The 144,179-nt window shown below is 40.4% G+C and overlaps 1 protein-coding gene and 1 pseudogene across 2 annotated transcripts; one reads left to right on the forward strand and one right to left on the reverse strand.

Annotated features, from left to right (window-relative positions):
• Window positions 1–24,661: 24,661 nt before the first annotated feature.
• Window positions 24,662–100,281, reverse strand: CNOT6 (CCR4-NOT transcription complex subunit 6). 2 transcript variants are annotated; one of them, XM_065917239.1, is made up of 12 exons: window positions 99,901–100,281; window positions 81,851–81,964; window positions 49,206–49,392; window positions 47,192–47,277; window positions 37,568–37,657; window positions 37,403–37,471; window positions 36,036–36,193; window positions 35,086–35,240; window positions 34,202–34,356; window positions 33,093–33,323; window positions 31,118–31,320; window positions 24,662–29,157 (listed from the first exon to the last, which is right to left on the reverse strand). In XM_065917239.1, the coding sequence occupies exons 2-12, from the start codon at window positions 81,960–81,962 to the stop codon at window positions 28,945–28,947; spliced, it is 1,659 nt and encodes a 552-aa protein (XP_065773311.1). In that variant the 5' UTR covers window positions 81,963–81,964; window positions 99,901–100,281; the 3' UTR covers window positions 24,662–28,944. The 2 variants fall into 2 exon arrangements, with proteins under 2 accessions (XP_065773311.1, XP_065773310.1); XM_065917238.1 differs by having other exon boundaries at window positions 37,553–37,657; window positions 99,901–100,279.
• A 42,168-nt stretch (window positions 100,282–142,449) lies between these two features.
• On the forward strand, window positions 142,450–143,805 carry LOC136165195 (large ribosomal subunit protein uL4 pseudogene; annotated as a pseudogene).
• Window positions 143,806–144,179: the final 374 nt, after the last annotated feature.

Genomic DNA, 144,179 nt, shown 5'->3' on the forward strand with positions numbered 1-144,179 from the left:
CTTGACCAGATTCTCAGACAGGGCTCAGAAACACAGATGCTGGTCTAGCAGAAAGAGAATGAGAGGAGAATGAGGGCTCTCTTGGGACCTCAGGGGCAGAGAGTGGCTTGCAATGTAGCCCCAGCCCAGTGTGAAGGAGCCCCTGGTCCCTGTCACAACACGGGGACCACTGCCAAATGCCCTCTCCAGGGGTTTGCTGAAGTCAGAGCCACAGAGGAAGCCCAGGCAGAGGTGGCTGCACGTGCCCCTGGGCTCCCTGTGGAAGCACTCCATCTGAGCGCCTGGCTCCCAGGTCTGGTTAGCCCCATGATCTGCCTCAGCCCCCAAATCTGGTATTTTAACTGCGCCTGGGATTGCCAGAGCTGCCCAGGACAGGCTGATCATGTCATCTGCAGGAGGGGCATCTCTGTGTCACCCCAGCCTTCCGCCAGCAGGAGGAAGGCGTGCAGGATCCAGATCCGGGAGGCCCAGGCGGATACAGATGTCTTCTGCTCACCTCTGCACCCTTGCCCTGAGCCAGGTGGGCTTCCAATATCCCTCTGAGCACCCTCTACTGACTTGATGGGGGTGTCACGCAAAGCCTGCAGGATGAGGTGGCCTTAGACGTAGCCCCAAAATATCCAGCTTCTAATTTCTGAACCTTTGAATGTTACCTTATGTGGAAAAAGACTCTCAGCATATGTGATGAAGTTAATTATCTTGAAATAAGGAGTTATCTAGGATTATACAATGAGCCCTGAATGAAATCACATGTAAGTCTTCTAAGAGGAAGGCAGAGATTTTATCTCTCTTTCTCTCTCACACACACATATAGAAGGAAGAGGCAGTGTGATCAGGTGTGATCCCTCAGATACTAGAGTGGTGTGGCCACAAGCTGAGGAATGCTGGCAGCCACCATGTGGGGAGAGAGCAAATTGACCAACATGGCCTGTTTGGTCTCTCTCACCCCACGTTTTGTAAATAATGACTATGTAACAGCTGAGATCATTTGTAGCACTGCCAATGAGCTTCATGAGGTGCTCACTTGGTCACAGGCTACTTTGTGTTGTAGGGATACATGAGCTCCACCTAGAAAGCAGTGGCGTTTACTGCTGTTTCATGGCTGTGTCCCTTGGGTCAGCCACTAGAGGAGAGAATATAGTGTTTTACTGCTATGGTACTGTGTCAGCCAGGAGAGAATAAATGTGTCTGCAGTTCCTATGGCTCCTCAAGTCTTTTTCCAGCCTCTTAGCTCATGCCTTGCCTACCCTGGGTTCAGCAAACCGTGCACACAGTGAGATACAGTGAGATAATTGGCATCACGAACAGGATCAGCCATACAACAGGCAGTCAGCAGAGTACCCAGCAGGTAGGGGAGCCTGAGGCTTCGCTGGATGGAGGAAGCCAGTGGCCGCCATATAGCATGTGGTGCCATGTGGCTCGGATTCTCTCAGTGTGGGCTCTGGTGGAAGACTGGGACGCAGTGGACGGTTCACTGCACCAAAAAGGCGTTACAGGCGGTGAGCTCCCGTTTGCCAAACAAGGCTGCATGGACTGCCTGGCACTGTGGGGTGGGTGTTCCTGATTGACCTGAAGGCAAATATGGATCACGCTCTGTGTGTTGCCATGCTAGTGCGTGATGTGCAGAGACGCTTGGAAGAACTAGAGCAATGTATGTTGGCGTTAGAGCAAGAACCCCATGGCCCTGAAGAACCCAGCATCTCTGACAGTGAGGCAGTAAGTGACAGTGACGATGAGCGTTATGAGACTGAGGGTCCCCACCTGGCAGAGAGGCCCATTGTGCAGCAGAAAGTGAAGCATGGGCACCTTATGGCCGGGGCGGGGGGGAGGGCATTCTCAAGGGTCCGCAATGTGACTGAGTTCATGACATGTTGACCATGTTCTCAGGAGGTATTTTTCGACTTGGTAAGCAGTTTTGGCAAAAAGCAAGGGGAAACTTTGGCAGCTTGCATTTTGCGACTCTGAAACACAGGGGTTGGCCGAGCACCTGTGGGAGGTTTGTGGGTCTTCACTGAGAGAAGTAGAGGGGTGGCATGCAAGACACCATTTTGAAAGCATAAAGACCCAGAAGGGGGCCTGAGCTGGCAGGGGTCCCATCTGGGTTATGCAGAGGCAATGCGGGCTGATTTCTATGAAGGTGTCCTATAAAGGCTGTGTCCTGTGATGCAGATATAGAACAGTGTACTGTAGAGGCTGTGTCCTAGGTTGTAGACAGTGTATTAGAACAACCATGTCCTTAGACTTAGAAAGGTGTGATCATGTGAATGGACTGTGAACACTGCAAAAAAAAAAAAAAAAAAAAATCCCTCCTTAAAGGGGTGGGCTCAGTGCCTGTCAGGGGTTTTGCAGTCCTTAATAAAAAATCCCACTGGAGTGGAGTTGCCGCTGTGGAGATGTTCGTGCAATTTCACATGAACAGACAATAGACTGGATTTGGCCGTGGAAGATAAAGGCACTCCACCTGCAGTGGGTGGCTCTTCTAGCCCCGTGAGGGCAAGGACTGTAACATGAGTTCCAGGTGACACCTGGCATTGGGTTTTGCAATGTATTGGGGATGTAACTGTTTGTTGTTGTGGCTACTGCTGTTGCAGGATGTAAGTCCAAGGGTCAGTGTTACTCTTCAAGGGAGTATTACAGAAGATGGACTGTGCATAGAATATGAGGTGAGAGATGCTGAGGCGGTGGAGAGGGCAAATTGGCCAAGATGGCCTGTTCAGGCTGTCTCTCACCCCACGTTTTGTAATAATGACTATGTAACAGTTGGGAGCATTTGTAGCACTGCGCAGGCACCTCACGAGGTACTTGCTTGGTCACTTGGCTATGTGAGCTCCACCTAGAAAGTGGCGGCTTTACTGCTTCGTCATGGCTGTGTCTGTCAGGTCAGCCACAAGAGGAGAGAATTGTGGTACGGGTGCTGCATCAGCCAGGAGAGAGGTTATGCTGTGTTAGGTTACGCTACGGCTGCCGAGTCAGCCAGGAGAGAATAAAGGTGTCTGCAGTTCCTGTGGCTCCTCAAGTCTTTTTCCAGCATCTGAGCTTTAGCCTTGCCTACCCTGGGTTCAGTGAACAGTGAACACAGTGAGATACAGCAAGACAATTAACATCACGAGCAGAATGAACAGAGATACACACCAGAAGCTGGGACAGGCCCATAGAGCTTCTCTGACAACGTGCTAGGTGTCCTCCAGTTGCTTATGTTCAGGGCTTACATTCTCCATAAGACACGTCACATCCAGAGAGGAGCTGAGGACCAGTGATGTACTCAGGCCATGTAGAGTTTTCATTGCAATTTCTCTTTAAATCAGAAAAACATCATAGTCATGAATATATATAGTTATATACATAAAATAATGCATCCAACATGGATTATATTTTTTTATTGAAGCATCAGTTCAGTTCAGTTCAGTCTCTCAGTCGTGTCCGACTCTTTGTGACCCCATGGACTGCAGCATGCCAGGCCTCCCTGTCCATCACCAACTCCCGGAGTCCACCCAAATCCATGTCCATTGAGTTGGTGACGCCATCCAACCACCTCATTCTCTGACCTTCCCTTCTCCTCCCACATTCAATCTTTCCCAGCATCAGGATCTTTTCCAATGAGTCAGTTCTTCCCATCAGGTAGCCAAAGCATTGGAGTTTGAGCTTCAGCATCAGTCCTTCCAATGAATATTCAGGACTGAATTCCTTTAGGATTGATTTGTTGGATCTCTGTACAGTCCAAGGAACTCTCAAGAGTCTTCTCCAATACCACGGTTCAAAAGCATCAATTCTTCGGTTCTCAGCTTTTTTTATGGTTCAACTCTCACATTCATATATGACTACTGGAAAAACCATAGCCTTGACTAGACAGACCTTTGTTGACAAAGTAATGTCTCTGCTTTTTAATACACTGTCTAGGTTGGTCATAACTTTTCTTCCAAGGAGTAAGCATCTTTTAATTTCATGACTGCAGTCACCATCTGCAGTGATTTTGGAGCCCCCAAAAATAAAGTCTGATGCTGTTTCCACTGTTTCCCCATCTATTTGCCATGAAATTGTGGGACTGGATGCCATGATCTTAGTTTTCTGAATATTGAACCTTTAGCCAACATTTTCACTCTCCTCTTTCACTTTCATCAAGAGGCTCTTTAGTTCTTCTTCACTTTCTGCCATAAGGGTGGTGTCATCTGCATATCTGAGGTTATTGATATTTCTCCCGGCAATCTTGATTCCAGCTTGTGCTTCATCCAACCCATCATTTCTCATGATGTACTCTGCATATAAGTTAAATAAGCAGGGTGACAATATACAGCCTTGACATACTCCTTTTCCTATTTGGAACCAGTCTGTTGTTCCATGTCCAGTTCTAACTGTTGCTTCTTGACCTGCATACAGATTTCTCAAGAGACAGGTCAGGTGGTCATCGCTTGAAGAATTTTCCACAGTTTGTTGTGATCCACACAGTCAAAGGCTTTGACGTAGTCAGTAAAGCAGATGTTTTTCTGGAACTCTCTCGCTTTTTCGATGACCCAGTGGATGTTGGCCATTTGATCTCTGGTTCCTCTGCCTTTTCTAAAACCAGCTTGAACATCTGGAAGTTCACGGTTCACATACTGTTGAAGCCTGGCTTGGAGAATTTTGAGCATTTCTTTGCTAGTGTGTGAGATGAGTGTACTTGTGTGGTAGTTTGAACATTCTTTGGGATTGACTTTCTTTGGGATTGGAATGAAAACTGACCTTTTCCAGTTCTGTGACCACTGCTGAGTTTTCCAAATTTGCTGGCATATTGAGTGCAGCACTTTCACAGTATCATATTTTAGGATTTGAAATAGCTCAACTGGAATTCTATCACCTCCACTAGCTTTGTTCATAGTGATGCTTCCTAATGCCCCCTTGACTTCACATTCCAGGATGTCAGGCTCTAGGTGAGTGATCATTGTGATTATCTGGGTCATCATTGTGATTATCTGGGTCATGAAGATTTTTTTTGTATAATTCTTCTGTGTATTTTTGCCACCTCTTCTTAATATCTTCAGCTTCTGTTAGGATACAATTTTTGTTCTCTATTGTACCCATCTTTGCATGAAATGTTCCCTTGGTATCTCTAATTATCTTGACGAGATCTCTAGTCTTTCCCATTCTATTTTTTTCCTTTATTTCTTTGCACTGATCACTGAGGAAGTCCTTCTTATCTCTCCTTGCTATTCTTTGGAACTCTGCACTCAAATGGGTATATCTTTCCTTTTCTCCTTTGCCTTTCACTTTCTTCTTTTCACAGTTATTTGTAAGGCCTCCTCAGACAACCATTTTGCCTTTTTGCATTTCTTTTTCTTGGGGATCGTCTTGATCACTGCCTCCTATTCAGGGTCACAAATGTCTGTCCATAGTTCTTCAGACATTCTGTCTGTCAGATCTAATCCCTTGAATCTATTTGTCATTTCCACTGTATAAGGGATTTGATTTAGGTCATACCTGAATGGTCTAGGCTAGGTCCTAGTCCTAATTAATTAATTTGATCCAGAAGATCAGATAAAGTACTAGAAAAAGTTATCTGCCCCTTTGGTGCCATTAAATGGGTTTTGGTCAAGAACCCAAGCAATTCTGCATTGCTTCAGTGAGAAGCAATGGCAAAGAAAAACAAAATGCCGGAGTACTTTGAGTCCTGAGCTCATAGGTCTGATATGTTGGATTGGAGTCAAGAGCCTAGATCGCAGGCCTAAGGGTTACTTCCAGGTCCTATAGCTGCGAGAGAGAAGAGCCAAGGGGCAGAGAAGGTCAGCACTGGGTGAAAAATAGGCACCAGGAAAAAGAGGAAGAGCAGTGGACCGACCGCTGAGGGACCCACCATCACACTACCCAAGGCATGGAACTGGTTAGCAGGAGCTCTCTTTTAGGAGAGGCTAGAGTGAGAAGCAGAGGAGCTGAGTTCTCCTTCCCTGATAGCGAACTTGGTCCATCTTTTTCTTCCTTCTAGAAACCCACTGTTTCTTGAAGCTAAAGATGTGGCCTCCTAGGGAGAGTCAGGACTTCCTGACTCTGGTCCTCAGGGACTGGGCTGTAGCTCGTGTATCTCAAAGAAAGCTGCCTAGATGCAGCCCCAGAACTGTGAAATGGTTCAGGAATTATGTTGACTCTGAGGACCCACTAACACCAAGTTCTGCCATGTTCCAGTTCCAGTTGGGAATCATGCTAAGTTGTACTCTCCAAGCTCTACAGGTAAGGCTGCTCTTTGACCACCAGATGACAGAGGGGTCTGGGTGAAGTCAGCAGTTGGCCATCTGTAGGAGTGTAGTCCCTTCTGAAATCCCCACAACCAAATACCAACTGACGAAGCCATGACTCAAGTCCGCACAGCAAATGGCAGTCTGACCTCAGCCCCCCTCAGTCTTTCCATGTGACTCTCCCAGGCCAGGGACCCCTTATGCCCACCACTGCTGGCCCACAGCGGCTCAGGACACTTTGGCTGTGGGTGGCCCTAGGCCATCTGGGACCCCTGGGAACCACTGACACTTCTCCCCAACCCCAAGTTGGCATGAACCATGCATGCTCTTGCAAGACCCATGTAGCCCAGGTCTCAAAGGGACAAGAGGGCATGTAAGAGCATTCTAGCACCAACCAGCACCATGCTCCCAACACACACACACACACACACACACACACACACACTGAAGAGACTTTATTGACAATTCTGCCCCAGCAGATTCTCCTCAGGGCACATAGTCTCCATCCCAAGAAGAGGTGGTGCTCCTGGGAGGGGACAGCATGCCCCTGTCCTTAGGCCTGAGAAAATGGCAGGAGACATGCTGATATGGGGAAGAGGAAGGTGAGCAAAGACAGAATCTCCTTGGTTTGAAATTGGGAGAAATCTCTCAACTGTGTCTGTGTTTTCCTTATACAACTTGTGCTATTGTTCCCACTCACCCGGGAACCAGTATCCAATTTGGAAAACCCTTAGGCCTTGAGTTTCATAGAGAAATCCCTCTGGTTTTACCCCACCCCTGGCACCCTCTGCTTGCTGGGGAGGTAGTTACCCTGGCTAGTAGAAAATGGTAGCCTCACCTTTTCAGGAGGCGTCCCCTTGAGAAGATGAGGCTCGGGCTCCGGAGATGGCCATGGCCATCTGCCTTCCCCACCCTGCTGCAAAAAAAAAAAAAAAAAAAATCCCCAAACAAAACAAAATCCCAAACAAAAGGAGTGTGAGACCATGTGAATGTGCACACTCATCTGGGCTATTACCAAGTCATGCAGTGCCTGCAGGAGGAAGAATATGAAGCACCGTGCAGAGGTGACTATGGAGAAAGGGGTCCAGAGACCCCTCCAGGCTGCAAAGGTCAAGACCCAATTGTAACCACGATGGGGGTATTCTAAGACATTCCCTGAAAAGTCATTGTCCCTCTGATGCACCAGTGTCCTGGGGCTAAATGTTTTGTTCACTCTCTCTGCAGTCACAGATGTGTGAGGACTCCAGGAGGAACCCCTCAGTATGTAGACTGATTTCAAAGATGGAAAAATGTCTGGCATCCTTCTGTTTGCTTTAGTAGCATGCTGTGGCCCTAACCAGCGAGGTGGCCAGGAGTGAGACCTGGACGCCTGAAGGGCTACCCAGAGTTTCCCGCTGGTCAACCTCCCTAGCCTCCCCAGGACCAGAAGGAGCCACAAGGACCCCCACTGCACAGAATTTCTGTGGTCTGAGAGCAGGGGAAAGGACTGGGGTCACATACCTGTCCCTTTCACCCCCACAGTTCTACTGAAGGCCAGATGGTGTCAGGCTAGAGAGCTTCCAGACAGGTGAAGGCCTGGGTGAGCCGTGTGCAGACAAAGCACCAGCTCTGCTCCTGCACTCACAGGAGGGCCCCGCCCTCTGGCCCAGGAGGCCCTGCCAGGAAGACCCTGAGACCTGGGCTGGGGTGGGGGTCCAGGTCTCCTAGGACCCACTGGCCTGAGTAGGAAGTTGGCCAAGCCTCTGCCTGTTGTCTGAGCAAACAGTGCATTTCTCAGGAGGAGGGAGTGAGGCCCTGGTTCTGGAGAGGGGTGAGCACGGGGTACATGAAGCCCAGGGCCAGGCTGTAGGAAGAGCAGCTTTGGTCCTAGGAGCATCCACGGAGCCCAGCCTGCCGTGAAGCTTGCCACCGCCTTCCTGGAGCCCTGTGGGGCCCTGCTCAGCTCCTCTGGTGAATGCTGTCCAGCCTTGGCTCCTGGCCCCGCACCACGGGCTCCTGACAGTAGCTTTGCTTGTCCCCCTCTTCCGTGCCAGCTGGTCTTGACCCTGCTGCTTCTGCACCTTGGGCACCAGGCTCCTCACACCCATCCCGCCAGGGCCCTGGACGAACCAGGCCATTCCTCTGCCTACCACCTCCTAGGGCTCCCCACCCCTCAGGGCAGGAAGTCTTGCTCCTCTCTAAGGTCTTCCAGTCCTCTGGGGTCCCCTGAGCCCTCAGGCCTCCTGCCCATTCCAGACTCACCAACACCAGGCTTTCCCACCCTCAGTCTAGTGCAAGTGCAGGCCCTAGTCTGGAAACATTGACTTGATCTCTGCTGACTTGATCTCTGCTTCAGTCTTTAAGGCACAGCCAGGCATCACCACCTCTGGGAAACCTACCTGTGCTCCCACAGAGCTCAATTTCCCTCCCTCCACTCCCAAGCTGCCTCCCATGTCCTTCTGTCTAACCAGACCCTTGCTGGGTCCCAGCTCTCTGCTTTCACTGCCACCTCTCCCCACTGGCCAGGCCTGCCTGCACTCAGCACAGGGCAGGCATCAGTGAGGGCGGAGTGGGTGGTCAGGGGTGCTGGTCAGCTGGAAAGTCTCCGTAGGCACCTCCTGGCAGAGACCAGCCTTCAGCAAGTCTCCTTGGGACACCCAGGTCCAGGGGAGTGGCTCCTCTCTACTTGTGTTCACAGCTGCTGCTTTCTGAACCCAGTGGCCAAGTGTGTGGTTCCACTGGCAGCTGCCCGTGCCCCTGCCATGGAGGCTGGGGTTGGGGCTATAGCCAACCCCTTTCTCAAAGACGTCAACCCTCTGAAGTGCATGCCGTCCAGCCTGGGAATCCCACTGGAGCATCTCGTGGAGAGCTCCAGGAAGTGTGTGGCTGAGCTGGACCCTGAGCCCATGAGGGCCCTGAAGGTTCTGTTGGTAATGTGGGCACCTTCCCTGTGGAGGCAGTCCTCTCCAGCCATCCTCCAGCAAAGTGGAAATACTCCACTCCTCAAAATCCTGCAAGACACATCTGGGTCTCACATCACTGAAACTTCATTTCCTAGTCAATCCTAAAGGAAATCAGTCCTGAATATTCACTGGAAGGACTGATGTTGAATCTGAAACTCCAATATTTTGGCCACCTGATGCAAAGAACTAACTCATTGGAAAAGACCCTAATGTTGGAGAAGATTGAAGGCAGAAGAAGAGGATGACAGAGGATGAGATGGTTGGATGGCATCACCAACTCGATGGACGAGAGTTTGAGCAAGCTCTGGGAGTTGGTGATGGACAGGGAAGCCTGGCGTGCTGCAGTCCATGGGGTCATAAAGAGTTGACATGACTGAGTAACTGAGCTGAACTGAACTGGTCCAGACTTAACTGGCTTGAATTAAACACAGCTGACTCCAAGTTCTGGAGAATAACACAGGGAAACATCTTATTGTTTAAGTCATGCAGTGCTTGGAGGATATACAAGAGTATTTCTTAGCAACAATTAAAATAACCTTGATTAGTGAAGCTGGGTTTCAGATGCAATGAATTTAACCAATGATTACCATTGGTTTCAATGGACCTGACCTTTTTCTTTTCCCATTTTTGACAAGTATATGCAGTGAGTTAAAATTTGTGTGGGGATCATTTTGATGCATTCACAGTCAAATTAGAGTAGGTAGGAGGCCACCTGGATCCAGATTAAATTTACATTTCACCGTCCACACGTTGACCACAAGGTTCCCAAGGGTTCTAAATCTTTGTGTAAAGCTCTGGTCTGGACAAAAACAAACCAGTAATGAGATGAATTATTATCTCTGGCAAAGAAGGCAGGAGGGACATGACCTGATCCCAGGCCAATCTCTTCCAGCATTATATATGTATCCAGGCTCTTTGCAGGTGGTCTGGTTCCTCAGTTAATGCACTGGATTAAAACATTCAAGGGGATCTCTGAGAGAACATTGTATGCACAAAACCTTGGAACTGACGGTTGGCCTGGGAACTAGACCAAGGATTCCATCATGACATGGCCCTGCTACCTTCCACCTGAGAAGCCTTCTCAGGAAAAATACTAGAGGGGAAATCAAAGTGCCTAGAAAAGGAAGACCATGAGTATCACTTGAAGTCCCAAGGCTAACTGCAATAGCTAGATTCTTTCTTTCTGTAGATTCCTGGGGAAGAGGGAATGTGGTGGAGAGAAAGCTAGATTTCTTTAACATATTATTTTGCCAATATGAGTTTGTAACCATGTAAGTGTTTTACAAGACTAAAAATAATTAAAGCAACATCAAAAAATTTAAAAAAAGAAACAAGAATATCCACAGGCATATCAAAAGATACTCAAAATGGCTAATCATCAGAGAAATACAAATTAAAACTACAATGAAATACCACTTCACATCTAAAATACTACCACACAAACTAGTGACAGAGAATATAGCCAATATGTTGTAATAGCTGTAAGTAAAATGTAACCTTTAAAAATTGTGAATCACTATGTTGTACACCTAAAACTTATGTAATGCTGTACATCAACTATACCTCAATATAAATAAATAAAACAAGGTGTCACACATGAAAAGATGCTTAGCATTGATAGTCATCAAAGAAAGGCAAATTAAAAGTCACAGTGAGATATCACCTCACGTCTGTCAGAAAGACCACAAATAATAAATGTTGGTGAGGATGCAGAGAAAAGAGAACATTCATACATAGTTGGTAAGAATGTAAACCAATGAAAGTGGAAAACAGAATGTAGATTTCTCAAAAAAGTAAAAATAGAACTTCCATATGATCCAGTAATTCCACTCCTTGGTATATCTGAAGAAAATGAAAATACCAATTCAAAAGACACATACACCCCAATGTTCAGAGCAGCATTATTTACAATAGCCAAGACATGAAAGTTGGCAACCTAAGTGTCCATCAACAGACAAATAAAGATATGATAGAAATATACACACAATGGGACATTACTCAACCACAGAAAAAAGAAAGAACTTCTGCCATTTGCAAGAATGTAGGTGCCGCTAGAGGATATTATCCTTAGTGAAATAAGTCAGACAGAGAAAGACAAATATCGCACGCTATCATTTATGTGTGTAACCTAAAAAATAAAATGAATGAATGTAACAAAACAGAAGCAGACTCATACATAGAGAGAGGAAACTAGCAGTTACCAGGGGGGAGAGGAGTGGGAGGAGGAGCAAGAATGGGGTAGGCAATTAAGAGATACAAACTATTACTTACAAAATAAATAAGCAACAAATATATATTGTGCAGCACATAGAAATATAGCCACTATTCTCAGAAGTGGGATTGCTGGGTCATATGGCAGTTCTATTTCCAGTTTTTTAAGAAATCTCCACACTGTTCTCCATAGTGGCTATACTAGTTTGCATTCCCACCAACAGTGTAAGAGGGTTCGGGATGGGGAATACATGTAACTGCATGGCTGATTCATGTCAATATATGACAAAACCCACTGCAATGTTGTGAAGTAATTAGCCTCCAACTAATAAAAATAAATGGAAAAAAAAAAGAAAAAAAAGAAATATAGCCACTATTCTGTAATAACTTTATTTTGTTTATTTTTTGGCTGCATTGCATGGCTTATAGGATCATATTTCCCTAGTCAGGAACTGAATCCAGGCCACTATAGTGAAAGCATCAAGTCCTAACCACTGGACTGCCAGGGAATCTCCTGTAATAATTTTAAAAGAACTATGATCTATAAAAATTTGCCTCACTGTGTGTACAACTGAAGCTAATATAATATTGTAAAATCAATTACACATCAATTGAAAAAAATTTAAAGAAACATATAAGCCAAATCTTGTTTCCAGTGGTGGTATAATCAGCAGAGAGAAACTATTTCAAGTAACATGAAAATGCAGTAATTTGGGACTCTGCATCCTGCACCCCAAGAACAAGAACTGTAAAAACAAAGAAATTTTCTGGTTGGTGGCATTCTTATAATGAGGCCATTCTTTGCATATTCTAAGCCAAATAAGTAATTATGTTAGTGTCATTGAAACCTGGGGATTCCCTGGTATGTCAGCTGGTAAAGAATCTGCCTGCAATGCAGGAAACCCCGGTTTGATTCCTGGGTCAGGAAGATCCGCTGGAGAAGGGAAAGGCACCCACTCCAGTTTTCTTGGGCTTCCCTGGTGGCTCAAATGGTAAAGAATCCGCTTGCAATGCGGGAGACCTGGGTTCAATCCCTGGGTTGGAAAGATCCTCTGGAGAACGTAACAGCTACCCACTCGAGTATTCTGGTCCAGAGAATTCCGTGGAGTCCATGGGGTCTCAAAGAGTTGGACAGGACTGAGCAACTTTCACTTTCACTGAAACCTGAGATTTCTGGCAAAGTTGATGCTGATATGAGGTGATTAAAGTAAAAACCTTATACCTCAAGATTTGAACTGCAAGTATAATTATAATTGCCTGATGTATTTTTCCTTAGAGGGGAAAACCTCTTATCTCTGTCTCCAAAAAGACCCAGAAACAGACTAACCCTATAACTTAACTAATGAGAATTGTGGCCCCTAGATAACATTTCTCACTAAAGGAACCAGGGATCTTTGGAGGAAAGGCTGGTTCCAGGTTTGAAGCAGGAAATGTGAAAGATGAACCTGGAACATCTTTCCATGTAAAACAAAAAGAAGTTACTGAAGACTATTGAGATCGTGCCAAAGACACAGAGAACAGTTTGAATAAAGCCCCCACCAGCCAAAGTTGGGATAACTTGAACATCATTAATGGTAATAAGTGCAGTAGATAAAATTCATTAAGCTTGTTCAAATCCAAATGATTTTGATACGGGGGAAATAGTTTGTATAGTAACAGAGATGCAAGGAAATCAACTCAGTGTTCTGAAACTGATAAACATTTTTTAAAAATGCTTATCACTTTGAAATACATACTGAAATATTTACAGATTAAATGATATGATGTCTGGACTTTGCTTTGAAATAACCCAGGGTGTACACAATAGATAGGCTAGTTGAAACAAGATTAGTTATATAGTGGTAATTGAAGCTTGATGATGGGTGAATCAAGTTCATTCAATTGTTCTCTGCACTATAGCATATGTTAGAAACATTTCAAAATACAAAGTCAAAAAAATTAAAAGATTGAAAGTGAGAGAATATATGCAGCATATATAATTGATAAAAGATAAGTATCCTGAGTATGCAAAGAATTATGCATCAACCAGAAAAGGGCAAAACACTCAATACGCATAAAATCATAAGAGGAACCTGAAATATAATTGAAACCACAGTGAAATATCATTATACCTACCAGACTGCCAAAAATTAAAAATCAGACAAAAACAAGCATTGACTAAGTTGTAGCGAAGTCTGGCATGCCTTCACCACATGGGGTCCCAAACAGTTAGACACAGCTTAGCGACTGAACAACAGCAAATTATGGAAGGATGAAAAAAGTCTCACATACTGCTAATGGGAGAGTAAATGGGAACAAACACTTTGAACAAAGTGAAGCATACCCAGTAAGTCAAACATGTGCTTGCTTTACCACCTAGCAATTCCAACCCTCAAGTTAATACTTCAGAGAAGCTCTTGTACTCCAACACCTACCAGAATGTTTAGAGCAGAGTGATTTTTAAGAGCAGGGGTAGGTAAGGAGGAAGTAAACTAGAAATAACAACACAAAGACACTTGCAGAGAAGAATGAATAAATATATTTTGGAATATTCACAAAATATAGTATCATATACAGTGAAAACAAATTAGTTATTACAACCACGTGTATTAACATGAATGAATCTCAAAAATGTAGTGATCAAAGAATTCAAGTCCCAGAAGAAATCATACAAAATGATTTTATTTGTCAACTACAAGTAGAAACTCGATATCGACATCTTCAAGGACTATTGAAATATGTACTGCTTCAGCTGCTGATTTTCAACACCCCGCTGCAAGAAGCTCAAGATAGAGAGCAGAAATGAGGCACTCTGTGCTCTGGTAAAACTGGCAGAACAGGTTTTCAGATAGTTAGATACCTTCAGGAGCAACATTATGAACCCAATTCTTGTATATACTCATATCTAGAAAAGCATTAAAATCCTTCATGGTGACACCTGCTCCTTGTGAATAGCAGAAACCTGCGAAAAAAGTTTGTTCTTGATTGCATGTACTCCCCCTTCACCAAAACGATCCTCCCTGCCCCAACCTGCCTCTTTGGAGCAGTTTCTCAGAGCTGTCTGAGGTGCTGTCTGAAGTGCTGTCTGAGGGCTACAGTCCTCATTTGGCCCTCAAATAAAATGTAACTCACAGCCTTTACATTGTGCATTTTTTAAGTTGAAAGTTCTACAGTGACCCTGAAGGACCCACAGTGGACGGTCTCTCCTTCACCTGAACTCTGGGAAGGACTGGAGTCTTTGTAGCAGCAGAGGCCCTCGTGCCCATCTGCCTCCTCAGAAAGTCCAGAGAAACTTGGGTAAGTCTGTCCTGGTTCTTGGAGCTCTCATACTGGGTGATGATCCTGAGCTTTATTTGGTGTTGCATAGCAGATATCTGCCCCCTCCCAGTTGAAAGATACTGGTGAGTCTTTCCAGTGGAAACTGGGGGTGGTGGTGGTGCTGGTTGAAAGTTACCAGGGGATACCTACCCAGGTGAAAGATACTGGGGGAACAGGCTTGATTGAGAGATTTCTGTTTTCTCAGTTGTAGGAGACAGTTGTCTTGGCTAAGTGGTTAGGTAAGAGGCTGATTTGGCAATCTTCCTCAATTCAGCTGCCTTAATAGAATTTGTCAAGATAAAAGGGAAGATATGAGAACTTGGCTCTGAAGAAAAATGACAAGACTCCTAGCAGGTTCTGGCTTTCTCAGGCAACTGAAAAATTTATAGGAGTGGTGGAGGCAGAGTCCTCATACTGTGCAGTGGTCCCACAGGGAAACCCACTCATTAATTAAACCACTTGCTCATCGGGGATCGCAAATAACAATTGCATTCAATGATCCAACCACCCATGTTGGTCTTAAGCTGCCGAGGGAAAAACCAAGACATGTAAGAGGGCTGAAATGACTCTGTAGAGAGTGATGACTAGAGAAGATAAACTCACAAACAGCACACTAGTCCACCACACAATTTCACTAGTAAATTTTATCCCTGGCAAATTCAACTTTAAAATGGGAAATAGCACCTCTCAAACACATAAATAAGGGCCATCAGAAAGTCAACCTCTAACTAACACTATGTCCAGGGTTATGTACACATAAAATTCATATTTACAAGTACCTAGTTAATTGGGAAAATTATACCAAAGATGATGTCAGCCCAAAATGGCCAAATTGAGGCTCTTTTGATATTCCAACATTGATATTTTTGCACATACGTTAGATAATGCTGGCCATAAGATCAACATACTGAATGGATTGGTATTTTGATTTATATTTAGAAGTTTCTAAAAGAGGAAATGATGGAGTAACTTCTTTGCAGGAAACCAACAAGATTGCTTGAAACTATATCAGAATTTAAAAAGGTCATTGGAAGTACTCTCTGTCTGTCCATCCCATGTATCGTCTTCTATTTGAATTGCCTGGCCCAGACACTATCTTTTTTTTCTCCTCCAACTCTTCAGCCTCCTGCTGCTCCCCTTTCTCCAGCAAAGGAGAATTTTAAAAATCAGAAGTGATTATAGTTCCCTTTAAGGAGGAGCCTTTCATAGGAAGAGGTGACCTGTCCTTAGTCCTTATGTACACACCCTGGACCCAAACAGAACCTAGAGCTTAGCCTTAGCTAAGTCAGGATGCATTGGAATTTGCTAAGGAATTTGAGTTAACCACCCAGTCTTATGGCAGTGGGTATTCAAATCTATTAATATATCAACTAATACAGTTGTTGAACTGCAAGGATATCGAACTGGTTCATCCTAAAGGAGATCAGTCCTGGGTTTTCATTGGAAGGACTGATGTTGAAGCTGAAACTCCAATACTTAGGCCACCTCATGCGAAGAGTTGACTCACTGGAAAAGACCCTGATGCTGGGAGGGGCTGGGGGCAGGAGAAGAAGGGGACGACAGAGGATGAGATGGCTGGATGACATCACTGACTCGATGGACATGAGTTTGAGTAAACTCCGGGAGTTGGTGATGGACAGGGAGGCTTGGTGTGCTGTGATTCATGGGGTCGCAAAGAGTCGGACACGACTGAGTGACTGAACTGAACTGAACTGAACTGAATACAGTTGTTAGTTTCTGAAAACAAAGCAAGGGAATGAATAAATAAAGCAGGAGGGGAAAATCCCTTAATGGATTTTGAACCACAGGCTTGCATTAAATGCAAGGAATTAGCACAGAAATTACTCAAACTTATCCCAGAGCTTTTTCCAAAAAAATGTATACTGGACAGATTCAACAGTGCAAGAAAAGATCAGATGAATTAATTCTGAACTATTTTGAATGCTTGAAAAAACTTTAAAGCAATATTCTGACTTGACATTTAAATCATTTTCTAACCACCAAAATGATCCTTTGCTTAGCTACACCTCTTAGATGGAGGATTTGAACCTAGATGAGTATTTGGCTAGTCTAGTCAAAAGACAGTCTAAGTTGATCAGTTATATAAACATGTCCTTATTACACTGGCTGACCAACTTTACACAATCATTAAGAAAAAATGGGGTACCTACAACAATTATGAACCTTTAGTTATGCCAATTAAGTACACATGTTATTGGCAAATGGCTGCTCATAGTGGTCTCTTATGATCCTTTTTATTTCTGTGCTGTCTGTTGTAACTTCTTTTTCATTTTTAATTTTATTGATTTGAGTCTTCTCCCCCTGCCTTTATTTTATTTTATTTTTGATGAGTCTGGCTAATGGTTTGTCTATTTCATTTATCTTCTCAAAGAACCAACTATTAGTTTTTGCTGATCTTTGCTATAGCTTCCTTCATTTCTTTTCCCTTTATTTTTGCTCTAACCTTTATGATTGCTTTCCTTCTACTAACTTTGAGGGGTTTCTTTCTTCTTTTTCTAGGTGCTTCAGGTGTAAGGTTAGGTTTTTATTTAATGTCTCTCTTGTTACTTGAGGTAGGCTTGAATTGGTATGAACTTCCCTCTTAGCACTGCTTTTATTGAACCCCATAGGCTTTGGGTTGTTGTGTTTTCATTGTCATTTGTTTTTAGGCATAGTTTGAATTTCCTTTTTGATTTCTTCAGGGATCTGTTGGTTATTCAGAAGCATGTTGTTTAGCCTCCATGTGTTTGTGTTTTTATAATTTTTTTCTGTAGTTGATACCTAATCTTACAATGTGTGATCAGAAAAGATACTTGAACTGATTTCAGTGTTTTAAAATTCACCAAGGCTTGATTTGTGGCCCAGGATGTGATCTATCCTGGAGAGTGTTCCATGTACACTTGAGCAAAAGGTGGACTCCATCGTTCTGGGGTGAAATGCCCTTTAGATGTTGGTTAGGACCAACTGGTCCAATGTATCATTTAAGCTTCTGTTTCCTTGTTAATTTTCTGTCTGGATGATCTGTCCATTGTTGTGAGTGGAGTATCATCAGTTCAGTCAGTTCAGTCGCTCAGTCATGTCCGACTCTGCGACCCCATGAATCGCAGCACGCCAGGCCTCCCTGTCCATCACCAACTCCTGGAGTTTACTCAAACCCATGTCCATCAAGTCGGTGATGCCATCCAGCCATCTCATCCTCTGTCGTCCCCTTCTCCTCCTGCCCCCAATCCCTCCCAGCATCAGGGTCTTTTCCAATGAGTCAACTCTTCGCATGAGGTGGCCAAAGTATTGGAGTTTCAGCTTCAACATCAGTCCTTCCAATGAACACCCAGGACTGATCTCCTTCAGGATGGACTGGTTGGATCTTCTTGCAGTCCAAGGGACTCTCAAGACTCTTCTCCAACACCACAGTTCAAAAGCAATTTCTCGGTGCTCAGCTTTCTTTATAGTCCAACTCTCTTATCCATACATGACCACTGGAAAAACCATAGTCTTGACTAGATGGAACGTTGGAGGCAAAGTAATGTCTCTGCTTTTTAATATGCTGTCTAGGTTGGTCACAATTTTCCTTCCAAGGAGTAAGCGTCTTTTAATTTCATGGCTGCAGTCACCATCTGCAGTGATTTTGGAGCCCAGAAAAATAAAGTCAGCCACTGTTTCCACTGTTTCCCCATCTATTTGCCATGAAGTGATGGGACCAGATGCCATGATCTTAGTTTTCTGAATGTTGAGCTTTAAGCCAACTTTTTCACTCTCCTCTTTCACTTTCATCAAGAGGCTCTTTAGTTCCTCTTCACTTTCTGCCATAAGGGTGGTGTCATCTGCATATCTGAGGTTATTGATATTTCTTCTGGCAATCTTGATTCCAGTTTGTGCTTCCTCCAGTCCAGAGTTTCTCATGAGAGTACTCTGCATATAAGTTAAATAAGCAGGGTGACAATATATAGCCTTGACGTACTCCTTTTCCTATTTGGAACCAGCCTGTTATTCCATGTCCAGTTCTAACTGTTGCTTCCTGACCTGCATACAGATTTCTCAGGTGGTCTGGTATGCCCATCTCTTTCAGGATTTTCCACAGTTTATTGTGATTCACACAGTCAAAGGCTTTGGCATAGTCAATAGAGCAGAAATAGATGTTTTTCTGGAACTCTTGCTTTTTCGATAATCCAGTGGATGTTGGCAATTTGATCTCTGGTTCCTCTGCCTTTTCTAAAACTACCTTGAACATCTGCAAGTTCCCGGTTCACATATTACTGAAGCCTGGCTTGGAGAATTTTGAGCGTTACTTTATTAGCATGTGAGATGAGTGCCAATTGTGCGGTAGTTTGAGCATTCTTTGGGATTGGAATGAAAATGGACCTTTTCTAGTCCTGTGGCCACTGCTGAGTTTTCCAAATTTGCTGGCATGTTGAGTGCAGCACTTTCGTGATTATCTGGGTCGTGAAGATCTTTTTTGTACAGCTCTTCTGTGTATTCTTGCCACCTCTTCTTAATATCTTCTGCGGGGTTCTTATTTTTTCTTTAATCTAGACTTTTATACCTATAAATTTCCCTTTATGCAGCTTTGACTGCCTCTCACCAGGTTTGGTATGTTATCCTTTTTCATTTATTTCAAAGTGTTGCTAATTTCTCTTTTTTCATTTGACCCTTTGGTTTTTAGGAGTGTATTGTTTAATTTCTATATATTCCCAAAGTTCCATACATTTCCAAAGTATCTAACTTCATTATGACTAGAGAATATACTTTTCATTTTAGTTCTTTTAAAATTTTGAAGCTTGTTTCTGATGTAGCCTATGGAATATTGAAGTCCCATGTGCACTTGAGAAGAATGTGTAGTCTGGTATGGAGTGTTCTACAAGTATCTGTTAGATCTAGTTGCCTTGCAGTGTTGTTCAAGTGTCCTGTTTGTTGATCTCCCTGGTTCTATCCATTGAAAGTGTGCTAGTTGCTCAGTTGTATCTGACTCACTCTGATCCACAGAATTCTCTAGGCAAGAATACTAGAGTGGGTGGGTAGCCATTCCCTGCTCCAGGGGATCTTCCCAATGCAAGGATCAAACCAAGGTCCCCTGCATTGCAGGCAGATTTCTTTACCACCTGAGCCACCAGGGACTGGGGGTATTAAGTGTTTGGGCTTCCCTGGTAGTTGTGGTAAACAATCTGCCTGTGATCCCCTGGAGAAGAAAATGGCAACCCACTCCAGTATTCTTGCCTGGAAAATCCCATGGACAGAGGAATGTGGTGGGGTACAGTCCACTGGGTCACAAAGGATCTGATAAAACTTAGTGACTAAACAGCAACAATAATTTAAGTGTCCAACTATCCTTGTTGAATTGTTCATTATTCCCTTCCATTTTGTCAGTTTGCTTCATGTAGTTTGGGGTTGCTTATCATTGGTGCTGCTCATGGTTATAAAATGCCCCCTTTTATTTCTAATAGCATATTTTGTTTTTAAGCCTATTTTATGTTAGTATAGCCACTCCAACTTTCTGATATTCTGTTTGCCGGACACTTTTTCCCATCCTTTTACTTTCACTATCTGTATCTTTAAACCTAAAGTATGTCTCCTATACACAGCAAATAGTTGGATCATGTTTATCTTTATCCAGTCTCTTTTGTTTTGATAGGAGCAATTCATTCACATTTAACACCATTTTACTTTTTTTCAGTGTCTCATGCTTTTTGTTGTTGTTCATTTATTCCTTTTTGCATTAAGTATTTTACAGTTATAACACTTTTTTATAAATTTTGCTCTCAATTTCATAATTAAGTTCATAGTTGAAAAAGTAGACTCATATATCCAAATTGCTCGAAATATTCTTGTTTTCCCACAACTGAATCAACTACTTGAAAATCATTAAGACATTTCTTTTGGGATCCATAGCAACAAATATTTTTTAGAAGAACCTATTTGACTTTTTAGCAAAAGGTTATCAATTTTTCTCCAAATTAGTAACTTTTCAAGTATCAATCCTTGTCAACTCTAGATTAAATCAAATTTTAAAAGGTATTTGCATAATTTGCAAAGAAACTCTAAACTTATTTAATATCAACACTGTGCTTCAAATTTTTCTGGTAGCTTTTGTTGCAAATTTACAAAATGCCTGATTACAATGAAAATTTTTAAATGTCAAAAAATATGTACAATCAGCATTTCTTGATCTGTATCATGATGCTTCAACATAAATTTTTGTACCTGGCTGTGAATGTGACAGGTTTTTCCTTTCCTTGGAGTTTCAGTATTGGTCCACTAATATAGTCTGTGATATAGGCAAGAAAATGTGTATTATACTGACATGTTTTGCTTTTGATTACTGGATATTTGGCAAGAAAATCCAAAATTGAGATTAACAGAACAATAAATCATTGTTAAGAAATTAACAATACAACCAATGAGCATTAAGGTAGACAAGATCATTAAATTCTTTTATCAAAAACTGGTTATGGCACTTGGATTTGAACCTATATACCGATCAAGTTCTGACAATTGTGACGTTGTTCAAAGAGTCTGTTTCAGAAAACTTATTTGCAATAAGCATCACTAGAAGAAACAGAACAGTTAAAGAGAAATTCAGGCTTATTTTAAAAAATCATAAGAAATCCAGATTGTTGACCTGACATAGCAGAAACACTTTCTGTAGTGATAGGAACCTCTTTCTTCATATCTAGCAAAATTCTTCAGCAGATGTCAAAGATGCAAAAATATGCCACAAGTGATTTTTTTTTTAGGCTGAGAAGTCACCTTTTTCGGGTACATTTGAAACTCAAGACAAAGCATACAGAGTGTTAACCGAGCAGTGTCTTTTACATCATAGCTCATCTAAAGCTAAAAAAAATACTGGGTTGGCCCAGAAGTTCATTCAGGTTTTTCTGTAACATCTTAAGGAAAAACTCAAGCATTTGGGGCAACCCAATACTTTCAATTTTGAATTAATTAATCTTTAGTACTACCAGAAAGGTCTTATAGTCTATAGGTAATCTGCTTAACTGAATATATTTCATCTTTGTAAAACTTGTCTCTTCTGCAATTTCCAACAAGATTTCCATAATATAAACCATAAATCCATCAAAAAAATTTTTTCTTTGCATAAGTAGATCTTTTTAGCTGGCCAAGTATGTAAGTTCTTATCCTCTTACTCTGTTGGACTTTTATTTCTGATTTCAGGTGATTAATTTCATCCATACTTTTTTGTCTTTTTTAATTTAAAACAATCCAATATGCATTTGAACAAAATATATCTTAATATTTTACATTTTATTACATTTTTTTGCATAAAGTTTTTCTTTTGCTCTGGTGCATGTTACAATTATTATTTCACTGTAAAATTTATATCTCCCAGTCTTTTCCAGTTGTGGTACTAGCTCAGTTCTATATTAGTAGAACTGATTTTAAATTTAGCAATTTGTTCATATTTATTTTTTGATCAAGAAAAAATAATTTAATGATATCAAAATGAATATAGCTATCTCAATTATTGTGATTCACATAGGCACAGTGGCTTGTGCTGCTTGCATAATGCATTCAGATGAACACATATTACTTTGGTTAGTAAATCATTGTTAGAACGTAACTAGTTCTTTGACATCAACTGCTGATGTGTTTATGTGTAGTATGAACAAGCACAGTGCAAGAGATAAAGGGAAATATGGTCCTATCAAAATTAAGTTTCATTTAACAGAAAGCATTTTTACAGCTCCATTCACACTAGCCATATTTCAAGTGCTCAAAACACCATGTGGTTAGAGGGTGCCACACTGAACAGTCTAACTCATTGCATGAGGGGAAACAAGTGGGTTTAGAATGGCTCGATTCCTCCCATTTAAGGGTTCCTCTATTGAAATATCTTCTAAAGAATAATCTTAGCTAGTAATCTAGATTTTAAAAACTCTTTTTATACATATGGCATTTTCAAGGACATAAAAAGCCTAGAGGAAACAGGCTAAAACAATCAAATTAGCATCAAGTGCTATCTTCTATTATTTTCCAGGATTACTTAACTGTCTAGTAGAGGAACACTGGATCTCTTCTGCAGACTAAAACCTGAAGGAATTATAATGGGAAATGAAGTAAAATGAAACTTGAGAAAAAAATGTTTTGACTAAATGTTGTCAGGCCAGTTAAGGGCCTGAAAAACAAAGGCCTTGGTGGTAAAGATGGAAGAGATGTTGAGTCAGGGTTTTTCTACTGGAAATAATCAATGAATGAACAAAATTCACTTACCTGTCTTTTCTCCCACAAGTAACACAGGAATCAATTTTCTCACTGATTCTATTTCCTAAATATGTCAAATTTCCCTTCTACTCTTACTGCCCTGCAATCTCTCCTCAGCTTATCATCTGACAAATGGACCACAAGAGAACCAGCTAACAGTCATTGTTTTAATCCACCCTCCATGGTACTGCTAGAAGGACCTTTCTAGAACACAAACTGACTAATGCTACTCCCACTGAAAACCCCTTGTGGCTCTTTACCACCACCTACAGGATGAAATTCAAACTTTAGTACATGCTTCAAAGTTCAAAGACGCCCACTGTGTTCCAGACAATACACTAGGGCACTTTCCACTGAAAGATCCTCACCATGTTAACATAATACATGTTAATTAATACAGCTCCCACTATATTAATACACCATGTTAATTAATACAGCTCCTATTAGACAGTAAACAAGCTCTTAGTCCTTTAAAACCAGCTTTACAGTCACCTCTGGAAGACCATGTAGACAGAGACTTGCTCCCTTCATACCTGGTATATCTTTAGCACATATTACACTAGATTATAATGACCCATGAACAACTTAAAGTCAGAGGACCTGTCTGATAAATCTCTATTTCGAATCTCAACACGGGGTTGAAAAGAAGAAATTCTAAATGAGTATTGATCAGTATGTATGTATGTCATGTCTGACTCTGAGACCCCATGGACTATAGCCCACAAGGCTCTTCTGTCCATGGAATTCTCCAGGCAAGAATACTGGGGTGGGTTGCCATTCCCTTCTCCAGGGGATCTTCCTGACTCAGGGATCGAACCCGAGTCTCTCGAGCTACCAGGGAAGCCCATTGATCAGTGCAGTAGTAGTCATGTTGATGAGTATAGTAGGAAAAGTAGATTAATGAAAACTCTGATTCATCAAAAGGGACCAAGTACACACAGTCCTCCCACTCATCAGGTCTGTTCAAAGTCACCACTAGGAAGCATCATGTTAATGGAGAGGGGAGAAAGTTATTTCCCATATAAAGCTCCAAATGTGAGCACATACCCCTCACATCTTCATCACTATGAATATTAGAAGGAAAGCAAGTCCTATGATTTTGCAGATTTCTTCTGCCTGAATTTGATCACACCAGTGTCCCTTTTCGATGTCTTTCATGGACCATACTTTCAAGAAATACACAAAGCTTGGGGAAAAAAAGTTACTAGCAGGATTGCCACGAAGGGGAGATACCAAAATCACCAGGGCTACAGGGATGAGAGTCAAAGCCATTAATTAATTAATTAATGAAGCAGTCTCAGACCCCATAGCTTAGATTCACTTTACCAGTAAGCCTGAAAAGTATCTGGCAGTAAGAGCTCTTGGGATCACTTACAGTCATGCTGGTATAGTGAACAAAGCTTCTCATGACAGGCCCAAAATAATTCAATAGCTTTTGAATAGATTCGAGTTATTTGAAGACTGCAGTTCAAAGAAAATGAGAAAATGGACATCTCCCTACTCATTTGATTTAAAATGTTAATGTTGCTAAAATAACTGTAGAGACTGGTCTTCAGTCACCTTATAATCCCAGAGATCTTTTTTCATATCTAGCAAACTCTTCTGTTATAGAGGTACACTTATATATTAAGGATTATGTAGAAAATGCCTGCTTTAAAAACTGGACATCTCAGCAAACATTTTATCTAAATTGTGCTGTATTTTTAAAGGATTTTTTTTCCCCAGCATCTACATAAAAATTTACATTTATTTATTAAAGAAGTAGTTTCTAAAAAGTAAAGAGACGTAATGCTCTGAAGAGATGAGAAATCAGACATTTTAAAAGTTTATATATACAACAAAATATACATGTAACAATTAAAACATTTAATTAGTATAACCCCACCAATACAATGTTTGCTACTGTATTTAAAAGCATTTATTCAAAATATGTCAAGCTCATTCCAAAGGATGAAAGACACATGAGCCCATTTCTTATGCTATGAGGTATATGGTAACAACAACAAAAATCCTAGATGCAAAAGGACCATCAGTTGCCTAAATATAAAATTAATCTTTGGCAAAGATGTGTTACACAGGATAACACAGCAGTAAGGAGATCCTTAATTTTACACCATCTCCCCATATCACGGCCCTGTTCACTCTTCCCTTTCAAAGAGTTACAACTCTGTTCCAGATAACTCAGAATTTTACATAGGTGGTCTGCTGATTAACATGTGTCTCCTCAAACCTCAGTACTACAGCTATACAAATTACACTTTAAAAATATTTGAAACAGATAATTGAATTTATTGGTTGGCTATGAGTAGGAAAATACATCAGTAAAGAAAAGAGACCCTGTATATAAATATAATACTAGCTAGTTACAATGAAGGTTCCACTGAAAAGAACAGTAAAAGCCCTTGTTACCACCAGTCCATAAGTCATATTCAGTTTCCCATTACCCTTATTAAAGAGCTGCCTAGGCAAATGGGACATTCCTTGAGTTTAGTGCAGATAACGTGCTGGGTTTTGTTACATGAATGGTAAACAAAAGTTAGTCCAGTGCATTACATAATATAATGTACTGTGAATAAAGACTAGATACTCTATTTTAGACACTATTTCAATAGAACGGTTACTAAAATTTATGTAACCAAAAAGAGCATAGTGAACATCTTAAAACACTGTTTACAAGTGGGAGATAAACACTTGCTATAAACGTTCTTTGAATTCTCTGCAGCATCTCTACTAGGTATTCTTATTGTTTCATTAAAAGAACAAATCTGCTGTAAATTGTTGTTTTGCCCAGGATGGTTCTTGTACTTGTATAGCATAACCCCAAAACCTTAAAAGTTACTATGGAAATTCTGTAATTTTAAGTAGTAAAAAGTGGAATACTAAAATTTAATTTATTATTGAAAACTTGACATCTTAGAAGAGCTTTGAAATTTTAATTTCAACATTTAAGAAGTGCATTCCACCCAATTTAATCATGTCCTTAGGTTTCAAAGTGCTAACTCAAGTTTTCCTGGTTGTCACCAAATCAAGCAAAATGGAAAACATTTCTTGGGAGTTGTTCCCTGCTTACCTTCTAGGACTGTTAAGTTGCAATCAACAATTTATTTCTACAACTTAAAATTATGCCATAAGTTAATTTTGATGAACATTATTTAAATTCTTAAAGCATAAATAAACAGCCACTAACACCATAAACTATACTTCAAGAGATTTTACAAGGAATTGAGCACCTCTGAATTTCTGATCATTAAAAAGAAAATATACCCTAAATTTTCTGCAAAATATTCATAAGATGGATTTATCCTGTAAGAACACTGAAATTACATTATGGCAACACCACATTAAATATATCTGTTACAGAATTTTTGAAGCAAATCTATACTGTGAAAACATACTAGTTTTTTTTTTCTTTTTTTTTTTAACTCCATTTTAGAGAGTACGGATTACTGGAAATTATCCAGGACACAGAAAATATTTAAAACACAAACCTTGCTTAACCAAAGTTTCAGTCTATTTAGGTGTGATCATTTATTCCCTATAGACTGAAAATATTTTTTCTCTTTTGAAGGTTATGGTTGTAAATCTACACTCCTGGTTCAATTTATCACTATCTTAATAAGGTGGAGAAGCTGTTCAAACTGACCCTCAGAATGCAGTATGCCTAGAAGAGGCAAGAACAAAATATCTTCAAGACATAACCAGCCATTATATCTCAGTATGCTGGTTCCAAATTAAAATATTTTGTAGACAATAACAAATACACATGAAAATATTTTGTGTAAAGCTCAAACCTTTAGCATCTAACAAGTGCACTCTAGTTCCAGCGTCTATGAAAAGAATACATCCTCCGTTAAAAACAGAGTTGAAGTGCTTCTCCCCTTCTTCCATAAAGCTTAAGCAGTTTCCTTCCTCTCACCAGTCCAACCAGCTCCAGCTTGCCTTTGCTGGAAATTGTCATGATGCACACTACCAACACAGTGTTTAGGGAAAATGAGTAAACGCACCTTTTATTCACACTTTACAAAAAACAAAAACCCGGAAAGAAGCCCTAAAGAAAGCTATGCACTGGTTCTGATCAGTAACACCAGCTTTCCCACGTACTGATTATAAACCAAATGTGTTTGGTGTCAGCACAACTTAAAACAAAAAGTGAAAAATAAAAACTATCACCACAAAATCTTAAAAAAAGAAAAGAAAAGCAAACCTCAAAGGAAAAACCAGGTCCCAGACAAAGATTCAAGATCAAAACCTTTTGTAGAATTTCTTTTTAAAGGAAAAAAAAAAAAAAAAGAATCTTTTACTTAAACAGTATGTAATTTTATTTTCTCTTAGAATAAGCACATTTAAGTGCTGAACATTTTTCATAAAATTTTAAGTCATTATCCAAAATGACTCATTCTCTGTATAAAACCTGTTATTAACATTCAACAATTTCTCTTCTTAATGCTCACTGGATACATGGTGTCCTTTTGCTTCCCTGCCTGCAGCTGAAACAAAAGCAGTTAGACCAAGTTCCCTCTGAATTCATTTGTTTTTTGAGAGAATGGATGAAGGAGAACAGAACATACAGGAGTTAACTTTGCAAAGTTAAAGCTGGCTTTAATCTCGATTCTGCCAATGGCACTACAGGCAAAACACAAGGTATAGTATCTCTTATCTCGGCTGACATATTAAAATGACTTGGTCACTTTAAAAATGATCTGAAGTATTGTCTTGGGGACCTGTTTTGAAAATACATCTCATTTATTTTATACTGCTTCATAAATGGAAAATTAGTTTTTTTCTTTTTTAAAAAAAGGGAATGATTTTTTAAAAACATGGAAACTAAGGAATACATGGAAAACAAAAAGAATTCACATGATAGTAGTACTCTGGGTGATGAACAGCACTGTGCAGTGACACCAAAAAGCAGTGCTCGGGTCTGGTAAACAAAGACCCGGGATCCCCACCCTAGGAACATGTTCCAAAATGTGATACTCAATGCTTCACAATGGAAAAAAACCCAAAGCTCATACAAAAGGATTTTCATAAAACTCTCACAAATGTTAAACAGTATTTAAAAAATACAAAAGAGGATGCACAGATTTTCTCTGCATGCACAGGCAGTGCTTGGTGGGAACAAATTCAGGCAGGCACAGTGGAGATAGGACAAGAAGTGTCTCAAAAGGAGTTAAGAAGCTGTACCTAAGCAGCCATAATTTTTTAACTTAAAAAAGTTAAGGATTTAAAAACATCAGAATGTACATACATCAACCATTACACATTCAGTCCGTAAATGCCTTCAGATCATTCACTACTCAGATTATCTGTCCTGGTAAATAGTTTTTTGTAAAAATCCAGGAATTCATAGGTAAGTTGTCTCTGGTCCAAGCAAATGTCCTAAACTTTAAACAGAGTTAAATTTAAAGAGCAATGTTCTCAATTTAAAAACAAAGTAGTACAAAAGGGCTAACAAAACCCTAACAGTGCAAATCATCAGCAGAGAAAGTCTGTTGCAACTTCTTTTACAAGCTTTATAACACATGAAACAGGTAAAAAAAACTTAGCCTTAGATTACAATACAATCATTTCCAAATCTGATTTTTTTAGTACAAAATTTCATAAATCAGGTCTTTTGTGGATCATATACAATCATAAAGGCTAAATTCAAATTCTATATTTTACAAACAAGTCTGAAAAAGGAGGGAGTAAAGTATGAAAGAATGATCTCTGGATGTTATTACTGGCCTCAAAAAAGTAGTGCTACAGATTTCTGTGCAAAGAGAATATGCTGTTCAGTTTCCTATTTCAAGGCATGAAAATATTATATTGGATAGAAGAAACAGGAAAATTATTTGCAACAAATTAAAGATAGGTGCAAACACACCAATCCCTGTCTAACAGTATATAAAGCATACTGGGCTCAGAATTTGTTTGCTAGCACCTGGCTTTCATACTATATCCTTATCAAATGATCAGACTGAAAACTCAAATCATCATTAAGAAAAAACAAATAAATCTTAGTGGCCATACCTCACTCCCCTATATTCAGAATTTTTACAAGTTTACGAGTAAAACTGAGGTCATCCTCTGAAGGTACTTGACTACCTCCTGCCAGGAAGGTGAATGCCATTAACCTGGGGCAGGAAAGGCAGTAAGAGCTCCAGTTGTGCAAAAAGTGAGAAGTGGTCAGAGGGGATGAGTGGGTGTGGGCAGCCGCTGATATTGTTCTCAACTAGCCAATGGTGGTCCAGAGGTCCCAGGATGCCTAAAGTGTTCAGCTGAGGTTTAGAATAGAAGATGTAGTCAATTATACCCTGAAAAACAGAAGGCAAAAAGAAAAATAAGAAAATGACACATAACATGACACTGAAATACTGAGAACTTTCAAGACACACCTTAGTCATGTTTGGTAAACAAAGAAACTTACTAGCCTGTAGAAAAAGGCAGCTATTACAAAGACCAAATGGCATCCCCAAATTGAGAATGAAGAAACCTTACGGATGGCAATCACTCTTCCTCCTATCTAGATCGTTTCAAAATCTGTAATGAGACCTAAAGAACCCTTCACGACATGGCCTCTGCTGCTGCTTCCTAACTTAATTTGTGACACTTTTCCTTGCTCACTACCCCACTGCCCTACTAGCTCTTTTTGGGGAAGGAGCGGAGGGGGTGTGAACTGAGGTACATTTCTTGAAGGTGATAAGCTCCCTCCTCCTCCAGGGCCTCCGCACATGTCTGGAACACTTTCTTCTACTTGTCACCTGGCTAAATCCTTCTTAACCTTCAAGTGCCAAATTTAATTACTTTCCCAAGGCCTTCAGGAATCCTACCCTCATCCACTTAAAGCTGATTTTTTTCCCTTGCTAATGCACACCCTAAAGTGTAACTATACACTGATTCGTGTGGCTGAGATCTACCTTTCCCACCAGACCATGATTTCACAAAGGCCCAAGCACACCTCTGCCCTCCACACCTTCAACAGCACTCGGGCACAGGATCCGGCACACAGCTAGGATACTCTTAGTTTGCTCCTCTCTGTCCAGTAACTGTAACTTTAACAGTCTGTCCTTTATATGCTCTCGACCAAAAGTATTTTAGCACATTCTAAATTCTTCTTAACTTTGTATCAGTAACAGCAGTCAGAAGGGAAACAGCTCTAATCTCTCCTGCCTTTTGGTTATCATCCTCCCCTCTTCTGCCATCAACCTCCTTGAAATGAAAATCTGTAGCTGGTTTTTTCTCTCATTGCTCAGTTACTCTTCAACTCATTGGATTCTAGTTTCTCTGACCATCTCTACAGACAACTCGGAGCAAATCTCTCTGAAACTTAACATTCACTCCTCTTTCCCTGGAAAGGCTTTCTTTCCTTGGTATTTAAGTTCCTATACTGTCATGGTTTTCCACCGCTTTGGTTACTAACATCATTTACATGTTAGTTTTGCCCAGTCAATTCTAGTCTCTCTTCAACTATACATACTCATCTCTTCCCAGTGTTAAATCATTATCTACAGTTCTGTAGATCCTCGAAAGCCAAATAAAAAATTTTTTTAGTTTTCAACAGTTTCTCAAAGGAGTCTAAATAACCCTCCCCTCTAAAATTAAGCAACAGTTAACACAAGTATTTACACTATTCTAATACACAATCTAACCTGAATGATTATTTTTTCAGCAGATTAGAAATGGAAAACTAGGATTTAAGAGAGCAAAAATGCAAAAGATGGCAAAAAAGGACAGCTGAACACAAGTCCTAAACAACCACAGATAATTAAAATGAGGAGAATTACTAAGGAAAAACCTCCATATTGTAATCCATTAATTGTATAAGGCAGCATATAAACAGTATGTGCATTAGAAAATTTACAACAGCTAACAGTAAACTACATTTTGGTTCTCAAGTAGTAGTTTCAGTTAAACTGAAATAGAAGAAATGGAACATCAGACTAACATCAAATTAAATACAATGGTCCTGCATATCCAGCTGTTAGTAATGAGCCCATTAAATAAAAAATTAATGCCTTAAAGAGATGACAGGTAACTCAGGATTTAATATCATTATTTCATCTGATTTCTAACTGTGGAAATGATTCTAATAATATCTATAAAGTAGGGGTGGAATTCTAATCACATGGAATTCTACATAAGAATACTGCTGTCATCTAATTCAAGATGGCTTAATTCCATTCTAAGTGTTAACATTTAAAGCCATCACAAAATTATAAAATGCTCTTGAAAAAAAAAATGGAGTTTTAAATGTTTATTTATCTCAAAACTCACCTTAAAATCAAATGTGTAATTGGTGTAAGGCATCAGGCCACTCTCATAGGCACTCTTTAACTTGAAGCCATGAGTGATCCTTCCATTGGTTGTCCCATTTTTCCCATTACAGCTGAAGTTTGTAAGACTTTCATTGTATCTCAGTTCCTTAAAATCTTTATGATTTGTTTCTACTCCACCAGTGCTCAAATATTCTACAACACCTATAAAGGATATAAATGTACTTTCTGCATTGTTAAGTATAATATACAATGTGCAATACATAACCAAACAGATAATTCAATAGTAAACTTTTAAATCACACATATTCTCACTTTTTAAAATGGTTCACTATTTTCCACCTTTGCCAAAACTTGTATAAACACATTTTTCCATGATTTTAATCACAGTGAATATTTTACTCAATATTTTACACTTTACTGTACCATACGAACTTACATCATCTCAACTATTTTTTTTTAATAACTGTGTAATACAACAGGGCTGACATATAGTATTTGTTAAACCAGCTCCCAATTTCTTAAAAAAAAATCATGTTACTCCTGTTTTTTTCTTAAAAAATTAACACCACAATCAACATCTTAGTATGTAGGCTTCTGCTCAGATTTAGCATGAAATACCAAGATTAGGATTCATTGTGCTTATGAATACGTGAATGACCAATTATGAAAGAATGACAAAGCCATCTCACCATCTCTGGACACTATTTTTCCAGTGTGCTAAGCATAAGGTGGGGCTTCCCTGGCTGCTCAAACAGTAAAAAAATCCACCTGCAATGCGGGAGACCTGAGTTCAATCCCTGGGTTGGGAAGATGCCGTGGAGAGTGTGGCAACCCACTCCAGTATTCTTGCCTGGAGAATCCCATGGACAGAGGAGCCTGGAGGGATACAGTCCATGGGATCGCAGAGTTGGACATGACAGAAGTGACTTAGCACACACACAGGCATAAGGTGGGCTCTGAAATTATTTAACTTTCATTTAATCAGTTAGCAAAACCAGACATTTTCCCATGTGTTTTGTTATTACAATGCAACACAGAAATGAGTCTTAAGATCTGTATCATGTGACAAAAGTCTCTCTTTGCCCTTCACATACTTCGTAGCTAAAGAGGATGAAAAGCAAATAAAGAACTTTCCAGTAATCCCCAGATGGCTTTGATGAGATGAACTATAAAGAATTATGGATCTTAGGCACCTTTATTTTCCCGAAAACAGATTTTAACATAAATTTTATTTCATTATCTATTCTTTCATCTATTGTGATAGCAGCAATATGCTACTGAATTTAACTACTCCAAGTATGTATGTGTGTGAATGCATGCATTCATGCATGCATGCATGTAAGTTCAAGGAAAAGTTCTATTGAGTATCCAAGAAAGTATGGTTGTTACTCACTGTACTATCTAGGGAAAAGTTTAAGAATAAGGCTTTCTGTATTCTTCCACTGTGACTAAAAATCAACATTCTTGATCCTTTTTTGTTAAAACCACTGTCTGACATGTGTAAATAAAAAAATCTCAAATTCCACCTGAGGTGCACAATATTTCTAATCAAGTCGACCAAAATTTGAGATTGTGTGATATATGATCAAATTTAAACTGGATTATGTTACCACATGCTGGACTCCCAGAGTCTGTCTTAATAACCTTTTCAGAGTCTGCAATACATATAACATGGGGATAATAAAATATCCCCATGTGTTTTCTGAACATGATTAACATCCTTCCTCTGGAGGTACCAGAGGATAATACCATTACCATTTACCATTACATTTTAATGAAATGGTAATAATACCATTTCATTTTCAAAATGGTCTCCCTACTCCACACACAAAAAATTTTTTTAACCTGATTGATAGCGGCCACTATAAACTGAATTTTCATTTTGACTAGATTTGGAATTATCAGAAACAACACATTACAAAAACATTTTAAGTCAGCAAGTGTTCTATGTAAGATAGCATTGTTTTGTTTACCAGAGTCCGGCAAAGAATTAAGATCTGCACATAACACTAATGGAATAGTTCCAAATTCTCCTAATACACTGGACTGGAGACTTCTCGAGGCTTTATCAATAATATTCTTCACTTCTGAGAGGAACATCATCGTTTGAACCAACTTCACATCAGAGTATTCAGGGTCCCAATGCATATGAGCATTAGCCACGAGAATAAGTTGCTTTTCTGTTCCAAGATGTGGCTTTCCAGCTATATTAAATAAAAAGAAAAGAAATAAAGCCCATATATTCTCACATGGTCTGAAAGCAAGTAATATCTGAGTCCTGGGAATAAAAAAAGAACGCTAAAGTCTGGTTGAAAGTTTCCCATCATCTGAAGACAGATCTCTGTGATAAACCTGAGAAACAACATCTGACCTCTAGGATAAGGGCTTCCAGCACAGGGTGTTCACTCTGAACAGAGAGAGCCCATTCTACCTGGGACAGCCTGGTTTTTAAATAGTTCCAGCTCCTTAAAAATTCTGATCTTCTAGATGTCCTACATTGAGCATCAAAAAATTAAACGGACATCCTTTCTCTTAAAAAATATTTAAAACAGTCACTAAGTTCCATCTTTCATCTTTTCCATCCCTCGGATTAAGTATCCCCATTTCCAACTGCTCCTCAAGTGACAGAAGTCACAGTTCTTAGCACGATGATCACTCTCTACATTTAATTTGAAATAGTGGTCCATTTCTCCAAGACTTAAGACCTTTAAAATAATGACTAAAAGCAGGTCAGGAAGAAAAGTCAACACAGAAATATCCCTGTTGCTAAGAAATTGTATTAAGTGTACGGAGTTCTTCTCTCTGAGCAGTTATTTTAACTAATATTTACTTTAGCATTTTATGTGAAAAATTCTCGAGCAGAAAAAACCTTGTTTTATGCCTTTTAAGATTTGAAATACTTTTCTAGGCAATGCTTCCTCTTCTTGAGCTTTGTGGTAGAGAAAAATGGATATGAGATTTTAGAAAAGATTTAAATTCTGAGTTTCTTCAGGCATTAGACAAGAGTATTAACATGAAATATTTTCTGACTTCTATTCCATTTTGGAGGCCAAATTTTATAGGAAGTGAAAAGGTCACTCACATGATATTTCAATCAATTCCTTTCGAAGTTCTAGCAGTACAGCAACTCCTATGTTATCTTTTGTCATGACTCTGTTCAGCATGGCTTCAGACCCTTCTGAATTTGCCATTGCTAGTTGATTAAATTCAACAGTGTGTTTCTGAACCAAAGTAAATCTAAAACAAAACACAAATATAAAATTGGGAATACCAAGACATTCGTTTTGTGGTAAATGCAATTTCCCCCCAACTTCCTTAACAGATATGATGACATGTAAATTACATTACAGAAAATCCTCCACACTTAGCACCAAGCTTCCCATGTCCATTTCAGTTGCTCTCAGTCTGCCACAGATACAAATAACATCTTGAAAAACTTTTACAACTTAAGATAATGCAGTCATTTTCTGTTTAGGTTTCATGTTGGAATATTCCATCTTACAATTTTAAAATAATTTTCTTCCAAAGTATGGGCTTAAGAATCTCTCTACCATTCCAGAGGGAATGCAATTACAAAGTGTTTCAATTAACAACTGGAGTGAAACCCCAGAAGACACCTGAAAAAACAGCAGAACTTTCAACCTGTCTTCCAAAAAACATTTTTTCTGATGAATCAAAACAAAACCCTCTAAATCACAGTATTGTTTTCCTGAGAAATAATATGGTGCCTCATTCTCTTAGTTGCCAACTAATTTCCATTCCCTTGGCCCTCATTCTGCAAATACAGAGAATTTTTTTTTTTTTAAGAAATAAGATGACTGGGGAATTCTCTGGTGGTCCCCTAGTTAGGACTGTGACTTCCACTGCAGGGGAACAGGTTCGATCACTGGTCAGGGAACTAAGATCCCCATGTGGAATGAACCAAAGGAAAAAAAAAAAGAAGAAGAAAGAAAGACGACGACTTACTTTTCTGTTTTAAAGAATATTGCACAGCCATCAACATGTTTTCTTTCTTGTTCTGACATTGTCCTAGCTCTAGACTTAGGACTAAAGAATCCATTATAGCCACGTTCTTTCAGTTCTACCAGAAAAAAACTGTAATACTGTTCTGTTTCAACTTCCTGAAAAATTGTAAACAGCAGTTATTTCATAAGACAAAAACTAGTCCTATGCATTATCTTTATATGTACAGTTTGAGACCTTAAAATAAATTCAAAGGAGTGACCTGAAGAAAGAAGAATTACATCTTTCTAATGTACTTTATCTGAACCAATCACAACCCCTACTTGTCATTTTACAGGTCCGAGTTGACAAAGCACCTCTCTGCTGTTAGGAGTAAAGACTGGAAAGCCATGTACCCCACGCATATGTATTTCCTCATGCTTTAGAACTGGAGTAAACAAAACTCAGAGCAGCAGAAGGAAATCCACAGATCAAGTTTCAGACCACAAGGAGAAAGCCACTTGCTGAAGGTCATGTAAGTTATTATGAGGGTTGGACTGAGAACCCAGTTACTGTGTAACAGATTCAATGTTCTTTCCACTTGGCCCTAATTATTCAATTATCACTGGTAGTAAAGCAAAATTATACCTTGACAGTGCCACAGTTTCAGTAACACTGCCACCCAATTAAAAACAGTGTGGAGGGGCACAAGGGAGGAGCAGGTAAAACCTTCAGTTGTAATAGCAAACACCTAAAAACCCAGCTGAACCCACTTGCTTAACTTGGCAGCACAACGCTAAAAGCACAGGATGCAGTGAATGTTCCCAAAATTCACTCAATACAGGAAAAGTCCGTACTTTAAGAACTGCTAAAGCCAGGACTTCAAATGTGCTAATGTAATACATTCTCAAGCTATTCCTTGCTTGATCAAGTGCATTTCTGCAATTTAAACAACTATTTTTCTGATGACTTACCTGAAGACTTATGATATCAGCACTGCAACTCAAGATTTCCTGAATAATGGCCTTTTTCCTGTAGTCCCAACTGAGTGCCCATGACGGACAGTAGCCGTACAACTGCCGGGTCGCGTACTTATCACAGAGAACATTGTAGCACATGACGGAAAACAAGGCTGCAGGAGAGACACTCTGCTCACACACGTGCGGAAACTGGCCCGCTTCACTTAAACTAGGCTTGGCGTTATTCATTAACATACTCACAGAAAGCTACCACATGCCAGACATGGCGCAAGTCAGATAATAAATCAGGAACAAATACATGAACAAATATAAATAATTGTGCTTCCCACTACAGAGGTACAGACAGAAGGTTCAAAAGGAAACAGACTAAGATCTTGAGTCCTTCAGCTTCTAAGTCCAAGGCTCCTCATTTCTAGGCTCCCTCCACCACTTCATCAATTGTTAATGTAGAATGTAATCTGACATTTATCTAAGAAAACCTGTTTTTTCTTAACAGCCATCTCTGCTTTTCTTCCACAAAGCAATTAGTAACTCACATGGAAGAAAAACACCGTTGCACACATGACAGAAGTGCCCAAACTCTTTTCATACACTTTTAAAAGATTAGAGGTCATTAGCTTGATTTCTCTCAAGTAGGTGTTTTTGCTATAATTTTGTATTATCAAATACATCTGGAATACAGTAGAATTTGGAAAATTACAATAGAGAAAGATTTTGGTGTATTTATTAGAACTGAATTTGATCAGTACTTTAGAGCAGTTTCTCAAAAGCAGCACCACTGACATCACGGGTAGGTAATTCTTTGCTGTTGGGGGCTGTGCTATGCATAGCAGCGCCTCTGATCTCTAGCCACAAGATGCCAAGAGCACATCTACCACTTGCTGACAATGAAAAAGTATCTCAGACGCTGCTGCATGTCTTCTGGGAGATAAAGCCACCTCTGGTTGAGAAGCACTGCCTTATACCAGACTTTCCCTGACAATGATTATACAGCAGCCACCAGGGCTTCCCTGATAGCTCAGATGGTAAAGATTCTGTCTGCAATGCAGGAGACTTGGGTTTGATCCCTGGACTGGGAAGATCCCCTGAAGGAGGGAACAGCTACCCCCTCTAGCATTCTGGCCTGGAGAATCCCCATGGACAGAGGAGCCTGGCAGGCGACAGTCCATGGGATCACAAAGAGTCAGACACCACTGAGCGACTTCCACTTCACTCACACAAGCCTTTATTATTATCTTCAAATCAAATCAACCTTAAGCATTTTACTGTAATACTACCCATAATCTGAAACATACCAACAATACTATTAGGTTTATAAAAGACAAAGTAAAAATAAGATTAAAAAAAATCAGGCTACCAACCCGTTGGCCGTGTTCTGTCTGGTTCTTGTAACATAATCCAAGATCTTGGAGGTGGCTGTTCTGTTGAAACTAGTTGAACATAAAACACAAAATTAAACAATATTCTTAGATGTCTTTCTAAAAAAATGGTTTAATCAAATGACCACTTACTTCTTTTTGCAGTACCTGCCAAATTATCAAGCAAATAGTTCAGTAGCCTTCTTGTTCCATCTGGCTCCAGATAGAGGTTCAATATATCCTGGGTAAGTGGATTTCCTGGAAATATTTTTAAAATAGGTAAAATGAAACAAAGACAAATATTAAAATATTTCAAAACTTAAAAATATACCAAAACTATCAGATCATTTGTATATTAACTATGTAATTGTATATGTTAACCACATACATAAAAATATATATATTAACTCAATATATCAAACTAGAAAAAATATTTTTTTCAGTTTTTGATGCGAAGAGTAAAAACGATTCATACCACATTACACAGAAGTATCCAAAAATGATTACTAATGGACTGACATCAATCTAGAAGATATATAATAGTGTTCTGCATTTGACCCTGCCTCTTCAAAACTTTCATAATGATCAAAAGCAAGTAAAATGGGATTGGGGAAGAGTGGGAAGAAAGACTAGGAGAAGGAAAGGTGAGAGCCAATATAATCAATCTGAGAATCATAATTTAAGAATGCTACAAAGTTAATAAGGAAATATCCTACTGAGAAATTCAGTCTAGCACTTAGGTTTTTTAAAATTCTAAAGAATGAAATAGCAAGATGAGACAGATTTGGTTTAAGATTAACTCACTAATGAAGGGGGAAAACCCCAGAGCAGTATTCCAACAGCAAATTCAATCACTATTTCATAAGTGCCAAAAATGAAAGCAAATGCAATGATTTACATGTATTGTTAAGAGTCCAAAATTCTCTCAGAAGGGTTTCTTACATACAAGAAGTAACAACACAGTACACTGTTGAAAACCAAAGTTCCCATACATGCTTCATTTTAAGAAAGACTAGTAAATTCTATAGACTGAAGATAGTTAAAATAATAAGACATTTTAGCCATTCGAAAAATTTTTAAAAAGCATAGAATTTAGGAATCATCACCAAACAGAAAAAAAGCAATTTGCATTTATTCTTTTCTCTTATGAAAGAACAGACACAAGAAACAGAATGAGGACAAGAGGCAGGATCTGCCAGAAAGCCAGCTCAGAAGAGAAGTGGTCGGGAAGCATTAGGACTATTTAAGATAACACGCCCTCACCTGTGAGACAGTGGAGTACCCTTCATAAAAAGCCAGACTACATGGGTGGGAAGAACAACTAAATTAGTTGACTTTTAAGATCTCTACGATTTTAATAACTGTAAAGGTAAAAATGTGCTCCTATAAATGCAAAGTATTAATTGCAGGAAGACAAGTTATAACATATGTGTACAGTTCTTTACAGATACCAGAGTCCTGAAATTTTCATTTAGTCACAATCCTATGAAACAGGTAGCTATAACCTGAAAGTGACCAGGATCCTATGAGTGTGTTGAGAAAATGAAGTCAACTAAAAATTTCTCAGTACCAGGTAAGCATCCCATGCTAACCAGATTACACTTACTGCTGTCTTTTTACTACTTTCTAGCGTAAAAAATATTGAAAGGCAATCACTGAGGTTACAGAATTCCAGCTGAGCTAATTAAAATCCTGAAAGATGATGCTGAGAAAGTGCTGAACTCACTAAGTCAGCAAATACAGAAAACTCAGTAGTGGCCACAGGACTGGAAAAGTTCAATTATTATTCCAAATCAAAAGAAAGGCAATGCCAAAGAAAGTTCTCATTACTGTACAGTTGCATTCATACCACATGATAGCAAGGTTATACTCAAAATCCTTCAAGCTAAGTTTCAGCAGTATGTGAAATAAGAACTTCCAGATGTAAAAGCTGGATACAAAAAAGGAAAGGCAGAGGAACCAGAGAACAAACTGCCAACATCCACCTGATCACAAAGAAAGCAAGAGAATTCCAGAAAAAATACCTACTTCTGCTTCACTGACTATGCTACAGCCTTTGACTGTGTGGATCACAACAAACTGTAGAAAATTCTGAAAGAGATGGGAATACCAGACCACCTTAGGTGTCTCCTGAGAAACCTACATGTAGGTCAACAAGAAGTACCAGAACCGGACATGGAACAATGGACTGGTTCAAAATTGAGAAAGGAGTTCGTCAAGGCTAAATACTGTCACCCTGCTTATTTAACTTATATACAGAATACATCATGCAAAATGCCAGGTTGGATGAATCACAAACTAAAATCAAGATTGCCAGGAGAAACATCAACAACCTCAGATTTGCAGATGATACCACTCTAACAGCAGAAAGCAAGAGGAACTAAAGAGACGCTTTATGAGGGTGAAAGACGAGAGTGAAAAGGCTGGCTTAAAACTCAACATTCAAAAAACTAAGACCATGGCATTTGGTCCAATCACTTTATGGCAAACAGAAGGGGGAAAAGTAGAAACAGTGACAGATTTTATTTTCGCAGGCTCTAAAATCACTGAGGACAGTGACTGCAGCCATGAAATTTAAAGACACTTGCTCACTGAAAGGAAAGCTATGACAAACCTGGACAGCATTTTAAAAAGCAGAGACATCACTTTGCCAACAAAGGTGCCTACAGTCAAAGCTATTGTTTTTCTAGTAGCTACGTGTGGATGAGAGTTGGATCATAAAGAAGGCAGAGTGCTTAAGAATTGATGCTTTCAAACTGTGGTGCTGGAGAGGACTCTTGAGAGTCCCTTGGACAGCAAGGAGATCAAACTAGTTAATCCTAAAGGTAATCAGCCCTGAATACTCTTCGGAAGGACTGATGCTAAAGCTGACGCTCCACTTCTTTGGCCACCTAATGCAGAGCACCAATTCACTGGAAAAGACCCTGATGATGGGAAAGATTGAAGGCAAGAGAAGGGGACAACAGAGGACAAGATGGTTGGACAACATCACTGACTCAATGGACATGAGTTTGAGCAAACTCTGGGAGATGGTGAGAGACAGGGAAGCCTGGTGTGCTGCAGTCCACGGGGTCACAAAAGATCAGACATGAATGAGTGGCTGAATAACAACAATAAATGGATGAAGTCAAATGGTATATTTCCTACAATGTAGGAGTGCTTTTTGAAATTCCTTTAAATTTATAATTAATCCGGCTTTTCACTGCCTGGAAAAATAATATACATAGGGTAAACTTTAAAAGTACAACACAATTCTGCAATTAAAACATGACGTTGAGTCCTCAAAACTAAGGAAGGAAAGTGAGAGAAGCTGCTTCTGAAAAGATGAAGTAAACATACTTTTCCCTATTCCTCCTACCAAAAACAACTAAAGCCTCTGTAAAGAAACATAAGGCTGAATGAAATGTGGTAAGAAGGCAGAATGATCAGGACCTGAGGAACAACACAGTAGAGAATTCCTTGAACTACTTGCCTAACATACTCCAGATACAGAACTGAAAGAAGCCGGCAACCTGAACATATAAATGGGAACAGGGGGTAAAAATCCAACAAAAGCCAAAGGACGAGGAAAGGGCAACCTAACGGAACAAAACTTAAAAATAGTAGCACTTTTACTCCAGCTAAACACCAAAGAAATAAAGAGCAACTAGTAAAGAAGATGTACAAATAGATCATTCAAATGTACTTAGACAAATTAAAACAGTAATATATAAAGACATTCAAGTAACCCATAGGAAGACAAGAAAAAGAAAACAAAAAATAAAGCAAGGAGAAAAAAAGAGAAAACAAAAAATGAAGAGGCAGCTGTAGCCCCAATAAATCTGTATGCGGGTCAAGAAGCAACACTTAGAGCCAGACATAGAACAATGAACTGGTTCCAAATTAGGAAAGGAGTACATCAAGGCTGAATATTGTCACCCTGTTTATTTAATTAATATGCAGAGCACATCATGTGAATTGCTGGACTGGATGAAGCACAAGCTGGAATCAAGATTGCCGGGTGAAATATCGATAACCTCAGATATGCAGATGACACCACCCTTATGGCAGAAAGCAAAGAGGAACTAAATAAAGAGCCTCCTGATGAAAGTTAAAGAAGAGATTGAAAACGCTGGCTTACCACTCAACACTCATAAAACTAAGATCATGGCATCCAGTACCATCATTTCATGGCAAACAGATGAGGTAACAAAGGAAACAGTTAAAGACTTTATTTTCTTGGGCTCCAAAATCACTGCAGATGGTGATTGCAGCCATGAAATTAAAAGACGCCTGCTTCTTGGAAAAAAAGTTAATGACCAACCTAGACAGCATATTAAAAAGCAGAGACATTACTTTTACTGACAAAGGTCCATCCAGTCAAAGCTATGTCTTTCCCAGTAGTCATGTATGGATGTGAGAGTTGGACCACAAAGAAAGCTGAGCATCAAAGAATTGATGCTTTTGAACGGTGGTGTTGGAGAAGACTCTTGAGAGTCCCCTGGACTGCAAGGAGATCAAACTAGTCAATCCTAAAGGAAATCAGTCCTGAATATTCATCAGAAGGACTAATGCTAAGCTAAAGCTCCAATACTTTGGCCACCTGATACAAAGAACTGACTCAATGGATAAGACCCTGATGCTGGGAAAGATTGAAGGCAGGAAGAGAAGGGGACGACAAGAGGATGAGATGGTTGGATGACATCACTAATTCGATGGGCATGAGTTTGATCAAGTTCCGGGAGTTGGTAACGGACCAGGAAGCCTGGTGTGCTGCAGTCCAAGGGGTCAGGAAGTGTCGGACACAACGACTAAGCAACTGAACTGAACTGAATATCGCCTTGATACCGAAACTAGGCAAACTGAGTATAAAACAAACAAAAAACAAAAATACAAACATCTCTCATGAATAGAGAGTCAAAAACCCTTAAGAAAATATTAGGATACACACATGGGCAATAAATAAGCTATTCACCATGATAAAGCAGATTTTATTCCAGGAATGCAAGCATGGTTCAATATTCAAAAATTAGTTACCAGGCTAAAGAAGAAAAATTACATATTACATCATATCAACTGATATTAAACAAATATTTGATAAAATTTAATACCCATTCATGATTTAAAATGCTCAGAAAAAGGACAGAAGGAAATTTCCTCAAACTGATGAAGAGCATCTACAAAATACCTACTGCTAACATTATACTCATAAATGAAAACAATATTTTCTAAGATCAGGTAAAAGGAGGATATCTGCTTTCACAGCTCTTACTCAACATAGTGCTGGAAGTTATAGTCAGTGCCATAAGGCAAGAGAAAGGGGGGGGGAGCATACATATTGGAAAAAATAAAACACACTTGTTTCTATTTGCAGGTAAGTAATTTTCTACATAGAAAAAAATTTTGTAATTACCAAATAACCTATAAAAAAAAAAAAGAAAAACCAACTCCTAAAAATAAAATTGGGTTCTACAATGTAGAAGGATATAAAATAAAAATGTTAAAATCCATTATATTTCTGTATATGGGGAATAAACATGAGGAGGGCACTGTAACAACCCACTCCAGCATTTGAGCCTGGAGAACCCCATGGACAGAGGAACCTGGTGGGCTACAGTCCATGGGGTCACAGAGAGTCAGACATGACCAAAGCCACTTAGCATATCACACACGTACCGGAATGAACACACAGAGAGCAAACTTTAAAATGCACCATGATTTACATTCACTCAAACAAACACACAAAAAGACCAGCATTAAGTCTAACAAAATACTTACAGGACTTACATACTGAAAACTATACAACATTGATGAAAAAGATCAAAGAAGATCTAGATATAAGAAAAGATATAGCACATTCTTTGATTGGAATACTCTACATAGTAAAGATGTCAGTTCTCCCCAATTTGATATACAAGTTACCAAATCCCAGCAATATTTTTTTATAACCACAGACAAAATTATTCTATAATGTATATGGAAAGGCCAAAGAAATAGAATAGCTAAAACCATTTTTAAGAAGACTATAGAGGAAGAATCAATCTATCTATTAAGAGTTATTACTCTATTTCAATTTCCAAAAACTATGTGATATTGGCAGAAGGCCAGACACAGAGACTGATGAAAAGAAGAGAATCCACATAGATATGTTCAACTGATTTACAAACACAGTGCAAAAACAATTCAACGGAGGATAAACTTCTCAACACGTGGTGCTGGAGCAGCTGGACACAAACCGCTGTTTTAAAGGGTTCTTAGACCTGACACCAGAAGCAAGTTCCAGAAATAAAAAACCAATAAACCAGACTTTACCAAAATTTAAAACATTTGCTATATAAAATACCCTGTGTGATAGTGTGATTTACCTTAAGGAATATATATTTACCTTCTGTCTGGTGTTCCTGATACATAGATCCTAAAACTTCTGAAATTTCCTAAGTGATGAGATTGATAAAGATGCTTCATATTAATGAGGTGGTATCTGGATTTCTCTGAAAGATAGGGCTTGTTGCTAAGAGAACCATTACGTGACTAGAAGTTTGGAACTTTCAGTCCCACCCCCAGAAGGGACAAAATACCAACAGCCAATGATCTAATCAACAAAATGGAGCCTCCATAAAAACCCAGTAAGATGGTTAAACAACCCATGAATATATATATATCTATACCAAGGAATAGTACTCGTCAATATAAATGAGCAAATACCCAGCAACCTGGGTGACTTTCCAAAGAATTAACCTGAGTTTAAAAAAAAAAAAAACTCAAAAGATTAGACACAGCATAATTCTATGTACACAGTATTTTTGAAAATAATTTAATTAATTAATTTATTTAATGGCTGCACTGGGTCTTCACTGCTGTGCGGGCTTTTCTGTGGGTACGAAGCGCAGGGGCTGCTCTCCAGCTGCGGAGCACGGGCTCCTCACTGCACGGGCCTCTCTTGCTGTAGAGCAGCCCCTCTAGGGTGCTTGAGCTTCAGCAGCTGTTGCACTTGTGCTCAGGAGCTGAGGCTCGCAGGCTCTAAAAAACAGGCTCAAACGTTGTGGCACATGGGCTTAACTGCTCTGCAGCATGTGGGATCTCCCAGATCAGGTATCGAACCTGTTGTCTCCTGTATTGGCAGGCAGATTCTGTACCACTGAGACACCAGGGAAGCTCTACATATTATTTTTGAAATAACAAAATTCGGAAAGTTTTTTTAGTGGCTCTAAGAAATTAAGGAGTGAACTGGGGCAAGAAGAAGCAAGTGTGGCTATTAAAGGGCAACATGAGGGATCGTTTGGTGATGGAACTATTCTGTACCTTGACTGTGCATGTGTGTGTGAGTTGCTCAGTCGTGTCAGACTCTTTGCAACCCCATGGACTATAGTCCGCCAGCCTCCTTTGTCCGTGGAATTCTCCAGGCAAGAATACTGGAGTGGGTAGCTATTCCCTTCTCCAGGGGATCTTCCCGACCAACACCCTGCTTGTGAAGCTGTACTATAGGTTTGAAAGATGTTATCACTGGAGGCAAATTGGTAAAGGCACATGAACTGGTCTCTGCATTATTTCTTACAGGTTCATGTGAATCTTTTAAGTACCTCAAAATTTGTCTAAAAAAATGAATTTGCATCTAAGGTTACAGTCCTATCTTTCACAGTAGAACAATTTTGAAGAACATGGAAAAACGATTAAAAAAAAAAGTGACACATGCTAGCCTTAGGCAAACAACTTTAAAGAAAATGGTATGAACTGATTTATAAGGCAGAAATACTCTGGTTCTGCCTTAATGGATGATATAGCAAATAGACTTGATTTTTGAACAAAGTGATACATTTTCTCTTTCAAATAATGAACAGTGATATTAGAAATTATGAAAATTTTCACAGAGTAAGGGTAATGTAACTGTTTTTTAGTAGCTAGCACAACATTAAGATGAAAAATTGCAAAGTTCAGGAAATAACAGAGATCTGTCTTAAAATGGTGAAATGAAGTGAAAAGACGGCTGTTGCAGACAGATATGTAACAATGTCTAACAGAATTGCTGAGATATACAAACATCTCAGTGAAACTACACTTCCAAAAGAGAAACGTAACAGCACAAATGTCAAACGGTAAAGGCTCTTTCTGAAACGGAAAACCAAGGAATCAAAACTGAAGGTGCCATGAAGACTTTCCTACCCATCCCCAGCATTTACTTTCACCGGGTTTCACATACATTAAATCAGTGCAGAACTTGTGACCAATGACACCAAGCTCAAATAAAGTTTGTAACCTTTAGAGGATGACATAGTTGGATAGTATTACAGACTCAATGGACATGAGTTTGAGCAAACTCCAGGAGACAGTGAAGGACAGGGAAGCCGGGCATGCTGCAGTCCGTGGGGTCGCAAAGAGTCAGACACGACTTAGCAACTGAACAACAGCAAAATATTTAGAGAAATGAATACAGGCTAAGGTTTATAAAATATATATACTATAAGATTACAAAAAACCTTAAACAAGAAGGACATACAACAGCAGCTTACACTGGGAGGAGAAAAAGACTAGAAGAGGAACAAAGAACAGGGCCTTAACATTCTGTAATGTTTTATTTCTTTTACATTAAAAAAAGACACAAAAGTGACAAAATATTGCTAATTCTGGTAGTCCTTATATGGATTACACTTTGCTACATTTTATATTTTTCTGTTTTTCAAATTTGAAAATAAGAAAGTAAGAATAAATCAGACTTACCATAGGGAAATAGAACAGAAAAAGGCTTTTGCAACTCACATTTCCCTGACATCCATTTTAAGAGGGAGGCCTCACCCAGTGTAACCATATAGATAAAACCTTTCCAAAGAACCATTTATAAAAGTGATGTCTGTTGAACATGGTTTTACATGTATTTGTAAAGGTATTATTTATATTCTTCCAATTGCTTTTGTGAACAGTAACACTAATTTTATAATATGACATGGATTTATATAAATAAAAACCTCATTCTATAACTCTTTTTAAGAAATAAAATTTTTGAAGACCTAATTATGTGATTTTGGAGTGGAAGGGGTGACCCACACACAGCATGTGGGATCTTAGTTCTCCAACCAGAGACTGAATTCAGGCCCCCTGCAGTCGAAGGGCAGAGTCACAACCACTTGATCGAGAAGTCGTCTCCCTGTGCTCTCTATTTAGGAATCAATATTAGAGTAAGCTGGCTATATCTACAAGACTAGTGAAGAATCATAATGTGATTAAAAAATAAAAAAAATTAACAGGTATTAACATATGCTTAAAATGTAACTTTCAATCTTGCTGGTTTAAAAAAATACTTCTCAATACTTCTTACTGCGTCAGTTATGTCCCCAAGTTCTAACATATTAATGAAGTCCTTATAAATCAATTTTATTTTTGATTTTTTTGATCTTTAAAAAAAATGCTTAAATACTGGTCTTTATATTAAAGGATTCAAACGGATGAAAATTTTCTGTTTTCTGCACTTTGTAAGAATATCCATTTTTTGAGATTTGAACAATAAAAAAAAAGAAATAAGCTGTTTTACAGCATGATGAAATAAAGTCTGACGTCAAGAATGTATCACCAAAACAAAGAGGTGACTGAAACAAGGGCAAGAAAAGCAAGGCTGGGCTAGGAGGAAAAAACATTAAAAAGACTAGCAGACGATCTATCAGTGAAAAAGAGAAAAAACTAGTGGGCTACATCTAACAAATTGATGAACTCTCGGGAAGAATGAACTTTCAAATCCCTGGCAAAAAGATTCCCTCTTATGCCTTCTTTAGACTCAAAGACATACATGTAAACCATAAGCAGCACAAATATGGGAAATCGTACCTTTCAGGCCTAAAGTCTGCAACTGAAACAGTTTTCCCAGCTCAAAAGGTAGAACTCGTAACAGGTTGTTATTTAAATGGAGTTCCCTGTAGATGTAAAAATTCCAGGAAGTCAAAAGATATATTAACTTTAACAGCTAAAATCAGCAATATGATTTCTAGGAATATAAAGATATAAATACCTAATACAAATTTAGTATTATATGCTAATGTCCAGCACAGTGCTTCTCAAATCATATGTGGTTAAAAAAAAAAAAAAAAAAAAAAAGACACAACAAAAAAATCACAAACTGCCAAAGACAAACATTTATAAAACACAGGGGGGAAAAAATCAATTATTGCCAAAGTGAAAAAGAAAAAGACCAACAAAATATAAGCCCATTTTTCAGGAGCATGATATTCAACAGACACATGTTACGTATCTCACTGCAAGCTGGTGACACACTCTGAAATGGCAGTCCAGAGCCTACACTGGTCGGCACAGATGGAGGTCTCCCACACATATTTCAGAAAGTGGGAATGAAAATACAGCCTAACATGTAAATTGTGAAAAGAGAATTTAAATGACAGTATCATGCCAAAACAAAATACTTTATGGTAGCTGCATAATAAGTTTATGATTAATATTTTTCCAAATTTACTAATGTTTCATTTTATAAATAATGGCAGCTATATTAATAACTACTGATTATTTTAATGATTTGTTTTGCACAGAAAATGTAACTATAAAAGGCATCTTCAGTAGAAAAAAAAGATCCAATACAAAGATACTGGTAATATCCTATAATAGTAAGTTTTGTCAATTTTTACATGTGAATGAGAACTACTTTTAAAATCCTTGGTTCTTAGAATTTAAAAGAAGCTTGGTTACTACTGAGTAAAACCAGAGGTTGGTGAGGCCATAAAATGAACAAGAAAAACTTGTTCTGAATACTTGTTATTTCCAAATATATCGCATAGGAAAGGAGGTCCTTTAAGTAAATTTAGTTCAGAGGATTTAAAGTCATGGTATATACTCATTAAGCCTGAAACTGTCAAAGGGTTGGTCGGCAAACAACAGAGGTTTTACAAAAAATAAAAAAACACCACCTCTCACAAGGTCCTTATTCCTTTTTATTATGCAGCAAATGATAGAAAGCAGCAGATAAAGTCAGTGGAATTTTTTTTTTAAAGGCAGATAATATGAAATGGCACAAGATTTTCCATTAGGATTAACATAATAGCTAGAAATTGGCTTTATATTCAACTTGAGTAAACCTCATCTATCTTAGAAAACAGAGGATACAGGAATTACCATTTACTAATACATTATTTACCAAATAGGGTTGCTGATAGCTTTTTAGTCAGTATCTCAAACATTGCTGATCTCAGCTTGGTCCTTATTACAGCAACTTCATAGATGAAGGAAAACTCAGCAAGGTTCTAAGAAGCCTGCCCCAAATCACACAATTTATAAATGACAGAGTCAAGTTTCTAACCTGAACTCTGTATGACTCCACATTCTATCTGCCTTCTAAACTCCACACTATATTCCCCCACATTCACTCACTAATTCTAGCTTCTTTCAAGTCCCATCTTTGTTACTATCATGCACAGAAGCCCTGGGACAGTCAAAAAGGTATCACTAATTGGGAATGACTTCCTAGATCCTGTATTAAGGATAAGGGGCCCCAGAATTTAGTGGAGAAAAAGCACTTCAACTGTGTCACAAGTAAGTGCATATATGGAATAACACAAGCACTTTCTACTTGTTTGTTCCACTTTGTCTTAAAATTTTGTTTCAAATATGAAGTATATTACACAAAACAGCAATTAAATAAATGTTAGGCAATGGATCTACATGACTTATGATTTATTAGCTTACATTCAATTTTCCCAGAAAACTTTACCTCATGTTTAATTTTGTTCAACATTAAATTGACAATGTTGTTTCCTAACAAAGTGGTGTTTCCTAACAATATAATAATATTTTGTTTTAAGGGTATATAACTATGCACTGAGTTGAATCTGTATACCTGAGTGATACCATGTTTCCGAGTTCTGCCGGTAAACTTCGGATTTTATTAGAGGACAGGTCCAGATACACCAGATTGTGAAGCTTGGCAATGTCTGAAGGAATGCGGGACAGGGAATTGTCACTTAGATATAAAGCTGTCAAGTGAGTTAGTGACCACAAAGATGAGCTTAAGCTTCTTACTTTTCCTGTAAAAGAAGAAAAATGGGACAAGAATTAACTCTACAATTTGGTCTCTGGATTAAGTAGCATTTAGATGTTTTATTGAGAAAATAACTTACCATACAAAAAATTGTGAGAAAGGGGTCAACACTAAAACCTTATTGATTCTAGAACGATTCACTGCTAGGATTAAGTTATAAACTCTCCACCTAACAAACTAACCACAACTCATTTAAGGCAATATATCAGTATTTAGATTGCATTTTTTTAAGTTGGAGATTGCATTGTTATTTTTAAGAGCACAATAGTTAAAAGACTTTATCCTTTAATTAGCCTCAGCTATGACAAGAAAAAGCATGAGTAACTCATAGTAATAAGTCTAATAAACATAAATCAACAAATTTCAGAGATCAGACACCAATCAGTGCAGGAGAATGATCCGTTAACGACGAGAAACAATCAATCAGGTCTACTATTATCCAAGCTAACTTCCTGAACAGCAGCACAGCCAGGGGATTCCAGGGGAAGAACACTGATCTCCCCCAAGTAAATGTCCAGGGAAGCCAGGACGACTAGAATTTATAAAGGCAGAGTACCCGAGCAGAGAGATGAAGAGAGAGGTTTAGAGATTTGAGTTTCCCCCTCAAGTTATCAAGTGATCAGCATATGCATGTGAGAAACTGCCTGAGCCAGAGGGAAAAAAACACCCAAAAGAAGCAGAGGTAGTAACCCCTAGGTTCACACAGCACTCAATAAGATAAAATCCACAGTATCTAGCACCTAATTAAAAATTACTAGGTACACAAAGAAACTGTAAAGTAATATCCATAATGAAAAGTCAGTCAATTAAGACCAGTCCAGAAGAGATAATGGCAAAACTAGTAGAGAGAAGCTACTTTAATTATATTCCATACTGTCGAAAGCCAGGCAACTAAAGACAGCACAGGCGCTCACACTGAACTTCTACAGTCGAACGCCACAGTTAAGAGGAAACGGAGAACGACTGCTAACGCATTCAGGGTTTCTTCTGGGAACGATGAAAATGTTCTCAGATTAACTATGGTAAGGGGTGCACAACAAAATATATAAAAATTACAGAATCTGTACGTTAAGTGGGTGAACTGTGTGAATTATACTGTTATCAATTATAGCTGCCACCAAAAGAGAGAGACAGGCACACACACACACACACACACACGGGCAGAAAAATTCCCACATTAATGCAACAATCTATCAACCCAGAGAGAGATTTTCAAAAGTGAGGGCAAACTACAAGGTGAAAAGAGCTTTGCAGACGGATGGTAGTGATGGAAGCACATTATGAAGGTATCTAAAAAACTTTTCCATAAAGAGTATTCTAGAACCAGATGGATTCACTGGTGAATATTACCAAACATTCAAGGAAGAATTAAAAACAATTCTATACAAATTCCTCCAGAAAACTGAAAGGGATACTTTCCTGCTCATTATGAGGTCAACATCATCCTGATACCAAAACCAGACAACACTTGGACAAAACTACAAACAACATCCTCATGAACATAAATGTGAATTTAACAAAAACAAACCCAACAATACATTAAAAGGGATAATGACCAAGTAAAATCTGTGCCAGAAAATGCTAGGTTTGTTGAACATTTAAAAAATATAATTTAAAAAAATGTTTTCTCAGAAAATAAAGCATTTGACAAAATCAGTATCCATTTCTGACATTTAAAAACCTCTGCTATCAGTTGATTTTTCAGTAGAAACTGAAACTTTTCATTTTTATTTTTAAAATAATTTCAAAATTATTTTAAAAATTTACAGCGACCCCATAGACTAAATAGCCTGCCAGGCTCCTCTGTCTATGGGATTTTCCCAGCAAGAATACTAGAGTGGCTTGCCATTCCCTTTTCCAGGGGATCTTCCTGATCCAGGGACCAAATCTGTGTCTCCTGCATCTCCAACAGATTCTTTACTGCTAAGCTACTGGGGCTAGATGTAGACTGTTACACAAAAACTTCATGGTTACCTGCAAACCAAGTATAAATAGATATACACACACAAAAAGAAGTAACTGAAACAGAACACTAAAGAGAGTCATCAAATCTCAAAGAGAATAAAAGGGCAAAAAGACCTAGAAAGCAATAAAACAATGTGCAAAACGGTAAAATTGATTATATATAAATCAATAATTACCTTAAATGTAAATGGACTAAATGTTCCAACCAAAAGATTAGAGTGGGTGAATGGATGCAGAAACAATAATACTGCCTACAAGACACTCACTTCAGAACTAATGACACACACAAAGTGAGCAAATGAAAAAGGAAGTCTATGCAAAATGGAAACCAAAAGAAAACCTGAGTAGTGATACTTTTATCATACAAAAAAAAACCCTTTAAAATACAGACTGTTAGAAAAGACAAAAAAGGACACCACATAATGATTAAAGGATCAATCCAGGAATGTTTATAACAGTTGTAAACATATATGTACCCAACAAAGGAGCACCCCAATACATAAGGCAAATACTAACACAGTATTGACCAAAGACACATTAATATGTCTTTTATTACCTGTGCATTATTGACCAGAAAGAGCAATACAGTTTTAGGGAGTGGTACAATTAACATTACTGTGCAAAGTTGTTAGAACTTAAAACTGATCAAGGGTTCATGATACAACTTGTGATTGTCATTATCATTCACATTTTGCCCCATTAAATTTTGTTCCAACCTTCTAAATATTATAAACACAAGCTTATTACTGTAAAACTATCAGAAATGACATATCACAAAATTTCTCATTTGAAAAAGAGCCCCCCTTCAAAGATCCACCTTGTTAAATCAGGTAAAATAAAAGAATCCTGCCAGAGTGGAGAGTCTGCTCTTCCCAGGGAAAGCACAGTGAAACGGTGTATCTGTAACAGATGTTCTGTTCCTCTGCACAGAGATGCGTGCTGTACTGTCCATCACACACTAACAAAATATTAGAAGGCTTTAGTAACACATGTACAAAGTTTCAAATAAATACATTAAGTGCAAAAAAAAAACCTTGTTGATATTTACTCAAACGTGAGCATCTCAACATTCACTTACATAACAAATCACCAGCCACAGGTGTTAGTTTCTGAAAAAATTCCCCTGGTCAATAAAGTGTCAACAGACATAAAAGGAGAAATCAACAGTAACAACTGACAAGGCATCAGTTGTTGACACATTAGACAAACTGACTTAATTGATAAGCATATGGAGCATTCCATCTGAAAGCAGTAGAATAAACACTCTTTTCAAGAGCACAGGAACATTCCCTGGTTCTGGAAGACCCCACATGCATCAGAGCAGAAGAGCCCCTGTGCTACAACTACAGAGTCTGTGCTCTAGAGCCTGAGGACAGCAGCCCACGAAGCCCACACGCCCCAGAGCCTGTGCAGCAGAAGCTACTGCGATGAGAAGCCGAGCAACACAATGAATAGCAGACCCCACTCACAGTCAACTGGAGAGAGTCCGCATGCAGCAGCAATGAAGACCCAGCACAGCCAAAAATAAATGAATGAATGAATACGTCTTTTTAAAAAAATCATAGGATTATCTCAACAGATGCAAAAACACTTTTGATAAAATTCAAATCCATTTATGACAAAAATCTCTCCAGAGATTATGGGTATAAAGAACCTACCTCAACACAAAAAAGGTCATATATAACAAACCCACAGCTAGCATCATACCCAACTGTGAAAAGCCGCAAGCATTCCCTCTAAGATAGGGATCCCCAAACCTCACACTGGCCCATGGCCTGTTAGGAACTGGGTTGCACAGCAGAAGGTGAATGGCTGGGGTAGCAAGGGAAGCTTCATCTGTATTTACAACTTCTCCCCATTGCTGACATCACCATCTGAGTTCCACCTCCTATCAGATCAGCAGTGGCATTAAGAGTCTCAAAGCAGCATGAACCCTACTGTTAACTGCACATGCAATGGATCTATGTTGTGAGTGCCTTATGAAAGTCTGAGGTGGAGCTGAGGCAGTGATGCTAGCACTGAAGAGCAGCTGCAAATACAGGTTATCATCAGTAGAGAGGTGTGACTGCACAGAGACCAAAATAAATCAACTGTTTGCAGACTCCTATCAAATCCCTATCAGTGAGTGGCAAGTGACAATTAAGCTGCATCTGGTGTCAAGGTTTATAGTTCAAGTGAGTAGACATACTTTAATTGTACAGCTTCATCTGGTGGCAGGCTTTAAGTCAGAATTCGACACTATTTTAGTCCATGAGTGACCCACCCATTCTATCTGTGTCTTTTTCCTGCACTGCATACTGTCTCAGTCAATTTTGGTAAGCCCACAAGGTAATCTCAGCCAAAACAAGTAAAACACAAACATTGCTGGAGAACTTCTTTGAACAGAGCGAAAGACCCAATGATGAGACAGCAGAAGACTCCAAAACTACTAACAAAAAGAAAGCTGCATTTTACATACTAGGAGTCCTATTTAAATTAGGGGTTCATTGCAACAAGTGATTCACATTCTCCAAGGCCACTTTATGTAATATGTGGCAAACAGTTATCCAAGAAGCCATGAAACCATGAGAACTGCTTCATCATATGGAGACCAAGCATACTGCATTAAAAAAACAAGGCTTTAGAGTTAAAAAATAAACATGTAAATATGAAAAACAGAAGCAATTACTGAAGGAAACCATGTCATCAAATGTGTCTGCACTGAGAGCATCATTCTTAGAGGCTAACTGCATTGCTGAAACTAAGAAGCCCTTTACTATTGGTGAAGAGTTGATCCTGACTGCTGCTAAAGTTCATTTATCATGAACTTTTAGGAGATGCTGCAGTTCAAAAGGTGGCACAAGCTCCTCTCTAGGCTAGCACCGTAAGAAGACGAATGGATCAAACAGCAGAGGATACTGAGGCACAACTGTTAGAAAGAATCAATAAGTCACTCTTGTATGCAATCTAGGTTCAAAGTACTGATGTTGACCAAAGGACAACAGTGCTTGTCTCTGTGTGATACATGTTCAGGAGGATGTGCAGGTGGATATGTTATATGCACTTTTGTTGGCAACCAACATCACAGCTGCAGAACTATTAACAATGATTACATATGAGAAAAACAGAATTGGTCATTTTGTGTCTGTATATGTATGGACAGAGTGGCTGCCATGACTAGATGGCTTGCTGGTTTCTTTCAGTACAGTTCAGATGCTCAGTCATGTCCAACTCTTCGTGACCCCACGGACTGCAGCACTGCAGGCTTCCCTGTCCATCACACTCCTGGAGCTTGCTCAAACTCATATCCATCAGGTCCACGAGGCCATCCAACCATCTCATCCTCTGTCATCCCTTTATCTTCCTGCCTTCAATCTTTCCCAGCATCAGGGTCTTTTCCCATCAATCAGTTCTTCGCAAGAGGTGGCCAAAGTATTGCACTTCAGCTTCAGCATCAGTCCTTCCAATGAATATTCAGAACTGATTTCCTTTAGAATTGACTGGTTTGATCTCCCTGCAGTCCAAGGGACTCTCAAGAGTCTTCTCCAACACTACAGTTCAAAAGCATCAATTCTTCAGCACTCAGCCTTCTTTTTGGTCCAACTCTCATATCCAGGCTTCCCTTACAGCTCAGTCAGTAAAGAATCTGCCTGCAGTGCAGGAGATCCGGGTCCGATCTCTGGGTTGGAAAGATCCCCTGGAAAAGGAAATGGCGACCCACTCCAGTATCCTTGCCTGGAAAATCTCATGGACAGAGGAGCCTGGTGGCCTGTAGTCCATGGGGTCACAAAGAGTCGGGTACGACTGAGCGACTAACACACTCATATCCATACCTGACTACTGGAAAAACTATAGCTTTGACTAGGTGGACCTTTGTCAGCAAAGTAATGTCTCTGCTTTTTAATATGCTGACTAGGTTTGTCGCAGCTTTTCTTCCAAGGAGCAAGAGTTTTTTAATTTCATACTGAAGTCACCATCTGCAGTGATCTTGGAACCCAAAAAGAATAAAGCTGTCACTGTTTCTACTGTTTCCCCATGTATCTGTCATGAAGTGATGGGATCGGATGCCATGATCTTCATTTTCTGAATGCTGAATTTTAAGGCAGCTTTTTCACTCTCCTCCTTCATCAAGAGGCTCTTTACTACCTCTATGCTTTCTTTTTTCCCACAAGGGTGGAATCATCTGCATATCTAAGGTTACTGATATTTCTCCCAGCAATTTCGATTCCAGCTTGTGCTTCATCCAGCCCAGCATTTCGCATGATGTTCTCTGCATATCAGTTAAATAAGGAGGGTGACAATATACAGCCTTGACCTACTCCTTTCCCAATTTGGAACCAGTCCATTGTTCATGTCTGGCTCTGACTGTTGCTTCTTGACCTGCATAGAGAATTCTCAGGGGACAGGTAAGGTGGTTTGGTAGTCCCATCTCTTTTTCCACAGTTTTTCGTGATCCACACAGTCAAAGGTTTTGGCATAGTCAATAAAGCGAATGTTTTTCTGGAACTCTCTTGCTTTTCCTATGATCCAACGGATATTGGCAAATTGATCTTTGGTTCTTCTGCCTTTCAACAGAACATTGGATCCCACCAAAAAAAGATACTCCAGGTCCAAGGGCAAAGGAGAAGCCCCAACAAGATGGGAGGGGGGTGAAATCACATTTAGAATCAAACCCCAAACCCACCAGAGACGCTTGGAGGGTTCAAACTAAATCTTGTGTGCACTAGAACCCAGGGACCCCAGTGAGACTGAGCCAGACGTTCTTTTGAGTGTTTGAATGTCTCCTGCCAAGGTACAGGTCAGCAGTGGCCTGCCGCAGGGACAGGGGCTCTGGCTGCAGCAGACCTGGGACACATGGCATGTGGCGTAAGTCCTCTTGGAGGAGGTCGCCATTAGCACCACCATAGGGCCACCAAGCAGACAACCCAGAAACTGCAGAACACTTATACCAAAGAAATCCTTGCAGTGTTAAGAAAGTTTCAGGACCCACAACAGAGTTCCCAACCTAGGGATCCAGCAAAGCGACTGAGAACCTCCAGGAAATATGACTTTGGAGACCAGTGGGATTTGATTACAGCACTTCCACAGGACTGGAGAAACAGACTCTTGGAGGGCACAAACCAAACCTTGTGTACACCAGGACCCAGGAGAAAGGAGCAGTGTCCCCACAAGAGACTGACCCAGACTTGCCTGTGCGTGTCTAGGAGTCTCCGGCAGAGGCGTGGGTCAGCAGTGGCCTGCTACAGGGTCAGGGGCACTGAATACAACAGTGCTGGCATAAGTCCTTTTTCAGGAGGTCGCCATTAACCCCACTGAAGTTTGGCCTCAGACCAAACAATAGGGAGGGAACACAGCCTCACCCATCAACAGAAAACTGGATTAAACATTTACTGGGCATGGCCTTGCCCACCAGAATAAGACCCAGTTTATCCCACATCAGTCTCTCCCATCAGGAAGCTTCCCCAAGCCTCTTATCCTTACCCATTAGAGGGCAGAAAGAATGAAAACCACAGTCACAGAAAACTAACCAAACTGATCACATGGATCACAGTCTTGTCTAACTCAATGAGTGAGCCATGTCATATAGGGCCAACCAAGATGGACGGGTCAGGGTGGAGAATTCTGACAAACATGGCCCAATGAAGAAGGGAATGGCAAACCACTTCAGTATTCTTGCCTTGGGAACCCCATGAACAGTATGAAAAGGCAAAAAGTGGCTGCATTCAATGCCAAACTGCAATGAGGGGGATGACAACTGAACATGGGAATTTCTGACATGTTTCTAACATTAGCAGAGATTTTGAAAGAGACTTAGCCAGGGCCTTCTTTCTCCCAGCTGGTGCATGATCACCTATCTCAGCTTTCAAATGAGTTTGAGAATTACTTCCCAACCACAAAAGACCCTGAACTGAGAAGGAATAGATCCACAACCCATCTGTGAATAAGTCAGCTAAAACAACTTTGTCCTTGCTAGAAAAGGATCAATTGCTTGAGATAGCAAATGACTTGGCCTTTAAAGTATGTTTGAGACAACTTCAAATCTCCATACATTCTGCATTAAAATCAAGATGGAATAACCTGAGATGGCCACAAAAGCACTGAAAAGCCTGCTTCCATTTCCAACATCCTATCTTTGTGAAAAGGGTTCTTCTGCAGTGACAGCAACCGAAACGAGATTAGAGTGGACTGGACACAAGCAACACACTGTGGGCGTCACCGTCTCCCGTCACCCCAGACGGCACCATCTAGTTGCAGGAAAGCAAGCTCAGGACTCCCACTGACTCTGCATTATGGCAAGCTGTACAATTATTTCACTCTGCATCATAATGGAATAATAATAGACATAAAATGCAAAGTAAATGCAATGTACCTGAGTCCCCCTGAAACCATCTCCCTCAATCCCTGGTCTGGGAAAAATTATCTTCCACCAAACCAACCCTGGCGCCAAAAAGGTGGGGGAGTATGGCTCTAACATCAGGAACAAGACAAGGATGCCCACTCTTCCACTTTCATTCAACATAGTCTTGTTGGAGGTCCTAGCCACAGCAATCAGACAAGAAAAAGAAATAACAGGAACCAAATTAGAAAAGAAGAAATAAATTGTCACTATTTTGCAGATGACATAACTATACATAGAAAATCCTAAGAACACCACCAGAAAACTACTAGAGTTCATTCATGAATTCAGGAAACTTGCAGGATATAAAGTTAATATACAGAAATCTGTTGCATTTCTATACACTATAAGCAAAATATCAGAAAGAAATTAAAGAAACAATCCCATTTATTTTTATTCAGAAAGAATAAAATACCTAGGAGTAAACCTACCTAAGGAGGCAAACGACTACTCCAAAAAATATCAGACCCTCACTGTCTTCCTGCTGAGAGGCCAGTTGCTGTGAAGTTCCTAAGGTGTACACATTTCTGGGTAGTGCCATGAGATTTACTCATCTCTTGCATGGTAAACTGGTGATCAGGAAAACCTTCATTTTATAGATTTGGAAAGAAAAATCAAGATGAATTATAATTATTTTGAAATTTATTTGTAAATTTCTGAACCAACAGGAAATGCAGATTAATGCATCCAGAAGATTCAAGCCATTCCTATTCAATCATGTCACTGTACTAAAGTCATACCCTGTTAACCAGTATATTACTTTCTAGCTCTGAAACTATTTTTAATGGAAAATTCTTTTCCAGTTATCCAGCTTTGTAATTAAATAATCTTGAATTAAAGATGAAAGAAATTGAAGATACAAGTAGACGGAAAGGTATCTTATGTTCTTGGATTAGAAGAATCAATATTGCTAAAATGATCATACTATCCAAGGCAATCTACAGATTGAATGCAATCCCTATCAAATTACTGATGGCATTTTTCACAGAAGTGGAACAAAGAAATTTTCATTTATATCAAAACAGAAAGACTCTCAAATAGCCAAAACAATCTTGAGAAAGAAAAACAAAGCAGGAGGAATTATACCCCCTGACTTTAGTCTGTACTGTACTATAAGCTACAGGACTCAGAACAGTATGGCAGTAGCACAAAAACAGGACAGGACAGAAAGTCCAGAAATAAAGCCGCACATTCATGACAATCTATGTCAATCTATGACACTCATGACAATCTATGACACTCATGACAATCTATGTCAATCTATGACACTCATGACAATCTATGACACTCATGTAAATCTATGACACTCATGTCAATCTATAACACTTATGTCCATCTATGTCAATCTATGACACTCATGTCAATCTATGACACTCAGGACAATCTTTGTCAACCTATGACACTCATGTCCATCTATGACACTGATGACAACCTATGTCAATCTATGACACTCATGTCAATCTATGAGATTCATGTCCATCTATGACACTCATGACAATCTTATGTCAATCTATGACACTTGTGACAATCTATGTCAATCTATGACACTCACGTTAATCTATGTCAATCTATGACACTCATGAAAATCTACGACACTTATGTCCATCTATGACACTCATGACAATCTCTGCCAATCTATGACACTCAGGTTCATCGATGACACTCATGACACTCTAAGACAATCTATGACACTCGTGACAATCTATGTCAATCTATGACACTCATGTCAATCTACACTTATGTCCATCTATGACACTCATGACAGTGTATGTCAATCTATGACACTCATGTCAATCTATGACACTCATGACAATCTGACACTCATGACAATCCATGTCAATCTATGACACTCATGACAAGCTATGTCAATCTATGACACTCGTGTCAATATGAGAAAAGACAATCTCTTCAATAAATGGTGCTAGGAAAACTAGAGAGCTACATGTAAATAAGTGAAATCAGAACATTCTTTAACACTATGTACAAAAATAAATTCAAAATGGATTTAAGATCTAAATGTAAGACCAGATACTGAAAAACTCCCAGAGGAAAATATCGGCAGAACACTCTTTGACATAAATCACAACAATAGTTTTTATTTTGGATTTGTCTCAAATAAAAGCAAAAATAAACAAATACGATCTAATTAAACTTAAGTAGCTTTTGCACAGCAAAGAAAACCACTGATCAAACAAAAAGACAACCTACTCGATGGGAGAAAATATTTGCAAATGTTATGACCTATCAACATAAGATTAATATCAACATGAATATCAACATATTAAACATACAGCTCATACAACTGAGTATCAAAGAAAAAACAACCAACCTGGACTTCCCTGATGGTCAAGTGGTTGAAAAATCCACCTGCTGGTGCAGGAGACTTGGGTTTGATCCCTAGTCTGGGAAGAGTCCACATGCCTCAAGGCAACTAAGCCCACGCATCACAACCACTGAAGTCTGTGTGCCCTAGAGACTGTGCTCTGCAACATGGGAAGCCACCACAACCAGAAGCCCACGCACCAAGTGGAGAACAGCCCCCTCCCGTTACAACTAGAGGAAGCTCGTGAGTAGCAGCAAAGACCCAGTGCAGCAAAAAAAGAATCCAACCTGATTAAAAAATGGGCACAACTGAATAGACAGTTTTCAAAAGAGGAAATACAGATGGCCAACAGGTACATGAAAAGAAGCTCAACATCACTTATCATTAGTGAAATACAAATCAAAACCACAATGAAATATCACCTTACACCTGTCAGGATGGCTATCCCTGAAAAGAACACAAATAAGAAATGTTGGCGACGATGAGGAGCAAAAGTTACCCTTCTACACTGCTGTATGAATGTAAACTGATATAGCCACTGTGGACAAGCATATGAGGATTCTCAAAAAATTAAATATAGAACTTCCATAGGACCCAGAATTCCATTCCAGGATATATATCCAAAAGAAACAAAAACATGAATTCCAAAAGATATACGCTTTCCAATGTTTATAGCAGCATTATTTATAACTGCTAAGATATGGAAGAAACCTAAGTGTCCATCAATAGATTAATGGATAAAGATGTTTTATATATAAATCAAATACTACTTGGCCATTAATGAAATTCTGCCATTTGCAACAACATGGATGGACTTTAATGAGGGAATTGAGCTGAGTTAAGTTAGACAGAGAAAGACAAATACTGTACAGTATCATTTATATGTGGAATCTAAAAAAATATAACTAGTGCAATAACAAAAAGGTGGTACAGTCACAGATTCAGAGAACAAGCGAGTGGGAAGGGAGGGCAATACTGGGGTGAGAGGTACAAACTTCTGGGTAAAAGGCCACAGGGATGGACTGCACAGCACAGAGATTACAGCCAATATCACACAATAACTGTAAACCGTGTGCTACCTCTATAAATATAAGAATTTTTTTAACTTTAATAAAAATAAATCCTCTTATACACTAAAAAAAATTTTTTAAAGCTCAATAAGCTAAGAACTTTCTCAATCTTGATGAAGGGCATCTACAAAAAGCTTAGTGATAAAGAAATAAATTCTTTCCCTAAGGTCAAAAACAAAGCAAACATATCTACTCTAACCACTACCATTCAACATTATGTCGCAGGTTCTAGTTATTCCAAGACAAGAAAAATTAAAAAGGCAGATATAAAGAATCTTTATTTGCAAATGTCAAATCATCTATGTAAAAAAAATCCTATGGAATTTATAAAAATGCTACCAGTAAGTGAGTTTAGCAAAGTTGTACAGCAAAGACTAATATACAAAAATATCTGCTGTATATCTGTATGCTAGCAATGAACAATGAGGAATTGAAATTTAAAAACTGTAGCATTTACAATTCAGTTTAGTTCAGTCACTAGGTCGTGTCCCACTTTTTGCGACCCCACGGACTGCAGCACAGCAAGGCTTCCCTGTCCATTACCAACTCCTGGAGCTTGCTCAAACTCATGTCCATCGAGTCAGTGATGCCATCCAACCATCTCATCCTCTGTCACCCCATTTTCCTCCTACCTTCAATCTTTCCCAGCATCAGAGTCTTTTCTAGTGAGTCAGCTCTTCACATCAGGTGGCCAAAGTACTAGGGCTTCAATTTCAGCCACCAGCCCTTCCAAAGAATATTCAGGATTGATTTCTTTTAGGAATGACTGGTTTGATCTTCTTGCTGTCCAAGGGACTCTCAAGAGTCTCCTCCAACACCACAGTTCAACAGCATCAATTCTTTGGCGCTCAGCTTTCTATATAATCCAACTCTCGCATCCATATGTGACTACTGGAAAAACCACAGCTCTGATTAGACAAACCTTTCTCAGCAAAGTAATGTCTCTGCTTTTTAATATGCTAAGCTGGTCATAGCTTTTCTTCCAAGGAACAAGCCTCTTTTAATTTCATGACTGCAGTCACCATCTGCAGTGATTTTGAAGCCCAAGGAAAGAAAGTCTGTCATCGTTTCATTGTTTCCCCATCTATTTACCATGAAATGATGAGACAAGATACCATGATCTTAGCTTTTTGAATGCTGAGTTGTAAGCCAGCTTTTTCACTCTCCTCTTTCACCTTCATCAACAGACTCTAATTGCTCCTCACTTTCTGCCATAAGGGAGGGTGGTATCATCTGTATATCTGAGTTTTTTGTTATTTCTCCTGGCACTCTTGATTCCAGCTTGTGATTCATTCAGCCTGGCATTTCACATGATGTTCTCTGCATATAAGTTAAATAAGGAGGGTGACAATATACAACCTTGACATACTCCTTTCCCAATTTGGAACCAGTCCGTTGTTCCATGTCCGGCTCTAACTGTTGCTTCTTGACCTGCATACAGGTTTCTCAAGCAAAGTGGTCTGGTATTCCCATCTCTTGAAGAATTATCCACAGTTATATATTACTATCTATCAAACTTATGTTAACACTTAGGGACAAATCTGACAAAAAAATAAAGTGCAGAATCCAAGTATACTAAGAACTACAAAAGAATGCTGAAAAAATGAAAGGAGTCCTAAAGTAAGCGAAGAGATAACCTCTACAGTTGACCTTTGAACAATGTGGAGTTCCCCCCACATAACTTACAGCCAGTCCTCTTAATGTGCAGTTCTGTTCAGATTCAACCAACCTTAGATGGTATAGTATTGTAGTACACATTTACTGAAAAAAATCTACACCTAAGTGAGCCTACACAGTTTAAATAGGCAAGTTCAAGGCGCAACTGTATATGGTGGAGATGTTAACATGTTTGGCAGCTAAAGAGATAACATCCATTAATTCAGCCAACTTTTAGTGACTAGTATGGTGTGGCAACAGAATGGTAAAGAAGACAAAGTTCCCAACCTCGAGATTTTTTTATGTGAGCTCCATAATAAAAATAGCAATCAGCAATAGGAAAACAAACAACAGATAAGAACAAGTAATTTAATCAATAAAAAACAAAGGGTCAGTCATTTTACAAAGCTCATTTCAGTAATAAAAGAGATGCAAATCTAAATAAAACATTTCTACCAATGCAAATAGCAAAATAAGAAGATTAATACCCAGTACTGGCAAGGCTAAGAGGGAAACACACATTCATTATGGGAAAAATACAACCATATTATAAACCAATCTTGTAATAACAGCTACTAAATTTTAACTTTGAATATTCTTTGCCCTATCACAATTCTACAATTAGAGGTTTATCTTATAAAAATATATTCAAAAACACCAAGAAATATATACTATCGGTAGTAGGGAAAAATGTGAAATAACAAATGATCATTAATAGAGTATACTTAAATTATGACTCATATACACAATGATATTCTGCAGCTATTAAAGAGAATGTAGTAGAGCTATAATACAATGATATGGAAAGATGGTCACCAAAAAAAGAGGAAAAAAGCAAATTTCAAAACATTACAGTACTCCATTTGGGAAAAAATGCTGGTTTAAAAGAGCAACAGTTATAAAAGCAAAAGAATGTAACATACTGTAGAGAAAGATAAATCTCTACTGACAGAACCAGGCTATTCAAAAGAAACTAAGGTTCCTAATTTTCTGATAGAGGTCAAAGAAGAAAAGAGACCTTCTGAGGTTCTGATGATATCTATTTACTTTTCTATAAAAACTGAACATATTCATGAGCACTCAAAAATTTGCATTCAATCTTAAGCAGTTTATAGTGACTTGAGAAAGGCTGGGATTATCCTGGTCTAAGTTAGCAGCCTTGTTTTGACAGGCAAATTCATTCTAAAGTGCCCAGAATTCTTAATTGCTAAATACTAGGAAACAGAAAGAATCTCATTGGTACTCCTTGAAATCAAAGAGATGATTAGCAAAGAGATTAGGTATAATTAGGATTATCTATAGAGAAATCACTAACTCCCATTTGCAGATTGAGATAAAACAAGGAAGAAATCTTGACTAAATCTCTGAAACGCTAACATTTTAGAAGAAACAGGAATTACAGATGATCTTCATTACACAGCATCATTTTTTAAAAAACCAAAACTCTGTCACCTAGCATGAATACCATTATATCACATTAACATGTTAATATAAAAAGCAATGAAAATGGACTGAGAGCTTCTTCAAATTTAATAAAAGAAAAAAATAAAAAATATGAAAAATATGAAAAAAATGAAAAAATAATGCAAATACAGACCTTCAAATTTTTCTTTTTTCTTTTTTTTTTTTTTTTTTTAAATATTATTTTATTAGTTGGAGGCCAATCACTTTACAACGTTTCAGTGGGTTTTGTCATACATTGACATGAATCAGCCATATAGTTACACGTATTCCCCAACCCGATCCCCCCTCCCACCTCCCTCCCCACCCGACTCCTCAGGGTCCTCCCAGTGCACCAGGCCCGAGCACCTGACTCATGTATCCCACCTGGGCTGGTGGTCCGTTTCACCATAGATAGTATACATGCTGTTCTTTCAAAACATCCCACCCTCACGTTCTCCCCCAGAGTTCAAAAGTCTGTTCTGTACTTCTGTGTCTCTTTTTCTGTTTTGCATATAGGGTTATCGCCACCATCTATCTAAATTCCGTATATATGTGTTAGTATACTGTAATGTTCTTTATCTTTCTGGCTTACTTCACTCTGTATAATGGGCTCCAGTTTCATCCATCTCATTAGAACTGATTCAAATGAATTCTTTTTAACGGCTGAGTAATATTCCATGGTGTATATGTACCACAGCTTCCTTATCCATTCATCTGTTGATGGGCTACAAAAGATTTCTAAAATCCCTCTATGGTTAAGCTAAGTTCTAAAAAACATTAAAGTTTAGATTCTTTACAGTTTTAACTGCATGCTTCACTTTTACACTTGACTCCCTATAGTAAAAGAGGAAGAAATCACTGTTTTAGTCTTCTTCCCATCCAATCATACAACTGTCAAAATTATAAATGCATATACCCTTTGGCTTATAGATTTACTAGCAGAAATACAAAATCACCTACAAGATTATTTACTACAGCACTATTTGTCAGACATCAGTACTGTACCACTGAAATTACAGTACACATGTGACAGAATATTATGGAGTTTAAAACATACAGGAGAGTTACCTACATACATGTTAAGAAATCTCTCTAAAACATGTTATATTAAAAGAAAGAGCACAGTGCAGATTTGTATATAATGCACTACACCTTTTGAGTTAAAAATAAGGGATGGAACAAGAATTTATTTTGTATATACACAGAGGGACTCTAAAAGGATGCAAAAGAAATTAATAAAGCTATATCTGAATGGTCACGTGCCTGTGAATGCCAGGAAGTGTAAGAGGGCAATGAGAGACCTCCATAGCACTTTATATTCTCCATGTCCCCTCTTTCTGAGATGTTGTTAACTCCACCCTCTCCTAATATCATTAACTCAGGAGTCAGCTATTTTAAAGACACTTTCTGTGATTCCTGGTTAAGACAATCTTAAAGATGACAAATAGTTCAAGCTTTCTCCCTTGTATTTATCAAGGTTTGATAAGTACCTTCTTGAAGGAATCTCTTCCTACAGTCTGCTGGATTACTGAAATCTTCTGTCCCATCAAAGTGTCAATAAACCAATGAGTGACTTAATATAAGTGATTCTAATGATGGCCTCAGAGCCACCATTCAGTATCTGCTGTATCTACTTGGGTCTCCCTCCTCTCCTGCTTACCCATTCCCATGATGAACTTCCATATAGCAGACACCAGGGTCGTCCAGAGGGTGGGCATGCACAAGCTGATAACATAATGAAAGCTACCTGATTCTGAAGTTACTTACCATATTATCAAAGAGCCAAACCTAATATTAAAAAACTTTTTTTTTTAATCAGAAGTATTTGATTCAGAATTTGGGAGACATGGTCTATCACGTTCAAGTGGAAAACAGTTAAGTCTGAATAGAGATTAACTTCATGATAAACTCAAGCTTTCAAAATGCTGGAAAATGTCACAAAGTAGTTAAGACTGATATGTTACCTATAGCCAGGTCACCTAGTTCTAAGATCATTTAATGACTACCAAGGAGTCCAGATTTAAGGCTCTACTTCCTGGAAGATTCCTGGGAGCAGCTCTGGTCAGTATATTGTCCTTGCCCTACACTGCGACCTCAAGAGCCTGGAATAAGCAGTTATTCTGGGCTACAGATGTACCTAAAAACAGGTAACCAGTGTTACCCCACACAATGAAAAAACAGCAAGACCACCACCAAATGAGGAACAGGAAAGAAGTTTGGTATCTGCAGATTCTTTAAGCAGAGTTTTCAAATTAGCACACATCCGTATTTGTTTCCTATCATTTAAGAAAGGTATGGTCTTTTCTGGGATTCCCTGGTGGCTCAGACGGTAAAGCCTTTACCTGCAATGAGGGAGACCTGGGTTTGATCCCTGTGTCAAAAAGATGCCCTGGAGAAGGAAATGGCAACCCACTCCAGTACTCTTGCCTAGAAAATTCCATGGATGGAGGAGCCTGGTGGGGCTACAGTCCCTGGGGAAGCAAAGAGTCGGACACGACTGAGCAACTTCACTTTTCACTTTATGGTCTTTTCTATCAAAGGAGAAGGTATAAGAAATAAAGAAGTGATTCATTCTTAGAAGAGTTGAACAGAAAGGTATATAGCCGGCTTGTGAATAAGATTCCTAAATGGTGGCTCGGGATCAATCCTTTGCTCTTTTCACGTCCTGATTCTCTTTCCTCATAAGAACATTTTGGCAGGCTAAGTTCGCGGGCTTTACGCTGGACATGTGCAAAGAACTAAAAGGGTGGGGGAAATAGTTATCAATTGTCCAATAAAAAACTTAGGCAATGTCTGGGAAAGACTGTAACTCTGTGGTCCTCAATCTATGAGGAGCCAGGTGAGGGAATCTGCATCTTAGGAACAGACCAATCGGACTTCCCATTTGGTGTGCTTGCTCCCAGACCTGAGTCTGTAGCACACACTTCTGCAGACTACCTTGCGGAGCCATTTTCAATTGTCTGTTTTATTCTTGCAACACCTTTGAGAGCATTTCCAACACTATAATGAGAGTCATCTGTTGCTGACCAATAATCCCACTGGGCAAAAGAAAAACTAAGTTAAAAAAAGAGGAAAACCACCACAAACATGAGTTCAAAAGAAATGGAGGACTATAGAGGCAGCAAGACATGAAAGACAAAAAACCTGCAGAAAAAGAAAGCAAATATAGAAGTAATGAGTGAGACACATCCCACCACATTACTTCTAAAAGAATGCATTGAATCACAAGCAGCAGAAGCAAGCAGATGAAATGAAAGTTGGGGCTGGGAGGGTGAAGTGTTGAGCATTATGTTAAGTCCTCTTACACAGCTGGGAATGCAAAACGGGAACTGAAGAACCACTAAGGAATTTGGTTCTGTGAACCATCAAGATTCCAGTTGGCATCTACAAATGGGAAAGGGGTGACTCCGCAGGAAGTCAACTCTTAAAACCACTGCCAAGACCAAGTTCAAATGAGATAAATGAATCCCTGATTAGATTAATGTCACTCCTTATACAACTGTCTGACAAAGAAAACATAAAATTCACTCCTAAGAAAGAGAATACCATCCAGACCATCAAATTATTCTACCTTTTAACATATAATTCCTATTATTTAATAAAAATTACCAAAGGAATGAAAAACAGAAGAAAGACAACAAAACAGAACACCCAGGAGATTCAGACACTGGAGTTACCAAACACAATCTTAAAAAGAAAAAAAACAAAAAACTGACAAGACTTAATTTTCAGCAAGATAGAGTAACATGAACTGGATTATACCCTCCCACCTAAAGCAACTAAAAAACCAGACAAATATATGAAATATTGAGTTTAAGGCACTGGGCAGACAACAGGCAACACAGGACAGTGATCACTGATGAGACAGAAAACAAGGTGAGCCCTTAAGTCTGTTCCACTTTACTGCTACGGTTTCCAAAGTAGCACAAGGAGCAGCACATGGCCAAGAGGAGTCTGGCAACATCATGTAAGTTGAAGAAATGATGCTGGGAGTCCAAAGATGTCAAAGTGGCTACAGGTGACAGGGCAGAGCACCACAGAGGAGAGACTACACAGACTGAAAGCTCTGGAGATCTAAAGAGGACACTTTCACTCACCCACATTATCACAACTGGGAGAGTTTACTGCAATTCAGTAATGAGTTATGGAAACTTACTCCACAGTGTTCACAGTAAGTCTGAAAGCAGTGTTTACTGAAAAATAATATAATCACAACCTAAAAGTAGAGAGTTATTTTATTTGGCGGGAATGTTAAGGACTCCAATTCTGGAAGGCAGCATCTCCTTAGCCCAAGAAAATTGCCCCAAGGAAGCTGAAGGGCGAGTCAGTTTGCAACAAAGTTTGCAACAAAGAGAACAGGCAGTCTGAACATCAAAGATTACTACAAGGTAAGGAAACTCAGATTTTGAGTTAAGGAATTAACTATTCCTCTCTGTAAGGGAAGATGCAAGCTTCTGGGCTCAGTGAATTCATTCCTGTCATATGCGCCTCAGCCATCTGGGTCAAATCCAGTCTCCTGATGGCTTACATCCTAATGCCTTGCTCAGCTTCACCTAAGGAGTGGGGATGGCTGCTGCCTCCATCCCCTGTGTGCCTCAGCAATCACCACAGAGGACAGGTGAGGGTGGAAACTTCTGCAGGATCGCCCTGTGTTGTTTTGAGAGCCCTCACTCACATTTGGATGCCCGAAAATGCTAACAGCTGTGACATTTCTTGTTTATTGATATGGCAGGAGATAATTTCATTTCACAGTAGCCTGGGCTCCAGAATTTCTCCAAACTGACCAGCCAAGGCCCCACATTGAGAAAAAAGAAAAAAAGCTCAAAAAATGGAAATAAAATAAAGTAGGACAGGTATAAAAGAGATAAAGGGAGTGAAAGTCCAGATAAAAATGAGAAAAGGGAACAGAACCAGAAAGTTTCAGAAAATAAAATAAGTTACCACAGAGCTCTAAAGTTAGAAAAACTATCCTGAATCACACCTGAAAGTTCAGAAAAAGTCAGTTCAGTTCAGTCGCTCAGTCATGTCTGACTCTTTGCGATCCCATGAATCGCAGCACGCCAGGCCTCCCTGTCCATCACCAACTCCCGGAGTTTACCTCAAACTCACGTCCATTGAGTCAGTGATGCCATCCAGCCATCTCATCCTCTATTGGCCCCTTCTCCTCTTGTCCCCAACCCCTCCCAGCATCAGGGTCTTTTCAAATGAGTTAGCTCTTCACATGAGGTGGCCAAAGTATTGGAGTTTCAGCTTCAGCATCAGTCCTTCCAATGAACACCCAGGACTGATCTCCTTTACGATGGACAGGTTGGATCTCCTTGCAGTCCAAGGGACTCTCAAGAGTCTTCTCCAACACCACAGTTCAAAAGCATCAATTCTTTGGCTCTCAGCTTTCTTCACAGTCCAACTCTCACATCCGTCCATGACTACCACAGCCTTGACTAGATGGACCTTTGTTGACAAAGTAATGTCTCTGCTTTTTAATATGCTATCTTGGTTGGTCATAACTTTCCTTCCAAGGAGTAATCGTCTTTTAATTTCATGGAAGTTATAAGGTCAAATCCTATAAAAGTTGTCATATAGTTCTAAAAATTATATAAGAAAAAACAGTTTAAGGAGCAGGAAAAACTCACTATAGACAACAAAAACATATCAAACACACCCCAAAAACTAACAACTACAATTTCAAAATGAGCTGAAAGGTATTAAGAAATAATATAACAATAAAAGAACATAAATAAGACTTCTAAATGTCAAATAAGTACTCTGTGGACACTGACAAACTAATCCTAAAGTTTATACAGAGGAGAAAAAGATACAGAATAGCCAACACAAAACTGAAAAAGAATAAAATTTGGATGCTACCTGACTTCAAGACTTACTATAAAGTTACAGTAATCAAGACGGTGGTATTGGCAAAAGGATGAACAAGAGCCCAGAAACAAGACCCACATAAATACAGTCAACTGATCTCTGACAAAGGAGCAAGGGGAATACTACAGAGAAAAGTAATTTCAGTGAAAGGTGCTGGAACATCCACAGATTAAAAAAAAATCTAACCTCACATTCTTCATAGAAACTGATGCAAAATAGACCACAGAACTAAACATAAAACACAAAACCATAAAACTCCTGGAAAACAACACGGGAGAAAAACCTACATGATTTGAGTTTGCAATGACTACATATTTATGTCGGTCTATTTGTGTTTATGGGGGTCTATTTCTGGTCGTTTCTTTCTCCAATGACTACATACAATACCAAAAGCACAATCTGTGAAAGAAATAACAAACTGGACTTCATTAAAATAACTTCTGCTCAATGGAAGACTGTTAGGAGAATGAAAAGACAAGCCAGACTGGGAGAAAACACTTGCAAAGATATAGCTGATAAGGAAATGTTATTTATACAAAGAACTCTTAAAACTCAACAGGAAAACAACCCAAGTAAAAAATGGGCAAAGGTCTCTTCAATAAGAGGTGCTGGAAAAACTGGACAGTCACATGTAAAAGAATGAAACAAGAATGCTTCCTAACACCATACAGAAAAATAAACTCAAAATGGATCAAAGACCTAAATGTAAAGCCAGAAACTATAAATCTCTTAGAGGAAAACACAGGCAATACATTCTCTGACATACATCACAGCAAGATCCTCTTTGACCCACCTCCTAGAGTAATGGAAATAAAAACAAAAATAAACAAATGGGAATTAATTAAACTTAAAAGTTTCTGCAGAGCAAAGGAAACAATAAACAAAATTAAGAGATCAGAATGAGAGAAAATAATTGCAAAAGTAACAAGTGACAAATCATTAATCTCCAGAACATGTAAAAAGCTCATACAGCTCAACATCAGGAAAACCAACAACCCAATCAAAAAATGCGCAGAAGACCTAAACAGCCATTTCTGCAAAAAACACATACAGACACATGAAAAGATGCTCAATATCAGTCATTATTAGAGAAATGCAATTCAAAACTACATTGACCACCTCACATTGGTCAGAATGGCCATCATCAAAAAATCTACAAACAGTAAATGCTAGAGAGGGAGTGGAGAAAAGGGAACCCTCTTGCACTGCTGGTGAGAATATAAACTGATACAGTCACTATGGAGAACGGTATGGAGATTCCTTAAAAAAATAGGAGTAAAAGCACCATATGACCCAACAATCCCTCTACTGGGCATATACTCTGAGAAAATTATAAATGAAAGATGCACGTATCCCAATGCTTGCTGCAGCACTATTATATATATAGCTAAGACATGGAAGAGAAACTAAAGAGGACAGTGAAAAAGCTGGCTTAAAACTCAACATTCAAAAACTAAGATCATGGCACCCAGTCCCATCACTTCATAGAAAATAGATGGAAAGAAAAACAGACACAATGACAGACTATTTTCTTGGGCTCCAAAATCACTGAAGCCATGAAATTAAAAACGCTTGGCCCTTGGAAGGAAAACTGTGACATACCTAGACAGCGTATTATAAAAGGAGAGACATTACTTTGTTGACAAGGTCTAGATTGTCAAAGCCCTTGGTTTTTCCAGCAATCACATAATGATACTAGAGTTGGACTGTAACCAAAAAGGGTTAATTCTGAATTTACAGTGGAACAGCTTCTGTGACTTTAACCCTTTTTGTTATTAAGTATACATACTGGCCTGTCTCAGGAAGATAACCTGACCCAGCCCACATGTGAAGAGCTGTGACAACTTAAACCATTTGTGTGGCGGATGGCTCAGCCCTAGGCACGGCACAAGGCACCCTCCATTTTCTGCTTACAGGCTCGTCCCAGAAATTCACAATTCAAAAGGCCGGAATCACCGATAAATGTGGCATCTTTGTTGATATGATAGGCAGTATTCCATTTCATACTAACCATGAAATGACTGTGAAAAAGTGAAACTAATATATCCCCCTACCTGAGCACTGCCATTCTAAGAGATATTTGCAGGAATGAAATGGTCTTTTTACTTTGTTCCCTCACTTCCCCTCATCCCTGATGCATAAAAGAATCTGACATCGAGGCCCTGATATGATAGTTTTTTTGAGGCAGTAGGCAGCCATCGTCCTGGTTCCAACACCTCAACTGATTTTCACTGACTTGTTGCAGGCAGAGAGAGCTTGGATTCAGTAACAGGACCATAAAGAAGGCTGAGCGCCAAAGAACTTATGCTTTCTAACTGTGGTGTTGGAGAAGACTCTTGAGAGTCCCTTGGACAGCAAGGAGATCAAACAACTCAATCCTAAAGGAAATCAACCCTGAATACTCATTGGAAGGACCCATGCAAACCTGAAGCTAAAGCTCCCATTCTCTGGCAACCTGATGCCAACAGCTGACTCACTGGAAAAGACTCTGATCGTGGGAAACATTGAGGGCAGGAGGAGAAGGGGGAGACAGAGGATGAGATGGTGGGATGGCATCACTGACTCAATGAACATGAGTTTGAGCAAACTCCAGGAGATGGTGAAGGACAGGGAAGCCTGGCATGCTGCAGTCCATGGGATAACAAAGTATCAGACATAACTTAGTGACTGAAAAACAACAAGAACATGGAAGCAACCTAGATTTTCATCAACAGATGAACAGATAAAGAAGTTGTTCTGGTACATATACACAATGACATTTTCAGTTCAGTTCAGTTGTTCATCGTGTCCAACTCTTTGTGACCCCATGGACTGCAGCACGCCAGGCCTCCCCGTCCATAACCAACTCCCAGAGCCTACTCAAACTCATGTCCATCAAGTCGGTGATGCCATCCAACCATCTCATCCTCTGTCATCCTCTTCTCCTGCCTTCAATAGTTCCCAGTATCAGGGTCTTTTCCAATTAGACAGTTCTTTGCATCAGATGGCCAAAGTATTGGAGATTCAGCTTTAGCATCAATACTTCAAATGAATATTCAGGACTGATTTCCTTTTGGAAGGACTGGTTGGATCTGCTTGTGGTCCAAGGGACTCTCAAGAGTCTTCTCCAACACCACAGTTCAAAATTATCAATTCTTCAGTGCTCAGCTTTCTTTATGGTCCAGTTCCCCATCTGTACATGACTACTGGAAAAACCATAGTTTCGACTATACGAACCTTTGTCAGCAAGGTAATCTCTCTGCTTTCTAATAAGCTGTTTAGGTTGGTCATAGCTTTCCTTCCAAGGAACAAGCATGTTTTAATCTCATGACTACACGCACCAGCTCCACTGATTTTGGAACCCCAAAAAATAAAGTCTGTCACTGTTTCAATTATTTCCCCATCTATATGCCACGAAGTGATGAGACCAGATGCCATGATCTTTTGTTTTTGAATGTTGAATTTTAAGCCAGTTTTTTCACTCTCCTCTTTCACTTTAAGAGGCTCTTTAGTTCCTCTTCACTTTCTGCTATAAGGATGGTATCATCTACATATCTGAGATTATTGATATTTCTCCCAGCAATCTTGATAACAGCTTGCGCTTCATTCAGCCCAGCATTTTGCACAATGTACTTTCCCAATTTGGAACCAGTCACTGTTTCATGTTCAGTTCTAACTGTTGCTTCCTAACCTGAGTACAGATATCTCAGGAGGCACATTAGGTGGTCTGGTATTCCCATCTTTTGAAGAATTTTCCACAGTCTATTGTGATCCACAATCAAAGGCTTTAGTGTAGTCAATGAAGAAATAGATGTTTTTCTGGAACGCTCTGATTTTTTTCTATGATCCAATGGATGTTGGCAATTTGATCTCTGGTTCCTCTGTCTTTTGTAAATTTGGCTTAAACATCTGGAAGTTCTCAGTTCACGTACTGTTGAAGCCTGGCATGGAAATCTTCAGCATTACTTTGCTAGCATGTGAGATGAGTGCAATTATGAGGTAGTTTGAACATTCTCTGGCATTGCCTTTCTTTAGGACTGGAATGAAACCTGACCTTTCCTAGTCCTGTGGCCACTTCCGAATTTTCCAAATTTGCTAGCATATTGAGTGCAGCACTTTCACAGCATCATCCTTTAGGATGTGAAATAGCTCAGCTGGAATTCCATCACCTCCACTAGCTTTGTTCATAGTGATGCTTCCTAAAGCCCATCTGACTTTGCACTCCAGGATGTCTGACTCTAGGTGAGTGATCACACTATCGTGGTTATCCACGTCATTCAGATCTTTTTTGTACAGTTCTTCTGGGTATCCTTGCCACCTCTTCTTAATATCTTCTGCTTCTGTTAAGTCCATACCAATTCTGTCCTTTACTGTCCCCATCTCTGCATGAAATATTCTTTTGGTATCCCTAATTTTCTTGTAGCGATCTCTAGTCTTTCCCATTCTATTGTTTTCCTCTATTTCTTTGCATTGATCACTGAGGAAGCCTTTCTTATCTCCTTGCTATTCTTTGGAACTCTGCATTCAGATGGATATATCTTTCCTTTTCTTCTTTGCCTTTCGCTTCTCTTCTCAGCTATTTGTAAGCCCTCCTCAGATAACCATTTTGCCTATTTGCAATTCTTTTTCTTAAGGATGGTCTTGATCACCACCTCCTGTACAATGTTATGAACCCCCGTCTGTATTTCTGCAGGCCCTCTATCAGATCTAATCCCTTGAATCTATTTGTCACTTCCACTGTATAATTACAAGTGATTTTATTTAGGTCATACCTGAATGGTGTTATGGTTTTCCCTACTTTCTTCAACTTAAGTCTGAATTTGGCAATAAGGAGTTCATGATCTGAGCCACAGTCTTGTTTCTGCTGACTGTATAGAGCTTCTCCATCTTCGGCTATTTTCTTCAACTTAAGTCTGAATTTGGCAATAAGGAGTTCATGATTTGAGCTCCAGGTCTTGTTTTTTCTGCCTGTATAGAGCTTCTCCATCTTCGGCTGCAGAGTATATAAGCAATCTGATTTTGTTATTGACCATCTAGTGGTGTTCATGCATAGAGTCGTTTCTTGTATTACTGCAAGAGGGTGTCTCCTATGAACTGTCCATTCTCTTGGCAAAACTGTGAGCCCTTGCCCGCCTCATTTTGTACTCAAAGGCCAAATTTGTCAGGTACTCCAGGTATCTGACTTCATACTTTTGCATTCCAGTCCCCTATAATGAAAAGGACATCTTTTTTTGGTGTTAGTTCTAGAAGGTCTTGTAGTTCTTCATAGATCCGTTCAACTTCAACTTCTTCAGCATTAGTGGTTGGGGCACAGACTTAGATTACTGTGACACTGAATGGTTTGCCTTGTAAATGAACAGGATCAGTCTGTCATTTTTCAGACTGCACCCAAAAACTGCATTTCAGACTCTTCTGTTGACAATGAGGGCTACTCCATTTCTTCTAAGGCATTTGTGCCTACAGTCGTAGATGTAATGGTCATCTAAATTAAACGACATTTTACTCAGCCATAGAAAACACATTTGAATCAGTCCTAATGAATGAATCTAGAACTTATTATATAGAGTGAAGACAGAAAGAGAATAATATTGTACATTAATGTATATATATATGGAATCTAATAAAGATGGTACTGATGAACCTACTTGCAGGGCAGCAATAGACTGCAGACAGAGAAAAGACTTATGAACTCAGGGAGGAAGGAGAGGGTGTAGTACAGAAACACATGTATTACCATAATGTGAAACAGAGCGCCAGTGGAAATTCGCTGTGTGATGCTGGGGCAGGGTGGGGTGGGAGGAGGGAGGGAGGCTCGAGAGAGAGAGGATCTATGTATACCTATGGCTGATTCATGCTGATGCATGGCAGAGACCAACACAATATTGTAAAGCAATTATCCTCCAATTAAAAATAATTTAAAAAAAAATCTAAACAAAGAGGGCGGGCGGGGGGGGGGGACCTGAACAGACACGTTGCCAATGAAGATATGTCCATAGTAAACAAGTATATGAAAAGATGCTCTTAACCATTTATCATCAGGGAAATGAAAATTAAAATAACAATGAGATGTCACTATTCATACCCATTATAAGGGGCAAAACCCAGAACAATGTCAAATGCTGGAGAGGATGTAGAGCAACAGGAGCCCTCATTCACTGCTAGTGGAAATGCCAAATAATACAGCCATTTTGGAAGAGTCTGGCATTTTTTTTACAAAGTTAAACATTCTCACCATCACGCGCCTTGCCATTTACCCAGGAGTTGAAAACCTACATCGTACACACAAAAACCTGTATGTGGACATATGCAGCAGCTTTATTCATAACTGCCAAAACTTGGAAATAATCAAGATGTCCTTCAGTAGGTGAATGGATAATCTGTGATATATCTAGACAATGGAATATCACTTAGCACTAAAAATATATGAAGTATCAAGCCATGAAAACACATGAAGGAACTTAAATACATATTACTAAGTCTTAAATTCATATTACTAAGAACCCAATCTAAAAAGTCTGCATACTGTTTGATCCCAAGGACAGAAAAGGCAAAACAATGGCCAGAGTAAAAAGATCAGGGGTTCAGGAAGAGTGAAGTAGGAATGAGCACAGAGGGCTTTTGGGGCAGTTAAACTACTCTGTATATGACATGACAGGGGTAGATACGTGTCATTATATATTTTCTAAACCCCTAAAATGTACAATATCAGGAGTGAAGTCTAATGTAAACTATGAACTTTGGGTGCTAAAGCAGGTCCATGGATTGTAACAAATGCACCACTCTGGCAGGGGATGGTGACAGTGGAAGGATCATACACTGTACTTTACATCAAAGGTGCTATGACCCTAAAACAGCTTAGTAAAAAAAAAAAAAAAGAATTAAAACTCAGTAGTTGCCAGGGGCTGAAAGTGGGGGGAGAGTCTGCCTAAAATGGAGCAAGGTGAAGTTTTCTGCAGTGATGAAACCATTCCATATTACAATTATGATGGTGCTCAAACGACTGTCTGACTGTACATGTAAAAGAATGGTACAAGAGTAAGGGAGTGAACTTACTGTACTCTGTCTTTAAAAGTGATTCTGAGACAAATATGTAAATATTCAAATTCAGAGAATAAATCTCTCTGAAAGAAAATGTGAAGAAAAGAATCAGAACACTAAAGCTATAATCCAAGGAAACTTCCCTGAAATTAAAAGAGAAAAAACTCAAAACCACACACTGAAAGAGCATATTATACCTAAGAATATCAAAGTAGAACAACCAATACCAAAATATATTCAAGTAAAAATTACTGACTTTAAGGGGAAAAAATTCTTTGGGCATCTAACCAAAAAAGAGAAAATAATAACAAACTATAAAGAAAGCTGAGTTCTGAAGAATTGATGCTTTTGAACTGTGGGGTTGGAGAAGACTCTTGAGAGTCCCTTGAACTGCAAGATCAAACCAGTCAATCCTAAACGAAATCAGTCCTGAATATTCATTAGAAGGACTGATGCTGAGGCTGAAGCTCCAATACTCAGGTCACCTGATGCGGAGAACCAACTCATTTGAAAAGACCCTGATGCTGGGAAAGACTGAAGGCAGAAGAAGGGGACGACAGAGGACGAGATGGTTGCATGGCATCACCAACTTGATGGACCTGAGTCTGAGTAAGCTCCAGGAGTTGGTGATGGACAGGGAAGCCTGACGTGCTGCAGTCCATGGGGTCACAAAGAGTAGGACACGACTGGGCAACTGAACTGAACTGAATAATGAAAAAAACTTTGACTGACATCAAGCCTATGGCAAAACAGGACAATGTTAAGCAATAAAATAAAAGACTAATAATGACAACTCACGGCATATGTTTGAAACCCAAACAGACTAGTTAGCAACATACTTTATTTCTTTCATTGTTTGGCTCTGTCGGGTCTTAGTTGCAGAGAATAGGATTGTTCATCGCGGCGTGGGGGCTTCTCCAGCTGTGGCATGTGGGCTCGGCAGTTGTGGCGCCGGGCCTCAGCTGCCCTGCAGCATGTGAAATCTTAGTTCCTGGACCAAGGATCAAACTTGCATTCCCGGAATTGGAAGTCGGATTCTTAAACCACTGGATACTTTAAAAATGAACTTTAAAAATCTGATTGGTCACCTTCAAAGGACAACAGTTTATCCTGAAAACTCATAAATAAAAGGAAAGAAAGAAGCATTCTTTTCTACCTTTCCTACACAAATTTTATACCTTGAGCAATCAATTAGTAAATGAGGGAATAAATCAACTGTGTGCACATAGGTCACTTCAGTCGTGTCCAACTCTTTGCGAGCTTATGGGCTGCAGCTCACCAAGCTCCTCTGTCTATGGGATTCTCCAGCCAAGAACACTGGAGTGGGGTGCCATGCCCTCCTCCAGGGGATCTTCCCAACCCAAGATCAAGCATCTCTTATGTCTCCTGCATTGGCAGGAGGGTTCTTTACCACTAGCAACACCTGGGAAGTCCAAGACAAAATTAAATATAATTTTAAAAAATGATGGAAAGTATCTCTTAACAGATACAGCTCATCTAATTAAAGAGTATCACTATTTTGCAACCCTCAAAGAATTAATGGCTCTAGGCACTGAACATCAGTAGAAAAGAAGACGTTTATATCTTATGTGCCTCCTAAAGAAAAAAAACACCACCATATATATAACACAGTCTTCAGTCCTGTCAAAGGTCTTAAATCCAACTCTTGATCAAGTCTCTGCATCCTACTTGCAAATATGGATGAAAAACATGTTGAACTGCATGCAGGAGAATACATACTGCAGGGTAACAAGAAAGTCAGCAGATAAACTGTAAAGAAAAGGATGGACAGTGAACATGTAAATTAAGACATATCAAATAAAAAGGGGAGCACCAAACTCTTAACACTTGTGTTTCGTCATCAGTCGTGTCCAACTCTCTGCAACCCCACCAGCCTCCGCATCCGTGGGGATTCTCCAGGCAAGAACACTGGAGATGTACTGCCATACTGCCATGCCCTCCTCCAGGGAATCTTCCCAACACAGGGATCAAACCTAGGTCTCCCTCATTGCGGGCATATTCTTTACCATCTGAGCCACCAGGCAAGCCCTACATAACCTGATGTCAAAACTGTAAAGAAAAAAAAGAAGTGATTACTATAAAAGTTAGGGTAACAAGTTACTTTTGGGGAGTGGAGAAGGGACTGCATTGGGCTGTGGTGTGGAAGGGGTTCTGGGAAAAGTGAAAAACTTCTAATTCCTTTTTTTTAACTGTAATATAGTATTTTATTTAATCCTCTATATCAAAAACATTTATTTCATTCATATCAAATTATTAACAAAGTGTTCTACATCTCTTTTTTATACTTACAGTATATCTCGGTTTGGACTAAGGACATTTCTTTTTCAGACTTATTTATTTATTTTTGGTTGTGCTAGATCTTTGGTGCTGCACATGGGCTTTCTCTAGTTGCTGCAAGCAGAGGTGTTTCATTGTAGTGGCTTCTCCTGTTGCAGAGCATGCGAACTAGAGCACAGGCCCAGTAGTTGTGGTGTATGGGCTTAAGTATTCCAAGGCATGTGAGATCTTCCCAAACCAAGGATGGAAACCATGGCCCCTGCATTGGCAGGAAGATTCTTTACCACTGAGCCACCAGGAAAGCCCTGAACTAATCTAAGTACATTTCTAATGCTCAGTAGCCACATGCGTTTCATGCCTATTGGACTGATCAGAAGACTTCTAATTCTTGACCTGGGTATTACTAGGCTTCTGGCCTTAAAATAATTCACTAATATGCTTCTGTGGTTTTCTTTATCTGTGTCTCATTTTACCATTAAAAAAATGGCCTTCTTTAAAAAAGTAAATGACTGATAGTCATTTGGATTATCTGGCTACCTCCAAATGGCACAAGGATCTAACCACCCATCTCCCTAGAACCAGAAGACTATATGAGATTACTTCAGGTACAGAATTCAATGACCTCAGATCCCTAGAATTTCATATCACATGATCTTAAGGAATTGATGCTAGAGTATATACATGATAACTCTAACCTTGAAATAACTGTAATCTTAGCATGAAATGATTTCAGTCTTGAAAATTTCTACACATTGGAGTTTATGTTCATGTATTAAGATGATAAAGTGACCTTCCTGATAGCGGTTTTGTTAATCACAAGGTCTTGTTCCACCAGACCTATTCAATCAATAGCTTATCCTTTACAACACTTGGTAAAGATAAAACTGTTAAGAATGCTATTTTAAAGGAAAAATCTCTCCTTTTCCTTCCTATCTTCTACACAGATTTCTTCCCAAAGTTCAGAGTAAGCAGAGAACAATGACTCAAAATTGCCAATGAGTTCCCAACATGAGGTACAGTGAGCAGACAGAGAAAAATCCCCTTCACCTCAGATATAACCTCACTGACCTAAGTGAACACTTTCTAGAGTATCCAAATTTCCTAGAAGCAAATGACTCGTAATTCAAAAACTGCTAATACAGACTGAAAAAAGAAAAATATAGTTAAATACCAATCCTGCAGAAATTAAAAGGGGAAGTTGGAGCAGTAATTGCCTGTGCTTCAAAGGCTCTCTGATAGAGAAAACCAAATTTGACAGGAGAGGCAAGAGAAGAGAGAAAATTTCACTCTCCCACCACTCTTACCCCAGCACTCCAGAAACTGGAAGAGGGAAAACAGGAGAGACCCATGCAGGTACCAACCTCTACCACGGCGGCAGAAGAGGGTGCTGAGGCTCACTCGATAATTAATCACAACTTTTGAGCTGACAAGGGAGAGATGCTACTATTACAACTTCCTTTCGCTTTCTGTATAGTACTTTTCTACTTAGACTTCACAGTTATATTTTGTCTATTAGTTACTTACACTTGCATAGTCCCTTCCTCTCACTCCGTAATATGCCAAAAGCTTCAGAACGAAAGACCTTTCTTTTCCCCCGATCTATGTATCTTACATATGTCTAGTATAGCACCTGGAAAAATGTTTTACACATAGCATATACTCAGTATGTCTGCTGCATTAAACTTTTAAAAATATCAAGGGCAGTCAGGTGAAAGAAAAGAAAATTTGGTCAATATTATTTCAGAAAGCAAGAGTCAAGAAAAACTAGAAGGAAAAAAAAGAAAATTTGGTCAATATTATTTCAGAAAGCAAGAGTCAAGAAAAACTAGAAGGAAAGTATGAGGAGGCATGTTAGGTCAACATGAACACAAAATTTCTTAGGCCTGGTTGCCTTAAGAAGCAATCACGTCCCTTGGCCATATTTTTGAAGACTTGCATTAAAGGTAGAAGGGAATTCTGAGAGCTACTTCAAACTCTTTCAAGATTTTGTGTTTCTGAACAAGGCTGTCCCCAGAGACTCAGACTAAAACACAAATGAGAAAATAAGGAGAAACAAATCTATCCCAGAATCTACAACAGAACAGGCATTCCCCACCTTACTGGAAACCTGTAACTGGATAATACAAAAATCACTATCCTACTTCATCAGAGAATTAACAGAACAAACCTTTGTATACTAGTCATTACATATGCTATTTTCATTTCATCTTTGATATTATCATCTTCATTTTATAAAAGGACACTGACTGAGAAAAGAAGCAATGAATGGGTTCTGAACTTTGACTCAAACCATGTTCTTTCTACTGAACGCTTCAGCTTCTAAGACAAATGAGCATTGGTAAAATACAGCATTGCTTCCCTTGTGTATTGGCATTACTAGATTTTAACTTCCAAACCATAAATTTATCCGTGTATGTCTTACCACTTATTTCAAGCTCCACCCAATGAGATTTCTTTCCATTTGCTGCTTCCTCAGAGGACATAATTGTGTATATCCTCCGAGGGTCAGGGGGCTCGTATTTTTCTTTGGGCATGCCTGTTGAAACAAGAAAAGAAATCAATCAATATATGAAAGAGTCAAACAGCTGAAAATAACATCTTTTAAAAAAGCAGACATCCATATTATGATCTCTAAACACAAATTCCCACTAAAACGAACTAGGAACTCCTTAGAGAAATGGAAGATTTCAAGAATGGGATTGGAAAAATATAAACAAGCTTGGACACTAAGAAAGATACTCTAGCTGTAAAGGGCATAGGAGTTAGCTTGGAGAGGTCCCACTGGCCAAGATAAGACAATCTGAAGAACAAAAGAAAGACTACTAATCAATTTTAAACTGTATGAATCCAAAACTCGGATTAAAAAAAAAAAAAAAAACCTGTCACCTGAAGTTGGAAAATAAAGGGAAAGAATCAAGCATTTATCCAGCCCTTCTGGCAGAAACTGGTTGAGGAAATGTTCTTAACAGAATTCTAGCTAATAAATGCAGAAAGTTACCTAATTAGAAAAACCACTATTTCACAACCTCTAATGAAAAAAAAGTTTCACCATTAATGGCTAATAAAGGAATCAGGTAAAAAATATCCAATGGAAAAAATTTAAATAGATCAGGCTGTAAGACCTCAACCTAAGGATCAATCTCAGCATTAGAACAACTAGACTTATATCTCAATATGATGTATACTCTTGCCCTTTCATCCAAAAAAAATTAAAAGACTGAAAAAAAATAAAGACTGAACTTGAATCAAATAAGCCTCTCTAGATCTGGAACCAGTTTACACTAAGTAAGGGAGACAGAGGAATATGGTAAAAGTAACGTAAGACACAACAATGTGAATATACTTAACACTACTGAACTGTACACTTAAGATGATTATTAAGATAGTATACTTTGCTATGTATATTTTACTATGAGTAAAAAAATTTTTTCTTAACTCTAAAATAATGCCACAAGAATATAGCCAGCCAGATGCAGACAACAGAAAGTTCTACATGACAAAAGGCTCAATTTCCTCAACAAATGAATGACATGAAAAGGAAACTGATCTTAAATGACTCGTGAGGCACAGCAATCAGATGCAATATATAGACCTCATCTGGGTCTAATGTGACCAAATTAAGTGTAAAAAACATTTCTGAGAATCAGACAAATTGGAAGAATTATATCTAAGCTGATACTGGGACTACTATTCATTTTGCTGTGGTTATTTTAAAATTCATATTAAAAAGCAGAGACATTACTTTGCCGACAAGGATCCGTCTAATCAAAGCTATGGTCTTTCCAGTAGTGATGGATGTGAGAGTTGGACCATAAAGAAAGCTGAGCGTCGAAGAATTGCTGCTTTTGAACTGTGATGTTGGAGAAGACTCTTGAGAGTCCCCTGGAGATCAAACCAGTCAATACTAAAGGAAATCAGTCCTGAATATTCATTGGAAGGACTGATGCTGAGGCTGAAGCTCCAATACTTTGGTCACCTGATGCAAAGAACTAACTCATTGGAAAAGACTCTGATGCTGGAAAAGATTGAAGGCAGGTGGAGAAGGGGATGACAGAGGATGAGATGGCTGGATGGCCGACTTGATGGACAAAAGTTTGAGCAAGCTCCAGGAGATAATGATAGACGGGAAAGCCTGGCGTACTGCAGTCCATGGGGTCACTAAGAGTTGGACACAACTGAGCAACTGAATTGAACATCTACTCTGGATACCTACATAGCTGAACAAAGCTGGAGAAAAACCCACCATCATATGAAGTTAAAGTGGGCCAGTCAGCAATCACTTACCTCAAATGGAGTTACTGCTGAATGGGTTTGAGGTTTTAGTTTTACAAAAAGAGTTACAAAGATGAATGATGGTGATGGCTGCACAACATCATCAATGTATCTAATAACACTGAATGCTACACTTTAAAAATGGTTGACACGGTAAACTTTATGTTATGCATATTTTACACAATAAAAAAATTGGAAAAGAGCTAAAGCTACTTTCATTATGTTATGCTGCTTTTATACTGATGAGAACTAGAGCTATTTCAAACACAAAAATGGTTTTGACTTCGGTAAGTAATCCCTTTTTGAAGAAGGTAAGTTAATAGTGAGACTATCACCTGCAAAAGAAACAGAGTATCTATTTTTTGTTTTGTTAAATATTGTTAATAAAACTGTCCTCCTTCATGTTTATTTCCCCAGAATAGAAACACAATGACTGAAGTTTTTAGACTAACACAAAACATACCTAACAAAGAGCTATACTGTCAAGAACTGTCGCTGTCCCATCTAGGGGACAAGCTGGCAAGGCAAGTGCCCACTGTGAATCGTATGAATATACCAGTAATAACAAAATACTATGTAAAGCGACCAGAGCTTAATGACAACATCCCTTAAGAGTCCTTAAGATCACTCATATGCCACTATTCTGACTAGATTTTACTTACAAAGCAACCATCTGATCTTCACTGGCTGTTCCAAATAGAATTTAACGATAAGCTGCTCTGTTCAGCTATGGTTAGAATTTTGGTCCTATAAGCTATTTTTTTAAACTAATATACTTTAATTGGAGGATAATTATTTTACAATATTGTGATGGTTTTTGCCATACATCGAATTGAATCAGCCATGGGTACACATGTGCCCCCCCCCATCTTGAACTACCCCCCTCCCTCCCCACCCCATCCCTTGGCTTTGAGTGCCCTGCTTCATGCACTGAACTTGCACTGGTCATCTATTTTACATATGGTAATACACATGGTTCAATACTATTCTCTCAGCTCATCCCACCCTCGCCTTCTCCCACAGTCCAAAAGTTTGTTCTTTAAATGTCTCTTTTGCTGCCTTGCATACAGGATCATCATTACCGTCTTTCTAAATTCCATATGTACGTGTTTATAATATACAGTATTGGTGTTTCTCTTTCTGACTTACTTCACTCCATATAATAGGCTCCAATTTCATCCACCTCATTAGAACTGACTCAAATGCGTCCCTTTTTATATAGCTGAGCAATATTCCATTGTGTATACATACCACATCTTCCTTATTCATTCATCTGTCAATGGACATCAAGGTTGCTTCCATGTCCTAACTATTGTAAACAGCACTGCAATGAACACTAGGGTACATGTGTCTCTTTTAATTCTGGTTTCCTCAGTGTGTATGCCCAGCAGTGAGACTGTTGGTTCGTATGACAGTTCTATTCTCAGTTTTTTAAGGAATCTCCACACTGTTCTCCACAGTGGCTGTTCCAGTTTGCATTCCCACCAACAGTGTAAGAGGTTCCCTTTGAGTCATTAATCATTTGACTTCTTAGTGAAAGTTCAGAAGTCTGATTTACCAATCTCATGCGAGCTTAGTTAGTGTGAATCAATGTCCAGAGTTCAATCATGCTTCAGAGAATAAATAAAAGTATTACTGAACTGAAATCTGAAATCCAGATCCTAGACCTGGGGTCATTCCATCAAGAGTCATGATTTCTGCCTAGGCAGCCAGCCACTCCCTTTCTGAGTTTTCAAGACATGTGATGTGCTGTCTTAAAATTTAAGAGACAGCACATTACCCTAAACTTGAAAGAGGCAAAATCTTTATTTTCCAAATCCCCAAGAGAGCGAAAGTGGAAGTGGGGGGAAAAGAACATGACAGAATAAAAGAAATGGTAGCAAACTGGACAATCTAGCCCTTTTGAGAAGCGTATCTGCCCACTAAGCAACTCCACCCATTTTTCTTGGAGTCCAGCAGAACATAGTATTGGAAACTAGGTAGTCAAAAGGACACAAGAACACAAACAATTCAGGATTTTTCCCCAGGCTTTGAAATCAACAAACAGATCTTGCTCTCTAAAAAATACAGTATGTTGCTTCAGATTACTATCTAAAAAGAGTAAAAGGTTTTCAAAATTGACTGGAAAACTGTCAAGGAAAATTACATGACTTTCAAAAAATAGCTAGGCCAGAGTCAGCATGTATGTAACCCCAGACTAGTCAATCTTCAACTCCCCCAATCCAATGCCAAACATCATTATTGATCTTGGCAGCATAAAATCTGTCCCTGATCGAGACCTCAGAGAAATGGTTTTTCACTATCTTAGAACAGAGTAATTATTTACCTTAAAGAAATACACGACATTATTTACCAGACAGAAAGATATGCTTACATTATTAAAGATTTTATGAAATGGCTTAAAAGTACACAGGAGAAAGGGTAAGAGAGAAGTGGAGGGAGGAGGAGAGCGGAAGGGCGGGGGACCCTAACTTCAAGTCAACCACCATTTGAGGCAGCTTTTGAACTAAGAAATATGTACAAAAGAGAAAGATTTAAGTGTCTATCCTTTCAATGGGTACTCTATTTCAGTCACCAAATGGCTCAGGTGAAAAAAAGTGCTATTTTACAAAAGAAAGACAACTAATAAATGAAGTATGAAAGAATAAAAACACCATCATTTCATAATTCCCAATGAGCCTTTCTAAAACAAAGACTTATAACCTGGGTTAAAATCTTGAGATGAATCACTGGCACTGGCATAGTGCTAAGTAACATCACCACCCAGGTTGTTTTTTGATTATAAGGTAGAAAATGTCCAAGAGAGGAATAAACTATTACCCCGTCATCAATCTTCTCAACACCAGTAAGGGGTAGAAGCAGGTGCTGTGGGTCTTTTGATCTGACAGAATGTGAAATGCACACCAATAACGTTCACCTTTTTAAGAGTTAGAGGAACCGGCTTGTGCTGGGCTGTGCTGAGTCACGTCCGACTCTTTGCGATCCCATGAACTGTACCCCGCCAGGCAGCTCCGTCCATGGGGATTTCCAGGCAAAAATACTGGAGGGGGTGCCATTTCCTCCTCCAAGGGGTCCCAACCCAAGGATCGAACCCAGGTCTCCTGCAATGCAGGCGGCTCTTTACCGTCTCAGTCCCCAGGGAAGCCCAAGAACACTGGAGTGGGTAGCCTATCCCTTGTCCAGGGGACCTTCTGACCCAGGAATCCAACTGGGGCTCCTGCATTGCAGGCAGATTCTCTACCAGCAGAGCTACCAGGAAGCCCAGAGCAGCTGGCTAGATGACACCAGAGCAGCAACTGCAACGAAGGACTTTCTCCAGGATAACTGGTGGGCTACCTTCAACAAGCTGGGCTCAGAACTATTATAGATTTGAAGAGAATGAAGAGACGTGTATAATGAGATGTGATGCTGCTGCTGCTGCTAAGTCGCTTCAGTCGTGTCTGACTCTGTGCGACACCACAACCGGCAGCCACCAGGCTCCCCCGTCCCTGGGATTCTCCAGGCAAGAACACTGGAGTGGGTGGCCATTGCCTTCTCCAGAGATGTAATGAATGATCCACAAATCCGAAACAAAAAACATTCTGCAGACACTTGGAGAAACCCTTAATACCAAGTTCATATTTTGAAATATTAATAAATTAATATGATATTTTATTGTAGCAATGTATAAAAACATTTATCTTGTTAAAAGACACTCTGAAGTTAAATAATTTAATTGTAATAGCCACATTTTTCCCCCACGGGAAAGAAGGCTGAGCCATAGCCAATTTGTTTATTTTTTGATTAGAGTATTATTGCTTTACAACACATCGGTTTCTGCTGCACAGCGATGTGCCTCAGAGCTAAGTGTACATACATCCCCGTCCTCCTGAGCCTCCCTCCCAGCACCCCAACCCCACTCCCCAGGTCACCACAGAGTGCGGAGGACAGCCTCCTGCGCTCCACAGCCGCTTCCCATCAGCTACAGGTTTCACACACGGCCGCGTGTGTATGAGTGCTCCTCTCTCAGCGCATCCCACTATCTCCTTCCCCATGTCCACAAGTCCACTGCCTTCATCTGTGTTTCTATTCCTGTCCTGCAAATAGGTTCATCAGTACCATTTTCTAGATTTCATATATATATGTGTTAATACATATTTGTTTTTCTCTTTCTGACTTACTTCACTCTGTATGACATACTCTAGGTTCATCCACATCACTACAATTGACCAATTTCGAATTACAGCCAGTCTTAACTGACAAGACAAAAAGGTAAGTTCTTTTCCTTTTCTTGGTGTTACATTTTCTCCTCCATTCTTGGTGTTTTACTTCTTTCAAAAACACAAAGAAAAAGAGTGAGTGGGGCAGAGGAAAGGCAGGAAAGGAAAGGAAAGGTCTTTCTCAAACAAAGACCCTTTTATTTATTGATCAGGCTCCTCGAAGAACTATAAGTTAGGGAATATACAAAAGGTAGTGCCACTAGCCTTGGTGCCAATTTACTTTTTCCAATCCAAATTTTCACTAGGTGTTAACAAATTTTTCACTAAATCCAACTGATTTTTACTTCTTCAGGACTTCTAAACCTGTCTTTTCCATTTTTACAGAGCTACTAAAATTAATTCACACCTTCATTCTCAGCTACAACTTTTCAACAACCTTCTCTATATCTTCCTGATTGATGCCTGCCCATATAACTCTTCTGCTTAAAAATCTAACATGGCCCTTTCTGCCTACCTAGTTAGTTAAAACCCTATCATCAAAGTCCTTTACAACCTGGATTTAGGCCACTATTTTCTCACTCATCTTCATCCACTCACACATGCATCACTCTATCAAGTTCAAAGTTTATCAAAGCATACCTACTTCGAAGACAGTCTTTCAATGATACATCCTAATCCTTTCACCAGACAACCTTCACTCAAAACTCCTACTCATCCCCTTCACAGCAGCTCAAGTTAACAGCAGAGCCCCTGTAAGCCCTTCCCAACAAAGGCACAAATCCACTCCTCTTTCCTCTGCAAACCACACATTTACTCAGCATTTATCAGTTCAATTGTTATCTCCCAGTGTCCTGTGTCAGACCTAGCATGTTACACTAATAAAGTGGTCTAAACATTCTTTCCCTCAACACTCAAAATCTGGTTTTCAAAGAAAACTAAAAAAAAAAAAAAAAAAAAAAGGCAATTCAATACAACTGAATCATGCTTCCTTAAGGAAGCTTTATTTACAGAATCATTCATTCAACAAATATTTACTAAGCACCTTCTGCTTCTGTTTCAAGCACTCTGTCAGGTGCCGGGAAAAAAGAGTAAACAGGAAATATGTACGTGATCTTGGATCTTAATCTACAGGGTGTGGGGGGGGTGTGCAAACAAAAATCTTACAACAGTGTAATCACACTACAAACCTTTCTTTTTACAAACATTAATTTAGGACTCCTTCCCTATCCCTCACCAACACAGGAGTCTGTAATTTCCTGCTTTGAGCTACTTGAACCATGAGGGTATTTCTAACGTTGCACTCTTTAACCCCACCTTAATTTTTTTTACGTCTCATTCACCTACTCTACTACAGGATCTTTACACTTACATTCAGAGCCTGGCAAGCAGTAGGTGCTCAGTGAATGTTGTCGTCGTTCAGTTGCTAAGTCGTGTCCGACTCCTTTGCGGACCCCATGGACTGCAGCGTGCCAGGTTCCTCTGTCCATAGGAACAGGCTACAGTCCTGGAGTGGGTTGCCATTTCCTTCTCCAGGAGACTTTCCAACCCAGGGATCAAACCCACATCTGCTGAATTGGCAGGCAGATTCTTTGCCACTGAGCCACCAGGAAACCCAAACTTAAAGGTGAAAACTGTATAATACTAGAGCAAACTGAGAGTAAACCGCAAACAGGTGGCAGTAATGACAAAACTGTACTGGGTGCCCATCTGCCACACTCTGCACCAGGCATGTAACAGCTAACATGTTGTGAGCCCTCACCAACTGGCAGGCCCTTCACATACATTACCTCATTTAATCCTCACAACTCCATTCTTCATACATACAGAAAGGAAGGGTCAGAGAAAGAGTCACTTGCCTAGATCACAGACACTAGTGGCACAACTGAGATTTTAACTCAAATCTAATCCAAAAGTCTTTGCTTTCAACCATTATGCAATAATTTCCTTGTATTATCTTGATTTAATCTCATAGCAGCCCATGAAGTAGACACTATCCTCTTTTTACTTTTGATGAGGAAACTGAGACTCTTACATTTAAATAACTTGCCCAAAGTCACACACACACTTGGTTAGTATTAGGTTGGTGCAAAAGTAACTGCAGTTTTAGCACTGTTGAAATTTGCTGTTTGATACTGGAATACATTCTTAAATAATTGTGATTATGTCATACATCATTTTAATGCCCAGTTCTTGCTTTTTTTTTTTTTTTTTTGCTATTGACATTATTTTCTATGTATTTTATATTTATTTTAGATTATGGAAAAGATGTTAGACAAAAAGCAAAGTCGAGCAATTTTCTTATTCAAGTTCAAAATGGGTTGTAAAGCAGGGGAGACAGCTCTCAACATCAGTAACACATCTGGCCTGGGGAACTGCTAATGAACACACAGTGCAGTGGTGGGTCAAGAAGTTCTGCAAAGGCGACAAGAGCCTTGAAGATGAGGGGTGTGGTGGCTGGCCATCAGAAGTTGACAGAGACCAACAGAAAACATCATCAAAGACTGATCCTCTTACAACCACACAAGAAGCTGCTGAAGACTTCAACATCCGGCTTTCTACAGTCACTCAGCGTGTGATGCAAATCGGAAAGGTGAAAAAGCGCCATAAGTGGGTGCCTCACGAGCTGACCTAAAATTTTAAAAAAATCATTGTTTTGAAGTGTCATCTTCTCTTATTCTACACAACAATGAACCATCTCTCAATCAGATTGTGACATGCAACGAAACGTGGATTTTATACAACAACTGGCGACAGTGGTTGAACCAAAAAGCTCCAAAGCTTCTCCCAAAGCCAGACTTGGTGGTCTGCTGCCAGTCTGATCCACTTCAGCTTTGTGAATCAGGGCAAAACCATTACATCTGAGAGGCATGCTCAACAAATCAATGATATGTACCGAAAACTGCAATGCCTGAAGCCAGCACTGGTCAACAGAAAGGGCCCAATTCTTCTCCATGACGAGGCCAGACTGCAAATCACACAGTCAAAGCTTCAAAAGCTGAAGAATTAATTGGGCTACAGAGGTTTGCCTCATCTGCCATATTCACCAGTCCTCGTAAACCAACTACCACTTCAAGCATCTCAACTTTTTGCTGGGAAAACACTTGCACAACCAGCAGGATGCAGAAAAAGCCGTCCAAAAGTTTTTCAAAACCCAAAGCGTGGATTTTTATGCTACAAGAAAAAACAGAACTTTTTTCTTGTTGGCAAAAATGTGTGGATTGTAATGGTTCCTATTTTGATTAATAAAGATTTGTGTTTCAGCCTACTTAAAATGATTCAGTCTGAAACCGCAATTAGGTTTACACCAACCTAACAGAGCTAGGATTCGAACCTGGGACAATCTAGTTGCAAGCTGTACACCAATGCCTCATACAACTCTAGAATTCTGTCACTGATGAAACCAAGATCTTCTGTGTTCATTCTTCAAATACTATGTTGCTAAGACCATGAGTCCTTGAGTTTCCTTCTCAGATATATGATCTTTACAAACTACTCTTCACTCATATTCTCTACTCCCAAATTCTGCCTAACATTTAAGACAGCAGATCTCAAATGCTATCATCTCAGGGTCTTTATACTCAAGTATCTCAAAGACCTTTTGTATGTGAGTTCTATCTATCAATATTTACTGCATTAGAAATAAGAACTAAGGAATTTAAAAATGTGCATTAACTCACTAAATATAATAAACCTAGCACATGTTAACCACAACATTTTAATGAAAAGTAACTACTTCCAAAAACAAAGCAAAATTTTGCAAGAAGAGTGACACTGTCTTACATTTTTGCAAATCTTTAAGGTCTAACATGCTGGAAGACAGCCTGTCTACTCTGAATTCAATTGATCAGATCACACACATTTGTTAGTCTATGAAAAACTGCACAGTATACTCATAAGAGGATGAGAATAAAAAAGGCAAATAACATTGCAGTGGTATTTCTAAAACTTTAAGGTTTCAGTAGCTACCTTTTCCTGCCTCCCAAAATGTCAATTCCTTAAATCCTTTTCTCACAGAGAATAAAAATAAACTTAAGGAGGGAATGGAAATCCACATCAGTATTCTTGCCTGGAAAATTCCATGGATAGAGAAGTTTGGCAGGCTATGTCCATTGGGTTGCAAAGAGTCAGACACGACTTAGCAACTAACACTTCTCATTTTAAGTTCATATTGGTTTAACTAAAATTTACAACCAGTAAAACCTCTGCAAAAAAGATTTTAAAATTATGATAAAACAGTCCTCCAGATACAGAGTCAAACAGCAGATGCAGTAGTCTAATTTCTCAAAGGAGAAGACTGGCATACCCATCTGTATCTGCAGCGCCCAGTCAGTAACCAACAGCCTCTAAGAGTTTCCCAGACTGCTGTTAGGGGCGCTTCCCTGGTGGCTCAGCAGTGAAGAGTCTGCCTGCAGTGCTGGCGGGGACGCTGATCCCAGGGTGGGGAAGATCCCCTGGAGAAGGAAATGGCAATCCACGTCAGCATTCTTGCCTGGAGAATCCCATGGACAGAGGAGCCTGGCGGGCTACAGTCCACGAGGCCTCAAGAGTCAGACACAAGAGTCGGACACAACGTAGCAACTAAACCACCCACCACCATGACAGACTGCTCATAAAATGCAGTTCTAAACATGTGCCCCTGCCTAATAACAGACTGAATATAAAATACAGGGAGAAGGGAGAGTGTCCTGCGACACCACAGAAACTACCGAGTTTGAAGGTCAAAAATGGTCAAATACTAACAAATTCAACTCGATAAATCAACTCAAAATATAACTACAAAGGTACACTAAATACAGGTCATCCACAAACTTCTATTTAAAATACAAATACTTCTTAGTGTAGAAATCTTAATTTCTATATTTTAAGTCAAATATTAAGTACAGAGCAAAAGAACATATTAAGACAATCATGATTTATGATCTAATCAACAAAGCTGAATGCCATCTAATATGAACAGCATTAAGTCACAATTTGTGTGGTGAAACATCACTGAGATCAAAAAGGTAAGGAGAGCCAGCCACCGGTATTAAATCTAAATCTTTTCTCTTAGCATGAGACAAGCAACAACCAATCCAACAATGATGGCTGCCAACAGAAGTCTTTTCACTTCTTATCTTTTGCCATCTGACAATTAGATGATTTTTCAATCATCTAATTGCTCTTCCCTCTCTTATGATCACAATATTACAGCTATCCCCTTTTCTTGTCTTTCATTAAGTCGCGACCAACTCTTTGTGACCCCATGGACTGCAGCACGCCAGGTTTCCCTATCCTTCACTATTTCCCAGACTTTGCTCATATTCATGTCCACTGACTCAGTGATGCTCTCTATCCATCTCTTCTTCTGCTACCCTCTTCTCTTTTTGCCTTCAGTCTCTCCCAGCATCAGGCTCTTTTCCAATGAGTCGGCTCTTTGTATCAGGAGGCCAAAGCTCTAGCTGAAGATAGAGCTTCAGCTTCACCATCAGTCCTTCCAGTGAATACTCAGGGTTCATTTCCTTTAGGATTGACTGGTTTGAACTGCTTGCGGTCCAAGGGCTCCCCAGCACCGTAATTCGAAGGCATCAATTCTTTAGCACTCAGCCTTCTTTATGGTCCAACTCTCACATTCATACATGGCTACTGGAAAAACCACAGCTTTAACTAAATGGACTTTAGTTGGCAATGAGATGCTTTTGCTTTTTAAAATGCTGTCTACGTTTGTCATAGTTTTCCTTCCAAGGAGCAAGTGTCTCTTAATTTCATGGCTGCAGTCACCATCCACAGTGATTCTGGAGCCCAAGGAAAAAAAAAACCTGTCACTGGTTCCACTTTTTTCCCTTCTATTTGCCATGAAGTGATGGGACCAGATGCCAAAATCTTTGTTTATTGAATGCTGACTGTTAAGTCAGATTTTTCACTCTCTTCTTACCCTCATCAAGAGGCTCTATAGCCCTCTTCACTTTCTGCCAGTGGTATCATCTGTGTATCTGAGGTTGTTGATAGTTCTCCCTGTAATCTTCATTCCAGCTTGGGATTCATCCAGCCTGGCATTTTGCATGATGTACTCTGCATATAAGTTAAATAAGCAGGGTGACAATATACAGCCTTGCCATACTCCTTTCCCAATTTGGAACCAGTCAATTGTTCCATGTAAGGTTCTATTGCTTCTTGACCTGCATATAGGTTTCTCAGGAAGCAGGTAAGGTGGTCTAATATTCCCATCTCTTTCAGAATTTTCCACAGTTGCTGTGATCCACACAGTCAAAAGCTTTAGCATAGTCAAAGAAGGAGTAGTAGATGTTTTTTTCTGGAATTCCTTTCCTTTCCCTATGGTCTAACAAATGTCAGCAATTTGATCTCTAGTTCCTCTGCCTTTTCTAAATCCAGCTTGTCCATCTGGAAGTTCCTGCTTGAAGGATATTGAGCAACATCTTACTAGCATGTGAAATGAGCTCAATTGTACAGTAGTCTGAACATTCTTTGGCACTGTCCTTCTCTGGGATTGGAATGAAAACTGACGTCTTCCAGGCCTGTGAGCACTGCTGAGTTTTCCAAAATAGCTGGCTTATTGACTGCAGCACTTTAACAGCCTCACCTTTTAGGATTTGAAATAGCTCAGCTGGAATTCCATCACCTCCACTAGCTTTGTTTGTAGTAATGCTTCCTAAGGCCCACTTGATTTCAGACTCCAGGATGTCAGCTCTACGTGAGTGACCACACCATATCACATTGCAATTTTGGCCTTTTGAGACATTCAACATTTATTCTAGCTGCTAAGTCATGTATACAATCATTGTGGGAAGTTCTAGTATGCTAGAAATCAATTTTGACCCTCTAGTCCTTTCCCCCCCTGAAAACTAAGACAGAAAGTCATTCACAAAATGCTGACCATATAAATCATGAAGCCTTTAACAATTCTAGAATATTTTTCTTACAAGGACTTAAGTGAAGTCCTAAGGACTTTGACCCCAGTTTCTCGACAGTCTTCATCAAGCCTTCACATTTTTACTATGTCTCCTGAGAAAGCATGTCACACACACAATTTCCCCACCCCTATCCACCTAAAGTCTCAATGAATCCCTATTATATACAAACTTACATCCCAGCACTTTAAGAAAGAGCCTAAGACCATTCACAAACTATTTCTGGCAACTCTTCCTGTCCCTTACATCTTTGCAACCTGTTTTTCAGTCCAAATTGTACGTAACCTGTCTTTGCACATGCTCTTTCTTCCCACTGAAATGCCCTACTCAGTCTAACAAACCTCTATTCAACTTTCAACATTCAGCCCAGAGACCTCTGCAGTGAATCCCCCGTTTCCGAAGCAGAATTAGATGCTCCTTCTTTGGCGGTGGTGATTTAGTTGCTAACTCATGTCCAGCTCTTGCGACTCGCCAGGTTCCTCTGTCCATGAAATTTTCCATGCAAGAATACTGGAGTGGGTAGCCATTCCCTTCTCCAGCGGAATCTTCCCAATCCAGGGATTGAACCCCGGTCTCCTGTACTGCAGGCAGATTCTTTACCATTTGAGCCACCAGGGAAGCCTCTGCTCCTTCTTTAGCATCCCCCAAATGCTTTGTGTATTCCTCATGTAACCTGATGAGTGCTTTATTGGTTCATTTGTTTTTCTCTCTGCACCACTGTAAGCCCACTTGAAATAAAAGAGCATAAGCCCTACTACTGTTGCTGTTGTTCAGTCGCTAAGTCTTGACTCTTTTCGACCCCATAAACTGCAGCACACCAGGCTCCTCCATTCTCTATCTCCCAGAGTTGGCTCAAATTAATGTCCACTGAGTCGATGACACTTTCCAACCATCCCGATTACAGTAGCAAGTCTAAAACAGCGTATTTCAGGTATTTTTGGAACTAAGTTTTAGCACTACTTTAAAATGCTACGTTGAAGTGTAATCATTTCTGCTGTATCTTTTATTCTGAAAATAATCTGTTCCAACGTGACTGATATATTAGAAAACTTGAGCATAGCACAAAATTCCCATTTGCTCATGTATGATTTTGTCTGAGAAAAACACTTGAAAAAGGTAGAACCTGCCCCTGGCTGAATGGAGCTACATAGAAATTTGCAAAATACACACACCTGAAAACACCTATCAGCTCCATCTGTTCAGTCTGTGTGTACACATATGCTGAGCCACACCCACCCACATTTGGTGTTATTATAACATTCCACTTGATTTCAGATAACCCTCTTTCCATCAGTTTACAATAACTCACAAGCAGCAACCCTTCTGATGCCATTTCCACAAGCAAACCAGGTCTTTTTCAAGGTAAAGTATCACATTTATCATGGTATTTGTTCAGCTGCTCAGCTGTGTCCAACTCTTTGCAACCCCATGGACTGCGGCACCCCAGGCTTCCCTGTCCTTCATTATCTCCAGGAGTTTGGTCAAACTCAAATTCATTGAGTCGATGATACCATCCAACCATCTCCTCTGTCGTCCCCTTCTCCTCCTGCCCTCAATCTTTCCCAGCATCAGGGTCTTTTCACAATGAGTCAGCTCTTCATATCAGCTTCACATTGGAACTTCAGCTTCGGCATCAGTCCTTCCAATCTATATTCAGAGTTGATTTCCTTTAGGACTGACTGGTTTGATCTCCTTGCTGTCCAAAGGACTCTGAAGAGTCTTCTCCAGCACCTGTGGTATTTATTATGTATTCCTTAATCATTTAACATGTATAAAACTATGCTACTATTTTTATCAGGTTCCTTTTTTAAAAAATAAAGTCACTGACAATGTTTTGAGTGTTGTGTCCCAGTACCATTTTTCCCAAAAGGCCTATAGTTTTTACTGCACAATTCTGCCTACCATGGTGACGTTTAGGAACCTATATGTTGCTCTGGGCTTCCCTGGTGGTTCAGAATCCACCTACCAATGCAGGAGACTTCGGTTCAATCCCTGGTTGGGAAGACTCCCTGAAGAAAGGAATGCCAACCCACTCAGGTATTGCTTGGGAAAATCCCATGGACGGAGGAACCTGGCAGGAACCCCAGTCCATGGGGTCTCAAGAATCAGACATGACTTAGAAACTAAACCACCGCCAGCATACAGAAGGGAAAACTCTGTCCTCCACCCAATTTCACAAAATGTTTACAGTTCATATCCTCACAGACCATCAGAACAGCCATAACCTTTAAGCTTGGTGGCTCTCACTTCTGGTGAGCAAAGGGTTGATTTTTCCAGATTAACTGCTACAGTCTGCCTCAGCCTAACTGAGAAGACAAGTTCTGAAAGCCTGAATGCCTACCTACAGTACCACTATATGGGTTTCATTATTTTGATTGCTTTTAATTTTCAAAACATTTTAAATTACCCTGTATTACAGAGCAATTGAACGAAGTCCTCAAGCTCACTACAAAAGAGATCACAGAAACAAAATACCCTATATCCAAGTTTAAAATAGATTCAGATTCACTAACTTCACACTATCTCAAACATGACTTTCTTATATGTAGGGCCTCCACTTAATTGCCCACACTGATGCCTAAATGATCTCTAAATCACATTGCTCCCCTCTGAAAAATATTTTGCTCTTTCCTTTGCTACAGGATAAAGATATAAACCTCACTTTTAACTTAATAAGCATGGTTCTTCAAAATCTAGGATGGACATTTGCGGGCTCATCTCCAGTCACTCTCCCTTTCAATAACATATCACCACTGGCCTTACCCCAACACTTGGCACTTCAGTGAACCCAGAGTTCCTTATGTTTGAAATGACCAGTCTCCCCAGTTTGACAAACCTAATTCCATGTTATTTTCTTTAAACTGCGCCCACACCTTCTACAAATTTAATCATTCTCTCCTGTTCTCCCACAGCCTCTGTACACCCACTAAGACTATAGCAACAAGAAGACAGCAACTATTATTAACTTTTTAATTCTCAGGGTCCAAAACTATGTCCAGCATATACTATTCCTTGCACATAAGTTATCAAGAAAATAAAAATGGAAGAGAGAGAGGTAAAGCCCAGAGAAGGGTAAGATTAAGGCAGCCTAAATGAGCCCCCACCTTATATGCAAATAAACACTTTAAAAAGCAGTTTTTCAACCAGTGCACCTTAAGTATGAGAAAGTTACAAGGGTGCTAAAGACTCCTCATGCTTTATGACCCAAATACTACAAGCTGTGAGCAGCCTTGACCATTTATTCCAGTATGCCTTACATGTATTATCCCTTTCTGCTGCACTACAATATGAAAAAGGTTTATGCTTTAAAGAACATTAAAAGAAGGCTAATATAAACACAGTGGAATGCTTAAGCACTAACCAAAATACATTATTTATAAACCACAGGTACAGACGCAAATGCCAGTATCTGTAGTCAGGACTAAGTTCTATAACCAACTTCATGTCTATTCAAGAGTCTGAAAAGTTTCACTTTGCCACCAAGGTCTAAGAAAACTGAAAATCCCTACAAACAAACAAGCATTCAGAAGAGCTTCTTCATCTATTAACACATTACCACTGAGGAAGAAACTTCTGAAACTATGCAAAATCTTCTTAGCTTCACAAGAAACTTTGTCTTTTGTCACATCCTCGCTTTTTGACCATTTCATTAAGTGTCTTGTTCACCTACTGAAACTGATCAGGCTCAACTACTTCAAATAACTTCCATTCATTAAAACACACTCTGCCCTCCCAAAAGAACTAATCTTTGTCAAGTACATCACTCATGTGCTCTCACACTTAACACAAAACCTGGTCCTTTCCCTCTTAACTGTAATATCTTGGGCAAGTCGCTTTAACCTAAGTTTGTTTCCTCATTAGTAGCGATTCAAAAATTTTGTTTAAAGCAAGAGGACTGTACTAGATCACTGGTCTAAAAATATTAAGCTATTTTTATTCTAATAGTCATCACATTCTAAAGAATGGAATAATTACTCTGACAGCAATTACAAAACAAGTTTTCAAAACCTTCTGATCAATGGACATAGCTCCTACAGCCTACAAAACTATTTTGGGATGATAAACTCTAGTGCATTCAGAAAAACGAAAAGTGTATTATATGCCATTTTATTTTTCACCTGTTCATATTCACTCTCTTCCTCCCCAAAATTAAAATCCCCAGACACAAAGAGGCAAGAAGATTCTGCACTACCACTAAGGGGGCAATCCACCTGGAAATAAGGATGGGAACTCATATTCAAGGAGATTATTTAAACCTCAGTTTAACACAATAATACATCAAAAAGGACAAGCAAAACGACCATTCACAACTTGGTCTTTTGCAGTTAACAGTTCAAGAATAGGTTACAGGTATTACTTAGCAAGTTCTTCAAGAAAGGTATAGAAGGAGAAGGGTCAAAAGAAAAAAAGTTACTGAAGAAAATAATGACTGGTACTTAGAAAAAAGGAGGAAAGACAAGATTTAGGTTATTAAACATAAAAGCTTCAAGTAATTGTGTCTCTGAGTCCTCAGCAATATCCTAATCTCTCCATCTGCTGCTAAGGGCTTCTTTAACCATGGCATTCCCATTCTGCCAATCCATCCCCCCTCCCGCAAAAAATAATTGCATTAAACTTAATTTTAAACACATTTGGGGGGAACAGTTTCCCGCTCTGCGGTAACTGCGAAGTTCCATACTACACTTCGCGCAATCCCACACTGCCACTTCTCCAAAGTTGCCACCCATCCTGGTCAAGAGTACCAGACACCAACTCTCCTCCTGCGAGTGACCAGAGCCAGAGTCGAGAGCCAGGGCATCCCCCAACCCCGGAGCCCCCGCTGCGTGCCCCCACCTCCGCCGTCAATCAACACCCCTCAGCCCCGGACTCTGCGCGGGGGCGCGGTCCCGGAATCTGCGGGATCGCGACAGCTGCGCATCTAAGCACCCCTCAACAGCCGCCATCTCCTCCAAGCTGCGGGCCCGCCGCCCACAAAACTTAAGGTGCTCTCGCTCCAGTGCCCCGCGCTACGGTCCCCGGGACACGACTGAGAGGGGCCCGTGCACCGCCAGTGCGAGGAGCAGCGCCCGGCTGGGCCTCGGACCGGTCTCGCTCACCTCCTGGGGTGCACCGCCTTCCTCCGCCGCTGCCGCCGCCTCCTCCCTGTGAGTGCAGCGGGGTCTGACCTGTGGAACCACCATACCAGTCCCGCCCGCAGCTGCAGCGCCGCCGTCGCCGCTCCTCTGCCGCCTTAGTCGCCGCTCTTTGTTCCCCCTCCGAGATCCACCGCGTCAGCCGCCCGCTTCAGCCTCCTCGACGGGCCGCCACTACGCCCTCCCGGCCTCTCGGCCTCCGGTCTCTCCCTTTTCGCTGCACCCACCGCTGCCTTCGCCCCCGCGCAGCCGACGCCGCCGCCACCGACGCCGCCGCCTCCTCCTCCTCCGCGTCCCCCTTGTTTTCATTGAAAGCAAACAAGCATCATGGCGGCGGCCGCCGTCCCCCTCCCCCACCTCACCCCCTCCGCAGCGAGCGAGCGAGCGAGCGAGAGAGCGCCGCCACTGACGCTGCCGCTCCAACATCCCGGGCGCCCATTGGCCACCGCCGCAGGGCGCGACCACTCAGCATCCGGGGCGGTCGCTCTCCGCTCGCAGCTTCCGCAGGCCCCGCCCTTTCTCTTCACCCTCCCGGCTCTGGGGAGCAAGTGACCGGTGCCCGCCTCTCAGGGTCTGAGTTCCCGTCTTCCCGCTCTCTTCGCTTGTTACTGCCTTGTCGTTTATACTTAATCATCTTCTTAACGCTCCTACTCTTTCCAACTAACACTTTTTTCTTCTTTTTTTTTTGGTCTCAGGCCGTTCAGTTTTGTCCCTCTCTTCTCTTTTTTCCTTGATCTTCCTCCCTTTCATTTGGCCTGTCAGTTACTTGGAAACAGGACAGGCTTTCAGACTTTTGAGCTTAGCCAGTATCTTGATCCCTCTAAAACAAGACATTTGGTCGTGAATGATTCTTCTAGCCTCAGATATGCAGAAAATAATAGTTAATGGCCCGTTTCAGTCCATAAATGGTTGTTCAGTCCAGTAAATTCAAGGACAATTCTGGTGGTGGGATCCTAGCCAGATGTAACTGTCCTGAGCTGTGTTCGAAGATCAAAATGTTCTATTAAGGTGGTGGTTGAAAATGAGCAGAGAAAGGACTGAGCTGATAGATGGTGTTTGCATGAGGGTGCATTAGTTAACTAGTGGTCAAGGCCCTGTGCTCCAAGCAGGGCAGAGAGAAGAGTCAGGCTCCAGCCTGCCAGGGGTAAGGTCACAGCATGGGGGTGAGAGGCTCGACCTGCAGACTGTTAAAATACAATAAAGATGCATGGAGCAACGGACTGGGTCAAAATTGGGAAAGGGTAGGACAAGGCTGTATATTGTCACCCTTCTTATTTAACTTACTTGCAGAGTATATATCATGTGAAATGCTGGGCTGGATGACTCCCAAACGAGTCAAGATTGCAGGAGCTGTATCAACAGCCTCAGATAGGCAAATTATACCACTCTAATGACACAAAGTGAAGAGGAACTAAAGAACCTCTTGATGAGGGTGAAAGAAGAGAGTGAAAAAGCTGGCTTAAAACTCAACCTTCAGTAAACAAAGATCATGGCATCTGGTCCCATCACTTCATGGCAAATAGAAGGGATAAAAGTGGCAGCAGGGACAGATTTTATTTTCTTGGACTCCGAAATCACTGTGGGTGGTGACTGCAGCCATGAAATTAAAAGATACCTGCTCCTTGGAAGAAAAGCTATGACAAAACTAGATAGCATATTAAAAAGCAGCAACATCATTTTGCTGACAAAGACCCCTATAGTCAAAGCTAAGGTTTTTCCAGTTGTTGTATACAGATGTGAGAGTTGGAACATAAAGAAGGCTGAGCGCTGAAAAATTGCTGCTTCGGAATTGTGGTGCTGGAGAAGACAACTGAGAGTCCCTTGGACTGCAAGGAGATCAAACCAGTCAATCCTAAAAGGAAATCAAGACTGAATATTCATTGGAAGGACTGATGCTGAAGCTCCAATACTTTGGCCACCTGATGCGAAGAGCCGACTCATGGAAAAGACCTTGATACTGGGGAATATTGAAGGCATAAGGAGAAGGAGCATCACCGACTCGGTGGACATAAATTTGAGCAAACGCTGGGAGATGGTGAAGAACAGGGGAGCCTACTGTGCTGCAGTCTATGGGGTCCCAAAGAGTCGGACATGAATTAGTGACTGACAGCAAAAACAACAAATAATGCTGAGCCCAGTAAATCAATAGTTGGGAATTTGGGCTTAATGGGGTGCTCAGGAAGGAAAACTGACCAACCTCTAGCCAGGGTCAAGATATCATTTACAAAAATTATATTACTCTGTATTATTTTACAGTCCCAGCAGCAATTTATCATGGATCCAGTTTCTCCACATCCTCACCATCATTTGTGTTATTACTATATTTATTTCTGTAATTATGAATGGTATTTGGTATGCCGTTTTATTTGGCATTTTCCTAATGATGTTGAATGTCTTTTCATGTGCTTATTTTCCATATGCATATCTTATTTCATAAAATGTCTATGCATATTTTTTGCCTGTTTTAAAAGTTAGATTATCTTTTTAAATGTTTGAGATGTTCTTTGTAAGTTCCACATGCAAATCCTCTGTCAAATATGTGATTTGCAAATACGTCCTTTTCCATAATTTGCCTTTATATATTCATTAATAGGGTCAATTGCTGAGCAAAAGTTTTATATTTTACAAGTTTCAATTAATCAAATTTTCCTTTTATGAGTCATACTTTTGGTTAAGAATTCTTTGCCTAATAGGTCTTGAATATTTTATCCTATTTTTTTTTCTAGAAGTTTTACATTTTGCATACTTGTAAAATCTCACCATTTTGATTTAAAATTTGTATAAAGTTAAAGGATTAGTTTAAGATTTTTTGTTTTTGCTGTGGGTACCTACTTCAGCACCATTTACTGAAAACCCTCTCTCTCTCACTGGAATGATTTTTTTCCTTTGTTAAAACTAGATGAACAAATTTGTGTAGATCTATTTCTTCATTTTCTATCTGTTCCATTCATCTATATGACTATCCCTCTGCTAATATGATACTGTTATTATTATTGTAGCTAGTAGCAAACACTTCACATTTAAAAAAATGATTGCTCCCACTTTTCTGTTTTTAATTTGTTTTGGCTCTTTTAGGGCCTTTGCATCTAAAATTTTAATAAGCCTTTCTATATTTATAAAAATAAATCTTGTTGAGATTTCATTAAGGATTGTGGTAAATCTGTAAATGAGTTTGGAAAGAATTACCATCTTTGCTATGTTGAATCTTTCAAATCTTAAACAAGTTATGTATCTTTATCAGCATTTCATAAATTTTACCATATTGATCTTGTGCATGTTTTGTTAGATTTATACCTATTTCATTTCTTTGGAGCAATTCTAAGTAGTATCTTTAGTTTTGGTTTTTACTTGAATGTCATCAGCATATAGACATACATTTGCATAGTAACTTTGTATCCTGCCATCTTTCTGAACTCACTTACTAATTCTAGATGATTTTTATACATTCCTTGGAATTTACAACATAAACAAGCATGTTGTCTGCAAGTAGAGAAAGTTTTATTTCTTTCATTCCAATCTGAATGTCTTCTTCTTCTTCTTTTTTTTTTTTTTTTTTTTTTTTGCATTTCCTTGACTTGTGACAGTGTTTAGTAATTCCAGTATTATGTTGAGTAGGAGTGGTAAAACCAGATATTGTTGCCTTGTTTTCTCAGTCTCATAGGGAAAGTCATACCATTAAGTATGATGTTCTCTATTGGCATTGTAAATGTTCTTTATGAGATTAAGTCCTTTTTTATTCCATAGAACTTTTATCATGAATGATTAACTTGTTGAATTTAGTCAAATGTTTCTCCTGTGTAAATTGAAATGTTCATATGACCTTCATCCTTGGTTGTGAACTATGTAGCCAACCTTTACAACTGGAAAGATAAACCCCACTTGATTGTGGTATATCATCTTTTTATCTGTTCTTTAATTTGCTAAATTTTTCTGAGGATTTTTACATCTAAATTTATGAGGGGTAATGGTCTGTGGTTTTCTTTGTTGTGCTATTTTTGTCTGATTTAGGGATCAGAATAGGATAGGCTCATAAAATTAGTTGAAAAGTGTCCTTCCTCTCTTATTTTCTGAAATAGATTAAAATCATTTATTAATTCTTTGAATGTTTGGTAAAATACTCCAGTGAAGTCATCTGGGCTTAGAGATATTTTTTCCATCTTTTTACTCTGAAGCTACCTCTGTCATGTTTGAAGTGAATTTCTTATAAACAACATAGAGTTGAGTTATTATTTTTTAATCCACTCTTCCACAGTTTGTGGAAAATTCTTAAAAGAGATAGGAATACCAGATCACCTGACCTGCCTCTTGAGAAATCTGTATGCAGGTCAGGAAGCAATAGTTAGAACTGGACATGGAATGTGGAAAAACAGACTGGTTCCAAATAGGGAAAGGAGTACGTCAAGACTGTATATTGTCACCCTGCTTATTTAACTTATATGCAGAGTACATCATGAGAAACAGTGACCTGGAAGAAGCATCAGCTGGAATCAAGATTGCGGGGAGAAACATCACTAACCTCAGATATGCAGATGACACCACCCTTATGGCAGAAAGTGAAGAAAAACTAAAGAGCCTCTTGATCAAGAAGGTAAAAGAGGAGAGTGAAAATGTTGGCTTAAAGCTCAACATTCAGAAAACTAAGATCATGGCATCTGGTCCCATCACTTCATGGCAAACAGATGGGGAAACAATGGAAACAGCAACAGACTTTATTTTCGGGGGCTCCAAAATCTCTGCAGATGGTGACTGCAGCCTTGAAATTAAAAGAGGCTTGCTCCTTGGAGGAAAAGTTATGACCAACCTAGACAGCATATTAAAAATCAGAGACATTATTTTGCCAACAAAGGTCCGTTTAGTCAAAGCTATGGTTTTTCAAGTAGTCATATATGGTTGTGAGAGTTGGACTATAAAGAGGACTGAGTGCCAAAGAATTGATGCTTTCAAACTGTGGTGTTGGAGAAGACTCTTGAGAGTCCCTTGGACTGCAATGAGATCCAACCAATCCATCTGAAAGGAAATCAGTTCTGAATATTCATGGAATGATGCTGAAGCTGAAACTCTTAATACTTTGGCCACCTGGCAAAGAACTGACTCATTTGAAAAGACCCTATGCTGGGAAAGATTGAAGGTGGAAGGAGAAAGGGATGACGGAGGATGAGATGGTTGGATGGCATCACTGACTCAATGGACATGAGTTGAGTAAACTCCAAGAGTTGGTGATGGACAGGGAGGCATGGCATGCTGCAGTCCATGGGGTCATAAATAGTCAGACACAACTGAGCAACTCAACTGAACTGAACTGAATCCACTCTTCCAAATCTGTATTTTTTCCCCAAGTCTGTCTTTTAATTGGTGTATTTAGACTATTTACATTGAAAGCAATTGTCAATATGTGTGTGTGCGCATGTGCGCTTAGTCATGTCTCACTCTTTTTGACCGCCTGGACTGTAGACTGCCAGATGCCTCTGTCCATGGAATTTTCCAGGCAAGAATACTCGAGAAGATTGCCATTTCCTTCTCCAGGGGATCTTCCCAACCCAAGGATCAAACCCATATCTCTTGCATATCCTGCATTGGCAGGTGGGTTCTTTACCAGCTGAGCCACCAGGAAAGCCCCCCGTTGAAGTTATACTGTCAATACATTAAAAGTTATAGCACCTTTTCGCTTCATCCATAAAATATAGTTAAGGAAACTCATTCAGTAATGGATAATCTATTGTGTTTACTTCTGTTTACTAATTGTATCATTCTTCTTTCTTGAGTTCCTTTCTTTCTTGTGAACTCCTTTTACCCATTCTTTAAGAATAGATCTGCTGGCAATAAACTCTCTTAGAAGTCCTTTATCTGAGAATGTCTTTATTGCCTTCTCTTTTATGAAGGATAGTTTCACCAGATTTACACTTAAGAGTTGACAGTTTTGCATTCATCACTTGAAAAATGTTATGCCACTTCCTTCTAGCCCCATGGTTTCAGAAGAGAAGTCCACTGTTATTTGAATTGCTGTTGCTTTGTAAGTAGTACATTATTTCTCTCAAACTTTTTCCATTTTTTCCCTTTGTTTTTAGTTTACAGAAGTGTACTTGTGATGTGTCCTGGTGTGTATTTATTTGGGTTTCTCATATTTGGGATTCTCTCTGATTCTTGAATCTATACGTTTATGTCTTTCACCAAGGTTGGGAGATTTTCAATCATTATTTCTTTGATTATGTTTTTGGTCACATATCTTCCTCTGCTCCTCTAGCCCTGGTTGTATGGATCTTTTATTATAGACCCACAGGTCCCTGAGTCTCTGTTTATTATTTTTCAGTCTATTCTCTGTAGTTCAGATTGTCTTCAAGTTCAATGATTCTATCTTCTGTCATCTCCAATCTACTGTTGTATCTATTCAGTGAGGTTTTAAATTTTGGATGTTGTATTTTTCAGTTCTACAGTTTTCATTTGATCCTTTTTTTATAATGTTTTTCTTTGCTGAAACTTTTTTCATGTGTTTCCAGATAATTTGTAATTGATTGTTGAAGTGTTTTTGTGCCACTTCAGTTCAGTTCAGTCACTCATTAGTGTCTGACTCTTTGTGACCCCCATGGACTGCAGCACGACAGGCTTCCCTGTCCATCACCAAACCCTGGAGCTTGCTCAAACTCATGTCCATCAAGTTGGTGATGCCATCCAACCATCTCATCCTCTATTGTCCTCTTCTCCTCCTGTCTTCAATCTTTCCCAGCATCAGGGTCTTTTCCAGTGAGTCAACTGCTCGCATCAGTGGCCAAAGTATTAGAGCTTCTGCTTCAGCATCAGTCCATCCAATGAATATTCAGGACTGATTTCCTTTAGGATTGATTGGTTTGATCTCCTTGCAGTCCAAAAGACTCTCAAGAGTCTTAGCCAACACCACTGTTCAAAAGCATCAGTTCCTTGGTGCTCAACTTTTCTTTATGGTCCGAACTCTCACATCCATGCATGACTACTGGAATAATCATAGTTTGACTATACAGACCTTTGTTGGTAATGTCTCTGCTTTTTAATATGCTGTCTAAGTTTGTCATAGCTTTTCTTCCAAGGAGTAAACGTCTTTTAATTTCATGGCTGCAGTCACCATCTGCAGTGATTTTGGAGTCCAAGAAAATAAAGTCTATCACTGTTTCCATTGTTTCCCCATCTGTTTGCCATGAAGTGGTAGGACCAGATGCTATGATCTTAGTTTTTGAATGTTGAGTTTTAAGCCAGTTTTTTCATTCTCCTCTTTCACTTTCATCAAGAGGCTCTTTACTTCCTCTTCGCTTTCTGCCATAAGGGGTGTCATCTGTGTATCTGAGGTTATTGATATTTCTCCCTATAATCTTAATTCCAGCTTGTGCTTTATCCTGTCTGGCATTTCATACAATGTATTCTGCATGTAAGTTAAATAAGCAAGGTGACAATATACACCCTTGATGTACTCCTTTCCCAATTTGGAACCAGTCCATTGCTCCATGTCCAGTTCTAACTGTTGTTTTCTGACCTGCATACAGATTTCTCAGGAGGCAGGTAAGGGGGTCTGGTATTCCCAATTCTTGAAGAATTTTCCACAGTTTGTTGTGATCCACACAGTCAAAGGCTTTGGTGTAGTCACTGAAGCAGAAGTAGATGTTTTCTTGGAACTCTCTTGCTTTACCAGTGATCCAATGGATGTTGGCAATTTGATCTCTGGTTCCTCTGTCTTTTCTAAGTCCAGTTTAAACATCTGGAAGTTCATGGTTCATGTACTGTTGAAGCCTGGCTTGGATAATTTTGAGCGTTACTTTGCTAGCGTGTGAGATGAGTGCATTGTGCAGTATTTTGAACATTCTTTAACATTGCCTTTCTTTGGGATTGGAATGCAAACTGTCTTTTCCAGTCCAGTGGCTACTGCTGAGTTTTCCAAGTTTACTGGCATATAGAGTACAGCACTTTCACAGCATCATCTTTTAGGATTTGAAATTGCTCAACTGGAATTGCATCACCTGCACTAGCTTTGTTCTTTGTGATGCTTCCTAAGGCCCACTTGACTTCACACTCCAGGATGTCTGGCTCTAGATGAGTGATCACACCATCATGGTTAACTGGATCATTAAGTCTTTATTGTGTAGTTTTTCTGTGTATTCTCGCCACCTTTTCTTAATATCTTCTGCTTCTGTTAGGTCCATACTGTTTCTGTCCTTTATTGTGCCCATCTTTGCATGAAATATTCCCTTGGTATCTCTGATTTTCTTGAAGAGATCTCTAGTTTTTCCTGTTCTATTGTTTTCCTCTATTTCTTTGCAGTGATCACTTAGGAAGGCTTTCTTATCTCTCCTTGCTATTCTTTGGAGCTCTGCATTCAGATGGATATAGCTTTCCTTTTCTTCTTTGCTTTTTGCTTCTCTTCTTTTCTCAGCTGTTTGTAAGGCCTCCTCAGACAACCATTTTTCCTTGTTGTATTTCTTCTTGGGGATGGTTTTGTTCACTGCTTCCTGTACAGTGTTACAAATCTCTGTCCGTAGTTCTTCAGGCATTCTATTATATCTACTCTCTTGAATCTATTTCTCACTTCCACTGTATAATCATAAGGGATTTGATTTAGGTCATACCTGAATGGTCTAGTGGTTTTCCCTACTTTCTTCAATTTCAGTCTGAATTTGGCAATAAGGAGTTTGTGATCTGAGCCACAGTCAGCTCCAGTCTTGTTTTTGCTGACTGTATAGAGCTTTTCCATCTTTGGCTGAAAAATTATAATCAATCTGATTTCAGTATTGACCATCTGGGTTTTTATGCCAGCTGCTTTCAAATCCTTGTCAGATAAGTCCAACATCTGATTCATCTCAGCATTGGTCTCACTTGACTATCTTTTCTCATTTGGATAGTGGTCTTCCTGCATCTTTGTATGACAAGTGATTTTCTTTAGTACTCTTCCATTTTGGTTATTTTTTCAGGGCACTCTCAGTCCCACTTAATCTTCAGTGTTATCAGGCAGTCACCACATTAGTCTGTGGTTTCTCTCTGTTTTGTAGATTCAGTTCCAATGACAGTTTAGTTTTCTGAGTCCTTGTCGTGCATTGTGGTCAGCTTTGTCCCCCTAGTATTGCTGTGCTTCTGCTCAGTGCTGACTGGTGCCACATGTTGGAGCAGGATGTACTTCTTGAATTTGCCTGCTGCTTGATGTCGACAGCAGAAGATACCGGGGGTGGGTCTCCTTCGGCCACTGGTGAAGGTCAGGGAGGCATAGCATTTTTCCTGCTGGTGCCGTTGCAGGGCCTGCTAGTCCCTGATTATAGTGTGCGATCTGGGACACTCTGAGACTTTGCTGCTGCAGGCAGATAGCACCGTCACCAGTGCACTGTCCATGGAGTGACAGCTGAGGTAGCCAGGGGCTTTGCTGCTCTGCAGCTGTGAGGGGATCACGTGGCTCAGGTTGTGGTTCAGGGGTTTAATCCAGTTGAGGTTTTAATCGAGCTTCTCAGCTTTCCTCATTGGCTTATTGTTTGGATTATCTGGAGTCTAAGTCAGTTATGTGTCAATATCTGCTTTCTAGCTTCCAAACTTCTTAATATATTTATTTATGTGGCTGTGCCATCTCTTAGTTGTGGTATGCAGGACACAGTTCCCTGACCAGGGAACAAACCTGGACCCCTGCATTGGGAGTGCAGTCTTAGCCACTGGACCACCATGGAAGTACTCCAAAACAGAAAGGTTTCCCCTCTCTTCTCTGCATTTTGTTTTGTGGGTTTCTTTACCTCTCTTCCCAGATGGTAAAGAACCCACCTGCCAAGGCAGGAGACACAAGAGACTCAGGTTTGATCCCTGGGTCAGGAAGATCCCCTAGAGTAGGAAATGGTAGCCTGTTCCAGTATTCTTGCCTGGAAAATCCCCAGGACAGAGAAACTCAGCGGGCTACAAAAATGTGTATTTATTGGGGCTATTTTCATTTCTTATTTCATTTTTTGTTGTTACTAATTTCTTCCTCTTACTATCTTGGTATCTACTATTTATTATCTTTCTAGAAGTGAATGCTTAGCTCATTTATTTTGAATTTTCTTTGTTTCATTCAATAAAGTCCAGACCAGACCCTACACATGTATGACTCACCTCACTTGCTGCCCCCTAGTCCCAACCGCACTGGGGACTCTAGGACCTTTGGTGGGTGGCTTTGCCTCTCTGCGCCTCAGTTTCTACATCTATAAGATAATGTTTCTCCCTCTTGAAAACTGTGAAACGGTTAAGAAGCAACAGTTAAGTTGTTGTGAAAATGGTTAAGAAGCAACACATGAAAGTGTTTAGCCCAGGATGGGGCTGAGTGATGGTGGTGGTGGTGATGTGGTGTTAGCAGTGGTGGAGAAGGAGGAGGAAAAGGAGAAAAAGGAGAAGAAGAAAGATAACATTTGTTACATCAAAACCAAGTGTGGAACCAACAGGGACCTATTGTATAGCACAGGAAACTATACTCAATAATATATAATAACCTATAGGGAAAAGAATCAGAAGAAGAGTATATATATATATTTTTTTTAATTTTTTAGTTTTTAATTGAAATATAGTTGATTTGCAATATCACATTAAGTTTCAAGTGTACAGAACAACTGACATTTGAAACTTAATATGATATTGCAAATCAACTATACTTCAATTAAAAACTTAAAAAAAGTTTATTTTATAAAATTTCATAAGATTGTAGTGTGTTTTATTCCTGCATTTTCTTTTGGTTATGCTCAGTGGCTTTTAATATATATCATTGATACTACTTTATAAATTAATATTTCACTCTATGTTACTCTTTTTAAAAAGAGCTACTTACGAAATTTAAAAATTCTGATGGCCTTGGAATTCTAGTAGGTGTGGGACATAATGGTGGGGCAGGAAAAAGCTCTCCTTTTGTTGTTGAATTCCCTATTTTTGCTTCTTGGTAGGAAAATACTCCACACAATTGCTGCATTTTAGAATTTCTGAGGTGCTCTTTATGGCTGAGTAAAATAACTTTGGTAAATGTCCTGTGAGTATTTGTAGACAGTGACTATTTCTATGAGAGATTCTTATGCTTGTATATAGAAAATAAGAGAATCTTAACTGCTGCTCTTGAAAAATAGCTAATATTTCAGTTCAGTTCAGTTGCTCAGTCATGTCCAACTCTTTGTGACCCCATGGACTGCAGCATGACAGGCTTCTCTGTCCATCACCAACTCCCAGAGCTTGCTCAAACTCATGTCCATCACATAGGTGATACCATCCGACCATCTCATCCTTTGTCGTCCCCTTCTCCTTCTGCCTTCAATCTTTCCCAGCATCAGTGTCTTTTCCAATGAGCCAGTTCTTTGCATCAGGTGGCCAAAGTTTTGGAGTTTCAGGTTCAGCATCACTCCTTCCAATGAATATTCAGGACTGATTTCCTTTAGGATGGACTGGTTGGATCTCCTTGCAGTCCAAGGGACTCTCAAGAGTCTTCTCCAACACCAATTCAAAACTAATATTTACTGAGTGCTTATTTTGTGCTGTGCACTATTCCAGGGTGTCTCAAGTTTAGCACTGCTGATATATTGGGCTGGATAATTCTTCATGCATCGGGACTGTGTTGTACAATGTAGGATATATAGCAGCATCCCTGGCCTCTGCCTACCAGAGTAACAGTAGCCTCTAACCTACCTTCCAGTAACAGCTGCAGCCTCTTCCCCAAGTTGTCACAACCAAAAATGTCTCCAGAAAATGCTAAATTTTCCCTGGGCGCAAAAGTATCCTGATTGAGACATGCTGTTTACATTTATGAATTCATTTAAACCTAATCGCAAACCTAATGTTACCCTCATTTTACAGATCATTATCTGTAAACTGAGCTTCTGTAAACAAAAGCTCAGAGAGGTTCAAAGTAACTTCAAAGCCACGGGGCTATTAAGCATTATTTGTAGAAACCAGAACAAAGCCATACCAAATCAACCTACATGTCATTCAATAAACTGTGAAACATGCATACATAGGAATTTTGAAAATTTTAACTACTTGATTTATTTACAGTGAATAAATCTCAAAAGGGGCTTCCTAGGTGGCTCAGTTCAGTTCAGTCGCTCAGTCGTGTCCGACTCTTTGCGACCCCATGAACCGCAGCATGCCAGGTCTCCCTGTCCATCACCAACTCCCAGAGTTTACACAAACTCATGTCCATTGAGTTGGTGATGTCATCCAACCATCATCCTTCGTCATCCCCTTCTTTTCCTGCCGTTAATCTGTCCCAGCATCAGGGTCTTTTCAAATGAGTCAGCTCTTCACATCAGGTGCCCAAAGTATTGGAGTTTCAGCTTCAACATCAGTCCTTCCAATGAATATTCAGGATTGATTTCCTTTAGGATGGACTGATTGTATTCCCTTGCAGCCCAAGGGACTCTCGAGAGTCTTCTCCAACATCACAGTTCAAAAGCATCAATTCTTCAGTGCTCAGCCTTCTTTATAGTTCAAATCTCACATCCACACATGACCACTGGAAAAATCATAGCCTTGACTAGATGAACTTTTGTTGACAAAGTAATGTCTCTGCTTTTTAACATGCTGTCTAGGTTGGTCATAACTTTCCTTTTGAGGAATAAGCATCTTTTAATGTCATGGCTGCAATCGCCATCTGCAGTGATTTTGGAGCCCCCCCAAAATAAAGTCAGCCACTGTTTCCACTGTTTTCCCATCTATTTGCCATGAAGTGATGGGACCAGATGCCATGATCTTAGTTTTCTGAATGTTGAGCTTTAAGCCAACTTTTTCACTCTCCTCTTTCACTTTCATCAAGAGGCTCTTTAGTTCCTCTTCATTCTCTGCCATAAGGGTGGTGTCATCTGCATATCTGAGGTTATTGATATTTCTCCCGGCAATCTTGATTCCAGCTTGTGCTTCTTCCAGGTCACTGTTTCTCATGATGTACTCTGCATATAAGTTAAATAAGCAGGGTGACAATATACAGCCTCGACATACTCCTTTTCCTATTTGGAGTCAGTGTGTTGTTCCATATCCAGTTCTAGCTGTTGCTTCCTGACCTGCATACAGATTTCTCAAGAGGTAGGTCAGTGTTAAAGAATCCACCTCTCAAGCATCTGTTTGATCCCTGCGTCAGAAAGAATCACTGGAGGAAGAAATGACAACCCACTCCAGTGTTCTTGTCTAGGAAATCCCATGGACAAAGAAGCCTGGTAGGCTACAGTCCATGGGATCGCAGAGTCAGACAAGACTTAGCGACTAAACAACAACAAAATCTGAAAAACCACACAGAAAGAAAAAGCAAGTTGTGAACATATTTGAAAAAAAAAAAGTGAAAGTGTTAGTCGGTCAGTTGTGTCTGACTCTTTGCAACCCCCAGTAGCCTGCCAGGTTCCTCTGTCCATGCGATTTCCCAGGCAAGAATACTGGAGTGGGTAGCCATTCCCTTCTCCAGGGGATCTTCCCAACCCAGGGATCGAACCCAGGTCTCCTACATTACAGGCAGATTCTTTACTGTCTGAGTCATCAGGGAAGCCTGTGGACATCATTTAGGTAAGGATAAAATATGCAATATGGGGATTCTATTAGTCTTTCCTCAAATGCCAAGTGGCTCTTGTCCTTCTGTTTGCATGTACCGGGAAGAGAAACCAGACAGGGCGTGCTGGCTAGTAGCTGCCACCACAGAGCTGTCCTGGGAGAGAGTAGGTGCCCCTGGCCTTGGCCAGCCTGGTACTTCTGGGCCCCCTGGGCAGCTGGGAATAGTTCCTGAGCTCCGCCTGGGCTGGGTGACCTTGAGGACCTCAGGAGGTTGTGCTGCAGCCCAGTTCGCCCTCTCCGCATTTCTCTGTGGACACCTCTGACTGGCGACGCTCCCTTTCCTTTCCTCTTTGCTTTCATTGAGGTATAACTAACAAATAACACTGTATTAGTTTCAGGTATGCAGCATAATGATGTTTGTAGAAACTGCAAAGCAGTCAGTAAGGCAGGTAACCTCTACTTTCTGAGTCTCCGTTTTCCCATCAGTGATATGGGATGAGGCTATCTCATGAACGGAGTTTTGAGGAAAATTAGAAGACACACTGTATGTCCTGAGCCTGTACCCTGCCCTGGAAAGGGTAACCTTTTGACTGGTAACCTTCCTGTAGGAGTGCCTGTAATTCACCCTAAGACCGCCAGGTGGGGCCATTAGCATCAGGGAAGAAAAGCAGCCAGACCCAAAGTGGAATGGGCATCTTTGTCTCCTGAACTGTTTTTTTGGTTTGTTGTTTTTTTTCTTATAAAATATTAATTCCCCAGAGGAGACAGAATCACAGTCTCTATTGGGGCTAGGGTACCTGCATTTTAACAAGTGATTTTAGTACACACTATGAAAATCTGATTTTCTGATTGAGCACATGGAGTAATTTCTCTCCCAAAACCTGTGCTTACTCGCTCAGTCGTGTCAAATTCTTTGAGACCCTATGGACTGTAGCCCTCCAGGCTCCTCTGTCCATGGGGATTCTCCAAGCAAGAATACTGGAGTGTGTAGCCTATGCCTTCTCCAGCGGATCTTCCTAACCCAGGAATCAAACCGGGATCTCCTGCATTGCAGGTAGATTCTTTACCAGCTGAGCTACCAGGGAAGCCTTCCCAGAAACTAGCACTCAAGAAAATATAGTACTGAGGGATTGAGATGGACTTTAAAAACTTGAAAAATAATTTTCAAGCCTTTCAAACAGCAGCATCAATTTACATAGTGGGAAGAGTTAACCTATATTTATATAATTTTACATGTATTTTTATTTTGAGTAAACTGATAGATGTTTGGGGTTTTTAATTCTTTTCTTTCCCCAATTCAAAATATATTATAATTTATAAAGGAATGGATAGAGAAGAATGTGGTACATATATACAATGGAATATTATTTTGTTCAAAGGAACAAAACAATGCCAATTCCGTAATGAGGTTGTCATACAGAATGAAGTAAGTCAGAAAGAGCAAGACAAATAGCATATAATATCTCTTATATGTGGAATCTAGAGAACTGGTAGAGATGAACTTATTTACAAAGCAGAAACAGAGTCACAGATGTAGAAAACAAATTTATGGTCGCCAAGGGGAGAAGATGAACTGGGAGATTGGGACTGATGTATATACACTACTATATATAAAACGGATAACTAATGAGAACCTACTGTATAGTGCAGGGAACTCAGTGCTCTGTGGTGACCTAAATGGGAAGGGAATCTAAAAAAGAGTAAATATATGTATATGTATAACTGGTTCACTCTGCTGTGCAGTGGAAACTAACCCGACATTGTAAAGCAGCTATACTCCAATAAAAATTCATTTAAAAAAGAGAAAAAACCAAAATGTATTGTCATCTAATATAATTTCTTATTTAAAAATCTGCTAGGATTAAAAAGTAAAATAAAAAATTTTTGCTTTATATCTGTCCTATAAAATTACCATAAATCAGGTGAAAGATGATAATGCCAGAAGCATATCATTAAATTTCACTACTAGTTTAGGGAGGGCCTAGGGATGTTTCCTGTGCAGTGCGCCCATATCATAGGAGAGCAAAATTTGCTGCCCCAAAATGTGACTCTTTGTTTCCTTATTGATTTTCTATCTGGATGATCTATCTATTGGTGTAAGTGAGATGTTAAAGTCCCCTACTCTTATTGTGCTACTGTTGGTTTCCCCTTTTGTGGCTATTAGTATTTGCCTTTGCATTAAGAACCTCATATGTTGGGTACATAAATAGTTACAATGGTTATATCTTCTTCTTGGATTGATCACTTGATCATTATGTAGTGTCCTTGCTTGGCCCAGGACCTTCAGGCCCGCTGTCCAATGGGTCCCAGGGTTGATGGGATGACTCCATTCGAGCCCGTTTGCTGGCTTTGATCTTGATGCCCCTGCAGGACTCCACACGGTGCACATCCCCCAGCCTTGCACAGAGTCGGTGGTGAGGAGCATCTTCAACTCTGAAGCCTGCTCTTGGGCATAACCCTGTTGGCGATTGTGTTCAAGATGCCTGAACAAGTAGGACTTCTCATGGAACATTTGATTTCTCCTGGGGACACCCCTTAGCAACATGAACCAGAGGAAGACTGATCAGGAGGTGCTGAAACAACCCAGGTTAGAGATCATGGGACCTGAGAGTGGGTGTGATAGGAGGAAAGGAGAAGGGACAGATTCAAAAAGTATTTGGGATGTGGAGGGGGGGTGGGTGAGGGAGAGGGAAGACCAAAAGCCACATTCTTCCAACTGGGCTCCAAGGACCAGTAGCAGTGGCAGCACCTGGGGGCTTATCAAAAATTTGAAATTTGGGACCTTCCAGGCCTGCTGAATGAGTACCTGTACTTGCGTGGTTTATGTGTACCTTGGACTTCCCTGGTGGTTCAGCAGTAAAGAATCTGTGTGCAATTCAGGAATTGCAGGAGACTCAGGTTTGATCCCTGGGTCAGGAATCCCTGGAGGATGGCATGGCAACCCACTCCAGTATTCTTGCCTAGAGAAGGAGCCTGGTGGGCTATAGTCCAAAGAGTCGGATACAACTAAAGTGACTGAACACGCACACACATATGTGCATCTTAAAGTCTGAAGGCCCTGGTCTAGAGTGGTGACTGTTGTGACATCGCTCTGATAGAGTATGCAGGAGGAGAAACAGGAGCCAGGGGCGATCAGGGGTTTGAGGGAAGGGTAGGAGATATGTACGTTTCATTTAGCCCTATGGGATTTGGGGGTGCCTGAGGACCCTGAGGTGTGGTGTCTGGGAGGAGCTTGGGAGTTGGTCCAGATCTGGTAGGAAGTGCATGGCTTGGGAACTGGGAACATATCTGCAATGGCTAAGGCCTGAGTACAAATGAAATCCACCTGGAAGGGTGGGCAGCAGTGAAGGATTTGCTTCCCAAATCCATTTATTTCTTACTTCTACTGCGACCACCCTGGTCCAAGAACATCATCTTGAACCAGATGACTTCTATGGCCTCAAATATGTCCCAGGATCCAACCTTGAACTCTCCAATTCATCCCGCAACAGCAGGCCAAGTAAGTTTCCCAAATACAAATTGGTTACTTTTATTATTACCCACTTCCCAGGAGTTTACGGTGGCTTCCTATGGACCTAAGAATAGAGTCCAAACCTGCCGTCAGGTCCTCAGTGCACACAATCTGTCCACTCTACTGGGGCCTCTATTCACCACAGGCAGCGCCAGCCTCCTGCCTTCCTGCTACATCTCAGGTCCACTCAGGAGTGCCAGCAGGTTTCCGTAGCAGGCTTCCTCCCCACCTCAGAGAGGCCTCCCCTCTCATCTGCATTCTCAGCAAACTGATCACCCCCTTCATTACCGTATCAGAGTTGCCATGGTGAATTTGCTCCTTCCCCTGGCTGGCTGTCTTCTCAACGATGTCAGCTCCAAGAAGTGAGGATGGTGGGCACTCTTTTCTCTGTGAGTGCCTGACACACGCTAGTTTTTCTGCCAGTGTTGAGTGATTCACTGACATGTTCCAGGATCCCGAGAAATTCCAGGTGCCTGTGGTAGGAGTGGTCAGGAAATGCTTCCTGGAAGGACTTTGTGAGATAAAACTGGAAGGAAGGGCAGAAGCTCAGGAGTTTGGTAAGCTGTAGTTTGTAAGTACAGATTACTTCAGGCAGTCAATTGTGAGATGAGACTGCAAGTGCTCACAGTGAGGTAAAAGACAGACCTGCCTAAAGACATAATCATGGGATTGACAAGAAACGTTCGGGAATGTGAACACGGAGTGCCTCAAATGCCGGGTGACTATGCTGAGCCCAGGAAACCCTGGAGGCCTCTGGGTAGGATCCAAGTGGTGCTGCTGAGCCACTCCTGATGCCCTGCCTCCTGACCTGACCCTGCCTTTTGGGTCAGCGCACAGTATGGCTCTGCCCCTGCTCACCCAAGAGCACCCCTGACTCCTGTCGGTCTTCCCACCTCTCACCCTCCTGTCTGCAAGTCAGTCCTTACAGCTGCCCCAGAGGGTTGCCTTTCCCAGCATAAGCCTTCCACAGCCCAGTCTCAGCAGTTAGAAACCCTGGGCTGCTCCCAGCCTGCTCCCACCTGCCTGACCCTCTGGCTGTTTTATCAGCTCCTTGCGTTCCAATGTTCTTGTCTGTAAACTGGGATGAGAATGTCTTCTCCCTGACAATGAGAAATGTTTCCCTTATCTTCCACACTTCAGATCTAGGTCAGTGGGGAGGGGGCCTACTGGAGCTGACCCAGGACCAGTAAACAGTTTCCACAAGCCTTGAAATTTGACCAGAAACATTCCTTTCTTCTTGCACAATAGTTGGATGGGGTGGTCCCCTTTGTCACCCTGTACCCTTAGCACTCTGGATTCTTATCTTGAGTGCAGGGCAGGGCCTCGGCTCAGGGCCCCAGGCTCTCCTCCCTCCTATTAGTCCTCCCAGCCCACCTCAAATCTCTGCTAAAAGCAGACTGTGCCAGCTTCCCCTGGGTATCTGCCCAGGGCTTCCTAGCTGGGGCTGGTACAGGAAGAACAAGACAAGAGGGCTAACCCTTTCCAACCCAGCTCCCTGGCTTCTGGAAAACCCTGGAGAGTTCCAAGATTGTTACTGCTGCTAACCTGAGTCACCATTTCTTGCCTCCCAATACCACTGAAAAGTTGTTGCTGAGCTGTGAAAGACGCTGGGATTCTTGGCCTCTGGAGGAGAGGAATTCAATCCGGGGCCAGTGGCGAGGCTTGATCACTCAGGGCTTTTGTGTGACAAAGTTTTATTAAAGTATAAAAGAGATAGACAAAGCTTCTGACATAGACATCAGAAGGGGGCAGAAAGAGTGCCCCCATGCTACTCTTTAGCCAGATGTTTTATGTCTGTTAGAAAGCTATTAATCAGATAAGAAAGACACCTCAAGGCTGAGGGAGTTTCACCAGGCCCCTCTCCCACAATATGCATTTTTGAGATAGTATGGTACGAGGTGTGTCGTACCCTAGCCATAAAACAATTGATATGAATACTGGTTTGTGGAGCTATTATCAGCCCAAGGTTTGAGAAAAGAAAAAAAATTAGTCTTAGGTGGAACTATTTTGAAGAAAGGCAAATTCCAAAGCAAATACATAGTTTCATTAACATAGCTTAGGAAAAACATTCCCATGAGAAAAACGTATTGGTTAGTTCAAGGTTTGAGAAAAGTTAAGTTCAGGTGGAACCAGGTATCACCATGGCAACACAGAATTTTAAGAGAAACTTCTTTTAATTTTGTATAGAGAAGGAAAAAAAAAATCTGACACTTGTAGCTTGTTTCCTCCTGCCGCTTAAGGGAGAGCTAAAAAATGTCTGACACTTGCAGCCTATTTCCTCTGTTTGTAGACCCCTGACCTTCCTGCCTGTTATCTTCTCACCACTGTGGCCTCACCCACGCACACTGCCTGCTGCTTCCCTTTCTCTCAACTTCAGGCTTCTTTCTCTGGGGAGCTTCCTGGATGAGCCCCACCCCCTAGAGCTCTCCTCCTCAAGGACTGAACTCAGGTATCTGTGCCACTTAAGATAGTACTTGGAATGGACAATGTTGGGCCTTACGCAGAACTTCATTCATCAATTTGGTGCTGTGTGCCAAGTCTTCCCTTTGTGCCTTGGCTAAGTTCCCGGTGCTCAAGGGCTGCCATGAGCCCCATGCACACAAACTGTTAGACCTGATGTGCTCCAAGCCCTCCAGGCTCTCTTGCTCTCGGAATGGATCAGGCTCACCCCATCTCTTGGAGTTAGCGGGTGCAGGAACCCAATCAGACCTGATCCTGCACTTAGGGCCATAATGGAAAAAGGAGAAAGGCCTGGTCCTCACAGCTGTTCCCACTCCTGGGTATCCCTGATGCTTAAAACAGTCTCCTTGTAAAGACAAAACGGTAGCCACATTATAGCCCTGGGGCCACTCCAAAGGAGACTCATCTGTCCATTCAGACTGGTTGCTTAGTGACCACCAAGTATTCCCCTGGTTCCACAAGTATTGATGAGTGGTCCATCCTGTGCCAGGCCCTGCAGTGGGTACTCAGGACACTTCTGGGAACAAAAGAAACAAATCTCTGGCCCCGTGGAGTAGCCTTCTAGGAGATGGGTCTGTTTAGGACTGAGCCCCTCTGTCTCCTCATTAGAGCAGCAAGGATTAAAGCCCCCCTCACTGCCAGGACCAAGTGGGGCAGAGGACTAGGAGTGATGTCATTCATGACTTATGTTTCCACATGCCTTCTTGTCCCTGGCCAGTATCTGCTTCCCAGGTACTCAGGGGCTCATCTTCCTCATCTCAGGATTCTCAGGTCGTATTCCTTGCCTCAACATCTCGTCTCTTGGACTCATTTGCCTTTCGTGCAACAAGCATAGTGAGCTTGGACTCGGTAACAAGTTTGGTGAGCCAACACAGGAACCTAGCGGCTCATGGCTCACGCGCCCCTATCAGGGAATATTGAGACAAGGCCCTAAGAAGCTGCTGGTACCATTTGTCCTGAGAATCTTTCTTTCAAAGTTTCCTGAAACAATGCCAACTGTCCCAGTGCTTGGCAGTTGTGAAAAGGAACTGAAAAACTTATTTTTAGAGTTCAGTTCAGTTCAGTTGCCCAGTCGTGTCCGACTCTTTGCAACCCCACGAATCGCAGCACGCCAGGCCTCCCTGTCCATCACCAACTCCGGGAGTTTACTCAAACTCATGCCCATCGAGTCAGTGATGCCAACCAGCCATCTCATCCTCTGTTGTCCCCTTCTCCTCCTGCCCCCAATCCCTCCCAGCATCAGGGTCTTTTCCAATGAGTCAACTCTTCGCATGAGGTGGCCAAAGTACTGGAGTTTCAGCTTCAGCATCAGTCCTTCCAACGAACATGCAGGACTGATCTCCTTTAGGATGGACTGGTTGGATCTCCGTGCAGTCCAAGGAACTCTCAAGAGTCTTGTCCAACACCACAGTTCAAAAGCATCAATTTTTCAGTACTCAGCTTTCTTCACAGTCCAACTCTCACATCCACACATGACCACTGGGAAAACCATAGCCTTGACCAGATGAACCTTTGTTGGCAAAGTAATGTCTCTGCTTTTTAATATGCTATCTAGTAAATCTACATAATTCAATAGCCAGTTCATTTGCTTGTGGTTTTGTGTGTGCTTTTTGTGTTATGAGTTGACGGGCTTGATTCTGTAGGGTAGATCACTCTGGTGTGCACATCAAGAACATATTTCACCCTCAATCTGGGCTTTTGCTTTTACAGGACAAGCCAATTTGGTTGGGCTACCCTGTTGGATGGGGGAGATGTTGTTGGACTATCGGTTCATTGGGAAAGTTCTTATAGGGGTAAGCCTACCCTAGTTGAAACTAGTTCATTTTTGTAAGGTAAATTTGTTTACCAGAGTTGGGAACTGGATCATCTGTGCATTGGTACAATTTATTTGTGCTGTTTTTTGTTGAAATTTGCCTATATCTTTTGTGTTTTGACATTGACACTTATAAAAATGGGAAATATTTCATCTATCCTAAAGAAAAGCTCTTTGGAGTGCATATTACAGTCTCACAATTAGAAGCACCTTGCAAAGGAGAGGAACACTGTGATAATGAATAACCCGACGGGCTCCTCTGGACTTGAAACAACTGATTCTAATTTCCCCTACAGGAGCCCCTGGTAAATTTGACAATGGGGAGTTTCAGCTCCAGTTTAGGGAGCTTCCCCTGTGAAGGAAAACTCCAACCTTTTGGAGAAAGGTCACAAGTCTAATGAGACTGGGAAGTCAGGTTAATTAACGTGACTTTCCAGCTGGCTAGGTTTTGGTTTATTCTGGCTACTTTGGTAATGCATGGACATCTGGTACTAATTGTTTCCTCTAAGGCTTCCTCTACAATTTGTTTCTTTCTCCTTAGACCCTCTGTGAACAGGTGAGTGGCTGTGGAGGCAGTTGAACTCTGGCTGAGGTTGCTGTCCTGTGTGTTCTAAAGTCTCACAGCCCTGTAGCTGTGCCCTGGTAGCTGCCACCCACGTGGGTGAGGGCTCTCCTTTCCTCTTCCTCCCTTAAACTGAGGGCCAGGCCAATCAATATTGTGAGGTCATGGGGTCAGACACTTAACAGCCATTAGGGCGCCTGCCATTTAAAGGCTCCCATGACAGGATAAGGGGGTCACAGAACAGACCAGGCTCTTAGAGCATCTGCCCCTGACAAGAACACTCTGTGCTTTGTGTCAGGCACATACTGGCTCAAGCAAGACACGGAGCTCACGTTCCTGGTCACTGCCTTCCCAGCAGGATTATGAGGTGGGTTCTTCAGTCTCAATTTCCTGTTCCCTTCACCTCTTTCCCTTTAAGTCCAGACTGATTTACTGGAGCCAAGGTGTTGCCTCTTAGTCTTCCCAAGAGGCCTTCTCCCCTAAGCTAAATAAGGAAAAGTAAAGTTTTTCAACATAGGTAAATGGATATGCCAGTCCTTCAGTTTTGAAGTATCCACCCAATTCTTTCAAAACAAAAAGGAAAAACAAAATTGTCCTTGTTTTTACAAATGTAGTCTTTACAGGACCAGAGTGGTGGCTCCAAAAATCCTTTTACCACTCCCCAAACCTTCCTTGTTTATATTAAGAGGCTTGGAAATATTAAACAAAGGGGAAACAAGGTCATCCTAGGAAGAACCTGGGCTTCCCTGGTGGCCCAGTGCTGAAGAATCTGCCTGCAATGCAGGAGACTTATAAGATTCCAGTTTGATCCTTGGGTTGGGAAGATACCTTGCAAAAGAAGGAAATGGCAACTCACTCTAGTATGCTTGACAGGAAAATCTCATGCCCAGAGGAACCTGGCTGGATATAGTCCAAGGGGTTGCAAAGAGTTGAACAGACTAAACAAATAAACAACAACAGGAAGAACTTGTCTGCATCTTTGAGATGCAAATGTCCTATCTGATCTTCTCAGGAACCTTTATCTCTGCTGTCTTTTTAAAATGCAAATTTTAGAGAGGGTAAAGTAATTTAGAAATTGGCTTGTCCAAGGTAATTAGAAATTGCTTTTTTTGTAAATATTTAGCCATCTAGCCAAGTGAGCTTGATTTGTTCCAACTGTCAGAACCCAATTTTAACCCAACCTCTTTTGTAAACTGATGAGCTTTACATTGCTATACCTGATTCAGGACTGAAATCTTGAAGAATAGAGGCCTCCCTGTTGATGTATCTGCATGCATCTTTGTCTTTGCATAGCACTGTCACGGTTGATTTGTAAAAGAGCTCTATTTAATTGGCTTTAATAAAAGTAATAAGTTCTTGCAAACCAAACAATTCTAAATAAAAGAGAAGTTGAAAATGTTGTGGAATCTGGACTCACAAAACACACCTCAGAGGACACTGAAGACGATGGAGTTCAGTTCATTATGCCAGCGGGCCCAAGGGGAACCAGTTCCCAACAAGGACCCGGATGTTTCTGAGGGGCCGGCTCTATACCCGCCCCCACCCCCTGCTATGTGACTGGTTACCTGCTAGCAACCTCTTTGTATATGTTGTATATGATTGAGTTTTACAACAGGTAGGTGCTAGGAGAACAAACAATTAAGGTTGGGGGCGGACAATGATTATACATCAAGGGGGGATGTCTCCATGGTTAAATCTAATAGGAGCAGCCTGAGCTCAACTACAGTCTCCGTTTGCCATCTAGGGAGCGAAGTCTCCAGGAGACCTGGTATTCATTAGCAATGGTTTCCTCACTCTTGGGCAGGGTTCAGTTCACATCCTGTCTTTAAGATGGATGACAGGCTTCAAGATGGAGTCTCTCCTGCTTTTCTCACACTGGCCCCAACAAAATGAGTTTCAGGCTCACATGAACTGGGAAATATTTAACATCAAATTAGTACCTGGCATTAATATTTAGGGCTTCCCTTGTGGCTCAGCTGGGAAAGAAACCACCTGCAGTGCAGGAGACCTGGGTTTGATCCCTGGGTTGGAAAGATCCCCTGGAGAAGGGATAGGTTACCCACTCCAGTATTCTGGCCTGGAGAATTCCATGAACTCTATAGCTCACAGGATCGCAAAGAGTCGGACACGACTGAGAGACTTTCACTTTCACTTCATTAATGTTTAAGCTTGTTGATCTAATAGTATATAATATAGACATGCTGTGAGTCATCAACATATTAAATATAATATTAAGTATAATACTTTAATTGTGCCTAGGTTTAACATAAGCTAAATAAGGTATTACATCCGTTACAAATTTGTCAGCAGGGAAAGTAACTCAATGTGAAGAAACTTTTGAGGAAAGAAAGTACAAAGGAGACAAGAGTTTTGAGTGTACCTTTAGAAATATGTTTTATGATCTCTAGATATTCTACAACTTAAAAGTTAAAATTGTGCTTAAGTATGTTAAATGATGAAAGGTTTATGAAAAATGGAACCCCAAAAGGGTTTTGTATATGATCAGTTAGGACTGGCTAAGTTTAAAACAAATTTAATTGAGTAAATGAACCTTAAAATTAAGCTAGTACAAAATATACACTTGCTTTTCTCTCTATTAAAACAGACAAGTTTTCTGAAAATGCTAAACTGCCTTTGATAATGGATTTTGTTTATTTACCTTTTAAGTAAGCTGTATTTGCCTTTGAAACCTTTAATTATCACCTTGGCTAAGTTTCACAGTGACCTATGAAGTTTCACATGTGACCTATGGTCCTGTTGTATTTTTAAATTTTTTTTTTAAGCGTTCTTTTGACAAAGCTTCCCAAATCAATTTTAGCAAAATTCCTTTGACCTCTAGCTAAATTTAGGGTGCTTCATCAGTTCAATTCAGTTCAGTCACTCAGTCGTGTCCAACTCTTTGCAACCCCATGGACTGCAGCACGACAGGCTTCCCTGTCCATCACGAACTCTCAGAGTTTGCTCAAACTCATGTCCATTGAGTCGGTCCATCCTCTGTTATCCTCTTCTTCTCCTGCCTTCAATGTTTCCCAGCATCAAGGTCTTTTCCAATGAGTCAGTTCTTCGCATCAGGTGGCCAAAGTTTCGACTTTCAGCTTCAGGGTGCTTCATAGGGATCCTGAAACACCCCAAAGTGAGATATTAAACTAATTAGGTTCACTTGGTATGCTATACTATAAGGGAAGTGTTGTCAGATGAGTAATGTTTTAAGTTATATTCTGTGGTAAATGATACAGATATTCTAGAGATCATATTGAGTTCCTAAAAATCTGATGTGCCCTGGTAGAATATTATCAGTCATAATTCTAGTTATTTTCTGAAAGTGTTACATGACACCACAGCAACCAGTTTGCTTTGTCAGTTGCACTGTAATCAGATTTAAATGTGCCTTCTTAAGTCTTTTGTAGAGAGTTATGGCTCTCTCTAAGGTCTCTGCAAAAATGTCTCCTCTTCAAGATTTATAAAAAGGACTTTTGAATAAATGCAAGTTTCTGACTTTCAGACCATAATGCTGAACTGGGTAAGAAATTAAAAGATTCTAATGGGAAATCTGATGGCTTCACAAAGACTAACAAAATGACTGAATTAACTAGTGAATATGTTCATAACTTTTATGGTTTCTATGTAAAAAATTACTGGTTTAAATCTGTGTTTTCCAGGTGTAAGAAGAACCTTCTTCAACTATTTATGACTTGCAGTAGTTTGGTAGATTATATCTTTCATGAGCGGAAATGTAGCATTTATCTTTTTCTATCTACCTGGTTAATCCTGCCAGTAACATATGTTTATCTCAAATATTAAACCATGCATAAATGTGCATGGCCAGTACAATGGAAATGTAGGTAGCTCATTAAAACATTTGGGGCTCCTTTGGTCACGTGATTATCACAACTGGAATGCAATTAGTTACACTAATCATTATTTAAATTTGGTCTTTGTTTTCAAATTCTGCTTTGTGTCTCCCTGCTGCACTATGTCATTGTCAGTTAGCATTACTAACTGCATTACTTATATTCTGTCTAATTAGTTATCTCTTGCAGTAACCAATGTGTAATCAGGCCTCCAACAAAACTTCCATAGCTAAACATTTTGAGGAAATCAAATTTATGACATAAAATAATTGTAATAGTGTGATTCTAGGCATAGGAAGAAGGAACAAGGAAAATATCTCCTGGATTATAGTTAGACAGAATCCAGAGAATTTTAATTGTTGATGGGGTTTGGTCCAAAGCTTAACACCTGGAATGGCATACCAAGAATTTTACCTGAACTGGGATGAACTTGTCAGCACCATGGGACAAAAGTTGACCATGGAATATCCCCCAAATAATGGTCAAACTCCTGACCACAATGGGAAAAGCTGAAAAATGGAATCAGCAATTGCAGCTCTCCAGTGTGAGCCGGTAAGCCCTGAGGAAGGACTGCCAGCTAGCAGCCATTAGACTGCAGCCACTCTCTATGGTGAACCCTGAGAAAACTCTGAGAGTGCAGGACTACAGGCCCTCAGATAGCTGAGGTATATACCAGGAGAATAACTTTAATGAGCTCTGACTCTTGCATCTTCCCATACACAGGAAAGAACTAAATTCCTTAACTTGAAATGCTGCCTCCTGGGTTTGAAGTTCAGTATTTCTAAGTATACATTCTAACATTTGGAGCACTGGCACTAATGGCAGTTGCCCCAGAAAGATCCATCTGTTGAAGCAGAATGCCTGTCATCCCCTTTTTCCCACAAGTTTGTGGAATGGATTTTGAGAGTGGGAAATTGTTGCAGGGAGAAGCCAATTCTGACTCCATATTGGAAGCTCTTTCTTTGACTTGCTTTTCATTGCTTTTGTTATTACAGCTATACATACTGACCTGCCTCAAAAGACCCTGTCCCTCTGCCTGTTTGTTAAACTAAAGAGTCTTTGTTCAGTTCATAGAGAATCTGACCCTGTCCACCAGTGAATAGCTACAACAAAAAGAAGAAATTAATACACGTATCACTTCCAAAGGCTCACCCTTTCTGGAGACGTTGTGCAAGACTGCAGACCATTTTTACTTTATTTCTTCACTGCTTCTCCTTCTTTATTCTGCCTTTTGACTTCAGTCCCTCATTGTTTCTCTCTCTCTGACTCTATAAAAGAACCTGGCATCCAGACTCTAAAAGATGGTTACTCTGAGACATTCAGTTCAGTCACTCAGTCATGTCTGACTCTTTGCGACCCCACGGACTGCAGCAAGCTAGGCTTCCCTTTCCTTCACCATCTCCCAGAGCTTGCTCAAACTCATGTCCATCAAGTTGGTGATGTCATCCAATCATCTCATCCTCCGTTGTCCCCTTCTCCTACTGCCTTCAATCTTTCCCAGCATCAGGGGCTTTTCCAATTAAGACATGAGTCTGCCATCTTATCAGTCAGCTGGCTTTCTGAATAAAGTCATATGCCTTGCCTCAACACATCATTTCTTGGATTCACTGGCCTGTCATGTGGTGAGGGGAGCAAACTTGGACTCAGTAACAGTATGATCACTTAGCAGCTATTTTTGTGCCTTTAGCAGGATTGGTAGATGTTATTTCTCACATTGAAGCCCTAACAGAATTTACTCAAAAGGCCTGAAATGATAGCAAACAGGCTGTTAGCCTACTAAATTCTGAAGGTCTCTGTGATGAGAAAAGCTGTCTTACAAAATTGTCTCTATAATTCAAACTGAATTATGATTCAGTTTGTGCTATAATTCAAACTGAATATTGTGTTTACATAACAGATGAATCCTCTAATGCAACACATTTAATGACTCACATGAAAAATCAGGTAGCTGCCTTAGATGATCCACTTTCTAGCCTTGGTGATCTTTTGGGAAGATGGTTTGGTCATGGCTTAAGTCCCTACTTGTAACTTTAATAACATTATTAGCTGCATTACTTGTAATTTGCTCCTTTCATAGGGTTATTATCTCCTGTATTACACAATGTATATCCAGACCCCTGGCTGAATTAATGATAGCTAAATATCTTGAAGAAATAGACCACATTCACAACATAGGATAATTGTAATAGTGTGATTCTAGGTATGGGAAGAGGCAACAAAGGAAATACCTCCTGGATCCTATTAGGTTAGATGACAGATGAAGGAGTCTTTTGGGCCTAGAAAAGAGAACAACAGTCTCAAAGGCCCCTTGCTGAATCATCTAACTTCGGAGAAAACAAAGCATAACTTTAGTTCCATCCTGATGCTCCAGGCCAGTTGCATCTATCTGGGACTTATCACCCCTTGTCCAGAAACCTACCACCCCCTACACCCGCCCAGAAGACTTATCACCCCCTGCCCAACTACAAGTGTCATCTCAACTAAAGAATACTCAAAATATCCCGCCTGATTGACGTTTCCCTTATTGCTTCCACAAACCTCCCTCTAAGTATGAAGCCTCCCTGATCCCTTTCGGCGCTCAGCCTGGTCGTTAGGCCAACTGTTGCCCCTCCTTGCCTGAATAAAGGTAACCTACTTCTGTTGAGGTCGTCTTTCCTTTTCTGCCTCGCCGGAACTGTACCTTACAATAGAGGATCCAGTGAATCTTTTATTATCTATCAATGGGCCTAATCCAGAAATTAACACCCAGGGTGACATCAGTGAGAGCTTTCACCTGATCTGGGATGAGCCTCCTAGGACCATGGGAACAGCAACAACAACAAATGGTCATGAAATGTCTCCCAATATGGTCGAATTTCTGACCATGGGGAGGGACTGTGAAGTGAAAATTTCTGTGAAATGAAATATTTTCTCCTTTACCAGTGAACAAGCCATGTCAGAGCTATTAGGGATTCCAGCCTTCCAAATGCAAATTTCTGAGCTCAGGAGGAACAATACCCGCTATTCAACAGCCCTCAGCTCCTTCCTCCCCAGTAAGCACTGAGGATCTGAGGGGACTTGAGAGGCAGCCATCCACCACATCTTCCACCCCTTATGGTAAATGAGGAATTAGGACGTGAACAATTGAAAGGCAGGATTTGGTCCCATATAGCTGAGATGCATATGAAAGAATGATTTCAGTAAGCCTGGATGCTTGCATCTTCCAAAAATGAAGATCTCTCTTTGTGCGAGAGATCTGATTTTCCTTAATTAATAGTAATCTTTTGATATTCAGGTTACCTGTCCCTTGTTGCAAACTTCTATACAGCCTGGCTCTTCCCCCCAGCCGCCTCTGCAGCAGCTTTTTGGGGGTTGCCCAAGATACTGTCTCCTGGGCTTGGAGTCCTCATAATTCTCACCAAATAAACCTAACTCTCAATGTTTAGGTTGCACATATTTTTTCAGCCAACAGCACTCACTCCTAATTGCAGGGGTCTGCAGTGTGAGTGTGTGTGTGGTGGGGAGGGGACTTTGCACCTAAGCTAGATGAATGGGAGCTCTTTTCACCTGAGCTCAGAAAGTAACTTTCCCTTTGTCCCCAGAACTGAGGCTGCCACGTCTCCACTCAGGGGAGAAGCTGGTATGAGTGAATGAAGCCAACACAAGCTCATATATAGATGGAGAGGGAGAGGTAACAGGCAGGAAGGCCAGAGGTCCCCAAGCGGCAGGAGGAAATAAACTGAAAGTGCAGACTTTTTTATCTTCTCTACACAAAATTAAAAGAGGCTTCTTTTAATTCTGTGTTGACAACACCTGGTTCTGCCTTGAGCTAACCAATGTATTTTTCTTATGGAAATGTTTTTCTTAAGCTATGGTAAGGAAACTATGTATTTGCTTTGAAATTTGCCTTTCTTCAAAATGGTTCCACTTAAGACCAACTTTTTTCTTTTCTCAAACCTTGGGCTGATAATGAATGGCACAACACATCAGTATTCCTGTCAATGGTTTTCAATTGTTTTATGACTGGGGGCGGGGGGGGGGGGGATGACACACCCCATGCCATCCTGTCTCACACACGCGGATTGTGAGAAAGGGGCCTGGTGAGACTCCCTCAGGATGACACACCCCGTGCCATCCTGTCTCAAACATGCGCATTGTGAGAGAGGGGCCTGGTGAGACTCCCTCAGGATGACACACTCCATGCCATCCTCTCTCACACATGCATGTTATGCCCGATGTCCGAATCCCCGAGCGGGAAGAGAGAAGGCTTCCAAGGCAATGCAACTCGCAAAAAAAGGGAAGTTTATTACTGACTCGAGCCAGGGCCTTCTGCCTCTGCCATCACAGTGGTGCAGGGTCAGAAAAGCCCTGAGCCCAAGCTGTTACACAAATTTATAAGACATGCATAATCAATTAGTAGCTGGCTTAAGCGGATTGGTTACATGTTTACAAAGCAATTCTATTGGTACAGACTTTCGCGGGCTTTTTCAAACCTGGGCTTTTGCGGGCTTTTCAGCTTTCCCTTTGTCCCTTACTGGGCGCATACTGATTGGCTGGCTTCAGGTTACCTGATGGGGGTAGGGAATCTTACCATTTCGGGGAAAGCTAAAACTTAGGTCCAGGCTGCCTGTCATGGAATTAACCCTGGCAGCCTCACAATGCATATTGTGAGAGAGGGGCCTGGTGAGACTCCCTCAGCCTCGAGGTGTCTCTCTTATCTGATTGATAGCTTTCTAACCTACAAGAAACACCCTGCTAAAAACTACGGGGGGCGGGGGGGGGGGGGGGGAGGGGAGGGGCACTCTTTCTGTCCCCTTCTGACGTCTATGTCGGAAGCTTTCCATGTCTCTATTATACTTTAATAAAACTTTGCTACACAAAAAGCTCCAAGTAGTCAAGCTTCATCTCTGATCCCAGACGGAAATCCTCTCCTCCAGCGATCATGAATCTTGGTGTAACACATGACTTGCAGCAGCAACCTTTCAAGAGGAAGGGAGGAGAGACCATGTGTTAATGTTCCTGTCGTTGGTGGGGCTTCACTGGTGGTTCAGATGGTAAAGAATCTGCCTGCAATGCACTTATAAATGGTACCCTGATTGAATGATAAAAAAGAAAAAAGAAAAATGAAAATAGAAGTACCAGACGACCAAGCAATCCCATGCCTAGGCATATATTCAGAGAAAATAATAGTTCCAAAGGGTACATGCACCCCGATATTCATTGCAGCACTGTTTACAATAGTCAAGACATGGAAGTAACCAAAATATCCATCAACAGAGGAGTGGATAAAAAAGATGTGGTACATATATACAATAGAATATTACTGAACCACAAAAAGGATGGAAATAGTGCCATTTGCAGAGACATAGATGGACCCAGAGACTGTTATACAAGGGGAACTAAAGAAGTCAGAAAGAAAAAAACAAATATCATATAATGCTGCTTATATATAGAATCCAGAAAAATGGTAGAGATGAACTTATTTTCAGAACAGAAATAGAGTCACAGATGTAGAAAGCAAACTTATGGTTGCCAAGGGGGGATTAGAGGGGTGGATGAATTGGGAGATTGGAACTGATATATGTAGATAGATAGATAGATATAGGTATAGCTGCAGATATACTATTATGTATAAAATAAGGGATTTGATTTAGGTCATACATGAATGGTCTTGTTGTTATCCCTACTTTATTCAGTTTAAGTCTGAATTTGGCAATGACTATACAGTGGAAGTGAGAAATAGATTTAACAGACTAGATCTGATAGACAGACAGCCTGATGAACCATGGACGGAGGTTCATGACATTGTACAGGAGACAGGGATCAAGACCATCCCCATGGAAAAGAAATGCAAAAAGGCAAAATGGCTGTCTGAGGAGGCCTTACAAATAGCTGTGAAACAAAGAGAAGCGAAAAGCAAAGGAGAAAGGGCAAGATATTCCCATTTGAATGCAAAGTTCCAAAGAATAGCCAGGAGAGATAAGAAAGCCTTCCTCAGCAATCAATGCAAAGACATAGAGTAAAACAACAGAATGGGAAAGACTAGAGATCTCTTAGAAAAACTAGATATACCAAGGGAACATTTCATGCAAAGATGGGTTCGATAAAGGACAGAAATGGTATGGACCTAACAGAAGCAGAAGATATTAAGAGGAGGTGGCAAGAATACACGGAAAAGCTGGGAAAACTGTACAAAAAAAGATCTTCACGACCCAGATAATCACAATGATGTGATCACTCACCTAGAGCCAGATATCCTGGAATGTGAAGTCAAGTGGGCCTTAGAAAGAATCACTACTACAAACAAAGCTAGTGGATGTGATAGAATTCCAGTTGAGCTATCTCAAATCCTGAAAGATGATGCTGTGAAAGTGCTGCACTCAATATGCCAGCAAATTTGGAAACTCAGCAGTGGCCACAGGACTGGAAAAGGTCAGTTTTCATTCCAATCCCTAAGAAAGGCAATCCCAAAGAATGCTCAAACTACTGCACAATTGCACTCACCTCACACGCTAGTAAAGTAATGCTCAAATTTCTCCAAGCCAGCCTTCAGCAATATGTGAACCGAGAATGTCCGGATGTTCAAGCTGGTTTTAGAAAAGGCAGAGGAACCAGAGATCAAATTGTCAATATCCGCTGGATCATCGAAACAGCAAGAGAGTTCCAGAAAACATCCATTTCTGCTTTATTGACTACGCCAAAGCCTTCGACTGTGTGGATCACAATAAACTGTGGAAAATTCTGAAAGATCCGGGAATATCAGGCCACCTGGCCTGCCTCTTGAGAAACGTGTATGCAGGTCAGGAAGCAACAGTTAGAATTGGACATGGAACAACAGACTGGTTCCAAATAGGAAAAGGAGTATGTCAAGGCTGTATATTGTCACCCTGCTTATTTAACTTATATGCAAAGTACATCATGAGAAACACTGAGTGGAAGAAGCATAAGCTGGAATCAAGATTGCCGGGAGAAATATCAATAAACTCAGATATGCAGATGACACCACCCTTATGGCAGAAAGTGAAGAGGAACTCAAAAGCCTCTTGAAGAAATTGAAAGAGGAGAGTGAAAAAGTTGACTTAAAGCTCAACATTCAGAAAACTAAGATCATGCCATCTGGTCCCATCACTTCATGAGAAATAGATGGAGAGACAGTGGAAACAGTGTCAGACTTTATTTGGGGGGGGGGCTCCAAAATCACTACAGATGGTGACTGCAGCCATGAAATTAAAAGACACTTGCTCCTTGGAAGGAAAGTTATGACCAACCCAGATAGCATATTAAAAAGCAGAGACCAAAATAAAATAAAATAAAAAGCAGAGACATTACTTTGCCAACAAAGGTCTGTCTAGTCAAGGCTATGATTTTTCCAGTGGTCATGTATGGATGTGAGAGTTGGGCTGTGAAGAAAGCTGAGCACCGGAAAATTGATGCTTTTGAACTATGATGTTGGAGACGACTCTTGAGAGTCCCTTGGACTCTAAGGAGATCCAACCAGTCCATCCTAAAGGAGATCAGTCCTGCGTATTCACTGGAAGGATTGATGCTGAAGCTGAAACTCCAATACTTTGGCCACCTTATGCAGAGTTGACTCATTGGAAAAGACCCTGATGCTGGGAGGGATTGGGGACAGGAGGAGAAGGGGACGACAGAGGATGAGATGGCTGGATGGCATCACCAACTCGATGGACATGAGTTTGAGTAAATTCTGGGAGTTGGTGATGGACAGGGAGGCCTGGTGTGCTGCAATTCATGGGTTCAAAAAGATTCGAACATGACTGAGTGACTGAACTGAACTGAACTGATGTATAAAATAAACAACTAATGAGAACCTACTCAGAACCTACTCAGCACAGTGAACCCTGCTCAGTGCTCTGAGGTTGAAAAGTTGTTGCTGAGCTGTGAAAGACACCAGGATCCTTGGCCACTGGAGGAGAGGAATTCAATCCGGGGCCAGTGACGAGTCTTGATAGCTCAGAGCTTTTGTGTGATAAAGTTTTATTGAAGTACAAAAGAGACGGAGAAAGCTTCTGACACAGACATCAGAAGGGGACAGAAAGAGTGCCCTCACCCCCAGCTAGTCTTTAGCAGAAAATTATATAGCTACTAGCAGGCTGCTATTTAGAGAAAGGAAATGTCTCAAAACTCGGAGACTGGCACAGGCCCCTCATCCACAACATGCATTTTGAGGTAACATTGGAACAAGGTGAGCTGTCCCAGGCCATAAAATGATTGACATGAATCTTTAAGAAAGGCAGGTTTCCAAGCAAATACGTTGTCTACATTCACATGGCTTAAGAGAACATTTGCATGAATAAAACATACTCGTTTGTCAAGTTGGTTCTGAGTCTTAGGCAGAACCGACTTGAAGACAGACAGAGTCTAGGGTAGATACATAGTTCATTAACATAGCTTAAGAAAAATATGTCCATAAGAAAAACACATTGGTTAGCTCAAGGTTTGAGAAAAGTAAAGTTCAGGTGGAACCAGACGTTGTCATGGCAACACAGAATTTTATAGGAAATCTTTGGATTTTGTATAGAGAAAGGAAAAGGATCTGACACTTGTAGTTTGTTTCCTCCTGCCACTTAAGAGAGAGATTTTTAAAAGTCTGGTGCTTGCAAGCCTATTTCCCTCATTTGGAGACCTATAGCCTTCCTGCCTGTTACCCTCTCATTCCCCACTTTTCTTTTAGGAGAATTATGATGCCTAGGGAAAGGGACATCATTCTCATTCCATAACTGCCTCCGAGCTGATAAGGGGGTGTCATTCCTAAATTTGTGAGGCAACATTTTTTCCTAGCCCTCATATTGAGGGTCTCTGATCCATGGGCCCCAAGTAGTGGTTGGAGGAAGCCACCACAATCACAGGAGTTTGAGCAGCCATTTGTAACTTAAAAGCCTTCACGCAACTTGAAACAAATCCAGCTACACAGTTACAGATGCAGGGAGCAAGCAGCAAAAACAGAACAACCAGCAAAGTTAAAAGGCAAATTATGTCCATAGTTAAGGTACAGAGTGTTGCACCAGTCCATCTTTGGTTTGTTAGATGTCATCAGATTAAGAAGACACATCACATATGATTCTTGTTGTCAAAGGTAGTCTCAGACTTAGAGAAAGTCCTTTTTTGAAGTGGAGATGCCCACCACGGGAAGCCTTCCCCTGATGAAGAGGGGAGCACTCCACAGACCCAGCAGTTAGACTGATTGTGGAAAGCAGCATAGGAGTGAGCCCAAGACAGGAAGGCATTGTCCTGAGGCCCAAACGGCAGACTCAGGATTTTTGGAGAAAATCCAGCAGAAGGAGGCTCACATAGATTATCAGGCCCATCTGAAATGTACAAAGTCAGAACATAGAGAATAAAGACATAAAATGATGTCATTTAGTTTTGGTCAGGGTGCCACCTCTTAACTCAAGTGTGGTGCACCCACGAATCAGTTCCTGTCACTTTGACAGCTGTGGGAGCAGAAAGAATAACCTGATAAGGGCCTTCCCAGAGGGACTCAAGGGATAGTCCCCCAGATCCCAATGTTTTTATCAGGACCTCGGTTCTTGGCTCAAACAGAGGCATGTTTGACCCAGAGGCTGGGTCAGGAGTCACCTCTTGGAGTTCCTTTATGCCTGTTGAAAAGCTGAGAGCTGAGTTACATAATTAGTTAATTCCAAGGCTTCAGGGTAACAGGCAGGAAGACTAGAGGTCTCCAAATGGAAGAAATAGGCTGCAAGCACCAGACATTCTTTTCTCTCTCTATTAAGGGGCAGGAGTAAACAAGTTACAAGTGTCAGATTCTTTTCCTTTCTCTATACAAAATCCAAAGGTTTCCTATAAAATTCTGTGTTGCCATGACAACGTCTGGTTCCACCTGAACTTTACTTTTCTCAAACCTTGAGCTAACTAATGTGTTTTTCTTATGGACATATTTTTCTTAAGCTATGTTAATGAACTATGTATCTACCCTAGACTCTGTCTGTCTTCAAGTCGGTTCTGCCTAAGACTCAGAACCAACTTGACAAACGAGTATGTTTTATTCATGCAAATGTTCTCTTAAGCCATGTGAATGTAGACAACGTATTTGCTTGGAAACCTGCCTTTCTTAAAGATTCATGTCAATCATTTTATGGCCTGGGACAGCTCACCTTGTTCCAATGTTACCTCAAAATGCATGTTGTGGATGAGGGGCCTGTGCCAGTCTCCGAGTTTTGAGACATTTCCTTTTTCTAATTAGCAGCCTGCTAGTCAGTTCAGTTCAGTTCAGTCACTCAGTCGTGTCCGACTCTTTGCGACCCCATGAATCTCAGCACGCCAGACCTCCCTGTCCATCACCAACTCCCGGAGTTTACTCAAACTCATGTCCATCGAGTTGGTGATGCCATCCAGCCATCTCATCCTCTGTCGTCCCCTACTCCTCCTGCCCCCAATCCCTCCCAGCATCAGGGTCTTTTCCAGAGTCAACTCTTCACATGAGGTGGCCAAAGTACTGGAGTCTCAGCTTCAGCATCAGTCCTTCCAATGAACATGCAGGACTGATCTCCTTTAGGATGGACTGGTTGGATCTCCTTGCAGTCCAAGCGACTCTCAAGAGTCTTCTCCAACACCACAGTTCAATAGCATCAATTGTTCGGCACTCAGCTTTCTTCACAGTGCAACTCTCACATCCATACATGACCACTGGAAAAATCATAGCCTTGACCAGACAGACCTTTGTTGGCAAAGTAACGTCTCTGCTTTTTAATATGCTATCTAGGTTGGTCATAACTTTCCTTCCAAGGAGTAAGTGTCTTTTAATTTTGTGGCTGCAATCACCATCTGCAGTGATTTTGGAGCCCCCCCCAAATAAAGTCTGACACTGTTTCCACTGTCTTCCCATCTATTTCCCATGAGGTGATGGGACCAGATGCTTTGATCTTAGTTTTCTGAATGTTAAGCTTTAGTCAACTTTTTCACTCTCCTCTTTCACTTTCATCAAGAGGTTTTTTAGTTCCTCTTCACTTTCTGCCATAAGGGTGGTGTCATCTGCATATCTGAGTTTATTGATATTTCTCCCGGCAATCTTGATTCCAGCTTATGCTTCTTCCACCCAGTGTTTCTCATGATTTCCTCTGCATATAAGTTAAATAAGCAGGGTGATAATATACAGCCTTGACATACTCCTTTTCCTATTTGGAGCCAGTCTGTTGTTCCATGTCCAATTCTAACTGTTGCTTCCTGACCTGCATACAGGTTTCTCAAGAGGCAGGTCAGGTGGCCTGGTATTCCCGGATCTTTCAGAATTTTCCACAGTTTATTGTGATCCACACAGTCGAAGGCTTTGGCGTAGTCAATAAAGCAGAAATGGATGTTTTCTGGAACTCTCTTGCTGTTTCGATGATCCATCGGATATTGGCAATTTGATCTCTGGTTCCTCTGCCTTTTCTAAAACCAGCTTGAACATCCGGAAGTTCTCGGTTCACGTATTGCTGAAGGCTGGCTTGGAGAATTTTGAGCATTACTTTACTAGTGTGTGAGGTGAGTGCAATTGTGCAGTAGTTTGAGCATTCTTTGGGATTGCCTTTCTTAGGGCTTGGAGTGAAAGCGGACCTTTTCCAGTCCTGTGGCCACTGCTGAGTTTCCAAATTTGCTGGCATATTGAGTGCAGCACTTTCACAGCATCATCTTTCAGGATTTAAATAGTTCAACTAGAATTCCATCACATCCACTAGCTTTATTCATAGTGATGCTTTCTAAGGCCCACTTGACTTCATATTCCAGGATGTCTGGCTCTAGGTGAGTGATCACATCATTGTGATTATCTGGGTTGTGAAGATCTTTTTTTGTACAGTTCTCCTGTGTATTCTTGCCACCTCTTCTTAATATCTTCTGCTTCTGTTAGGTCCATACCATTTCTGTCCTTTATTTAGCCCATCTTTGCGTGAAATGTTCCCTTGGTATCTCTAATTTTCTTGAAGAGATCTCTAGTCTTTCCTATTCTGTTGCTTTCCTCTATTTCTTTGCACTGACTGCTGAGGAAGGCTTTCTTATCTCTCCTGGCTATTCTTTGGAACTCTGCATTCAAATGGGAATATCTTTCCTTTTCTCCTTTGCTTTTTGCTTCTCTTCTTTTCACAGCTATTTGTAAGGCCTCCTCAGACAGCCATTTTGCCTTTTTGCATAGTAGCTATATAATTTTCTGCTAAAGACTAGCTGGGGGTGGGGGCACTCTTTCTGCCCCCTTCCTATGTCTGTGTCAGAAGCTTTCTCCATCTCTTTTATATTTCAATAAAACTTTATCACACAAAAGCTCTGAGCTATCAAGACTCGTCACTGGCCCCAGATTGAATTCCTCTCCTTTGGAGGCCAGGAGTCCCAGCATCTTTCACGGCTCAGAACCAACATTTAATCTTGGGGGCTCATTCAGGATTCTTCAGGACAGGGTAAGGACACTTGGAGCTCTAGTTCTTTGTTCTCCTAGCAAACACGTTTTGTGCTGTACTTTAATAACTCTGTGGTGTGCTTGTGTGTGTGATTGGTTGAAAGAGACAAACATGTGGGAAGCAAGAGCTGTATCCTAAACTGCGGTTCCATGGTAACCTCATAAGGCTTATGGAAGAAACCCTGTCAGGAGATTATACCAACCTCCTAATGTTAAGAGGCACCCAATGTCTCCTTCAGGGAATGGCCAGAGATGGACAAAGCATGAGGACGGAACTCTCCTTTCTCGGTCAAACTTTCCAGTCTCTTGACCATTTCATAACTTTCTGGAAATTAGAATTACTAACCTAATCTGTTGGACTTTCGAAGGACTTGTAGCTATGCTGTTACTTTGCACTGTTACTTAGGTCCCAACCTTGGAATGGTAGTCAGGAAGAGTCTAGCCTTGCTAGGAGTCGAAAGTTCAGAAGGAGGTGGAGCTCTAGCTCCAAGAGCATCTCATGGGTTAAAGGTTATTCAGATTGGAAGCACAGTGGGCTTCTTCCCTTGGTAACGCTGGCTCTTAATGGACCAGAGGAGGTTCCACAGTGGCTTTTGTCCCAACTCCTTAGATAGTCTTTCTGTGGACTCTGTGGGAGTGAACTGGAAGGACTGACCCTAATAACTCGAAGACAAAAATCACTTTTTCCTCTTTGGCCAGCTCTTCACCATCTCGTTTGCTATCACTTATAGTGGTGTGGTGATGCTCAGAAGGCACATCTTGGCTTTATGTTCGTAATGGTCTTAGAGTGGTCAGGAATACACTCAGGGTTGGTCACAGGCACCTAGGAGAAAAGTGTTTCCCCTAGAGGTCTTAGCTTTGGAGGCATTCCAGAAGGTTACCCTGATTTCGCCTCAGGTGGCATCAGAGGCAGGCAAAGGTTTAATGGTGAGAAACTGGGTATTAGCCTGAGATGCCATCAGGTCTACCCCTGATGCATCTCCATGCTGCCCCAGTGTTAGAACCGGGAGGGACAGTAGTGGCACGGCTGTGTTGGTAAGAAACAGGTTAACTCTGGCCAGGGAAGGAAACTTAGGTGGAAGGCCTGTCTCCACCCCCATCTAGAGCAGGGAGGGGCACCTCTGTTAGAAAGATGGTGCTGGATGCTTTTTTCCTCTCTTACAGATGGGAGCTAAAAATTTCAGCCTCACTCCTTTGAAAACTTGGGATAGATTTGATCCCCAGAGCTTAAAGAAGACATGCCTGATCTTCCTATGTGATACTGCATGTCCATGGTATCCACTGGAGGATGGTGAACGGTGGCCGGTTAGAGGATCTCTTAATTACAATACTGTTTTACAATTAGATAGGTTCTGTAGAGAACAAGGGAAATGGGTAAAACTAGCATGTGTGTTGCTCTTTTTCTCTCTGTGAGACATGCCAGATTTATGTCCTAAGGGTATAGATTCAGGTATGAAACCTTCAGCTCCCTCCTGTCCTCCTACTTTACCCCATACCCAGTGCTCCAAACTGAGCAAACTGAAAGTCAGGGAACCACCCCCCTCCTCCCGCCCCCCACCCCCAGGAAAGGTTGCCTTGGTCCTGGTAGAAACTCAAACAGAAATTCAAGTTGCCTTGGTCTCGGTAAAAACCCAAACTGAGTTTCAAACTGCCCAAGTAGAGGTCCAAACAACCCCTGTTTCAGTATGACCTCAGACTACTCTGATTTCAGTAGAAACTCAGACAGTCAAGGTAAGAAAGCTCAGACAACCAAAACTAAGGGTGAAATACAGGATGAGATGGAGGACAGGAGACAAAGAGATAAATAAAAGCAGGTTTCTCCAATCTATCTCTGGGATCATATGTTCAGAGCAGCCAGAGAGGCTGGGGCACAACTGCACAAGCTGTTGCCTCTTCATGAAGCATCCACCAGGAAAGATACTCAATCTATTAGAGTTAATAAGCTCTTTTCTTATCAAGAAATAGAAAGAATCAAGGAGGATCTGGGAGACTATTTAGAGGACCCAGAAAAATATGTTAGAGCCTTCAAGGGTGTTACATTGCTTTATGACCTTACTTGTGATTTACCTGGGACAGACGCTGACTCCCAACTTAAAAACTCGAGTTTTGGGGGAAACTTTTGCCTATGGAGATGAATGGCTTGGTAATGAATCAGTAGGGAAGCAGAAGGATGAGATAGCCAACCTCCCCGTGGGAATCAGGTGGTCCCAACTATAGAACCAGACTGGGACTACAACACAGCTAAAGGAAGATGGGATCAGAGTTATTCTGTCAGATGTGTTCTTGAAGGACTCAGACAAGCATGTGTTAAGACTTTAAAATATGCCAAATTGGCAAACATAAAATAGAAAGAGAAGGAAGCACCTGGTAAATTCCTAGATAGACTGAGGGAAGCCCTTCACAGACTCTTTGAGATTTATCCCAAAAGTGAAGGGGAAAGAGTGATCTTAAAAGATAGATTTCTCACTCACTCAGCTCCAGATATCTGCCATAAACTATTAAAACAGGTGCATGGACTAAACCAGTCTTTAGATAATCTGTGGCAGCTGGCTCAGAAAGTCTATTAGACCAGGGAGTATGAGAAAAAGAAAGCCAGAAAAAGACAAAGGAATAGCCAGTAATGGCTGTCAGAACCGTTCTTAAACAGCTTGAGAAAAATGCCAGGAGGGACCTAGGTGAAAAGGGGTGGGCTTGCTATTACTGTAAATCTCATACATCATGATCAAGTTGGGTTTATTCCAGGATGCAAGGATTCTTCAATATGCGCAAATCAATCAATGTGCTACACCATATCAACAAATTGAAAGATAAAAACCACATGATCATCTCAACAGATGCAGAAAAAGCCTTTGACAGAATCCAGCATCCATTTATGATAAAAATGCTTCAAAAAATGGGCATAGAAGGAACCTATCTCAACATAGTAAAGGCCATTATATAAAAACCCACAGGAAACATTCTCAATGGTGAAAAGCCAAAAGTTTTTCCCTCTGAGATCAGGAACAAGACAAGTGTCCACTCTCACCACTATTATTCAACATAGTTTTGGAAGTCCTAGCTATAGCTATTAGAGAAGAAAAAGAAATAAAAGGAATCCAGATCAGAAAAGAAGAAGGAAAACTCTCACTGCTTGCAGATGACATGAAACTATACATAGAAAACTCAAAAGAAACTATCAGAAAATTACTAGAGCTAATCAGTGAATTCAGCAAAGGCACAGGTCAATGCACAGAAATCACTTGCACTCCTATATACTAACAATGAAAAACCAGCAAGAGAAATTAAGGAATCAATCCCGTTCACCATTGCAAAAAAGAAAGAATAAAATATCTAGGAATAAACTTACCTAAGGAAAAAAAAAAAGACATGTATATGGAAAACTATATGAACTGATGAAACTCAGAGATGACATAAACAGATGGAGAGATATTTCATGTTCCTGGGTGGGAAGACTCAAAATTGTCAAAATGACTATATTATCAAATGCAATCTACAGATTCAATACAATCCCTATCAAATTACCAATAGCTTTTTTTCCACAGAACTACAACAAAAAATTTCACATTTCATATGGAAACATAAAAGACTCCAAAGAGTCAAAGCAGTCTTGAGAAAGAAGAACGGAGCTGGAGAAATCAACCTTCCTGACTTCAGACTATACTACAAAGCTACAGTCATCAAACAGTATGGTACTGGTGCAAAAACAGAAATATAGACCAATGCAACAAGATAGAGAACCTAGAGATAAACCCACACACTTATGGGTACCTTATTTTTGACAAAGGAGGCAAGAATATACAACGGGGCAAAGACAGCCTCTTCAATAACAGGTGCTGGGAAAACAGGACAACTACATGCAAAAGAATGATCACTACCTAATGCCATACACAAAGATAAACTCAAAATGGATTAAAGACCTAAATATAAGACCAGAAACTATTAAACTCTTGGAGGAGAACATAGGGTTGATGACATAAATCAAAGCAAGAACTCCCATGACCCACCTCCTAGAGTTATGGAAATAAAAATAAAAATAAACAAGTGGGACCTAATTAAGCTCAAAAGTTTTTTGCACAGCAAAAGGAAGCTACAAACATGGTAAAAAGACAACCATTAGAATTGGGGGAAATAGTAGAAAGGGAAACAACTGATAAAGAATGAATTTCCAAAATATACAAGCAGCTTATACAACTCAATACCAAAACAGCAAACAACCCAATCAAAAACTGGGGAAAGGGACCTGAAGATACATTTCTCCAAAGGAGACATATGGATGGCTAACAAGTACATGAAAAGAAGCTCAACATCACTAGTTATCAGAGAAATGCAAATCAAAACTACACGAAATACACCTCACACCAGTCAGAACGGCCACCATTAAAAAGTCTACAAACACCTTTTCCTGTGGGAGCTGCAGGATTGAGAGGAGCATGGCCTTCTCCTCTCCCCACCATGGTGTGAGCTCGTCCACAGATATCAGTGTACTCCGAAAAGGGGGAGTCCTCTGGCAAAAATGCCACTTTGCCTGCTGTGTTCAAGGCTCCCATTCGACCCGATATTGTTAACTTTGTTCCCACCAACTTGTGCAAAAACGACAGACAGCCCTATGCTGTCAGTGAATTAGCAGGTCATCAAACCAGTGCTGAGTCTTGGGGTACCGGCAGAGCTGTGGCTCGAATTCCCAGGGTTTGAGGTGGCGGGACTCACCGTTCTGGTCAGGGGCTTTTAGAAATATGTGTCGTGGGGGCCGCATGTTTGCACCAACCAAGACCTGGTGATGTTGGCACCGCAGAGTAAATACAATGCAGAAGCGATATGCCATCTGCTCTGCACTGGCTGCCTCAGCCTTGCCAGCGCTGGTCATATCTAAAGGTCATCATATAGAGGAAATTCCTGAACTTCCTTTGGTGGTTGAAGATAAAGTTGAAGGCTACAAGAAGACCAAGGAGGTTGTTTTGCTTCTGAAGAAACTTAAGGCCTGGAATGATATCAAGAAGGTTTACGCCTCTCAGCGAATGAGAGCTGGCAAAGGCAAAATGAGAAACCCTCACTGTATCCAGCGCAGGGGACCCTGCATCATCTATAATGAAGACAAAGGTATCATCAAGGCCTTCAGAAACATCCCTGGAATTACTCTGCTTAATGTAAGCAAGATGAACATTTTGAAACTTGCTCTTGGTGGTCATGTGGGACCATGTGGGACCATTTGGACTGAAAGTGTTTTCCAAAAGTTAGATGAGCTGTATGGCACTTGGCATAAAGCAGCCTCCCTCAAGAGTAACTACAACCTCCCCATGCACAAGATGCTCAATACAGACCTTAGCAGAATCTTGAAAAGCCCAGAAATTCAAAGAGCACTCCGAGCACCATGCAAGAAGATTCATCGCAGTGTCCTGAAGAAGAATCCACTGAAAAACCTGAGAATCATGTTGAGGCTTAACCCATACGCAAAGACCATGCACCAGAACACCATTCTTCAACAGGCCAAGAACCACAAAATCCACATGGATAAGGCAGCAGCAGCACTAGAAGCCAAATCAGATCAGAAGGGGGTTGAGGGCAAGAAGCCTGTGGTGGGAAACAAAGAAAAGAAGGCTGTTGGCAATAAGAAGCTGAAGAAGCCTGCAGTGGGGAAAAAGGCTGCAGGGACCAAGAAACCAGCAGCTGAAAAGGAACCCACAGAAAAGAAACCCACCTCAGAGGAAAAGAAGACTGCTGCATAAACTTAAATTTGTTTATTCCATAAAGGCCAAATCATTTTGGACAGCTAATTTTGAATAAAGACCTGAACAAAGAGGCAATGAGAAACATGGGGGGAAAAAGTCTACAAACAATAAATGCTGGAGAGGGTGTGGAGAAAAAGGAACGCTCTTACATTGTTGGTGGGAATGTTAGCTGATGCAGCCACTATGGAAGAGGGTATGGAGACTCTTTAAAAAGCTAGGAATAAAGCCACCATCTGAGCCAGCAATCCCACTGCTAGGCATATTCCCTGAGGAAATCAAAACTGAAAAAGTCACATGAACCCCAATGTTCACTGCAGCTCTATTTACAATAGCTAGAACAGGGAAGCAACCTAGATGTCCACCGATTGATGAATGGATGAAGAAGCTGTGGTACATATATACAATGGAATACTACTCAACCATAAAAAGGAACGCATTTGAATCTGCTCTAATGAG

Source organism: Muntiacus reevesi, chromosome 1 (assembly GCF_963930625.1).
Source record: "Muntiacus reevesi chromosome 1, mMunRee1.1, whole genome shotgun sequence".
Classification (NCBI taxonomy): Eukaryota; Metazoa; Chordata; class Mammalia; order Artiodactyla; family Cervidae; genus Muntiacus; species Muntiacus reevesi.

Coding starts and splice junctions, on each gene's coding strand:
- CNOT6 (XM_065917238.1), bottom strand. CDS start 81,962: ATGCCCAAAGAAAAATACGAGCCCCCTGACCCTCGGAGGATATACACA. Junction 33,324..34,201: donor GGAATTGATTGAAATATCAT/GTGAGTGACCTT, acceptor TATTTAATATAG/CTGGAAAGCCACATCTTGGA. Junction 31,321..33,092: donor TAATTCTTTGCCGGACTCTG/GTAAACAAAACA, acceptor TATCCTTTATAG/GTGTTGTAGAATATTTGAGC.